The sequence below is a fragment of the Ascidiella aspersa genome, chromosome 4 (assembly GCF_963924565.1).
Source record: "Ascidiella aspersa chromosome 4, kaAscAspe10.2, whole genome shotgun sequence".
Taxonomy (NCBI): Eukaryota; Metazoa; Chordata; class Ascidiacea; order Phlebobranchia; family Ascidiidae; genus Ascidiella; species Ascidiella aspersa.
This window is the reverse complement of record NC_139450.1, coordinates 4,322,323-4,431,302: the sequence shown is the minus strand read 5'-3', so window position 1 is coordinate 4,431,302 and position 108,980 is coordinate 4,322,323. Positions and strand designations below refer to the sequence as shown.

Sequence of the window (108,980 nt, the reverse complement as noted above, 5' to 3'; positions counted from 1 at the left end):
ATTTGATCAAAAACTAGTTTTACCAAAAATGTATTCGTCAATACAAAAATACGCTGAAGATTACCTTAAGTTTAGGCAGTTATAGCAGAACCATAGGCTCAGCAAAGCAAAGGCTATTTTAGGCCTGCCATTAAATGACCTAATACAAAACATTATAATACCAGTACTAGTTTATATATTGACAGTTTAAAACCTGGGCATTTTTTTGTTACGCATTTGTTCTTTTTTAAAGAAAGTTATGTAATAATCACTTCTAAAGCGGAAGCAGCAGACATTTTGGTAGGTATAGTTTAGAAAAATAAGGCTTAAAAGCTTTTTGCGTGCTCATGGAAACGCACCAACCCTAAGTGAAGCGTAATTCGGGAAAAACCCTTCTTGATTTGGTCCGTTGGGCCTGTTTGACCAATTCTTATTAGTTCAGTCAATTTACTTTATTGCTTTCCATGGTCACAATATTTCTTAACATTGGGAGTCGTTCCGTTGGCTGTGTTTGGGCTCTGGCCGTTGTTTATTAGTTCGCTGCGTTATTTTCAATGGTCGCCATAGTCTACCTTGACGCCGCGACGTATTTTTTTAAGGAAGTCCCGCATACAATGGCAATCTAGCGAGTTTGAAAGGGTATTGTCGCATTTTGTTTGCGCCAAATATACTCCACAAAAGGTGGGTTGGGTTGTGGTTCGTATTCGTTCGTGTCAAATGACATTGTATTGACATTTTAGCTGGATAAGGCCTAATATGACAAGTCTTTGCATGTTAACGGTTTTAACTTAGAATGAGAGCAAAGCTCGTGTTTATTTGCTAAATGTAGTGTTTGAAATTTAATAGTAAAGGTTTTAGTTTGACGGAGGTTAAATATCAAAGCTTATACACATTAAGGTAGCATACTTAAACGCTTTTTTAAATGGTCAGAATGTTGATAATGAATTAAAATTGTTAAAACCATTCAAAATTTGCTACCACCTTATAATTCCCCTAGTTGCACACTTCATGAATGTGTGTCATCTTTAAATAAACATTTACTTAGTTAAAGAATAAAAGATGCATTTCAACTTTTTACCTTGGGTTAAAACAATGCTTTTCCTGATTTATTAAATCATCTTTCCATTTTTACCCTAATTATATATTTAGTAAAGTATATCAACTTAATACAAAGATGTAGTTAATTATTAAATGGGTATAAATCCATTTCAACATTTTGAAGATTTTATGATGTACGTTTTATGTGAAGTGGCTAAGCAATACAAACACTAAGTGCAAACAGGCTATGGCACTGCATTACTCATAAAATGTCATAGGACTAGAACCCAAAGTCTAGAGTGGACTTACAGCACTTTTGACTGATACTACTGTCAACTGCAGTACTAAAGCGAGACATTTTTATTTTGTTTATTTAATGAAGATTTTTGATTGTTATTATATATGTAGTATTTTAACATTAGAAGCCTGGCACTCAAATGTAAATCATGCATGACCTTATGCTGTAGCATAACTGTTGTTTACATTCTTTATCTTAAACTTCAGCAATAAGATTGAATATAGAACAACATCAATGTCGGAGTAAACCACAGTTCAGCATTCAAACAAAATAGAACTAATACCTGAAATATTCTGTCGTAGATATTACTTCTTATTTTATTAGATCGTTCGTCTTAATACTGTGTATATATTATAAATAATTCTGTTTTAGATATTGTTGCGATCTAGATTCTATAGGTCTTATTGTGTGTTCCCTATATATTTTACTTTAATTTACAAAAAAGTTGTTATTTAACTGGACCTCTTATTGAAACAAGACTATTTAAAAGCAAAACGTTATTACTAATGTCCTACATTTTTTTTTATTTTTATATTTGAGGCCTTGGTCAATGAAACAAACAGAGTATTTTAAAGTATATTGCTTTTTTAACAAATTTTATGTTTAGTTTATTAAAGGCAATATGTGAAATAATAGGAATCTGCCCTGTTGATATTAGGGATATTAGGCTTCTATTATTAAACTACTAGTATGTTTAGGTATTAAATTCTACATTTAAAAACTTAAGCATGTTCTACATACTTAACTTGAGCATGTTGTCCTACTTGCTGTCATATTTAACAAAAAACATGCTAGCCTTCAATTTTTGGGGGGAAGTGCAAAAAATTCATAGCTCTAATCGTAGGTTAATCATGTTTGTTTTTACTTGCAGACAAAACAATATGATTTTGTTACAAAGATGATAGTGTTTTACTTGTGTGTGCTTTGTTCTATTGGTTTGGCAACCGGTAGGCAGGACATTTACTGCAGTGGAGGTTGTAATGTTCGTGCCCCTTCGAAATACTGCACAGCAACAGGTAACTGAGATAAATTTAACAAAGTCTAAACAATGTATTTTTCAGTTTGTTTGCATGTTTATATATAAAGTAATGCTTTTTCTATTGAAATGAAAATAAGTTGACATAGTTTCAATACAATTACTTTTAAATACATGTAACAGAATAGGGAATATGAATTTGTGATTTGGTAATATGTGGTATTTACATTTTATTATTGGTAATAGGAATGTACAGTACTTGACATTTTTTTTTTTTTTTTTTTTATTGATTTAACGACAATCAGGTGGCAGTCTTACGACTGAAGAAAACCTTTTGTCGCGACACCAATTACAGCGAGTAACAAACAATTTTAAGGAACAACATGTAATAAATTAATACTGGACACTGGAAAGAAATTGCATCAAAATCTACGAGAAACTAACAAAAAGTCATGTACAGCGTTAAATAAAATGAGAGATTTAGAGCAAATTAAATCAGGATGTCCAAACAGAATGTAATTCAACAAAGTAGCATTAGACAAGGAAAACAACGCAGTCGGTGACCTTACAGAATTATCGACAAACAGAGAACATATTGCGCTCATTAAAACGGACCTTTCGGCGGTTAATAGTGGACACTCAAAAAACAAATGTATTGGAGTTTCAGAAGCTCCGCAAAAACAAGTACGAAACGTATATGTTATATTCAGTGGACTGTGGCCTAATCTCAACATGCAAAGGACAGCAGTAATTTTAGGATTCTTTCCGTAAAGGTGATGTGTATTGGTCGATTTATAGAAAAAATGACGTTTAATATTTTTTAAAAACTTGACATTTGATGCAATACCATACCTGAAATACTGAAAATTTGAACAAAAAGTACCACAACCTGATCTGATAACATATGGCGTCATTACTTTGCTCAAACAAAATAATTTAAATGTTTAATGTTAATATGTTTCAGTTATAAGGCTAAATTTTGTTTTTTGCATTAACAAGTTTAGTTACCCCGAGTTGTAAGCTTATTATTCCATGCATGGCTATCATTCACATTATCATTTTGATACATGGGGTAAGAAAATCTAAAGCGTTTTGTTTGGAATTAAAGCATTCACCATATGCTATTGAGAGCAATTGAGAAACACTGGTTTACAGGATAAGTATATAGCTGGTTTGCTTGACAGACTAGGATTTAATGTAATTTATCATTCAAAAATCTGCTACTTACTTCTCTATGGGCTTTGATATTCATTTTACGACAATAAATATCATTTTCCTAGTCTTCCATGGCGCTGTTGATGTATGTGCCATAAAAATAAAACCTGCTTATTATTGTAACACTTTATATTTTTGTCTTTATATTGAATAGTGCCATCTGTTCTTTTTTGCAGCAATAGAAAAGCCTCCATGGTCCAAAGTTGGAGAAAAAACAGCCCCAAAACCGGAATTGTTTAAAGTAGGCTATTACCTCTACAACGTAAGTGAGGGAGAAGTTGGAATTGCTCTCAACATAACTTGGAAAAGCAAAGGTGTTCATTCTTGTATTTTACTTGTTTACTTCACGATGATATAAAAGCAGTGGGTACCAACGTTTTTGAGTGCCACCAAAGTTAAGGTTTGGTAAATAAAACTTGAAAATGTGACTTGTAAAAGTCCCAGTCAAGTCAGGTACACTATGCACGAATCTGCAATGTAGCCTGAAAATGAATTTCAAAGCTAAAAAGGTTGAGTAAGTCAACATCATCTTAATAAAGACATTTCAATACGTACTTTTGCACATAATTCAAGTCATTTACTTAAGTCATTATCACATTGTTAAAAACTCTAATCATGTGCTAAAAAGTACTCTGCTCAAATTTCAATTTGGACTATTTCAAATTAACACAATTATAATTTAATCTTTTTTTTAATTATCGTTTCTCAGTGGCAACTCTGAGGAAGCTCATTAAAGGTTATTACCTATTTGTCAGCAAACCAAATATGATGGGTTCATTCAAGTACAGGTTTGACCTCAGTGGAATGAAGGACTTTAAATCCAAGAGGAAAAAGGTAAAATCTACAACAATTTACTATTTTGTTCATAGCGATGCATTGTGTATATAATAGCAATTCAATGTAGACATCAATGTAAATAGAATTTTTCGGTAAGAAAAAATGTAACTTTAAATGGTCGCTATTCTCTTTTGGTGGACAATAATAGAAATAAGGTTTATGTTGAGTTTTTTGTGTCTTGCGTATTTTGTGTTGTATGACGAACACAAGCCTATGTAAATTGACTTTTTTAAGTTATGAATGAACTTTGTTGTAAAAAATTAAATTAATAAATAAATTTCAGCATTTTTTTAAATGTTACCCACTTGTTGGGTTTTGATAGTTCTGCTATGTCTAGCTTAAACCCCCAACCATTATGCTCCAAAGAAAATGAATGTATACTTGCTATTTGTAGTTTTATGTGAAAATTTAAAGACCACTTTAAGATTTCTGATACTTGGTAATTTATTTTAATTTTAATATCGACAATACACGGCATTTTTTGGGGGAAAAAACTCAGGAGACCTGATCCAATACCTTCTTCACTACATTGCTCAAACCAGCAAAATTGCTATAGAAATTGCATCAATGTTAAAACTAGATAAAAAGTTATTTAAAACATGCATAAAATATCACCAACTATATAGGCTGTGATATTTGTACCACTTTTTCAGTTTTGTAAAATTCCTTGCTGCTTTTGTTAATCTGCTGCAAATTTTTACCGTTGTTTAATGTACTTCAGGTTTATTTCAACTACGAATGCGTGGGCAAAAATGTTAGTTTTATCCGACCTGGTGATACAGTGACCGTTGAAATACAATCCTTGCCTTGTTACCAAGAAAACCATGATAGTCAACATGTGAAAAGAGACATTCAAATTCCAGGTATGCCAAAGTGTTATGTGTTCACTTACACATTAAATGCCTAAATTAATTAATTGCCATAAGCTAAATCTTAGAGATCATATTAACATTAAGTCATATTACGAATTGATAAATAGGGTTTTAGATTATGCGTTACAGCTTTCGTGTGCCAAATATTTTCTTCAGCTACGTAATGTCATTTTTGATGATGAAATGTTTCAGTGTTGTTATTCGGTAAAGCAATTCGTTGATTTAATTATAAAATTCCTGAGTTTTCGAGTGTCCGTTCGCCACGTTTCTAGCCTGTCACAAACAACATTTTCAATTAATATAAAACTACAATGTGTTTTGTAATCTTTTCAAATTTTAAATGTTTTTTAAGTTTCTTATATCAGCAGCCTAAATAAGTAAAAAACACCATTTTTACTAATTCCAATTATGTAAACTAGTGTTTTCAAAACATGTCAAATGAACAAGTCTGTGGTGAGGTTTAAACTCACAACCTCGGCCATAGTTGGAATGTTTCACTACCAGCTGGGCTACGCAAGCACAGAAAGGAGCAAGTTGAGAAACAACCATAGCACTGTCGCCTGCTGCATCCTGTTTGTAAAAGCAACATGTTGTGAGATTTGAACTCTTGACCTCAGTAATACTGGCTCTGTCACTCCAACTTAGCTACACAGGCTCAGTGGTGAAGCAAGATGAGCACTGTTACTTCTGGTGTAGTGTAATAGACTATATAACGTATATAGGGATTAGATTTTTTTTTGAATTTACATTTGTGTAGTCCTTTTAAGATCCTTAAATCAATCATTTTGTTCTATGTTTAGATTGCAGTAAAAAGAAAATGCTAAAAACTTGGCATTGTTCATCAAGTAAGTAACTTCTTGGGATTTGCTAATTGTGTCAAGTTTAAAACAAAACAGTGACTTTAACACATTAACCGAAGATTATACAAGCTCGTATTGAAACGTCTTAATTAAGATGCTGTCGATTTCCTCGACCTTTTTGGCTTTGCAATTTATTATCAAGCTACATAACAGTGACTTTGATTTGCTAAAATTATGTTGTGATGTTACGATTAGGGTTTCACCCGATGCCAAGGGATAGTAGCAGTACTCGTGCGATATTAAGATGGTATCATTGCTAATCAGATGCTAAATTAATATGTGTGTTCCAGCCATAAAAGTGGAGTTTATTACTTCAAAAGTTAATTTTGTGAGAAATTCATAAATTTATGAAAAAATCTTAAAAATCAAAGATAAACAGGTTTACCAAATACATTTGAAAATCTATATAATTTGTTTATTAATTTAAAACTTTTAAAATTGTTTTCCTATAGTTAAAGTAAGACACCAATACCACTTTATTTTTATTAGGTTACTCTGAGTACTACACAGAAAATGTTTATGAAAGACAAAGATCCAATCCGCCAGGTAAAAAAATACCTTTTACACAAATTTATTTAAAATTACGTTTTTTGTACTTAACATATTATGGGTGACCTAATTAAGATGAATATATTCTGCCCTACAATACAGAACTTTACCATATCCTAATCTAGCACCATATAGTGGGTAGCTGTGTTTTATTTGCCCAAATATTTTGAAGAGGTCTTATAATTGGCAGATTTGTTTGTGTTTTCTGTTTCTGTTTTATTTGGGGGATTACTTTGGTATAATATGAACTTAAATCTAGAAACTGCGAGGCAATTTTTTTGTTGGTACCTAAATCATTATTAGTCTAATTACAATATGCCTAGCGTAATCTCAAAATTTTTTCTTTTAAATATCTTAGTGAACCTTTTTTTAATGTTTAGAAACAATTTTTTTTAATCACCTTTTAGGATTAAAGCCTAAAACGCCATATTAGGCATACTTATAAATTACCAAAAATGTTGTTATTTATTCTAATTAGAGCCAATGTTTTGCTCCAAATGACTTAAATAGATTTTTTGTATGTATTTGTTTTGCATGATGACATATAAACATTACTTAACTGATGTTCACAGAAGACCCATCTGACGTCCATGCTAAAAAGCCATCAAACAACTATGCCGTGATTGTCATACCTGCGGCCACTGGGGGCGCTCTACTAGCTTTAGTAATCGCGGCTATAATCTACCTGACGCACTTAGCAAAAGGTTGGTTGTAAAGGTGTTGAAAATAAATAAAGATTTATGTAAAGCGTCCACAAAATAATACCTTCAATTCTGTATGGGCTTTAATATTCATTCTATGCCTCACTACAAACTCTAGCCATTATATTAAGATCTATATGAAAAGTTCGCAAATGCTACGTACTTCGGAATCGACTTTAATATTGATTCTATGCTTTAGTACAACCACAACCAATATCTTAAGATTTATTCGAAAAGTTCACAAAATGCTACGTACTTCTGTATGAGCAGCTTCAGAAGGGCTAGATTTCAGTTGTAAACACACATATGTGTGTTCATGTTTCATACTTCTGTATGAGCTTGATATTTATTCTGAGTCGAAAATATAAATTGCTTTGCATGTTAGGTAGTTTCTTATCTAAAATACTTGCTTTTCGGGAAGGAAATTATTTAAAAAAATTATATAACTAAATAGGAAAATTACAAAAATTAGATCTTTAGTGAAATTATTTGGCCCAAAAGACGCAACTCATTTATCAACAGTAACGTAAGTGCACTTACGCCAAAAGTAATTACAAATTGGTATGCAATGCGTTAGTAATTATCAAGTTAGTAATTATGTAATTGCGTTTATCCTGCTGTTCTATATATACAGAGTGGGCCAAAAGTAGGTGGGCCAGTTATTCCACAGCGTTGGCTTGGAAGAAGAGGTAGCATTGAATGGCCACCACGCTCACTGATCTGACACCAATGGATTTGTTTTGAGGGGGTGTTGTAAAGAATAAGGTGTATGCGAAGAACCACAAAACAACAAATTAACTTTTAGACCCAAACCCTACTCTTTATAACTGTAAGCCTACTTTTGGCCCACTCTGTATATAGTGTCAGTAACTTTGCAAAGGCGACCTGAAAAGAAGTCGTTAAAACGTTGAACAAAAATACTGCACTCAGAAGGGCTGTTTCAATAGATTCCTTACCATATGTTTAAACTGGTGTCATGGTATCCTAACCCTGACGGTGACCTACTATATAGGATGTTAAAACGTTGGGTTTAAAACACAATAGCCAGCAGTTAAACTAAAATTATGCCTGACAGCAACAAAATATGTAAAGTAAAAACTCGTTTCTATTTCAAACTTCTTCATTTTTATTTTCTTACATTACACCTTTTTATGCACTGTGTTTAATTTACTATACTTTTCTTTAGGTCGTTTCCAGAAAACACACAATCAAACAAACGAAATAGGTAAGTTTACTACCGTTTTAACATTCAAGAAGGATTTTTTTTCGAGTTTAATTACATCAATTTTTGCTCTTTATACAAATCAATTGTCATGTGTTTCTTTAATGTTCATTTTTTTATTTTTTTTTTGCAAATTGGAACCTATTAGGGAAAAATTTCGACTAGACACAAACCAATGGCATAAGTTAAGAAATAGAAAATATTTTTTTTTTTTTTGTTGATTGGAGTCCAATTTAAAGTTGTAGAAATGCTCATTAAACAAAAAATACGAAATAATACCGATTTAAAAAAACAGTTATTAACCTTTTTTATGTAAATTAAAAGTTTCCCATTAATAGCCTGGTAGTTGTCACTGTCATATAATTTAAAGTTGTCCACTGTACGAAAAATATCCTACTATCTTGTTTCGTGTAAAATAACATTAGTTGCCATCAATATCTTTGTCCGAACTGGTATTATCGGACATCCTTAGTGGTGACCCAGGGATTGCGAAACCTTGGACTGTAAAATAACTTTAGTTTTCCATTAACACCGTTCTTTTTTGCAGTCAAGGGAAGTTGCCTGGTGTTGGTGGAAAGCTCTTCGGAAGATAGCAGCTCGCCTCACAAGGAGGCCGCTCATCTGCTGGCAGAAATCCTCCACAGGGACGCACGCCTCCAAGTCGACTGCAACTTGTGGCGACAGACGCAGATGCAAGAGCCGGTCAAGTGGAGCACAGAGGCGCTGGCCGCCAGTCAACACGTCGTGCTGGTCGCGAGCCACAAACCAACGCTCAACTGCAACTTAAACCAACTGGACGAGCCCTTTCAAATCGGCCTGGCCGCTCTATTGCAAAGCCAGCGAGCAATCCACATTCCCTTCCTTCACAAGCAAAGCTTCCACTTTGTTTATTTCGGCTCCGATCGCCAGCAAGTCCTTCCCCGGGAGCTTTCCTCCTTCAGGCAATCTTACTCGCTCATGCGCGACTTCGGGCGCTTCTACAACGCGCTCACCAACCGCCATCCCAAAACCGCCGACCCACAACTGCGCAAATCTCTCAGTGACGTCATCGATAGGTTACGTCACTTGGAGGAGTCGCGCGCCGAAACGACGAGGTTGTGTCCCGAGCTTGATCCCGAAGGAGCTTTGTCGGAAAATGGCGCGCAAGATGCGAATGTGGTTCCTTGCATTCAGGGAAACCAAGCTGCGAGTTCTGGCGTCGCGTTTTATTCTGGTTTTTCGTCGGGTTCAGTGAACTGCTGGTCGCACGAGACTTCGGTGTCTTGCCAGGGAAGCCAGTGCTCCTGTAATTTTAACTCTGTCGAGGAACAGTTAGTTAGCTGCCTTTGAAATGCATGCCAGTTGTGACAGAACTATCAGGTTCCGCTAAAACCAGTGATGAAACATGAAAGTAGAATGGCCTTCTTACCGAAACGGTGAAAATTGTGAAAGATGACGTCACTAGTTACGTCATAACGTGACGTCTAAACAAGTATTCTAAGAAAACCTGAAGTAATCGTTCGATGTCTTGAACAAATATGCAACTGAAATCTTAGTTGAAAAACTGTCGAGGATATGGCGGATTTGCCGTTAGATACTATGGTGGTATCGGTGCCAATCCGATTCCAAATTAATGTAAGAATTTTTAGCTTTATTTTTAAACTCAGCGATTTTAAAGGTAACTATTTGGAAAAATAGTAGGTTAACCACTGAAGGTAACTAAACAACGCCTTCACTCTGAAGCAAATCATGGCATAAAAACCTAAAAATGATTACTATTGAACGTTGTAATTTTACCTCTTTTACTTGTTTGAACGGAGTAATGACGTCATTTAGTATCGGCTTGCATCACGATAATTTTTGTCAAAAGTATTTGGCAGCGGTTCCAGAATAAAACGTCCAGTATCGGACATCCATATAGTTATAGCCCCTACTGTACTACGAGCATATTCCCGTACCAAGCACGTTTTGTGTACCTCCTTTTACACGCGCTATTGAAAGTTGTATTTTGGTACTGAAAATGCCTATCTATGCTGTGACACACAAAGCCTCGTTGTACTTAAAACAGTAGCCATTCTATGCCTTCTCGATTTCTTTAGATTTTTCTTTTGACTCAAAAATTTCCCACTTTTTTATTTGTTCAATAAGTTCACTGTTTGACTTCGCGTACTGTAAGTTCAAGTTATAGGTGCTTTATTTTCTGTTGTTTTTATTTTCTGTTGTACTTTTGTTTGACCGGAATTTTCACAATGCGATTCATATCTTTTTGTTTGCTTTTTATTTTTCGTGCTTGTTTACACAGCCGATATTTCAGATGCACTTACAGAAGCAGTATATTTAAAATATACAGTTTTTGGGTGCACTATGCACGGATCTTTAATGTAGCTTAATAATGAAAGTCTAAGCCTGTTGAGTAAATCGACATCATCTTAATTGAGACGTTTTGAAAAATCGATATGTTTTTATATCATCATTAGTTAGAATTAATACTTGAATACTTGTATTAATTTAACTGATGGTGATACAAGTGTGTATCAAAGCGTTTTTTATCAAAATGTTGTCGATTTACTAGACTTATTTAGCTTTGATATTCATTATACAGTTTTTGCCCAAGAGCTGAAAAAACGCTGATTTTTGCACCATGAAATGTGCTTGTTGATTTCCTTATGCACGAAAGGCAATGTGTAAATCGAAAATTGCTCTTTGAATTTATCATGGCGCGCAATTTTTGAGCAATTAAAATCACTGGCAATTTAATCATGATTCCGCGTACGTGGGCGTTGATTGCCTAATGAAACAACCAAAGAAAGACTTGTTTCATTGACAATGTTAGCTGGCAGCTTGTTTATCTATCTGCAGTAAGTTTACAGCTGAAATCTGGTAACTGTTTTTTGTAATACTTTATTCTGCTTGTGCAATGGTTAAAATATTCAGCTGGACTTATTATTGCTTCAACTAAAAATAGATAGCTTTTTATGTATGAAGCACTTTAGGTTTTCGATTTCATTGATAAAATACTACCTAAAAATGGTAAACTAAATATTTATTGAAAGATATCCTTTCCCTTGCCAAGTAAATGGCCTCAAATGAAAGCAAGGTTAGTAGCCTACTCTTTAAACTTCTCTGTCGTTGGCTAATTAAAGTCAGCCATTTATTAGATCTAAAAGAAGTTTACTTCGTCTATATATGTAGGCCTAATGGCACTATAATTTATTTATAATTTCTGTAGGGTGCCGCAAGCCAAAAAAGGTTGCGAAACACTGGTTTGGTGTGATAACAGCATTCAGTGTTTGTATAAGGCAGTGGTTTTTAAACTTTTTCACCTTGCTGAGCCCGTATTATGCTTCCTTGAATTAATGGCGGACCCCCTTAACCTTAAAACAGAAAAAAATAATTAAGAAAAAAAAAAAAAACAAGACGCTGGTTTATTTAGAAAAATGTTATGTAAACAGTAGAAATATAAGGTAAAAATACCTGCAGAAAATTAACAGTGATAGAAAATGAAATAATTGCAAATCATGAGCGAAAAAAGACAGCCAATACTGTTCAACACTTTTGTCCAAACGAAGTTCGAACTGAACCTAATTCAATACACTAGACCAGCGTTTCTCATCCGGTGCGCCGCGGAAGGTTGCCAGGTGCGCCGCGAGAAAATGGGAAAAAATGTTACAAAAATTCTGTACTATTTTAGAATTTGCGACTAAAAGTGGATTCCAGCAATAAGACCAAAATTAAAATAACCTCAACATCGGAATAAAACACAGTTCGCAATAAGATCGACAAAGGACCTATAGATAACAAACCCAAACCCCTATCGGACCAACAGTCCAGTTTCAAAACAGCGTCTACAAACACCGCCGTTTAAAAAAACATCGCCCTCATAAGGCGGTGGCGGCGCCTAATCGTTTTATATCCATTTCCTGCGGATGAGGATGTTATTTAGGCCACTTGGATCTTATACCGAAAATGTATTGGGTTTTATTATGGCGTTGGTCAATTCTGGAATTCAAACTTAAAAATTTAAATGACATATTCCTACATTTGAATAGTTTAAAATTGTCAATGCAGAATCAAATTGAAAACACTCATCCACAGATAAAATTAAAGCTTTTCTTAAAAAAACAGGGATTTGGAGAAGGAAAGTTAAATTAGGATATTTAGAGATGATTCTTTAATCAAAGATGAACATTCAGATTTATCTTTTTTAATAAAGGACTATGTTTGTAAATAAACTGTAGTGACTATTTTCTGTGAATAAACATTGAGCAATATGACTGGATTCGTAGCCCCTATTGAAGTTCCAATGGTTGATGTTGGCTTTTCGCTAACAAAGAAAGAGGAACTATTGCAACATGTATCTAGCGGGGTTTTCGCCATAAGACCGCAATTAAAACAACATCAACTTCGGTATAAAAAACAGTTCGGAATAAGACCAAAATAGGATTAATACCTAATACTCGTAATAACGTTTAAAAAATCTAAATTCGTCCGAATAGGGCCGAAATTGCAAGAATAAGGCCTTTAAAACCTTTTACTTAACCCCAAACTCCACTCATAACTTCAACATTAACTCCCCTAATAATTTGAACCATAAACCAAATTCTTATTCTACCCATTACTCGCGCCTAACCCCAAACAGAGGCAACCAATGCAGTGCCAAAACAGAGGGGCCTTAACGGCATTTTAAACTAGGGCACCCAAACGTCGACACCAAAACGGCCGATGCCAAGAAGATGTCCTTTAACCGTCCCAGGCCACACCCGGCTTTTACTGTTTTGGGCGTTATTTTGTCCATTTAGGTCTTATTCCGTTAAATTTTGGATTTATTCCGAGTTAGATGTTGTTGCTTTCGGGCCTTATTCTGTGTTTCCATCGAACTCTAACTAACATACCGTGTGTTTTTATAATTTACAACATAAAATGCCTATTTTAATTTTTTTTTGTTTTTATTTAGGCCTGTCTTATTAAGCATATCGTATTTTAAAGCAGGGCTGTGGAGTCGGAGTCAGATTTCGTGCGCAGTAACAATTTTAAAACTAATAATGCCGCCAACTGCAAATTGAAAAGGCGGAATAGCATATGGTGGATATTTTCCAGCAATGGTTTGTGGGTGGATGAGATAGATGAGGGAATAGTTGAAAATCCACTTCAATTTAGTTGCGTACATGGGTGAAACAAAGGCTGTAGAGTGTCAGCCGGACTCAGAATTTGACGAAATTGCACATTTGGTCCGTGTCGAACTCGAGAGTTGGAGTAGGGTTATTTTTAACCGACTCCGCAGGCTTCTTTATAGATAATAAAAATAGGAGCCTGATGTAATAACAACTGCCAGCAAAAAACAAAATATCCAAAAAAGTTAGCAGTCGACTCGCTCGTCAGGTGCGCCGCCGCGTTTTGAAAGGTTTACGAGTGCGCCCTAGGGTGAAAAAGGTTGAGAAACACTGCACTAGACCTATGAGTGGTTATTTCTGTCGGCTCGCGTATACCGTATTGCTCTAATGAAGATATAATGCAGTTAACACGTTGTTGATTATAATTCAAAACTAAATTTGTTGTAACTGAATGACTATTTTAAAAAGCTTACTATAGTTATTTTGTGAGCGATTTATGTGCATTTTTACTCCATTTTGATTTTAAATAAATTTGACAAATATTTTAAAATTTTGACTCTTTTTGACAAGTAAAAAAATAATCGCCCTACTTATTATATATAAGAAGCTTAACAGCGTGATTGGATTGGATTTTGTTCAAGAAATAACCCATTGCAAGTAACAATTGGCGTTTGTCTAATTATCGTGAAATATTTTCTTTTCAATCACTATGCCAGTCTGCTAGGTATACTAAATTACTAGAATAACGCAGTTTGAGCAGCTTACTTTAATCATGAAAACCGACCCCTTTATCTCGTGTTATTGTGACTCATAAAGAAACATAAAGGAAGCGTTTTTTTTATATGGAATGTATTAATGTTTACATTAAACTGTGTTACTGTCGGTTGTTTTTTCAGTCGAAGATCGATAGTCCTGGAAAAAAAGATCGATAGTCTGAAGAAATCATTTTTGTCATCCGGTTAACCAATAAGGTTAAAGTTCAAATATCCAGATATATCGTATCCAGATACTAAAAATTAATAATGTCCGAGCCAAACCTATTTATACTGTTAAGTCTAAGTAACTTTGGGAAACCTAAGGTTATCGTTAGATGTGCACAAATATGCAACTGAAACCCAAGTTTAAATATACACTGGGCAAATCGAAAAAAAAATATATATACACTGGGCAAAACGAAAATTACGGCAGCCGCAATATTGTATCAATTGGGCTTACGTATTATTTTTGATAAACCTATACGATAGTTTCTGTTCTTTCCATTGGCAGTACTGTCGTCATCTTTTTAAGTTTGCTTGCTCAGTCTAACCCAGGGGTGAAAGTGAAATATTTTTTTACAGAAACGCACAAACATTTTTAAAGATGAAGATGACGTCACAAAGTTATGTCATACCGAGACGGCTGAACAAGTGACCTTAGTAGATCCGTACAGTATGATGTCGTGCATAAATGGGTAGCCTAAATCTTAATCTAAGTACAAGTAAGGATATGGTGGAATGGCCTGGCAAAAAAGAAAGCCGACTCGGCAGCAAATATTTTACCGGAACAACTGTTTCTGTTTCTGCTTGTTTTCATAACTGTTGGTACGTGTATTGACAGGTTACGAACTATTATAATTGGTAACCTCGTCCGATTATGAGCAATAACTCGACTATAAATGACAATAACGCAACGCACAGCAAGATTATTATTTTAGGTGCAAAAATTAGGCTAAAATATTTCATAAAAATTTGTGCGGTTATATGTTTTAGACCAAATGTTTTACAGAGCCACGTTCTTCTATTGACGACATAGAGCCAATTTGTTGTATTTAAATCGCACAACCAATCTATTTTGCTACAACAAGTCTTTTATTTAAATCCCTGAGCTTGTTTCTTGTATTAAAATTTTTGTCAGCCTATATTACACGGCCATACCTTTTCTTTTTAAAGAAAGCACGGCGTTGATCTACGGGCTATGGTGACTTATAAAATTGTAAAAATACGCATTTTTAACGTTTATCTATGAATTCTTGTTAGAATTGGCACAATTGTATTTTTAAGCTGTTTTTATTCCATCGATATACGTTCAAATTAAAAATGTAAATTTTAATTAAGAAGGCTGTAAATTTTAATTAAGAAGTTATATTTTGAATATATAAGGCAGTTATATAGATTATACAGGTAAGTAAGGCGCCAAGAAATTAGGAACCCACTAGAAAGCAAGATTTGCTGTTATTTCCTCGATTTTATATGTTAAATTGTGCACAACAAATGGTTGAGGCGGTTGTTGCCCCGAGGATGTATTTTGGTTTGTAGGCTCGTGAATATTTTAATTTGAAAATGAAATTTGCAGCAAGAAATAGGAACTATAGCAGTGATTCTCAACCGCGGCTCTCAGAGCCGCATGCGGCTCTCAACTGTACATGTTGCGGCTCTCACTAACGGAGTGAAAAATAGTTAGCAGTAGCAGAACTGCAACAAAGGAAGTAAGAGGAATCAAGAATTAATGAATTTGATCAGCAAGGATCCTGAATACGAAGTACAAATGTTATCGGGTACATCCGTTCGGCTCATAATTTTGGGGGTTGTTTCGTCACAATATATTTAGTCCTGATCGACAAGTTATGGCAAACACTGTTAATTAGTTAGCCTAGGCTAGCGTGATGTATATTTGTTATTTTCTTGTTGCTATTTTAATGTTTTTTAATTATATGCCTACTGTTGTTTTTTATGCGGCTCCTTGCAAACCTTAGGTTTGAAATGCGGCTCTGGCTCTAAAAAAGGTTGAGAACCACTGAACTATAGGCTTGGTCATTTTTCAATGATGTATATGCGCTTGTTTCGGAAATGCTTCGAAAAGCGTATAATTCGCCATGACGATATTTTCGCCTTTTTCACAGATACTAGGCTGTTGTATCGTACCCGCTAAAAGACTCACAGCTGTATTTTGACCCATTTTGACCCATTTTGACTTCTCAGTTGATACATTTCAACATTAGAGAATTTTTGTGTAAGGTATAGCCTACTTAGTTCACAGTTTATTTGCAAGTGTGTGATTTTGCTTGCTTCCTGTTTTACAAAGGAAACATACGGACTGAAAGTCGATATGTTAGTCATGATTGCAAAGCTTCCTTAATAAAACTGGTTTCACGTGTTTGAGGTTTGGTAAAACATGTGTATAGGCCTTATTTAGTCCGTATAACTAATATTATGTATTAGTCCTATTTGATCTTATTCCTAGCTGTTTTTATTCAGACGTAGATGTTGTTCTAATTGGGTTGGGTCTTATGACTGGATGCCATTTGGCCGTCTTAAGATATTTTAGGAAAACCGCAAAATCAGAAGACAAAGGAATGTAATACACCAAGTTTTCGGCGCGTTTAAGCATAAAGCGCTCATTTTTCTCTGGCAGCCCACACTATTTACTTATGGTTGTCTATTGTGGATCGTCATACATTTCGTAGGTGTGTCGCCAAATTCTTATACCTTAGTTGGTGTGCTGCAAGTAAAAAAATCTAGAGTCTAGAGTAGACTAACGTAGTACATACTTTTGTTTTATTTGAATAAATTAAAAGGTAGTATACCGGGTTGTCCTGTGTCCTATAGGGTTAAAAGAAATCAGTCTTGCAATGTTTGGCCCGCGACCTTTAGTATTTAGAGTTATCCGGCTCTTTATGAAAACGATTTTGGTGACCCGTTGCTTAATTGTTTTGCAGTTTATCAATTTAAAGCGATTTGTGCCATAATCGCTGAGCACAAGAAAACCAGTACTTCTTCAGAAAGAGCGTTCCGCCAACGAACCATGTCAGACAGTTTATTACCTAGCGTTCTGGTAGGCTAGTTTGGGAAAGTAAATCCTTACCTTAAGGCAGGTGTGCCTTTGCAGTTATGTAGTTTGCGAATGCAGCCTACTGATAGGTAGACAGGGTCCGCTGATTTATCTTTGCGTTTTGCCTAATTATATAACCGTAAAAACGAACACCTAGCATCTTTGTGTGCATACAGTCGTTTGATTAAGGTAACCGACTTACAGTGCGTGGTTTTTAAAAGTAAATATATATTGGATAAATAGTTCTAAAGCCTAAGGCTAAGTAGATAGTATAAGGGATGATAGCATAGCTCGGAACTTTGAAAGTTGTTCACCAAAAAGCGTTGCTTTATACTGGAGGTGTTTGGAATTCGTTAAGTTAAAAACCTAAAGATTATAGGTAATGGGAGACGTTGTAACTGCTAATAGCATAACCTTACTGATTTTACGTTGCAAAAACTATTTCAAGCTACTTGCAAAAACTAGCAAGCGTTATTAAAGTAGCATTGGACTTAGTACAAAGTGAGTTGTTTGAATTGAATAATGAACACCAGAGACGATATTGTAATTCTTAATAGTAAAGCCTCATTTTTAACTGACCAAACAGATTCATGTGTTTTTATTTCTATAAAGTCGTTTGCCAAAGTAGCAGTTGGTACAAGTGTTGTAATGTCGTAAGTACATGACTTGACTTAAGTGCACTTAAAGTTACTCTGTTTCAATGACTTTACTTGTTTTAAGTCATTGTCTCAAAAACTTGGGTTTGTAGCCCCTGTAGCGTGTTAACCGAAGCGTGTCCTTTTTACATACTTGTTTGCACTGTTTTCGTGTGTTTTGTGTCTGCAACCACTGTTTTCGTGTGTTTTGTGTCTGCAACCGTTGTCATGTAGCGTGCAATTACATTTGGCGACCACGATCCAAGAAACTAATTATTCAGCTTTCAACAAGTTTAATGTTTGAAAATAAACATTCAAGTATGCAAAGCGCCGTTTCTCTAAAGCTTCCGACGTTTTGGGTCGAGGCCGTCGAGCAACCTTGAGTATGGTTTCAACAGTCCGATGCGCAGTTTCACTTAGGAAAAATTACGTGCGATGAAACATAAGTACTGCCTCGTCATATCCGCCTTGGATCATCACTTGATCGATTTATTGGAAGATCCTCCAGAAATAAACAAGTACAACGCTATAAAGGAGCAAGTGATTTTAAAATGACTTAAGCCGGGTTGTCCTGTGTCCTATAGGGTTAAAAGAAATCAGTCTTGCAATGTTTGGCCCGCGACCTTTAGTATTTAGAGTTATCCGGCTCTTTATGAAAACGATTTTGGTGACCCGTTGCCTAATTGTTTTGCAGTTTATCAATTTAAAGCAATTTGTACCATAATAGCTGAGCACAAGAAATCCAGCACTTCTTCAGAAAGAGCGTTCCGCCAATGAACCATGTCAGACAGTTTATTACCTAGCGTTCTGGTAGGCTAGTTTGGAAAAGTAAAGCCTTACCTTAAGGCAGGTGTGCCTTTGCAGTTATGTAGTTTGCGAATGCAGCCTACTGATAGGTAGACAGGGTCCGCTAATTTATCTTTGCATTGTGCCTTTAATATTTAACCGAGAAAACGAACACCTAGCATCTTTGTGTGAATACAGTCGTTTGATTGAGGTAACCCGACTTACATAGTGCGTGGTTTTTAAAAGTAAATATTGGAGAAATAGTTCTAAAGCCTAAGGCTAAGTGGATAGTACAACGGCAGATAGCATAACTCTGAACTTTGAAAGTTGTTCACCAAAGAAGCGTTGCTTTATACTGGAAGTGTTAGGGATTCGTTAAGCTAAAAACCCGAAGCTTAGGTAATGGGAGACGTTGTAACTGCACTGTTAATGGCATAACTTTACTGATTTTACTTTGCAAAAAAACCGTGAACTTAGTACAAAGTGAGTTGTTTAAATTGATTAATGAACACATGGCCAAAGCAATCAAGTTATAACGAGCCTCGCTGGCGGGAAGCGATTAATCTTTTTATCGTAGTGTCATTACTGATTCGTTGTAAATAGTTATTTGTTTATGTTTTATATAAAGTCGATTTATCGCTGTGAGGTAACAGTTTTAAGTTATTTAAGTTGATAGTTTGCCTACTCAGGGTGTCTAGTCTTTTTCTGCTTCAAGAAGCGGTGTTTCAAATGAAATACTCTTACTAGTTCAAGTTCAAAATTTTTGCCCCACACACTGTGCTGCTTTATATGTATCCATCCAATATCCATGAGGCGTCAGCGTTTTTCGGGCGGCAGGTCGATTGCTTGCCGATAAATCATTAAGTGTCCGTCAAATGCCATTGGGCGAGAGGTTTCGCAATTCCCTTAAGGAGCGTTAAGTTGCAAAAGAAACATTCCATAGTAAAACGCATAAGGTACGCTGTAAGGTTACTCAAGGTCATTTTAGGCCAATATTAAGCTAGATTATGTCAAGTCATAGTAATTCATTATAACCGAAAAACCAACAATCATTTCGACGAATGTTCGCTTGGCTCAGTACAAAACAGAGCCGAATATAAACAAATACCTTCCCACCATCAAGCTTTGTAATGACTAAATATATTAACTTAAATTAAAATAAGTGATATATTAAATTTTGGAGAAACTAAGTGCATTGATTCGTTGGTTAATGGCTGTATTTCGTATTAACGTGGAGAAGTAAAACAAGGAAAAAACACGTAGAAACAATGCTAAATATTTTAAAAGCATGGGGGCCACGAGGGTTGGGATCCTTTTAAAGGGGGCCACGAAGCATAAAAGGTTGAGAACCACTGCACTAGATCTTACCATCCTCAAGCCAACGGTCTCATCGAACGCTTTCACCGGCATTAAAAAAGCGTTTGAATGGCACGAATGCAGGCAGCAAACTGGCAGACGAGTTGCCCTGGGTCCTGTTAGGAATTCGGGCTACGCCAAAAATAGGATTTAAAAGCATCAAGCTCGGATGTTTTCTGGAACAATTTCCCTGTCGAAATTTTATTCCTCACGCAATTAACTTTGGTGAGCCAACAGAGTTTTTTCAAACATTTCTAAACTGAATAGGTAATCTTCTCCATACGCCAAAATCAAAGCATTAATATAATGTTACCGTTGGTGTTCCAAGCAGTGTTTTAAAAAAGTCATTTTGAAATAACTTAAGTCCCAGTCAAGTCATAACTCCAAGTCAAGTCTTCTGCAAAAAAAACAAAACAATTCGAGTCCAAGTCAAGTCATTTTGAGAGCAAGTCAAATTCAAGTCATGCCATTGACATATAACTAAATTGTTAAACTATTAAAATTAGTAAACTCGTCCGAATATAAGCAACAGTTTAACTAAAAAATAACGCAAACGCAATATGCAGCACTAAAGTGTTTAATGCGCAAAATTTGAGATAAATTTTAATAAAAAACACCTAATTTAATCCCAAGTCATTTGCAAGTCCAAGTCAAGTCATTTGTCCAAAACACTTAAGTATTGTCAAGTCATTTAGGTCAAACAACTTAAGTCAGGACAAGTCATTACAACACTGGTTCCAAGTGACTTGTTAGTTGTAAATATGTTTTTGTTCGGAAATATGTGTTTCTGTCCCCTTTGAATTCTTATAAGGGCTCATTTAAGGTTTACAAACGCCACGCTAATTATTTCGTCTGTATAGACACCTGCCTTTCAACGTTAGTGTTTGCAATTGTCTTTGTCGTGTGTTTTTCTGTTTGCGTGTCGCGCACGTGGCCAACGGTGTCATTCATTGCTGAACAAATGCAAGCAATAAAATTGGATTATTTCCGCGAGGAATTTTACAGAAATTTAGCCATCTCAAAGTGTTACGGTCATTGTATTTGGGGTGTCTGGCATGGTGCTCCCCTTAATCCATCCCTGTTTGTTATGCATTCCGGCAAAAGTGTAAAATTTGTGTGTGCAATGCGATGTTATTGTTCGCCAGCAGGATACGAAAAGAAGGAAACTGACCGTAACAAAACAGATGTATTCGATATCAGGTCACGTGTTTTTGATATTTATGAGACGTAATTAGAGTGACGGTATTTTCGAAGAGAATAATTTCTGTTAATTGGTTTGTAAGTGTTGGTAAACTATGTTTACTTATGTATTTTTTTTAATTTTAATTAAGTCACTTTGCAAACGTTTTTTGTGTCAGACTTAGACAATACCTTGTGATTTAGAACGGTTCAACATAACATAAGGAATATTTAAATGTGGGCTACCATTTTAAGAACGATTTTTAAGAATTTGGGGGCATAATTTTTGGAGGTTTAGGTAGTTGAAAATAATCAAAAAGATATTCGAAACTTTCAAATGTTACCTACCTCTATATGGGCTTCGATGTTCCTACTACAATTTTTAAGAGGTTTTTTCTTTTCCTAAAAAAAGTGAACGGTCCCCCGAAAACACTGAAAAATCTCCAACCATTATGTCCTCACGGTTTAGGTATTTTAAATAAACGTCATGTAACGTGACGTAATGACGAGCGTTTTTTTCACATTTGACAGGCCGTTTTGTCAAACTTAACATAAGCTTTTGCAGGTATTTGGCAGCAAATATAATTTGTTCAAAAAGTCGTTTCTTTGGTTTTACGTTTTTTAATAGCTTGATCTGCTCAACCCGTTTCATTTCCTGGGGATTCCCCTCTTAGACGATGAGCTGCGAAAAGATTCCAGAAATGTGAGTTTTTTTTGTGTGAGCTCGTATGCACAACATGTTCAACTATTTATATAAATACTGCTGAAGACAATACACAGCCTTTCATACAAGACCGAGGTTGGCATTTTAAAGTTTAGAACTGTTTTTCATGTTTTAGTAGTGATCTTTACTGCTGCGAAAATGTATGTTTGTTTTCCATTGACAGTAGGATTCTGCGTGTAGATCACTGCTCAATTTAAAAACCCGAAAAAAAAGGCCTAAACCGGCACCGTCAGTTCCTGTTAAGGCTAAGTAGATGTTCCTTTGACAAAAGTGTGATACTGTGTTTTGCCCGGATTTTTAAACGTTAAATTTAATTATGAATAAAGAGTTATTCGAAACGTTCAAAATGCTACCTACTTCTGTATGGGCTTTGATATTCTTATTACGTCTTACTACAACCTCCAACCATTATGCTCCTAAATTTAATTGTTGTTCACAATACGTGCGCATAAGTCTTGTACATTCCAATGAACAAACACAAACAATAGCGAATGTTTGGTGGCCGAAAAAAAGGGTTTTGAGGATTATAGTAGGTCAGAACTTTACGCCTTTGGTGCACTTAATGATAAACAATCCATTTGCCGTCGGCTGCATTGCATAATAGCCTATGTGTTTACCGTCGTTTTGGGTATGTTTTTGTAAGTGTGCCGCCAAGAATTTTAACCCCGTAGCGCAAGTGACAAAAGCTTGCGGAGTACTGTCTTAAACTGCCTTTTTTTAAGTAAGGCATTTTCTTGCTTGTTATAACCTAACCTAGGGTTTCCCAAACTTTTCATTCTGTGATCCTTTTTAACAAAACGTTTCAATTGGCTTTGCCATTTTTTGCAAGTTACAACTTGTTTATGGAATGCGCATTAAACAGACTTTGACATTTTCATTTAAAAAAGCACAATTTATAAAGATTAATTCAAATCAAGTAAAACTGATGATGCCCTTCACCTGGCAATTGGATATTTTAAGATTTAACACCTTTGCTTGCTATTTTTATTCGATAAAGTTCACTTCTCAAGCTTGGCAAATTATAAAGAACATCTTAAAAATCAAAAATTAGCCCGCACCTTGATTGCCTGTATACGTTAAATATCCTACAGTTCTGCAACCCACAACGGCTTGAAATCGCAGCCAGATGTAAACAGCAAACGGTTCTGTATCGACTTTGATGACGTATTAGAAGCAGGGCGGCGCATCGGGCCTTTCATCGTCCAAACTCCGATGGTTCAGTGTTCGACTCTCAACCGGCGCTCTGGTTTCACGGTTCATTTGAAGGCGGAAAACTTGCAGACGACTGGAAGTTTCAAGTACAGAGGAAACACCAACGCGGTAAAATGCTGTTCATTAACTCAAAGCTGGTGTTTTCAAAGCAAAATAGACAGCTTTGTTTCCTTAAGATTCCAATAGTTAGGTAGCCTACACTACGCACGGATCCGTAATTGTTGCTTGAAAATGAACTGATGATAAAACAAGTGCGTTTCGAAACGTCTTTATTAAGATCGTGTCGATTAATTTGACTTCACAATAAAAATAACTTCAAAAAGCTGGTGTTAAGCAAAATAGAAAGTTTTGTTTTTTCCTTTAAACTATGCACGGATTTTTTGTAGCTTGAAAATGAAATGATTATGATAGAAATGCATATAGAACGTCATTTATTAAGATGATGTGGACCTTTTTAATTTAACTTTTATTTTCAAGATTCCCATATGTTTAATAAAATAACATAAATATCTATAACAATATTATAATTGCCTGTGTCGAAATAAGTTCTAAATCGTCCAAATAACATCTAAAGTCGTAGGGAGAGGGTATGGAGCATCGCGTGCCGCTGTTAGGCCCAAGCCGTTCTGCTGTCACAGTTGTTGGACCGTTGTCTGGGGTCAGGGGTGGACTGGGGCGAATTAGGATAACTATAGAGCTGTAGGTGAATTGAAGGCATGGACTCTTGATCTTTTTTCACGCGAATCCTTAAAAACGTTTAGGTTTGTGTGGATCAGGATCGGCATTGAATATTTAGAGATTACGTTAAAATCAGTGGGTTTAAGAAACTGTTTTTATCTGTGTTTTATTCCACAAAGTTGGTCCTTTTGTTTTTCCTGATTAGGCCGACTAATTTCGGTAAGCCTTTCCGAGGACATCCGGTGTACTTCTGTATGGGTTTTGATAATTATTCCGCGACTAACTAACAACTTTCAAGTCTGTAGTCTTCGAAATTTCATAGGTTGAACTGCTGATGGAGAAAGAAGCGGACCTTAAGTGCACAGTTACCTACAGCTGCGGAAATCACGGACAAGCTCTCGCCAAGGCCTGTCAAGTCCGAGGTGTAAAGAGCGTGATCGTTGTTCCTCCGAGCGCCGGAAGATGCAAGAGAAAAGCCATCAGGAGCTATGGAGGAGAAGTCCTCCAGGGAGGAGACACAGAACAAGATCTCGTTGATTTGGTGGAGGCGGTTTGCAAAGAGAGAGGAGCTGTCTTCATGACTCCGGCAAGACACCCGGCTTATCTATCCGGGTACGGAACGATCGCTGTGGAAATGATCCGGGAGCATCCGGAGCTGGAGGCTCTTGTGATCCCTGTTGGAGAAGGAGCGTTTATGGGAGGCGTCGCGATCGCAGCGAAGAGCCTTAATCCCAGCATCCGGATTTTTGCAGCTGAGCCGGCCAACGCTTGCGGCTTCCACATCTCAATGAAGGAGGGAAAGAGGACTGATGTGAAGAGGAACTTCGACACAATCGCGGACGGAGTGGAGTGTGACATCGCGGAGAACGCTTGGGACATCATGGAAGAGATGGTGGAAGCATCCTTCGTAGTTGGTGAGGAGGAGATCATCGAAGCGACGAAGATGATTTGGAAGCGAGCTAAGCTTGTGATTGAGCCAACTTCTGGAGTCGCAGTGGCTGTTGTTATGAGCGAGGCGTTTGCTCAAGTCGCAAAGGGTAAGTTGCGACACGTTGGGCTCGTGATGTGCGGAGGAAACGTGGACATGGACTCCTTCTGCAAGTTCTTCTCCTAGCGGCTGTTGCCTGAGAATATTTTTGGTCCGTGAAAAACGCGGATTTTTCTATAGCGGCGAAAGCTTTTGTTTAAACCAGTGGTTCTCAAACATTTTTGGCTTTAAGAAACTTACAAAGTTAAAAAATATTTTCAGCATACTTTCTACAAATAAGAATATAATTACTTGACAATCACCCCTAACACACGGCTATGCAATAAGTAAATGTGTTACTATGTTGGTTTTCCTAATGTATGGTCCGCATTAGGTTACATATAGTCGGTTAAAAATAACTCCCGCTTAAAAAATAACCCCGAGTTTAGCGATTACGTTTAGCCCAGAGTCAGCACTCTACAGCCTGTATTTTACCCATTTACTTATTTAAAATAAGGTGGCTATTATTTAATCCACTCAATTCATCCACCCACAGAACTTGGATGGAAAATATTACACCATAGGCTATTCCACCTTTACAATTTGCAATTTGCTGCCTTAGCACTTTCGAAATCTCGTACTGCGCACGTCGGACTCGGTACTCAGAGTCTTAAGTAGGCCTACTCAGTCCCGAGTCCCAAATCCGACTCCAGAAAATCATGCTCCTTTTTTTTAATTTAGTGGGGTACAAAGTCACGCTTGAGAAGCCCTGTTTTGATTTCCTGGTACTATATATACGGATAGAGGGGTAGGAAGGCATTTAGACACCGAAGCCGACTTTTAACATTCTTTCCGGCGCCATTTGACGACGTTTTTTAGGAAATATTTAATACTCGAAAAATGCCTACAAGTGTGATTTCAAAATATGCAATTCTTGGATACATTTTTTTTAATTTCACTAACGCAGGGGCCATCAAACTAGGGCCTTGGCGCCAGATCCGGTTCGCAGAGTTAATTGTGGGGGCTTTCAAAGTATTCCTTAATAAAGCCCCGTCGAAATGTCGTCGGATACAATTCCAACTAAATTTTAAACTGTGTGACAATTTGTTGAAGCTTACTACAGTTTTTATCGAATAGGTATTCATATTTTTTTGCTTAACGATAATTAACTTTATAAAGTTGGACATAATTTTAAATCTGGCCCGCGATTGTCTTCAGGGCCTTGAAAAGTTTGGCAACGCCTGGACTAGGTTGATATTATTGAAGAGACAATATCACCAAAACTACTTCGTTATTTTTAGGTCTAATTAAAGCAAATTAAATGCGTAACTTTTTTTCCAATGTTGGCAGATAAACGTGTCTATTTTAATACATTAGTTAGAACATATCATTTTCGTAAAGTGAGCTTCAAACCAAGTTTTACAAGCGTAGAAAAAAAATAGGTCTAAAGTAATATATTATCATATAAAAAGTATAATTTAACGACATCCTGCACTGTTTTAATTCTATAAAACGTATTTTAGGGAAAAAATATTGTTGTTTGCCGTTCTATCTGTTTTGCTTGTTTCGTTTATCGTCAAAACATCTAAAAAATTGCTAATATACAAGAATATTTAATCACCTTTTTTTGCAGAATTAAATCACTTTAATTCAGTCACGAAAGTGGAACATATTTGCGACTTCAATTAAAATACAGGTAAACTATAATCTAAGAAATCGTTACCGGTACAAATGCTTTTGCAGAAATGTTAAAAGCTTTGTATAGATATCCTATACCAGGGGGAACTTTTTTAAGGTGGCTTCTCAAAATTTTTATTTTGGTTGGTATGGGCCAGGGTTAGCAGACGACATAACATTTTTAAAGCTTCAAATAAGACCTCGCGAATCTGCTGTTTTCGGTTCAATTGTGGTGAAACTTAAATACCCTGGCCTATACGCTTTTCAAAATTTCTTTCTTATAACAAACGTAATCTTTTTGCACCAAAACGTAAAATACTTAGTAGAATAAAAGCTTCTATAATTATATGCTGCTATGATAATTATGCACTCTTGGTGTGTGATATTTTACGTTGTTAAAGAGTTAAAAATATTCATAAATAACCGGTTGGTCTAACAACATTTCAAGTAATTAGCACAAAACATTGGCCTAATAAAAATAATAGAAAACGCCGTTAAAATAGAAAAAACAACTGTGTGGTATGCTGCATTACCTTTATCGTAAGTCATTTTTTACAGGTATTTAATTAACGCAAAAAGCCAGTGTCACTTAATAAACCTAAAATTCGCTAAAGCCAATACTAACTTGACTGACCTCTGTACGAACCATTAAAAACTGGAAGCAATTACAAAAAAAATAAAGCAAACTGAAACAGGTATTATACACCGACTTGCGAAAAGCATTTTTTAAATAAGCAAATTGTAGCGTCACAGAAGACCCCGATTGTGAGGTAATACGCAAACTGACATGTAATTGTGAATTAACCACAGGGATGTCCAATATTTCAAAGGTTATTCTGATACCGCAGGGTAACTGTTTTTAACACAGATCCCCCAAACAACGTTTTGCTTCACGAGGACAATGGTCGGCATGGAAATTTTAGAGATGACGTCATAAAATCAGTAAACCTCAGAAACCCTTGCTATGCCCGTATATTTTAGAGATCAAACTGCGACCTTTCGATTTCATACCACTTGTGTTTTTGCTATATGGTCAAAAACAACAAAATAACTGGATTGAAACGTCTATTTTAACCATGTTCATCAAGCCCTAATTAGCTTTAGCTTTTTAAATTTACATACCTTCATTTGTAACTTTCTAACTTATTTAATTCCCAGGTAGAAAACGTTGAATTTTCAAACAGAAAAATGGCGGAAATGCTAACATACATTTGTCTAACAAACGACGCCACCATAGTATCAGACGATAGCAGCTATCATTTATTGGGTATCGGCTCTGCTCTGATAGTATTGGACATCCCTAAAAACAGTAATCAATCGCTTTTCAAAGAGGCGCCAGTGTTTTTAACGCCCGATTGTTGCTTCTTGTCTTTGGCGTAGGTCTTCATGTAGAAGTTAAGGAATAGCGATGTCAGACTGATGCCGTATATAAGGGTGATCTTGCTGTGCCACTTTGAGAAGTCGCAGTCAGTGAGCAGCATGTAAGGACAGATGTAAAGGATGAACATGAATTGGATCTGCGGGTGGGAAATAATGTACAGTGTTGAAAATGGGTGACGGAAAAATCAGCAAAATTAAATAAATTAGGATTTTTTGCGAAAAACAACGTTACTTTTGCGCCGCACTGGCTGGAGGCTGTATAGTTAGATGTAGAATGAATATCAAAGCCCACACAGAAGTATAGGTAGCATTTTGTGAATGTTTCGAATAAATCTTAAGATAATAGTTGGAGGTTGTATAGTTACACGCACAATGAATATTAAAGTCCATACAGAAGTAGGTAGCCTTCAAAAACATAAATATTAAAATTTTATCTATATTTTTGGCAGAAGTATGTTTGCTCGAAGCCAACGCAAGATATGTATAAAAGTTTCAGTTGATTAGCGGCACAATTTTCAAAGATATGACACACTCTAAAAATCGCAGCGCACCAAGTTTGCCGGGGTGAAAAATGATCATTATTTAGGGGTGTCTGACCGCCCCAAATATCTGCCCAGGGGCCCAGAATACACCTTAGACACCCTAAACTCGGCGTCCAGGGGGCCTTTAGTGAGAAAGTGGTCCATAACTCGAACGTAAGTCTTACCAGTTGAATGACGGTGATGTATTTCTTCCACCACAGATACTTCCTCATGTGCGGCCCAATTGCGGACAGCAGGTAGTAGCAGTACATTACAACGTGCACAGTGCAGTTAACGCCGCCGAACATGAAGGCTAAAAACACGTTTTTCTATTTTAGAAAGTCATTTTTTTCCGATTTTGTAATAAAATAAATCATCTATAGGTAATTTGAAGCATACAAAATATAAAAAATATATATTGCTATTTTTTAGCATAGCCTATGCTTTTAAGTCGATAAAATTTACATTTAGTTAAACTCGAGTTAGATTAGAACTATATAATAAGAATTAGAGCACACAAGCAATTCACAAATAACGTTAGAATTTGAAATAGCCGCTTATTGCTCTAATTCTCCGAATTAAACAACTAGAATTATCTATAGAAGTGCTTTTCTTTTATGATAAAATGTATTGCAAATGGCCGCGAATCATTAAACATTTGCTGAGTACTTTTTCAAGTTTTGTAAAGGTTACATAAAAGGGTACCCGTTTCACCTATTGATATTTTAAGTCTAGACTGTTGTAGTTGCCCAGACGTTTGTAAATGGCCTATTCGGCAACGTGGTGAAAACGAGTAAGACTAGCAATCGACTGATATTGTCGTAAACTCAACGATGGAAAAAAGATTAGGTCCAAAATAAAGTTTCACAAAAGTCTGAATACAACAAAAAAACGGCTATCGACTTACTAACGCCGCCGGCCAAGTACTTGACCGTTATCCACCAAAGCATGATCATGGACGAGTGATGGTAAACGTGAAGGAAGGAGATCTGGTTGTACTTCTTGCGCAGGGCGAACATCAGCGTCTCTGCTAGCTCGATGTACTTGGAGAAGTAGTAGAGCCAGTTCACGCTTGCCAGCTGCAATCAACAATGCAAGTTTAAACGACCAAGGCCTGTTCAGGCTTAAAAAGGAACAATTAAGGCCTAAACAGGTCTTCTTAAAATGACATTTTTACTGAGCAATCAAGGCCTGGCCAGATCTTCTTAAAATGACTTAAATTTCCAGCCAAGCTTTTTAAAACAAGTTAAGTCTAAATCGAGCACACCTTCAGAAAGACGTTCGATAGTTAAAGCATTAACTGATGATGATACAAGTGCGTATCGAAATGTCAAGATGATGTCGGTTTAGTCGACCTTTTTTGCTTTGAGATTCATTATTATTTAGCTAAATTACAGATCCGTGCATACTGTCCCTTAGTTAAGTCCAAGCCAAGTCATTTTTAACCAATACTAAGTCAAGTCCGATCGGCCAATAATCTAGGACCTAGGTCTTTACTTAGCCAAGCCAATTCCAAGGCAAGTCATTAAACTCATAAATTAAACGTTTTGCAATAAAAAATTAAGACCCGGTAAGCAGGGTTGTGGAGTCGGTGAAAAACAACCAATGTCTGACTCGTGGCAAAAAAACACATAAAGTCGGGTCATTCTCCCGACAAATGTGGAATTTCGCCGAGTCCGACTCTACAGTCGTACCCATATACATAACTAAAACTTTAGGTGAATATGTGAATATACAGCAATTCACTCATGGGGATGTCACATAACTTACCACAATACGTCGTAAATATATATTGTTTTTATTACTGGCGCATAAAGTAAAAAATCGTCTAGTTTGGCCACGCTGGTTTTCTTGTTTGCTTTGAGGATTATCTTAAACTTACCCGCATTGGAAGAGCATCGTTGCTGAAGTCCACCTTTTGACATTTCCAATCGTAACCCGCCAAATACGCAGTGGCAAAAAACTGTGGAAAAATTTAGGTGGTTGGTTAAATGGGTCGAAACTTTTTTCATGAAGATTTTTTTTTTCATTTTTTATGAATTGTCTTTTTATACATTGTCATTTGTCGTGTGGTGATTCCGTGTTAAAGTCGTTTTACTTCTGTCTAATTTCTCGGAAAATTAAAAACTGTCAGTTCTCCATGTGTGTATTTTTTGTAATAGTCCTTTCGTCTTAAGTTTTTATTCATTTTTGTGGAAGTGTCATTTGGCGATAATGTTATAAGGTAATGTAATCTCGGTATAGTTTCATTTTGTGGTCATGTAATTGCGCTGTATTATGTTTTTGCAGTCGTCTTTTCGCTTTAAGGTCAATTAGCGGTAGTGTCTTTTTTCTATTGTTTGTGACCCTTTTGAGTTAGACCTTTTTCCTTGCTGCACCCCTTTCAAATCACCAAACAATTCTCGCAACTCCTTCTAGAATCGCTTAAATAACAAAACCATTCTAATTTTATTTTTATACAAGTAATTGATGACACAATAACACAACACAAAAATGTGAGTTAGATTTACATTTAATTAGGCAAAGAATAAATTACAGTAATACATTTTAAGTGTCTGATTTAGCTTCCCCACACCCCCTTTTCTCGAATCCTTGGGTTAAAAAACAGTCCTCGAATCCTTGGTTAAGATACCATGCTTTAGAAGCCATTTAAACGAAACATCCTTACCTCATAGAGCATATACAGCGACAGCAAAACTAGGGCGGCGTTGTAAGCTATGAGCAGTGGTCTAAGGTCGTAGGTGGGTAAGTTCTTGGTGAGGGTGCGAGCATTCCAGCATAAGTACACGTACACTGCCACTATTGCCAGCGGATAGACGGGACTGTACACCAACGGCCAAGACTGCGTGCGCGGGTCTAAGAAGATAAGTGAAAAGTGGCTGTTGATTAGGTGGCAGTCTTACGATTGAAGAACACCTTTTGTCGTGTCACCATATACTACAAGTATCATAACAGTTTTCAGTAACAACACATTGACAAGAACTCAATGTACACTTGCAAGACTGAGTGTGCGGGTCTAAGAAGATATGAGAAAAGTAAGTGATTAGACAAGGGGTCGTTTTGATTAGGTGGCAGTCTGAAGAATACCTTTTGTCATGTCATCATATACATTTATACAACAAGAAACAAAACAGTTTTCAGGAACAACACATTGACAATAACTTAATAGTGTACACTTGAAAGACTGGATGCGCTGGTCTAAGAAGATAAGCGAAAAGTGCTTGTCAATCAGACAAAGCATCATATTTTACTTGTAATTAGGACTCGATACACGAATTAAGGATACTTGACATACACGATATTTTGGCCCAAAGTTTCGTGATCCGATCTGTAGCGTATTTGACAACATATTTTAACGATACAAAGTAAAATAAAAATACGGTAAAATACAGTCCATTTTCCGATATAAAATGACGTCATTACTATGCTAAACTAAAAAAATAGATAACATTTAATCGTTTATTGTTAATTTTTCCAAGTTGTTATGTCAAAATTAGCTTTAGCGTTGGAAAAAAATAGTTACCAACAGTAACCACCTACTGCTTTTAGATAAATTTACAGTTTAGGTAGAATCGCTTGGATGGACCACAATATTATGCCTGAAAAAACACCCTAGTATCGAACGAGTGCACATACTAACACTTGGTAACGTTTTGAATAAATCCTTGTTCATTTTTAACATCGGAATGCTACATACTTCTGGGCTTTGGTATTCATTCAACGCCAAACTACAACATCCAGCCATCATGATTTAAACTTTAATTCAACAGTAAGGTAAAAAACAAACATTCAACAGTAAGATGAAAAGTAAACTTACCTATATAATCGTCTATGGCGGAGTTGTACAGTTCTACAGAGTAGGACCACGCCTTTGTGGTCATTTTTCCAAGTCGTGAATTTAGGCTCTTGATGAACAAGGTAGAAAACCAAGCAATTTACAGCACTTGAATTTCTACGATCGTTAGGCGATTGCTACTGAATGTTTATTATGCTGTTAAAACATAACATTTTGTATATTAAACTGTATATATATATATATATATATATATATCAACTAAATTATTTGGCAGAAATTGCATTTTGTAGAAAGATCGAGTCTACAGGGCACTATATAGGCTAATTGTGTATAGACACAAAAAACGTGAAAATATTACACGGCGCCTTCACGCTAAAAGCATTGAGAAAAAAAATATAAAGAAGCAATTTACAGCACTTGAATTTCTACGATCGTTAGGCGATTGCTACTGACTGTTTATTTTGCTGTTAAAACATAACATTTCGTATATTAAGCTGTAAGCATTCAAATCACAATTTTTTAACTTTCAGACAACAGCTGGCATCAGTTTAAAATATGCGAAACTTTAACGAAATATTTTCGCTCACTTAAAAGTCTTATAAGCAGGTTTACCATTCGGTAATTATAAAATCAAATATCTGCCCAACGCAGCATATAGTGCGGTAATCTTGTTTTAAAAGTTGGACAGGCGTTACTCACGATATAAGGCAAAATTGAGAAGCTGTATAGAAAATTACATTAGCTAAATAATTTGGCAGAAATTGCATTTTGTAGAGAGTATGAGTCTACATGGCACTTTATAGGCTGTGTAGAAACATATAGAAAACGTCAACATTTTACACGGCGCCTTCACACTAAAAGCATTGGCATGTCATAATGCATTACATACTAAAAATTGAGAAAATATAAAGAAGCAATTTACAGCACTTGAATTTCTAGGATCGTTATGCGATTGCTACTAACCGACAACCGTGTATTGTGCCGTTAAAACAAAACATTTTCGCTCACTTAATAATCTTATAAGCAGGGTTTTACCATTTAGTAATTATTTCTTGGATTGGTGCATTTTTAAGATGGGCTTAGTTTTTTTTTCTAAGTTTAAGTTTTTAGAATGTTTTTTTAACTACCGGGACTTAATTATCTTGATACTAAGCTTAAGAAAGTCCATTATTGTACGTCACAAAGATACGTCATAACGTGACGTCACACAGTAACATCAAAACGTAACGTCATAAAAGGTAACCTTAGGAACGTCACACAGTTGTTTTTTTTTTCGTAAGAGTTTTAGGTTAAAGAGGTGTTACTTTCAAAACAAAAAACATGTTATCGATTCACGCAAAGCGAAAAAACACCATATTGTGCAGCCTGTTGTAGTTATCAAGTTGTTTGCAGGTTAAACAGGTCCGTCACTTTTGGAACCAATGTTAATTAAAGTCAATCTAGTTTTTTTTCACGGGAAAACGATAGCGAACAGTTTAAATGTAATACATCAATCTACGACAAGCTTGTGTAGAAAAAGAGGAAATTATTAACCTAATAATGGTTTCACAGCCTATTAATCAAACAACTTCGCCGCTGGTCTGCTGAAAAGTTACATTTTTGCCTTGCATGAAAGCCAGCACAAAAAAACTTACATTAATGCGTTTTTAACTAAAAATTTGCAAAGACTGTAATCATGCCTTTTCAAACATCATTTTCTTTAATGCACTTTAAACAATATTTCTCAACCAATGAGTCACGACCATAAAATGTGTAGTCGTTAAATTTGTTTGGGTCGTCGACCGCAGTAGTTCACATGGCCAGACTTATTGGAATTTGTTGCGAGCAATATCTCACAAACTTGAGAAAATCGCAAAGCACATGGCTCCTATTAATTCAATTTGAACTTGTTAATGCTAATGTGTTATGTTTTGTTCGCTCACAAAAAGTCCAATAAAGTGAAGTGGGCCGCTACAGCTCCGCTGTTATACTGAAAAGTTTGAGAAACACTCACTTTCAGCGTACATCATACATATTATCAAGTAAAACTCATAGTTAAAAACATGAGTAAAAACAGGATCAGACGTTTTGTTTAAAAGGAAAATATGTTTCGCCAAGTGGCATCGTCAGTTCCTTAATTCGAATTCATTCACAGTGATCGACTGGCTATAACCTGTCGCCGATGGTTTTGGATTCTATAAAGATACACCCTATTGTTCATACATATTATAATACGAAAAACACCCAAAACCTTTACGTGTACTTGCAGCCATTCTAACCTTTCCAAATAAAAAGCTCATACCGTGAAGGCATACGACTTTTAAACTTACTGTAGCGCAACTAATGCGCGGCAGTCGTAAAAATTTTATGCGGTTGCGAAATAGTTCTCCTATCATTTGGAATATTCCTCAAACGGGACTATAGCTTAGTCATTGCAAAATATCGAAGGCACACAAGCATTCGATATAGGGAACCCCTAATAACAACGCAATATTTGTTTTTCTTTTATTTTTCGATGACGCTTAATTGCGCTCTCCAATTTCTAATGGTAACTAATGATGAAGCTTCCTGTCTGTTTTTAAAGCGGGGAAAAAGACCGATAATGCTTGCTAAAGTGAATCATATAAAAAGCTGAACTAAACACGTAATAAGAATATCAAAGCCCATAGGTATCACTTTAAACGTTTCGAATAACTCTTTATTGCATTTTCAACAGTGTTACGTCTTACTACAACCTCCAACCATTATGCTCTAAACATGAACACCATACGTTAAATGTAACTGGATGCCTTATAGCTTTTTAACGGTATATAATTTTAAAATTTCGGACACAGCAAATATACAAAAAGCATTAGGCGAAAATGCACAATTTTTATTACATACTAAACTCTGGTAAAAACGCCTGCTAGACTGGGAACATCCACTCTATAGCGCTATAATTTGGAAAGCTACTGCTGCAGGCTGTCCTAGTTTTGGCACTGGGGTTTCCACATCAATAGGACCTTCGCGGATTTACCAATATCGATCCTACTGTTAAACTGGGACATCGCGTCTCAAAATGCACGTCGCAAGGGCATGCAATAAGTAACTGAAAATGGTTGCTACTCTATCTCGCGTTTCTAGCTTTCTGCGTTTGTCAGAGCCAAATTTTAACGTCCGTGCTTGTGAAAACCTTAATTCAAAGGTATTTTTAAAAACTTAACAATATTATAAAACCGGTTGCAATCTTTTTGTACAGCTGAACAGAAATACCGTCAAAATCAAATTGATGAGCACAAAATTTGTCAAAACCTAACGATACGTTGTCAGAAGGAGTAACAGTGTAAAAGCCCATAAAGAGGTAGGTAGCATTTTGAACGTTTTGAATATCTCTTTATTTTTTCAACCAAGCATACGTCGTCATTTTAACTTCTTTGCATAACAGTGGTAAGCAGTTTTTCTTGGGGCTGTTACGTCGTAATCAATGAAATGACTGACTCTGTGTTTTTTTCCACAGCCCGTAGACCAATTGCCTCAAATTCATTGTAGTCATTTATTAGCAATTAAGAGACGGTAAATCTTGATAAACGTTCAATTAACACTGAAAAGCAGTTGAATATAGACTACTTTACATACATACATCATAGCCTTGCAAGACCCAAAAAACTACGTAGTCAAAAAAGCTAATACTAAACATATCTTAACAAAAGCAGACTCACAAACAGTAATTTTCCTTCAGTTTTACGGAACATTTAAACGTGTGAATGCTAAAGCGCTGCTAAACATTTCCTAAGCGTTTATTGACCGAAGCTGTTGCCAGTTTGATCTGTACTGCAAGACAGAGTAGGCTAATGCGTGGGCGCCCTATAGCAGTACTGCGTGGCTGTTGGCTGTATGCAGAAGCGGACCTTGGATTTTTGTTTGGGAGGGGAAATGAAATTACAATTACTTCATAACGTTATGTCATAAGGTTACATTGAAACGTGAAGTTATATAGAAGTAACCTTAAGAATACCAAAACAAAGTTTTCGGTTAGGAGATGTTACTTTCAATGCAAAAGCTATACATTACAAACATCTTATCAGAGTAAAGAAGTAGGCATTAAAATATTCAGAAAGTAGGCTTTGATATTTTTATAACGTCTTACTACAACCTCCAACCATTGGGCTCCTAAGATGTTATCGATTCCCGCAAAGCAAAAAAGCGCCTTCATGTCGTTTCGATGACGCACGACGCATTTGGGCTGAGACGATTTCATCAAACAGGGTCAACACATACGAAAAAACGAATTGAGATTTTTTGTTGCATTTACGCAGTTAAAATAGGCGAAAACAAGAGTTTGGGAGTGGGCATAGCCACGTGTGCCCCCCGGTTAAGCCCCTGGATGTGTGCTGTTAAAGCGACGCTTAAATAAGGCGTAATTATGCACGCGCTTTAGATAACAGACTTGTACACTACGGAACAGACCATTTACCTCGAATTGAACTCACAATGCTTTGGACAGATGCTTCCAAGGTTCATCTAAATAATTTACACGGCGCACTGTACGCAATTTTATAACGGTTCGCGAAACTTAGAATGGGAAGTAAATATTACTGTACGTCAGGTCTGCACAATCCAATATGACACATTTTCCAACGGTTCCCTCAATTTAGAATAGGAAATAAACGTTACTGTACGTCAGGTCTGCACAATCCAATATGGCACATATTTCTATCAGTTCTCCTACTTTAGAATAGGAAGTATTACTTTACGTCAGGTCTGCACAATCCAATATGGCACATTGTTCTATCAGTTCCCCTGCTTTAGAATAGGAAGTAAATATTGCTGTACGTCAGGTCTGCGTAACCCAACATGACACATATTTTTATAAGTTCCCTTACTTTAAAATAGAAAATAAGTATCACTGTAAACTAGGGATGTCCGATAATATCGGATCGGAGCCGACACCCGATACAAGTGATTATCGCTACTCGTCCGATAAATGGTATCGGTGCCGATCCGACACCAAATTGATCTTGGAAATTCAATCATGATTTGTGATTCAACGCAGTGAATTTTACACTGAAAGGTAAAATAAAAAATAGTACCTGGGTGTTAACAACTGGAGGCAACTAAACCTCATAACACTAGCGCATTTTTTTCCCAAAAAACTTCTAAAGTTCCCTTTGAACGTTTCAATTTTGTCTATTTTGCTCATTTGGGCAGAATTTGACGTCATTTGGTACGGGGTCGGATCGCGATACCAAAATATCGGGTAGGTATCGGGAAAGTAAGTATCGCACATCCATACTGTAAACCAGGCCTGTATAACCCAATATTGTACAAGGGTCGCAACAAGCAAAAAAAAATACTTCGCAGGCCCATTGTAACGTGCATATAATAATCTCGAGCAACCCCAAGTGCAAATAAAAAGCTGAAAACTTTTTATCAATTTAAATAGATACTTGACGAATTATTTTCGCACATAATCCTCGATATAAAGGCATTTATAGTTTTATTTAACAGAAATTGCGCTTTCTAGAGTTTGAGTCAGAATGCGCAACATGCTATAGTACGCATAGCTCTTTTAGGCTAAAAACAACAAAAAAAACGACAAAAACACAGAAATATTGGATAAACTTACGATTTTTTTATACCTTTTGTCAATTGTATTGCTTAACTTTGATCTGGTCTACACTTGGGTATAAAGTATATTCAGTTAAAAAGCTCTGTTCTAGTGGTTTTTAAACTTTTTTTTCACAGTCTGTACACCAAAAATTATAAAAAACAACATTTTCGCAACTTGACGATCGCCCGTAATACATGGCAAGGTAAAAAGCAAATGTTTCAATATGTCCAGTTTCTCAAATGATGTGAATTTGCTAGTGTTGCAAACAAGTCATTTTTAAATAATTCAAGTCCAAGTCTTTTTCAAATAATAACAAGTCAAGGTCAAGTCAAGTCATTATTAAAGCAAGTCAACTTTAGGTCAAAATTTAAACGGTAAACTATTAAAATTGCTAAACTTGCCCGTATAAGAGCAATATCTCAACTAAAAACAATAACCCAAAATATAGCAAGTTAATTGTTTTACGCACAAAAAGTTAGGGTAATAAATTTTTTTAAAGTGGTAAATGCAAAACACTTATTTTCAACCCGAGTCCTTCGACTCAATGACTTAAGTCAAAGTCAAGTCATCTTTTCGAAATAGTTAAGTTAATTCCAGTCATTTGATACAGCCAACCTCATTACAACACTGGTTTTTAAGTTGAAAAATAGTTTCGCGACACATTTAAAAAACTTTCGAGGAAGACAATTTTAAAATTACAGACTGAGTCTGATCGTATAACACACACATTTGTCCAGTCGTATAAAAAAGGGTTGCAAACCCCTGCTGTACATCATCATTAAACTTTGGAATGCTATAAAACTCTTGCCCTTCTGTTTGCGTGTACATTTCTTGGAAATTTGGAATGTTTTTCGACTTTTACACATATAGGAAACATACATGGACGAAAATTTGTCTAACTTTCTGAATCACTACCTGCGTTGAACAAAGTTTAATCTGCTTCTAAAAAGACCTGAATCAGACCGAGCGTAGTAAAACTTGCTATATTTAAACGGACTTTGAGCTGGGTCGTGCGACACACCGTTCAGTTTTAATTTAAATTGTTTGCTGAACCGTTGCCCTTAACTGTTGAGCTATAACAAATTACACAGCTCTTAAAATGCGGTTTTTACAAAAACTCTGTCGTTAGTTTCGTATTTACCGTTAACAAGCGTTACAACTTTCGCCACTTAAACAGCAATAAGTCATTTCGAACCTTTTGGCTGTACAGCAGCCTAAGTTTATACAACTGGTTTCTGGTCACTTATGTCGCATTTTGCGTGTTGCGTCATAAAGACAATTGTGATTTAACAAGGCCTAGTTCATGGTGGCGAATCTTTTTTTTATTACTTGGGTCACAAAACGTGCATTAATTTAAAGCCAAACTAAGGAAAAACAAATTTTCATGTCGTGGCTACATTCATTTTAAAACGAGGTGTTATATTTATCTAAACGTTACCTTTTTACATTTTGACAAGTATAAACGTTTGGGCAAACCCTTGGGAGACAGATTACTTTAAGAAACATGGTCCCACGTTGAAAACAATAAATGCTTCGTTTAATAATGTTCAGTCTAAAGGTCGCAAAAAGTATTATTCATTTTTAAATCGCCGACTGAAAAGTTTGGGAAATTATCCTTTATCTCCTACGAAAGCGGGTTACACGTTCAATACATGTTAACTGACTAGTTACCGGTACTAATAAATAGATAACTTAGTTCTTCATATATCCTTGATTAGTAAATATTTCGTATGATCAAAGAGATAATCTCTCTGGTATGATTAATGGAAAAATTACCGGGTAAAATTTTGGATTTGCATGGATATTAAGAAAGGAAAAGAGTTTACAAGTTACAATCAACAACTTCTTGAAGTAAATATTGCGGCAAATTTCAACAACGAGGCCACTTACAAACATTTGGTGAAGTTTATTTTTTTTCATGCGAAAAGTTGGCAAAAAATAGTTTGGAAAGGACAAGAGCCTGAATCCTCCCTTGCTAAACAACGCGTGTCATAGTTTTTAACTTGAGCAATGCTGGCAGTGAAATCAACGGTCAACAGGTCCATCATGTTTTTGCTCTTTATTTTCCTTATACGTTTATACGTAACGGCAAACCAAAGAGTTTCGCGAAAAACGAAACCAATCCAATACGTTTGCAACTTAAACGTAAATGCACAAAAAAATAAACTAATTTTTCGGGATACAACATAAAACCAAATTCAGCATCTTAGAATTCGATGGCAGCAGGCACAACTACAGTAATTTTTTACAAAATCCTAACATTAGTTATTTATTAATTACAAGCGTTTAATGAACATTGAAAAGGCTAATATTACACTTGAACTGCTAAAAAAGCACATCTAACTAATGAGCAATATTGCAGAGTGTTTTACAAACCAAATCTGAACTAAACCAACCTAATAATCAGGGTTTACGCTTGGTGAAAAAAATAATCTCGTGAACGATTGAAGATTGTTAAAAGACGATCGTTGCGCTACCATACTGCAAGTTATACACACACAAAATGTAAAAAGCGTATTTAAAAACACAGAACAATTGTAAAATAGCAGTGAAAAGAGTGAAGAAAAGTATTGCTTTTTAAAAGCAGTTTATCAAAATGTCTAACAATAAAAAAATCGACAATACTATAGAGCAGTGCATCTTAACCAGTGGGTTTATTTTAGGTGGGTCGCGATGCATTTCTAAATGTTGTAGTTTTCTATTAGATCGGGAGATTATTATTACGCAACATTTATGCAACAATGTAACAAATACGTAACAATTAGGTGTGTTGCGTCGCATTCACTATTTCAGTACGTACGCCAGCAATAAAAATGCAGGTTTTATGTAAATGTTAATCCTACTTCCTCATTAATTTGTTTTTTATTCGTTTGGTCATAGCTCATTGTGGGTCGCACAATAAATTCCATATCAGGGCAAAAGTAAAGAGTTTTTTCAATAATAATTTGAAAAAAAATCTAACAAATTTTTTTTGGTTTAATTAGAGCAAATTTGCATAAACGCAGGTGTTCAAAGTTTATGGGCGATTGACTTTTCTCTGACATCAGTAGATTGTGTATTACGACAGTGGAAAAAGCAGAAAAAAATAGCAAATCGCTTGCAGATGGCGCGAACGCAAATTTGTTAAAAGCCCAACTTAGTATAATAAAGAAAAACTGTTCGTAAAAATCACAAAAACACACCGAAGAATGGAAAAAGGTGTTGTTTTTTTTCAAAGCAGGCTTTAATCACTACTATTATTTTAAGATGAAAATATTAGACTATTTTAAGATGAAATATTAGACGGCGTCTTGCTGCCAAAAACAATAATTGATTTTTTCGTTTACATAAAGTTAAAGTTGGCAAAAAATAAAGCTCGACAGGCTTATAGGGTCAGGTTGGCACGTGGGCCTTAACAAGCTGAGCCAATTTAACATTTACATGCCACACCAACCGTTAAAAGTACATCGGGTGTACGGCAACACACGGCCCACGTCTAAATGATAACACTAAGCTATTCAAAAGTAACTCGCGGCCCACTAAAAATGGCTCTGCGGCCCACATTTTGGCCGCGGCCCACAGGTTGCCGACCACTGCCCTATAGGAACAAAATAAACGACTCGAGAAAAATTCAAAAGCATTTTGCACATGGCTCTAAATCTTATGAACTACTTATCATTTTGAGCATTTTTTCGGATTGTGCTATTTAATTATGTGCACCGATTTACATGAGGCAAACTATATCCTAAAAAAACAGAAATGTTTTGAACCATGACCATCCATTTTTTTATGAATGAATTCATAATGACGTATATTACGTATGATGACAATTTAGACGGCGTCATCATGTATGGACACATTTCAGCCGAAAATAAAAAAACAAACATGTGATTTTTTTGGATACTGAATGAAACATGTCAGGTCAGAAAGCGTCAGGTGTTAAACTAGTCCACATAACGAGCCTATGATTTTAAAGCTAGTAAAAAAGTAAGTCTTACAGGTTCGACTTTTTAAATTTTAAGTACACATAACATTAACAAACGCATTATTACAAAAGATGCAAACTGCGACATAGAATTAACATTTTTTGCCATGTTGTATTCCTACAGAAACAAAAAACTAGTTAAAAGCCCGATATGTAGTTATGCAATGCAACTTAGTAGCAAAACATAGGCGGCATTCAATATTATTTTATCTGTAACAGCAGCAAACGTTTTAAGTTATGTTCCAACCATTTTTTAAAGTCTATGTTGCTATTCAACGCAATACACATGAAAAATACGTAGTACATATAGAATACAAAGTTTTAGTCAAATAGCATTGTGAAACTTTTCTAAATACTAGTTGACATAGTTTAATAAGTATGTTGTTACGCAGTGGGGCATCAAATGTCCACAACATTAAATGATGTTTAGCGACATTTTAAGTCAAGTTGCAATATGAAGTTTTTTTTTGCGTCAAGCTGTAACCAAAATGTTTAGAAGTCAAACGCCTGAACAGTAAGCCATGTCTTGCAACAGAACAGAAAAACATAAGCAAGCATTTTAACATAATTACAACATATGATAGACATTTTCACTATGTTGTATTCTTAAAGTTTTCAAAAAACGTGAAAAAAGTTTAACGCCAATACAAATATGTTGTGACTCATATTGCTACTCGCGGTTGCCAGGTCAAACGGTTTTGAAAAATGCACGACAATCCAGTTTCGGTTGTGACGTGAGGCGACGTCATAATACGCCAAGCACGCCAAGCACGTCGCTTTTCAACCCTTGCTCTTTCGTTTGGGTGGAACTCTAGGTGCACAACAAATCGCTTTCCTAATTAATAATAATAAAAAGGATTTCCGAAAATACAGGTTTGGGGCCGATACCCGTTGCCAAGTTGTAGTATTGGTGTTTGCACGTTTTAAGGATACTAGGGCTAAATTAATAAGAAAATTTTAGGCGTCATTTGCAATCCAAAACAGCAAAATTCTACTTCGAGTTATAAATAAGTTAAAAAAAGTAGGTTAACGACTGGACGCAACTAAACTTTTTAACCCTAAACCTAACTTTGGCTTAATTGCATGACAACAATAACCTATTTGGACGTTTCAATTTTATAACAAAAAGAGCTTGTGCTGATGTAGTTATGTGGTATCGGATAAGACGGGCGTACATTTTAGTCCACAATATATCGGGTATCTGTATGGCAATGAAAAGTCAACTTTTCGGCATCCTCCACAATAATGTGAGCACCATACTTCTCTTGGTCGATAGCCGCATTTGTCTTTTTCAAAAACTGAAAACAAGTGGCAGGGTTGACAATTTGTATGTGGCTATACTTCTTGGACGGAATTCAAATTACAGGAGCACTGGCTTCCCTGGCAAGACACCGAAGTCTCGTGCGACCAGCAGTTCACCGAACCCGACGAAAAACCAGAATAAAACGCGACGCCAGAACTCGCAGCTTGGTTTCCCTGAATGCAAGGAACAACATTCGCATCTTGCGCGCCATTTTCCGCCAAAGTAGTTTCGGGTTTAAGGTCGAGACACAACCTCGTCGTTTCGGCGCGCGACTCCTCAAGGTGACGCAACCTATCGATGACGTCACTGAGCGATTTACGCAGTTGTGGGTCGGCGGTGTTGGGCGGGCGGTTGGTGAGCGCCTTGTAGAAGCGCCCGAAGTCGCGCATGAGCGAGTAAGATTGCCTGAAGGAGGAAAGCTCGCGGGGAAGGACTTGCTGGCGATCGGAGCCGAAATAAACAAAGTGGAAGCTTTGCTTGCGAAGAAAGGGAATGTGGATTGCTCGCTGGCTTTGCAATAGAGCGGCTAGGCCGATCTGAAAGGGCTCGTCCAGCTGGTTTAAGTTGCAGTTGAGCGTTGGTTTGTGGCTCGCGACAAGCACGACGTGTTGACTGGCGGCCAGCGCCTCTGTGCTCCACTTGACCGGCTCTTGCATCTGCGTCTGTCGCCACAAGTTGCAGTCGACTTGGAGGCGTGCGTCCCTGTGGAGGATTTCTGCCAGCAGATGAGCGGCCTCCTTGTGAGGCGAGCTGCTATCTTCCGACGAGCTTTCCACCAACACCAGGCAACTTCCCTTGACTGAAAAACAATGCTATTAATGGAAAACTAAGGTTATTTTACAGTCCAAGGTTTCGCAATCCCTGGGTCGCCACTTAGGATGTCCGATAATACCAGATCGGACAAAGATATTGATGGCAACTAATGTTATTTTACACATAACAAGATAGTAGGAAATCGATATTTTTCGTACAGTTAACTCATTTGAACTTAACGAAAATGCCAACACTCTTGACTAAAAGCAAACCCAAACGCATTTTTAAAAACTAATTTTAATTTACACATCACAGGATAGTAGTAAATCTTTATTATTATTATCGGTAATTTAGAAAATTATCGGTAATTTTAGAAAAACTTTACAGTCTAGTGTTCCTCAGGCTTTGGGTCGCGACTAGGAATGTGCAATAATATTGGATCGGTGCTGATACCTGTACAAAATGGTAGTATCGATACTATTTCGACACTAGGGTGGCAACTTAAACGCTTAGTCAAGTTTTATCCTAATAGATTAAAAAATAAACTTTTAACCGGGATAAAAAAAAATATCGGACCTCCCAAGTCGCGGCTCGGGACAAAAAATTGTTGGCTTCGTTTTGATCTGTTTCGGTCGCTGACTGCAGCAGTTTACACCAAAGGGAAGTACGCAGTTCGAATTTTTTTGCGTAATATCTCCGGAAGTAAACAAGATATCGATCAAAAATTTTTACACATTACTCAAAGCAACCTAACTTAGCCAGCAATCAGTTTACCTGGTTAGACGCAGTTTACCTGGTTAGACTTTTGAGATTGCTACAAAATTTGTAAAAATTAGCAAAGAAAATACAAAGACATTGCTCGTACTAACTAAATTCGAACTAAGTTTTACTAATAAGTTATTACTTATTAGTAAGTTATTACTTATTAGTAGGGCGATTATTACCAAAAAACTAACAAATTTTGACCTGAAAAGTTAAAATTGTGACAAATTTTGACCTAAAAATAATTTATTTTGACAAAATTTTGACCTGTTAGAAATACATTGATTTAAACAACCTAGGCGTCGTTAATCACGCGTTTTTTATACCGTATATTGCTCTTAAGACGATATAATACGGTTAAAATGACTTTGAATATAAATTAAAAAAAAATGAACGATCAATTTCAAAAAGCTGACTATAGTTTTTTTTTAAATTTTTTAAGCGATTTAGGTGCATTTTTATTCGATTTCGACTTGAAAAAATTTTGACAAATTTTGACCTAACGTGTAAATTTTGACAAAATTTTGACTTTTTTTGACAAGTCAAAAAATAATCGCCCTACTTATTAGTAATAGCTTATTTGTGTTTGGTTTACTAAAAAGAGACTTGAGTCGCCAAAGTTTCGCTGTTGTGCTGATGTTTAGTAATTGTGTTGCCATAAAAAAATCTTTTGTTGGATAACAACGAGTGTTAAACATTTATGTTTTATCCGCTAATTAGAACCTTTAAAAAGTTTTTTGTTTTATCTCTAATAATACATTTTTTTTGTTTATGACATTCGCACTCCCACAAGAACACAAAACCCATCCGACTAGATCAATTTTATCAACCATTTTCAACAGTTCAATACAGGACGCACAAAAAGAAACAGAGGATAGAAGAAAATAATTTACCGATTTGATTTGTTTGGTTGTACTTTGCGATGTAACCTGAAAAACAAAGTAGCAAGTCAAACATACAGGCTCAGTACAAAACGAAGTTTGTCGGTTAATTTAGGCATGCAAGGCAAAAACGTCATGGCTTTTACGTAGAGCAGGGGTGGGCAACGTGCGGCCCTTCTTCCAGGTATTTTTCCCTAAATAAGGCTATAGGCTGGTTCACACTAGACGCGTTAACGTCGCGTCTGGCGTCTAACGGCTAACGTCGTCCAGCTCACACATAACGCGTTGCCAGCGTTAACGGCAAATTTCCTCCCTTCTAACCGAAAGCGTCAAAGTTGAAATATTTCAACTTTTCCGCAACCGAAAGCGTTTTTCAAAAACTTTTCAAAAACGCTTTACGTTAACGCTAGACGCGTCAAATGTAAACCAGCCTTATGAGTGTGCACCATGTTGGGACTTTTGCTCTATCAGTTTCCTGTTTGAAGTGCGATGTAACCCATGAGCTACACCGCTACACTATGCAGTTGAACTCAAATGGGAAGCATCTATTACAAAACAATCTTCATTTATAAAGGTTTACTTGGGTCACGTTGTTATAATAAAGAATTGTTTTGCAAAAATTACACTTGTCTAGTACGGGTAAAGGTGTAACACACTTTTGCCACGCATATTGACTGAGATGTTATGTTTAACAGCTGGTTTTGAATTAAAGCTGTTGATTAAAAAGGCTTCAATGGAATTGTAGGAAAAGTTATTTCCGAATTCACAAGTAGACAGCACTGACAAAACCGCCGTAGTTGCAGCCAAGTAGCTCATTAGTTTTTCTAGAAAAATCTGAAAATTTGAATTAGTGTTTATTTGATGTGCGGCCCTCCTGTAAGCATTACATTTCCTAACTGGCCTTTGTGTTAAAAAGGTTGCCCAACCCTGACGTAGAGGGTATTTAAAAGTTAGGGGGTCAAACTACCCTTAGGTGTAACACGTATGGGTCGTGACTCAAAATTTTTTTGTCATTTGATTCTCAGTCATTCAAATGGTTAGATTTATTGAGATTGGTTGTGAGCAAGATTTCTCGAAAGTTTTAAAAAAAACGTGAGAGAAATGCAAAGGCACCAGTCATATCAATTAAATTCGATATACTTATGCTATGTGTTTTATGCTTTGTTCTATGAAAAAAATTCAGTGAAGATAATTGGGTTGACATGCTTCGCTGAAAAATTAAGCTTAGTATTTGAATCGCTGGAAAAGAAGATTGAGAAACACTGCTGTGACAAAATCTATATAAAGCATTATAAATTGGCAATTATGTAGATGGAACTCCAGAAATATAGACGGATGCTGCTGTTTTATAAAATCACGATCTTAGAGACAGCTGACTCGATGAACCTTACAGTCTTTCGCTGTCTCCTGGGAATGTCAAATATTTCAAAACATTGTGATTTCGGCGATTCTCGTTTTTTTTTTTTTTTGATGTTCCAAATAAAATATTATCCTTAGTGTTAGCAATATCAAGAACAAGTTCAGGTATTTCAAAAAGAAAATACTGTAAACGAATGAATTCAATCTGTCACTAGGGTATTTATCAATTGTGCAATGTATTAATAAACACAATGGCTTACTCAAGTTGATTAATATCTTATTTGAATAGAATATAAATACATACAAAATAGTAAAGGTATAACACATCAGTGTTAATAACATTAAGTGCAATTTATTTAAATGAACGAATAGCTTAAATCGTGACACAACAAGGTGCCATAGTGAAAACAAATGAATTCAATATGTCACTGAAGTATTTATCAATTGTGCAATGTATTAATAAACACAATGGCTTACTCAAGTGGATTAATATCTTATTTGAATAGAATATAAATACATACAAAATAGTAAAGGTATAACACCATCAGTATTAATGACATGAAGTGCAATTTATTTAAATAAACTAATAGCTTAAATCGTGACACAACAAGGTACCAGGACTGCATAGTCGGTTAAAAATAACCTAGGCCCGACTCCAGCCAAAATAATGAACCCAAGTTCCCCTCCAGCCAAATTGACAATGTTGGCGAGTATTGAGTCCGACTGCGACTCTACAGCTATACTCCACCCATTTACGTAACTAAAAGAGGTTTGATATTCAGCAATGAACTAATAGGGAGTCACATAGTTCATCCACCAACAATACATGGTTGAAATATATTACACCATATGATAAACTACCTATCCAATTTAGAGTTTCGAAATCTGGTTTTGCACATGTGCCAGTCAGACTCACTCGAGTCTTGAGTTCAACTTAAGCAAAATAAACCGACTCTATTCAGTCCCGAGTCTGCTTCTGCAAGTTACTTATAGCAACTAAATTCAGGACAATTCCAAAGTCAAGGCACTGTATGCTTAGTAACCTTTGACCTTAAGCCAGATAAAACCTACACAAATCACGTAAAACTAAATGTACAAGGTTAACAGTTAGTGCCCAAACAAACCTTTTTTGCAGTTGCGCCAAATACAGAAGCACAGTATGAATAAGGCAATGAAGGCTGCTGATCCAACAGCAGAAGCAATTCCAATTATGGAGGCATCACTTGTTGTATCTGTGCCAAAGTTAGACTTAATTAGCCCGAGTACAGAAAAATAGTTAGTAAAGGTAAGAAGTTAGGTTGGTAACTACAGATCCATCTTTGAAAATGACTGCGAGATGTATTAATCACTCTCCAATAACAGAATGTCGTCATTTGATTCTGCTTTAATAGAATTTTTTAATTAGCTTAATTCTATTATCGAAAACAGAGCTTTCAAAACTAGGGGTAGTGACCCTATCAAGGGTCAAACCACAAATCTCATGTGATCATACATATTAATTTCACACAACTTGTTACAACTGAGGTAAAACATATTTTATTTTTCAAATAAAATAATGAATATTTTAAAATTATACAGAACACCATTCTGAATTAAGTTGCATGTTAGTGTAACAAAACTGTTACAAATATGAAAAAAAATAAATAAAATTAACATTTACAAGGGATTGGGCGTTTATTTCCAGACTGAAAAGTTTGGGAAATTCTGATTTGAAATACACCAATTTTTCTGAAATACTGTGTTATAGAGAATTCAAGCATAAATTGATGCTATTTTGTTTTTTAATTTATTGTCCAAACTGGTAACCCATCTCTTTTAGTAAAAACGAAGCTTTAGCAACACAATTATCTTTACTGATCTTTTTCATAAGTGACATAATATACAACAAAAATCATTTTTAGTTAATTAAATGTCTTTGTATTTTTTCCGCATTTTCTCAAATTAAAAAAACAATTCCAGTTTCGGAGAAATCTCACTTAAAACAAATCACAATAAATATAACCATTTAAACTAATGCAGTCGGCGACTTAACAAAATCAAAACAGCTACACATGTGAATGAACAAAATATACAATCAAAATAAAATTTAATTTAACTAATATGCCTTTGTATTTATTCCACATTTAAAACACAACAAGATTTGGTGAAATCTTGCCCAAAACCAGTTACAATAAATCTAACCATGTGAAACGAAACCAAATCAAAACAGACGCAAAATTTTTTGTCACTACCAAAGGGTTTAGAAACACTAAATAAAACACAAGATAATTCAGTGGTTTAAACTATTTTGTATATATTCTGATGACAAACTCATTAAGTTATGTAAAAACTCAATTATTTACCTTGTACAAGAGGGGTGCTCATTTCTTCAGATGGATAAAGGTAATCCGTAGGCTCGTAATCGTCAAACTCATAGTAATCTTCATCTATTTGACCTACAAAAAGAAAGTTGGATAAATTGAAATAAATGTATTATCATTAGGGTGATTATTTTTTGACCTGAAAAATTAAAATTTTGACTGATTTTGACCTAAAAATGATTTTATTTTGACAAAATTTTGACCTGTTAGAAATGCATTGATTTAAATAACCTAGGCATTGTTATTCACACGTTTTTTTATACCTTATATTGCTCTAATGAAGATATAATAAGGTCAAAATGACTTTGAATATAAATCAAAACTAAATGCTTTTGATAAAATTAAACGATAAATTAAAAAAAAATGAACGACAAATTTCAAAAAGCTGACTATAGTTTTTTTTTTTTAATTTGGTAGACGATTTATGTTGACTTAAAAAAATGTTGACAAATTTTGACCTGACTTGTAAATTTTGACTTTTTGTGACGTCAAAAAATAATCGCCCTAATTATCATTATCCAGATACTATCTAACATAATAGTGTTTGGAGCATAATGGTTGGAGGTGGTAGTAAGACAGAGTAGGAATATCAAAGATTACAGGAGTAGGTGCATAACTTTTGTAATTATAAAATATTAATTTTCAAGCCAATTCTAACAGCTGACAAAATATAGTCATAAAAAAAATTAATACCTTGTTTTGTCAAATTAACTGGTGGCGCGCTTTCTTAGTTTAGCAAGGTTTGTTGTAATTCTTTAGAGTACTGCCTTTATTAGGGAAAAAAAGTTTTTTTTGTTGGATTTCTGTTTCAACTTTAAAGGGTTGATTAGATTTCAGTGTACGTTTTAAAAAGAAAACAATATTATAGGTGGCCGACTACGGGATAAAAAAAATACTGTCCATTTACTAGATTTAAACAGTTATCCCATATATTTTTGCTATACTCTGTGAAAGAGTGAACCTTTGGTAAATATAATTGATACTTAAGACAAAATAAGATACATAGTGTGGAATATTTTTACTAAACACTCACATTTTGTACTTATAAAATAGAGTGTAACTTCACTGTTTTGTTAAACAAATAAAAAAATAATAATGTGACTTATTTGTATACATGGCCAGCAATAAATAGTAAAAAACTGAATTGTGAAACAAACCAAACATATCAGTTCTAAATATTTCTAACTTTGCTAATATTAATAAAAAAACGTTATTGGAATAAGTAACACCACAAAAACAGCAGTTCAGTTTCCACCATTTGATATGGTCTTACAACATTAAAGCTATTAATCACATGCCACCTACAACAGGCAGCGCACAATTCAGCATGGCTTATATTCAAAATAGGAACTGGCCTGCATAATTTCAACATGATAAATGCTTGCTACGAGGAAAAGTTGCTGGTCCAATGTTTTTGTGTCTGATACACTCTTTGTTGAGTTCAATAGGTTTTTGCGTTTACCACAAGTACTATTATAATACCAACATGTAGCTATCAAATATTAAAAAGTAAACTTAAAAAGACTTTAAACATAGTTGACTAAAAAAATTCCATCGCTATCATTTTTTAAATAGTTCAAATTGTGCTTTTTTGGAATTTAAAAATATTTATAAAACATGGGGCTAAACATTGTTTTTATTAATCTGTCATAAGTGAATAAAATTGTTGCTCTACCAAGTGAATGCCAATTCTATTATGTCCATAGTTTAATTTACTAAATATACTTTCTAACAACTAATTACTATTGATTTAAATGATGCATTTTTTACAAGCTACACATTAAAGAAATATACATTTTAAAATCCATATAAATGTAATTTTTGTTATATTACAGGTATTTTATCATGTATATTCCTACTTACTATTTGCTTTTTCGTCGAGGCAGTATAATGTACTTTTTACTTCGTCTTTATCACACCCTAAAGAAAAGTAAGATTGTTATTACACACTAAATGTAAAGAAATGAAAACAAAAACCTGAATTTTCTTAAATATAATGAAAAAAAATAATCAATTCCAGTCTATTACTAAAGAAAAAGCACTTGAGATTTACAAGAAAATTATGAAAAGCGCAAAATATTAGGTTGTTTTTCAGATGTTTATGTTTCACCACTCAAACAAGCATTAAAGGCCAAATTTTTGGGCCACATATTTAATTCAGCTTTTTATTAATTGCCGGCAAAAAAACTCACAAAATCAAACTTTTAAAATGTGAATCAGACAAAAATACCTTTTTGTTTCCACTATAAAAACATGTTATTATTAAAATTTGTCTTTAAAACTGTGGAAAAACAAGCCATACTAGATGTCCGCTGCTTGTTTGATTTTAATTTAAAACCAGTGGTTCTCAACCGCAGGTCCGCGGTCAACTTTCCTGCATGTCCGCCAAATTGTTACAATCTTAAATCTCAACTAGAAAATGCAAGATGTTGAAGGCTTGCCCATTAAATTTAGAACTTTGCCAGTTCCGTTAGTTGCAGAATTGTGACGTAACATAGACTTATGGTCTACTTTGGACTTAATCATACGTCACAATGCAAGTGTTGTGCCCAACTGTTTAAAAGTAAGCTACAGCTTGTTTATTTAAGTCATAAATTTTAAGACCAGTTGTATGTGAAAAACCTTAATAGAACCACGTATAACACGTATGATATCAAAGAGACAGCAGCAAATTGCTCATTGAATGGAAGTTTCCATTCTTTGCTTTTAAGTTGCATACTTTTGTCATATTTGCATTTTGGGTTGATTTTGATTTTTGAAGGTCCACCGGTCCGCAATATTTGTTTTGAAATTCTACCGGTCCGTACGATAAAAAGGTTGAGAACCACTGCTTTAGACAACAAAAACTATGGCTGTCCAATTTGATACCAAATTACAAGATAAATAAATATGTTAAAAATGCTTAAACATTTACTTATTATAGACAAGTCGCTTTTAGCCTACATAAACATATTTAATCAAAACTTACCCGGAATTCTCAGAGATTTAGTGGCATGTTGACTGTCCAACCTTCTTTGGTAGAGAGGCAATGTTTGCAAATCGACGGTCATGTGGTGACCTGGTCGGATAAAATTTTTCTGGCTCCCTCTTCCCACACAAATGTAGTTAAAGTGAACCTGTAGTGTCAAGATAAACTACAATGAATAGCACAGCCCATACACAAGTAGGAGCAAAAGTTTGTGATTTATTTTTCTAAAAAAATTTTAAGATACTGGCTTGAGTTGTAGTTAGACGTAAAATGAATATCAAAGCCCATACAGAAGTAGGTAGAATTTTGTTAGCATTTAGAATAAGTAAATGGCTGGAAGTTGTAGGTATTTTCAATGTTTAAAAAGAAAGAAAAATATTTAAAACACTAACATATAGCTACTAACCTTTGTATGCGCTTTAAAATACATTCTTCATATAACTACAACCTTCAGGCATAATGCACCAAAGATAAACCACATGTTCAACATGTAGTGTGTTTGTGTAATGATGTAAGTTTGTGTTAACCATGTTATGAGTGGAAATACATTAGTTTTGTGTGTTAGTATAAAAAAATATAAAAATCATTTTATTTTCCTTATTTTCTTGTTTTCATTTTTTTCATTGATTTAACCACAAGCATATGGCAGCTATGTTGCCAAATAAATGCCTTCGGAAAAAACTTGTTACTCAAGGTACACAAGCAATTGGGTTTTTAAACCAAAATAGTTAGCGTTTTAACGATGCTATAACTGATTAAACAATAAACAAGAAGCTTTTGCATTGCCTATTTTTTCTTTTTTATTGTTAAACATATTTCACATATCTACAATGTTGTTGTGGAATAAATGATCAAATTTTGAAATATCTGAATAATTCAAATGGTGGTATACCTCTCCGTTTCTATTCTCAAAAGTATCCATTGCATGAAGGTCGAGCCTGTACTTTTGAGAACCTGCCATTTTTGAATTGGTGACAGAAAGATAGAAACCTTTGACAAATTTATGCAGCATTGCAACTTGAAAGTACATAATTAGATTGTTATCAATTTGTCACATTTAAAACAATACCTAATCTTTTAAACGGAATAGGTAAAATGACACAGGATGTTTTAGATTGATATACTTTACACAAATTTACTGATTTTGTAACAGCAATGGTTACGGCAAAAAACACAAGTTTTTTTTTATCACACATTTTTTTTATTTTTTTTTATTTAAAGAATGCTTTATTCCATTTTTCAAATATATTGCTAACAGTTTGCTTATATCATACAGTTTAATGTCATATTTTCTTTTTTTAAAGATATTAAAAATGTAAAACTAGCAAATCTCATTTTATTTTACTATTTCCTCTCAAGGTCAAGTTTTAAATGCGTGTTACCTTCATATGACCATGAAATGTTGAGAGCGATGTGCAAATCGCCATTCTCAAGAAAGAAATAGTACTTTGGTTTACTTAATGTAGGTTTTGGAGCAGTTACTGCATCATCAGTAGACCAAGGTGGTCGTAAAATCGCTAAAAAATTAAAAAAATATAATATTTGATATCATGGCTTTCCAATTTTTTTATTAATCATGAATAAAGTTACAGTATGGTGAAAATTTCTTAAGTTGGGATATTTTTTAACAAAGTTTACCTAACTTAAGTTGGGACTTTTTCAAGTAGTTCGTTCATAATCATCCTGCATTTTGCAAAATAAAATGCTTGATTTGAATGCCCAAAAGGCCTGTGTGATGTTTTGCATTTTATTTACAAGCGCCAATTTAGGGGGGCAAAATTTTGACTACTATTAGTATTATCAAATTGGCGAAAATAAGCGATGGTTGTATCTTTAGCTAAAAAAATCCAACACAATATGGCATGAGTACCATTCTATCAGGTGACATCGCCTTCAACACCATATTATGCCATACCTAATATACAGCAGAGTGCAGGACACAAAAAGTTCCGTTGAAATGTATCTGTATGTAGCTATTATATAAAAATATAGATAGATAAGTGTTACCTGTTGCGTTGCAGTATTTCATGGATGTTTTAGTTTCGCATTGACCGCTACAGGATATTTTGCCGGCAACCAAACCAATTAAAGCAAGTAAACAAACGTACAAAGTAACATAGCGCTTTTGCAAAAGCATTTTAAACAGTTAACAAACTGCAAAGATAGAAAAACATTATTGTTACATCCAAAGTATCAATTTTTGAAAATTAACAAATAACAAGTCATGCTTCTATCCTTCTTTTTTTTGGTTTATGCAATATGAGGAAGTAACAAAGTGAAAATAAAAAATAAAAAAATTGCACTGTGCTAATATTTCCATCAAAAATTCACAAATCTATTCCTTCTATTAAAATTAAACAGCTGACAGCAAAATTTCTAGCAAAACTAGCAATTAAGTTCACACACTATTAAAATATATATATACATTTTAAAGCAAAGGCATCATCAGTGTATCTTAATTCTAAATGAAACAGCTGTTGATAAACCAAGTATATGTTTGACATATTCAACATTAGGCTTGTCGATCTAGTAAAGCAAACATAAAAGAGAAACCTGAAAGTAGTAAAACAATATTTACCCTGTATTGTGAAAGTCGAAACGAAAGTAAAAGGCAATGTGGCCTGATTGTGATACAAGGTAAAATCCTGATTTTAAAGGTTTTAAATCAAGCTTTTTTATTTTGTACATAAAGTGTTAAAAGCATTTTTTGTTTCGTTGTAAATGAACAGTTGAAATTTGTACTTGGAATCACAATTTCACTTACAACATTTTTTTAATATAAAAAGGCATAGCGCTTCTACTTAATTTTTTTCTGTAGTTTAAGAATAAATATACAATAAATTTAGTAGTATGTTAAATGTTGGCCACTGTTGACATTTATCTTGTAAAAAGCATCATTTTAGTTTGCAGATTTTGGGGATTCTTTTGTAAATTTTTAAATCTGAATTAGTTAAACTTTTCAACAAGTTTACAGTAAGTCTTCTAAATTTTTTTATTTTAAGAATGGGGTCAAGGTGTGGCTTCTAGTAACTGTAACTATTTCATCTAACCACTAACTGCTATTTTTTTGCTGCAGTACAATTTAAGAACTGTTGGACAAATTTGAAAGAATGTTTTGGTCTCTTTAAACACTTTAAAAACACTGCATATGGGCATAATTTACAGTTTTTTTTCAAAAGTAAAGAATTTATTTTGTACAAGATGTCCGATATTTCACCAAACAACTGTATAAAAGATGTTACTCAATCTACTGCAACATTAAACTCTAACTCTATTTTAGTCAGGAAATACAATTACCTTAGCAGGAAAGCAGAGAACGACAAAACGCAAGATGCAATTAAGGAAGTGATTATAGAAGCATACAAACTGTACCATAGCTACCCCATTCAAGGTTGTGTGGTTTAACAGTTCTTTTTGGTTTCAGTTAGAATAGTTGTTTGAATTGCTTTCTACGAATACTACTGTTGTAACTGTAATTTTTAAAAGGCTATAAAAGCTACCTTAAAGAAATAACCAGTTTTACACTGACCAAAATCCAAAAGAATTTAAGCAAATATTTTCAAATTTATTGATTTGACACAAGTCTTTGAAGCTAAACAACTTGACTTTAGTTCAATAATTTTATCCAATGGCCTTAACTTCATGTGCTTTAGTTTAAGATATTTTAGTAGAATCGGGCTGCTTTAACCAAATATTTATATTTGCAAAAAATGCTAACCTGATATTTATTTGTTTACATGTTCACCCTGCAAATTATACCCGGAATAAAATGCATGCACCAGGTTTAACATTTTTCGGATGTGAACCGCATTACTTGGATTTGACTAGGCAATGACTAGAACTGGTTGAATTAAAAAAAATGACTGATTTCTCCCACAGCAAACAACTGTTAACATTCCTCACAAAATTTATGTTTTTCTGCAATCAAAACACTATTTTTTTCAATTTGTGCACATCATATAAGTTTTAATAAATAATACTAACTTGTTATATTTTTCGACAAAGGTTAAATATACTCGAGGATAAATATATACATTTCCAGTAGTACAGCAACTATAAAGGCAGAAGCTATTAAAACATCAAAAACCTTATTTTTTGGTGTCAATTTGACTAATGAATTGTAATTATGTATGTCAGTATCTTCCAAATTATAATCTAACAAATTTTCCTGAATGTAACACAATATTGTAACACAATGTTAGCATTGAAAATTCATGATACAGACTAGAAGAGTTTGTATATGGCCGTATTTGTCTAATTCTAAATAGAGAAATCAGGTGGCACTGTATAAAGACAAATTGTATTGGATAGAAGACTCTACACCTCTTTAACCAAACGAAAAATGACTTGTTTACAACACTACAAATACAGCTAAACCTAAGCACAGCAAAACTCATATTTAACGTTGCGAATTTAGAAACATCACGCATTGTCATTGGAAAGCAAACATTGCATCAAATATTTATAGAACAACGCGAATTTAAGAGAAAGAAAACAAATCGTTTGCAGACAGACATGGGTATTTCCCCAATATTACTGCTCTACAATGCTTTCTTATAATTTGTTTAGGCCTACAATGGACAATTTCTTTTTTAAGAATAAGATTTTTCGTAATAACTACTGGCTGCGACTAAATACGTTTTATACAGCTTTCCAGCTCTACATATTATCCGGACGTAACACTCGCGCCTAATGCTGAAATTGTAGAAACGTTTGGTTGAATAAGCCTAATGGAAATTGTAAGGAAGTGTTGGCCTCGTTTGACTGCTAGTCAAAGTGTTGCACCACAGTTGAAATGTAGTGAAGTGCTTGTATGGTTGGTAATTGGGTGTGGCCTGTTATAGCGAGTGAAAATAGGACTTGTTGATTTTTAACTATTAGATAAGTAGCCCTTATCTTAAAAAAACAAATGTTAATTACAAAAAATAGCTCCATATATTTAATAAAACTAGCAAAAAACACGCCTAATTTCTTTAGATTGATATATTGTAAAACGCCGAACGCCTGCTGAAATGTGGTTGTTGTAAAACGGTGGCTACTATGAGGTGCTTCACATAAAATACATAATTTAGCGGCTTGGAGCTCCTAATGGCACGTCGACGTAAGCGCGAAATCGCAGCAGCGTTACATCAAGGGCGACCTTCCCGGCGACATGAAACTTACCGTTCTGTGGGGTCAATGTCATTATGCACCTCAGACCCGATTTAAACAACTATTTACTATATCATTCTAATAGTCTACCTCGGGGTTCACAAACTGTACGTCGCAAAGCAATGTTGCGGGAACACACAATACGACCAAAAAAGCAACAATACCTAAAGCAGATAAATCTATAAAACCATAGTATTAAGACCAAGGACACAATAAAGCAAAATACGCAGTAATATCCACGAATAAGATCAAAATCGTCTGAGTAAGACAGTGGTCGGCAAACTTTTTTTGTCGCGGCCTAAAGTAGGCTACTCTTTTCAGAGCTATTGAAGACCCACTACGTAAAACCACTACGAAATCAGGGGCGGATCCAAGATATTTGTTTTGAGTTTGAAACACTAAAATAATGTCACTAAGTTACGTCATAAAATAATTGTTCTAAGAAACACCTGTTGTTTTCAAACGAACTCGGGCGCAAATATGAAGCTAAAATCGAGTTAAATGTGCGTTTGGTCAAGCAAATTGGGTTTGGGGTATTTGTCTAAATTGGCCAAACTATATTTAAAAGGATACGTGACGCACATGGCACATCAAAGGATTAGAATATTGCTTGAAATACCAGCATTTATAGTTTAATTTAACACAAATCGATCTGCAAAGTTATGAGTCACACGTTACAAGAAACCAGAGAACATCACCTTTGTGCAGAAAAGATTTAGGTAACTGATAGAAGTACATAAAAATTCTTAAAAATGTAAAATATACTATAAAAAATGTAAAACATACCATAAAACGAAGAACAATAGGGTGTATCTTTATAGAATCGAAAACCATCGGCGGCAGGTTTTAGCCAGTCGATCACTGCTCCGCTGACGCGTATATTAACAAGTAAAACTCATAGTTAAAAACATGGGTAAAAACAGGATCAGACGTTTTGTTTAAAGGAAAATATATTTCGCCAAAGTGGCATCATCAGTTCCTGTAAGAGTACAAATAAATAAAATCAGAGCGCAGCCATCAACAAACCAATAAAAGTAAACAATAAAATATTAAAACATTATAATAGACTAAAAACGCAATGAAAAGCACTACAGCCTTGCAGGCAACACGACTGGGAAAAAAAAATTTTTCCCCTTCCTCCACTTATTTGCGTCGCCTACTCATTTATCCCAATTCTTAGCTAGATCAACTTTTTAAATGAAGTGCAATGAATGTACGGCTATCACGCGGCCGTCGCGGCCCAAAACTACACGATAACACTAAAACTAAACTATTCAAAAATGACTCTGCGGCCAACATTTGGGCCGCGGCCCACAGTTTGCCGACCACTGGAGTAAGACATAATATACAGGAATAAAGCCGATATGGTAAAAACAACGCCTGAATCTGTAGGGATAGCGTATAAGACGATCGGGGGCTATGGGTCTGGCATCCACCGTTTTTATGTCAACGTTTGGAGGCTCTAATTTAAATGGCGCCGTTTAAGCGCCGCTGTTTTGGCACTGGATTTTTTGGCCTTGTTTGGGGTTATCGGTGGGTGATGGGTGGGGGTTAAAATTATTAGGGGAGTTAATGATGTACTTAGGGGGGAGATTTGGGGTTAGGTAAAGTGCTGTATAGGTCTGGCCATTTAGGCCTTATTCCGACGGGTTTGCGACTTACTACGATTTAGACGGTATACGGCTATTAGGTATTAGTCCGATGTTAGTTTATTCCGAACTGTGTTTTATTCCGACGTAGAGGTTGTTCTTATTTCGATCCTATGCCTGGAGTCCCATGTTGCATCGTTCGAAATTTTCAAGGGCGTCGCATAAAGATTCTATTTTGTATCTACAGTTGTGTAAACATGTCAAAAAAGTTTTAAGTCAAAGTTGACTCATTTAAAAAATAACCAAGTCCAAGTCAAGTTTTTCAACAAATAACATCAAACCCGAAGACATCGGTTACCCAAGTTAAGTCCCAGTCAATTCAGTCATTATTAGAGCAAAATCCAAGTCAGGTCCTTGTCATAAAATTGAAACGTTGAACTATTGAAATTGGTAACCTCGAACGATAATTGAGCATTAGGTAGTAGGTACTTCAACTAAAATATAACTAAAACGGAATGTTCAGCAAGCGAATTATTTTACGTGCACAAATTCAGATAAATAACCCAATTTTTATTAAAAAACAGGAAATGAAAAACATTAATTTTAACCCAAGTCAAGTTATTTGTCCGGAAGACTTAAGGCAAATCAATTTATTTTGGTCAAACACTGCGTATCCAAACTTGATTGCGTTCCTATGGGATACAAAGATATTTTTATCACCCAGCATGGGCATCATTTTCAATTAATTCTAATTTTATGTAACAAAATTAGTATAATTCCCATCGTCTGTTAACTTCAACATAGGAGTAGTTGAACAAATAATTAGTAAAACACTAAGGTGTTGAAAAAATGAGTTTTTAATCGAAATATTAAAATATTTTAACGCCAAAGCATTTGGTAGCACTGTGTTAATAAGCTCAAGTTTACAACACTTCTTAGTGGTTGTAATCTATTTTTATAATAACCGCTAGACGATGCTAAAGATTAAATGCGTCACGCTCGGTCGAACAAGGCCGGCTCTGGGCGCAAGGCATTTTTTCTCTCAACGCGAAAAACACGGCAAGACGTTTGTAGAGGGATCTGGTCAAACAGAACAGAAAAGCCTGCTAGATTTGTGCAACTAGGCCAGGTCGGAATGCTGTGCGAAGTCGTGGTCAGTGGGAAAATGCATTCAGGGCGCCCTATTTTATGAATGAACGGCTTGATTTAGTCACTGTAGCGCCGGTTTACTACTGAATAAACTTCTGGGTGGTTAGTCAGTTCCTGTGATTTGTAAAACTGTGCGGTCATATCGTAAACAATGTCGATTTATTGCGTTTATATTTCGATTTCCGCCCGGAAGATTATTACACGGCCAACGGCAAAACAAAACTTTTGACTGTGTTTATTCACAGATGGCTGTAGCTACAATAGAGCTCTGCGGCAAATTTTAGGAGGTTTACTTTCTTGTATAGACTTTTGTAAAGTTTTAACTCGGATTTTTTACCCGCGATTTTCTTGTCTTGGAACTTTTCTGCTGCAAATCGTATAAACACGGATTAAGAATGCTTTCTGGAAAGGTTTTTATCAGCAGTTTGAGTCCAGCAGCCGTCATTATGGTTCTGTGCACGTTTGCCTTTGCTGAAAGAGGTAAGTGTTTGAAACTGGGCTTTAGGCATTTCTAGCTTTTCTTCGCAAAAAAACGCACTAAAAGTTTGCTGTTTTGCAATCATTTGTTACCTACATGTAAAAAAAATGGTTTTATAAAAAACACACTTGTGTGGCAGTGCGTGTCTAACAAAGGACTGATTGTTTGGACTTTTTTTAACCACTTAATACGTACATTCCCCAAAACTGTACTCGGGAATTAGAAAAACAGCATGTTTTTCGTGAAATTTGTGCTGTAACGTTACTTCTACTGCACGGGCTGATTTTTGTTACAGATCTTTGTAATCATTTATTACTTACATTCTGAATATGAAAGATTATACTAAAATAACGCATATATTTACAGTTTTTGTAGTACGGCGTCGCTTTTTAACTAACTGTACAGTACGGGCTGATTTTTGTTAAGGGTTGTTTTCAACCATTTATTCCATACATTCCGAAAAATGCAAATCTGTGCTACCCGGGGGATTAAAAAATCAGCATATTTTTACCTGAATTTGTGCTGCGGTTGTATAGCAAACTGTACAGTGTACAGTACGTACTGATTCTTGTTTGGGTTTGTTTGTATACATCTGAGACCGTAAGCAAATAAACAGCGCTTTGCGAGAGCCTAGTGTTAGCACCAAAGGGCCTCTCGCTTAATTGGTCGTGCTCCCTTTTTGCAAAGTGATTGACGTGCTGTATATCTGTGTGCGATTTTCACGCGTTGTCACCTGATTATCGCGTTAAAGTAATAATCTCTTGCACATGCAAAATAAACCGGTTACAAGTGAAAAGCACTGAGATGGGAATTTTGTGAACGGTTCGAAAATATCTTTATTGTTTTTACGTATTTTCAAAGCCACTAGCATTTCAATCGGCTTTGATATTCATTCTACGTCTAACTACAACCTCCTGCCACTATGCACAAGTAGTTTGCGTTTAACATAGCTTGACCGACAAACGTTTAACATTTAACATGTTTGTCGTATTTTATTTTTCACAACCGCATTTGTGTAACGTTTTGTTATTACAAATGCTATAGCAACGCTAAAAACTAGATTGGGAAAGCTGGATCATCGTTTAACAGAATCGGACGTTATTTAGTAATTTGCACGCAGTTTTTTTTTTAAGTTTTTAGTAAAACAACTTTACATATTTCCCAAGTCTGAATTTTGTGCACCGTTTTTAAGCATTGCCGGTCGTGAGTTAATCTGTATAAGACAACGGGAAAGCAATGTAAATATTACCAAACCCAGTGAAAGTAAGATTTCCTTTGCTCATACGACCACTACGCGCATTTCTAAAACCGGGAGCCATTTTGGGAACTCAAAACAAAAATGTATGCCAAAAAATGTACAACTGATTGCAAGGCCCCTTTTCTGTTACAATAACAGCCAGAAAAAAGTGTGTTGTTTCGAAGTTTATAACTGTTTTCGGGCGCAAAATTACAAGCCTGGTGCAAGTGCACATTTTCACGCGCTTAAAGTTCCTACAAAGCATAAAAAGTAACTGTAAGTGAAATTTCAACAATGACCCATTTTTTTTCTCTTTCGCAGCGGAAATCTACAACACAAAGTCGGCTACCACCGATTTGCTCTGGACCAAATACCCGGATGTCAACGGCGTGAGTGTTTTATTTTGTATTGTCCATTTAATCCCATTTCCGCCCTGTTTCGAACTTCGCACCCAATTCGATGTGCAGTTTACTTTTATAAAATTTCAACCCGCCTTTTTTTGTATACTAAATACCTTAAATCTGTCAACAACAAAAATATGACATATTTTTCGTCGTTTGTTTTTTGAAGGCGTTTTACATAGTAATAAAATGAAATTAAATGAGCATAAAACTTAGTTTTAAAACATACCTAACAAAAAATATTCAATACAACTAAAAAAATAACCTTTTCCAAAATAAAATTTCGCCTGAATATTTCGCACAATAAGCAAACGATAAACCTACTCCCCTCCGAAAACAAAACAAAAAAAAACATTGTGACAAATACAACAATAAATTTCCAGAATACATCCAACAATAAACACCCGCGACTCCCCCTTCAAAAAAAATCATGGTTAATACAAGAAGAAACTTTCGTCCCCACGGAAAATATCTCGCTTCTTCTAACAAAACGCGCAGGAAGTTTTATTGTCGCGATTAAACGTCGCCGACGCTGAGTTCGTAACACCGCTCGGCGATATGGCACAGACGCGTGCATTGTCCTGCCCATTGTGACGTCACTATCAGAGCGCGCGGCCGTGTCATTAGCGTAATTGGAGCGGCAAATCTGACGGGCGAGCCACGGCCCGGTTTTATTGTGCTTTTATCGCCGCTTCCGTGCCAAAAAGCTTCTGGAAAGCGACGTGGCCCGGCTTTGTGGCCACTTTGAGGCCGGAACCTTATTGCTGGCCGTTTTTTTGTGATGTTTTACTTTACGCTTGTGTACAACTTTACCGAAGGCTTGTTTAACAAACGGAATGCATTAGCTAACAGTACTGTGAAAGTGCGATACCTTTATTCCGATATTGATACCCGATATTTTGGCAAACAAATATAACCTTCCGATCCAATATCAAATGAAGTAATTTCTATAATTATAAAATTAAATTTCTTGAAGTTGCAATGTACGAAGGATTTTTTTGTTATTATTCCGTTATCTTTAGCAGTAACAGTTTTGTAAGTTTGGTATGCGTGCCGACCCACCCTAGTATTAAACGAGTATCGATACTACCACTTGGCATCGGGTACCAACTCCAATTTTAACCAAAATCCCCAGTCATAAATCAACGTAAGTGACTATTACCAGAAATGACCAAAAATAATAAGAAAATGAATTAAAATTTCATGAAATGGATTAAAATTCACCAAATAATCGACCGGAAATGGACCAAAAATCTGACCAGTAACTACCTGTAAATACCGAGAAATGACCAGAAATGACCAGAATGTGTTTGTTTGCAGTGGGAAGAGGTGTCTGGTGTGGATGTGGACGGAATGCCGATCCGATATTACCAGGTTTGCAGCAGCATCGAAAATCGTGGAGCAAGTAACTGGATCAGGACTCCTTTCATCACTTCAAGGTTTGTTTCGCTGTTCTTTAACTGTGGAGACATGATTAATACTATTTTTTTACTTACTTTTCTAAAAATAAAATATGTGTCCAATTTAAAAGATGCTTATTCAAATTTTACAAGCTAGGCGGTTACATTTGCCAAGATCGTGGAAATGCAAAAAAAGTAATATTTTTACAATATAAACTACGGATAAATTGTATAAAAGTGGCTTGTGTATCATTTTCTTTTTTGCGGAAAATTCTCTTTGAAAACGGTCTCTAAAACAAGACTTTATTTTATATTCTCTTTCAAATATTCATTGCGATTTTGGATGTGATTGGACACATTTTAACACGCTAGACAAGCAACCACTTATTTTATTAAGATTATTTTATTCACTTAAAAAAGTCAAATTCAGAAAAACAAAATGCCTTAAATTCAACTTATAATTTTACAGCAAGCAACTTTCATTTAAAACCTATAAAAATCGTATACGGAAAAAACTAGATTATAGTTACCGACCTGCTTGCAATTTCCCAACCCCTACCCTTACATAAACCAGTCAAACTTTTACTTTTCAGCGGCGCAAATCGAGTCTACGTAGACGTCGAGTTCTCAGTTATGGAATGCACCGATTTGAAGGCGATTTGCAGCGAAACCTTCAACCTCTACTATTACGAGTCGGACAGCGACGAAGCTTCAAGTACTTACCCGCCTTGGAGGGAAAACCCCTACGTTAAGATCGACACGATTGCGGCCGGCGAAATGTTCACAGACTCCGAGTTCAACCGGCGAAGCGGCATCAACCGAAAGACCTGGACCATTGGGCCTCTTCACAAGTAAGTTGATGATCCATTCACAAACAAAAGCCTTTCCACCAATGTAATGTTTCCTAAATTTAAGCATTTTTTTTTTTTTTCCAGGAATGATTTCACCCTCCGCCCACAAAAAACTTTTCTTCTTAGCATTTATGGCCTGTTTTTAAATCTCTCGAACAAGCGCAAATCCAAATTGTATCATTTTCCTTTTATTAGATATCGCTAATCCCAAAATCCTTTCAGAAACTAAAGCCTTTCCACCAATGTAAATGTTTCCTAAATTTAAGCATTTTTTCACTTTTTTTCACAGAAAAATGAATTTTACCGCTCTGACAAAAACACCTACTTTTAGCCTTGATGGCGTATTTTCCAAAATACTTTTCCCAAAACAATAAATTTTATCCCCCAGGAAATTGTACTATCCCCCGGCCCCCCCCCCCGCCCACAAAAAACACCTACTTCTTAGCATTTATGCCCCTCACAACAATCGCAAAGCCAAATTGTGCCATTTTTTCCGCAGGAACGGCTTTTATCTGGCTGCACAGGACAAGGGCGCTTGTATGTCGATCATGAGCCTGAGGGTTTACTACTACTACTGTCCACCCACAATCAGTGAACTGGCCTCATTCCCTCGAACAGTTGCAGGGGACAAGGTGTCGTCACTCGTCGAAGTGCACGGGAATTGCGTGGAATATGCCAATGCAACTGCAGCTGAAGGTGAGAACTTGAGATTTATGCTATTTCTTTCAAAAGCAAACTACATAATTGTGGACTGATGTCTGATACCAATTCGCTTGCAAGAACTGCCCCGGCCCCTATAATTTTTACTTTTTTTTAGATTAATGTCTTTAGCGCGTTTAAAACCTTATGGACCATATTGATGAAGTAATAATAATATTATTATTATTTTTGTTAATTTTGGGATCTAAGCCTGCTCCAACATTGCTAGTTGTTGATCTCTTCTCCATATCGTAAGATTCAAGTAAAACCACAAAGGTTGTAAAAAAGATCCAAAACAACTTTATTCAACAAAAGCAGAATACTATAGTTACGCAAAAATATTTTTCGGTATTCTGCTTTTGTTGAATAAAGTGGACCATAGTTTTGCGATCGAAAGCACATTTTCGGTCAATGTATCAAAAAAATAAACACCTATAACCTAAAGTTAACCTAGAAAATAAATTATGGCCAAGTAACAGTTTTGTGCTATTATGTTTGTTTTGCCTTCACACAACTTATTGGACATCCAAAGACGCTTTTAGTTTCAAAGAGCCGGGTTTCTTGCGAGTTTCTCCTAATTTGCACAACCTGACACACGTGTTCTAGACTGCGTTCTGTCAATCATAATAATCAAAGGGGTTTCCAACTCACTTCAGTCTGCCTTTCTTTTTATTTCCTTAACACAGTCCTAATGGAATCCACCAGGGAATTGCCAATTGAGATCGCACATTGTTCTCGCGTATAAGTGGCCCGTTGGCAATCAGACAAAAACTGTAACTCTCAAGTCTCCCTTGGGACTGAAACATGTGCGAAGTACAAGGAGTTGTTTGTAGAGAGCACTGGCTTTAAAAACTGGGGTCGTGACCAGGGGGGGGTCATTTTTTGCCCCCAAACTATATTGTTTGCAAACTTTGCTATGTAAATACTATTTTTTCGCGTTTTTTTTGTATGTTTTAAAAAAATCTATTCAGCCTTCACTCGAACCAGATCAAATTTGTTGCTGGTAGTTTTGTTTTTGTGTGTAATGAAATAGGATTGAAACTTTCCTTATTTATGGAAACTTTTTTTATTTATTATTGTTTACAAGGTGCCGAACATTTGTTTGTAATATTTCTTAAAAAAAATATAAGAAATAACTTTTTAGAAATCCAACAAATTGGTCAAAATTTGACGTTTAATGTGACTTTTAATGATAATGAATAGTTTTAAACTTTATTGTGCCGTGTTTTTAGTGCCTCTTGTTTTAAATAATAGGGGAAAAAAGGGCTTAACGGGTAAAAATTTTGAGAACCTCTGGTGTAGGCGGAGATCCGTGATATATTGCTGGAAGAAAAGTAAAAAGAAAAAATAAACACAGCAGAATTGTCTGACAACGCTAGTATTAAGGTCGAACACTTTATAAAGATGTTAAAAAACATACATATATATTTCGCCATTATAGTCATCGTCACTATATGCAAGGGTCAATGTGATTTAGAATATTATTTAAAAATAACACTAAAAAAAAAATTATGTCCCGAATTTTCTGGCATATAAGTGGCCTTCTGGCAATTAGCCCAAAGCCTAAACTTCCATGTTAATACCGCTTCCCTTGAGATACGAACACGAATAAAGTACAAGTTCCCAGGCGTGTAAGGGGAGATTCTAACTTGTCCCGAAAGATCCGCGATTTGCTTGCAGCGCGTATAAGCCGCTTAACCGCCTGCCCCGTTCTTCACGCCTCGCTGACCGCATGACGTAATCGCATTTTATGGACCAGATGATCTTGCTTTGCTTTTTATATTGCTGAGAGCTTATATGAGGCGAACTCGAGTGCTATATGCGGCGTATGCTCGCTGTATTAAACCCAGTTTGATTCAGTTTGGGTTTATTCAACAGCGCTTTGTGTATATACATTATTTTTCGGTCATAATTGGGTGGTAAATGTGGTATGAAAACTGTGAAGGGTTTCTAGCCATTTGATTAAGGGGCATGTTCCACAATTGTATTACTCTTGGGGAATAGGCGAAACACTGTAGTTAATCAGTTAACCGAAACAGTTACGGCTCCGGTTAAGACATTTGTGTCGATGCCAGTTACACCAATTTGCCAAAGACAATTTTTTTATTCAGACCCCCAAAAAGATACAAGAATTCAAAATTAAGCAATTTTTTTTTAGTCTATAATTTAACTGTTTTGTCTATAGTTTTACCATTTTGTGTCTAAGATTTTTTTACCCATTGAAATTTCTGAAAATTTGCCAGTTTTTAATTCACTTTCATCTTTTTTGTCGATAAAGTAATTTACCCATTTTTTGCCAAAATTTTTCTCTTTTGCGAATTGAATTCCGTTTTTTAAACCTTCGTTAGTAATGTTTTGGCTTCAAGTTAACTTTAAACCATATTTTCGACTGCTAGCACCACGCTACTTCTGCAACAGCAACGGAATATGGAAAGTTCGAACCGGTTCTTGCAGTTGTGAGCCGGGTTATCAAGCAAATCAACAACTCACTGGTTGCGAAGGTACGTCAAGATTGTTTGTTTTCTTAAAAATTCTAGCAAGCTAGTAAGTGTGCTACTGATGTTAGATTACCGAAAGAGAGATTTTCACTTAGTTAACTTTCTTAGATGCTGATTGGTTGGTTCGTTTTGCTGTAGCGAATTCCACGGTTTATATTTTCTATAGGTTGTTTACAAAACTACCTTGGTTATAAAGGGAAGATGGTTTAGGTAGCCATTTCAAACGTGTTGTGTTATTACGAATTATGCTGTTCGTCTATGTATTGTTGACAAAATAACCATTCATATATAAAATGCAAATTTCAATTTGCAATTTTGAATTTACCCAAATGCGTCACGTTTAGCCTTTTAATTGCATGAGTTCACAAAGTTTGCCTTTAACAGCGATTATTATGCTGAGTGCAAGAATGTTATCCATCGTATTGTTCTTGAATCCTCGCGCCAAATGAAGTCTAATATGCCAGTGCTTGACAATAGCATCCCATCACATAATTAAAGATATTTGTAACTGACAACTTTAGGTTGTAAACATGCAGACTACAAGAACACATCAGTGGGCCAGGTTTAGTGGCCAAAAAGTTCACTATTATTATGAACTGTATTTATGAAATGATATCAACATAAATTTTTACCTTTTAACCCTTTTTTAGGCATTTTTTTCACAATTTGTCAATTTTTTATGCCATTTCAACGCGTTTGGCTTAACCACCACTTAATTGCGGAAATGGCAAAAAAATAGGTCAAAATGGTCGTTTTTTTGTGAAGATGCCTTTAGTTAAACGGCCATCAGATGCGATAGTGCAGTTAATTGCTGTTTTAAGCTTTGCTGACACAAGTGGACTTCAATATGCGTTCGAGCGTCTCTTAACGTGATTTAGTGGCGTCGTGTTGCTTTTGCATTATGTAAACCCGACACAATTGAGATGGATGCTCGGTGTCTGTTCTGTCGCACCTAAAACGTCTGCACCTTGTTTTCAGTGATTTACACACTGCAAAGGACAATTAAATTAGAGCGTATTATGCGGAACTGCAATATTTTTGTCACAACTTTTGTCCGATACTTGACAATTTTATTCGGATACCCGATATTTTCTACAAAAATTACCGCTAAACGATCCCATACCAAATGACGTCATTACTATGCTTAAACGATCAAAATACATAAAATTGAAAAAGTTCAAAGGTTTTTCCAGGTAATTAGGCCAAATTTTATTTAAGTGGTAAAACGCTTAGTTATATCCAGTTGTTAATGTTTGGATAAATTTACCTTTCAAGTTTAAAATCACTGTATTGGAAAGCAAATCGTGGGTGAAATTTGTGTTACATTTTGGTATCGGATCGGCACCGATACCATCCCAGTATCGTACGATCATATCGATACTTGGGTATCGGCTCCGTGCCAACATTTTTAGACGCCCTTTGCAAACACCTAGGCCTTGAAGCGTTGTACACTTGAAACTGAACCGCCTCATTCCGACACTTTCAAACGCCAAATTACTGCAATCACAGGTTTTCTTTTTTTTTGCTGCGTGATTTAAGTTAGCTGGGCACTTATGTCGTGGCTAGGCGCATTAAGTTAGGCCTTCGAAGTTTCCGATTTTAAAGCTTCGCGTGTCGTTAATTGCATGTCGGTTCCGAGAATCGCTTGTTTTTAACGTTTTCGTTGCGTTTTCCGCGAAGAAATGCGTTTGTGCGTTCCAGGCTAATTGAGTTGTTTTTCATTAATTCCTATATGTTTTTTCATTAATTCCTATTTGATAACGGCAAGGTATGAGGTCGCAAGTTTTGATTTTTCATTTTGTGAGAGTTAGGTCTTATTGTGGCAATTCCAAACGAAATCGCTTATCCTAACAGCAAACCGTTTTTTTATTGTGTGTTTGTGGAAAGGCGGGGGGGTCACGTCGTCGAAATTTAGACCACACTTCCGATTCAACAGACGAAATCACATTTCTAAACAAAAATTACCTTTACAGAGCAAATGTAGGGCAGCACAGGCTTCTGAAAAGCACGGTTTTCCGAAGTGGGTTAAATTAAACTCAGCAACTGGCGCAAAACATTTTCTTTAATAAACAGGTGTTGTTTGAATTGTGTCGTTTAAAAAATCAATATTTATTTTTGAAATCTGTCACAGTTTTCCGTTACGGATCGAAATTGACATTTTGGAAACATAATAGTTTGCGATTTTAGTTAGCCGTAGTAGGGATATCAAAACTATGTATAAGTAGGTAGCATTTTAAACGTTTCGAATATGGTTTATTTATTTTCAACATCAAGAAGTTAATCAATAAAATACAATTAGCACTGAAGCATAATATTTCGATATTTTACTTAGACGTAATAGGAATATCAAATCCCAGAAGTAGATATCGTATTTTAACCGTTTCAAATATCTCTTCATTTATTTTCAACGTTGGTCAGACTGATTTTCTTAAACTGTGGCACACTTGGATGTTTAACCTTACTCAAGCGAACAAATAAGCTTTCAAGCAAACGAATTGACGTCCTAATTGGCGGAAATCACACACAGAGAGCCACCCGCGAATTCGGAGCCCGTCTTTGCTATCTGTCACTCGCATACAATAGACAGCGAGCGCTCCCTTGGGATAACGTTAGCTGTAACGCGCCAATTCATATTTACACGCCGGCTTGAACCGGTATTGCGCCATACGTCGCAATCTTAGGGGGATTTTTCGTCTTTTATCTGAAGGAATCTATGTCACCCCTCTTATCTGCGACACTTGTGTGCCCAGTGTTATCCCTTAATCTCTCTGCAGTGATTTTACAAATTGGCGAGGGCGTTATGTGAATACTTTGGGTAGGCGTTGGATTTTTGGTACATGTGTTGATTTTAAGTGTTTTATTTTGATTTTTGCCCCGACCCAACTTGATTGTAGTGTGCCCCTCCCAAAACTTGCAACTTTAGCGAAATGGACTCCTGTTGGACTGAAACAAACAAAAGGCCGGTCAATCGTAACCTATACTCTTTCAGTGTGTGAATTTTGATATTTATTCTACGTCCAGTTAAGCCTATTTTCCCAATTGTCTCCTTCACTATTATAGTTTGTGAAAATCGGAAACCGCTGACCGAATCCGGGCATTGTGTCTCTTGTGTCTGTGTGTCTGTATGTCTCTTGTTCTTGTGTCTGTGTGTCTTTTGCGATGTCGTTAACGCAAAGACAATGCTTTTTGTTTATCGCGGCCACAATTAACAAGACTAGACGGCGTCGTATAGCGTCTATGTTTGGACACGCAAAAAAAATTGTGCACGACAAACGAGTACCTTTCCTCTTACTTTGGCGTTGCAAGCACTTTCACAAACCTGTTTGTCGCGGTTCTTGGTCCACTAAAATATCAATATACCGGTGTTTCTCGACCTTCTTTCGCGACGACCCAAATACTAAGAGAACGTTTTCCGGCGAAGGTTGGGCGACTCGATTCTTTTCAGTTCACTTACCTTTTTATTAAGTGATGAAAACGTAAGACTTACAGCTTAAATAAGTTCAATTTATAAGGGCCGTGTCTTTGTATTGATTTCGCCATTTTTGTTTTAATTTAAACAAATCTGGTTTAAAACAAATCTCAGTATATCAAGCCATGTGAACTACCACAGCCGGCCACCCAACCAAATTAATTTTGAGTCGCGACCTATTGATACATCGGCGTCAGTCAATCTATCCATTTATTATTTTTATTTTATTTTTTTGCATATTTTTGGAATCAATTAAGTTTTAAAGTTGGATGAACAAAAAAGTTTTATTTTCAGTAGATAAATTTGATCGCTGTATAATTTAATTAGGTCTTTGAGGAAATTGCAGAAGCAATACAAAGACTTGGCTTATAGTAATTAAATTCGAGTTTTTGAATGCAATTATTGTTGTCTTATTTTCACTTCACTTACAGAAAGATAATTTTTCAGAATCGGGTCGCCAAAGCTTCGATGTCAACTTTAAGCTTAATTTTTGGGTCCCAGAAAAAAAAATTGAAAAACGCAGGTTCACAGTTAAAACTGTAGACCTACACTTGTAAAGAATCACTCCCCTGAATACTTCCCCGGTGTGTGACGTAATACCCCCCTTGTGTTTGCCGATGTCTGGTTGTGTTGTCATAGACGGTTGATTGTTCTTTGCCGCCTCTCAGGCGATGAAAGGTGATCGGCGCCTCCGTCAATTAAAACATACGCGTACCGACCAAGACAATAAGCTTGTCCTAATGTTTAGGCCCCAAGTGTACAGTGCTGGGCGTTACGACGTTAGTACAATTTTCGAAAAATAAAAAAAGTGTTGCAAACAAGCCATTTTGAAATGACTTAAGTCCCAGTCAAGTCATTCGTAAAATAACTTAAGTCCAATTCAAGTCTTTTTGAATAAATAACAAGTCCCAGTCCAAGTCATCGGTTGCCCTAGTAAAGTCCCAGTCAAATCATAATTAGAGCAAGGTAGCTTCAAGTCAAGCCCTTGTCATAAAAATTAAACGCTAAACGATTAAAATTAGTAAACTCGACTGATTATGAGCAATAACTCAAGAAAAATAACCCAATAGCTACATATAGCAAGCAAGTTGTTTTACGTGCGATAATTGAGATAAATAATCCAATTTTAGAAATAATTCCTTAATGAAAACATTTTATTTTAACCCAAGTAAAGTGAAGCCAAGTAATTTGAAAACAGTTAAGTGCACTTATATCAAGTTATTCCACCAACTTGTCGCAGTGGGTTTGGTGTTGACGTTGTTTAAGCAACTATTATGGCTTAAAAAAAACATGCGACATCTACCCAGATCGCCAACGCAGCTAGGCCGTCATTTTTTTGCTTAATTTGCCGTTCTAAACGTTATTTATGCTCGCGTAGCAGTTCCTTTCTATTTAAGAGTTCCAGTCGCTAATTTTCCCAGATTTTTGTAAATGCTTTCAATGCTGACACAAATGGTGCGACTTTGAAACAAGCGAATTACTAGGAAAAACAGCGGAATACTACAGTTGGTTTTCTGCATAATACGCCAGGAAATTAAGGTCAAATAAAATGCTTTTTAGCCTTGAATGGAAATTGAAAGCATAAAAACATTGCTCCAGTAAAAACATATTGCTAAGAAATGAACTCATTCAGGGATCACTAAACGTTTTTTTTTTGTACCGGGTATAGAAATTTGTTAATTGTACTAAAATATATAAATAATTGTTTAAAAAATCTGTAGTGTGCTTTATGAAATTGCAGTTTAAAATTTCACCAAATTTTAGTTTGGAATTTCTTTAAAATTTCGTTTAAAATATCATAAAATTTTAGTTTAAAATTTCGTCAAAATTTCATCAAAATTTAATTTGGAATTACATCCGATTTCAACCGTAATTTGTCTTGTTTAAACTAAACATGCCGTAGTGTGGCCCTGAGCTTATTCAATTCGGTATGTGGCCTTATACATAAAGCCCCATGGATAATAATCGAGGCATTATGATGTAACCATTCCACGCCGAGAGATCGCCAGGCAACCCTCTCTCCATGCCCAAGAAACGACCAAATAGCCCCTAGGAATTCGATTGCTTATTTTGTCCCATATTACTGAAGCCGGCAGCATTGTAAGGGCCTCGTACAAACGAAGGTCTCGGGACCTCCAGTTATAACAAAACGCCACGGTTTCCGAAATTTAATCCGCCCGCTGATCTTTCTGTGTGTGTGGCACAACGGCCTTCTGCGAGTGGCTCAACTTTTTTTTTGATCTTGCGCCAATCGAAAACAAACATTTCGACGATTCGGGCTCGTCTCGGAATAGTTCCCGATGACCAAACGCCCTGTTTAAGCCCTCAGTGTGTTTAATTGTAGAAGTAAAAAAAAACGTGGAAGTAAAAAATATAATCCGTAGAAGTAAAAAAATAAAATAAACTCTAGAAGTAAAAGAATTAAACTGTAGAAGTAAAAAAACAACAACATAAACTGGCAAGTCATAATTCGAGTAAGTCAATTTCAAGGCAAGTTCCTGTCATAGATAGTAAACGTTAAACTATTATAATTGGTATTTTAGTCCGATTTTGAGCAGTAAATAAAAACATTTAATTTCACCCCAAGTCATTTGTCCAAAAGGCTTGAGTCAAGTCAAGTCAGTTGTTCAAACAACTTAAGTCATAACAACACTGCTACAATAATGGAAAAGAAACGCTCTATTTTAAATCGGCTGTTTAAAGTAGCCCAGGCCCTAAAACACACAAAAAGGACGTTTTCAAAATGGAGCCGTGCTTTGTAAAGTGGCCACGAAACCGTCCTAATAGCCTGGTCTTTGTTGCGACACCAACGGTCAAATTAAGGGTCCTTACCGCAATACCCCCCCCCCCTGTGTTGCTTGGTACTCGTGTATCGAGTTACCTGTCGCCACCTGTCTGCATTCCCGGGTTAGGAGACCACAATACTTAGCCACCACCCTTTTAACGGCCGATTTACTACTGGGCCCCTTTAAAAGCAACCTTTTTCCCACAAGTTTTTTGATTAGGAATTTGTGCCAAATTGGCGCTACATTAGGGCGTTGTTGGACCCGTTAAAAGCTGGAAGTTTAACTGGCCAATAGAAAAGCTGGAACAAAGCACGCTAAGTCCTGATAATCTGTTCATCCTTGCTTTACCAAAAATTTCAGTGTCTACCTTAATATTATGTAGTTTAATACAGTGTTTTAGACCATCTTTGCGCGATGAGCTGTTTTTTTAAACCAACAGAAACATTCTAACTCAATTTATTATTACTGCGGTGCAAATTTTGGTCACTGCATTAAAGAACGCCTTACAATCTGAAATTTAAACTATAGCCTTTAAGTCTTTTCACTAAAAATCAAATATAGGATGAAAACGTTACACAAAGTCACTCCTACAAAGCTGGACAGGCCTTTTTTGAAAACCGGCCATATGGGTGTTGGCCTGGTGCCTAATTGCGTCCTTTTAGGGCCAAAGAGGCCACCTTTTTAACCCACGAATAAAACCAGTATTCTCAGACCCTTCACTTAACGTCGCGACAATTTGTTCACGCTCTCAAGTCCGAATCGGCTACAATCGAAGCCCCTCCCCCTAAACCCCTATTTCTGGGGGGTTCCAGACCCTTTCAAGTGCCCCCGACGCGCCCGAGTGAGCCTGAGGACCCAAATTTTCAGCGATATGTATTTATGTGTCTGTGTGTTGCAGCGAAGCGCGAAAAACCCTTAACCGCCCTTTGCCGAATTCGCCCGATTCAAGGGCAACAATTACTCATTGGGAATCGAGTTAAAAACATGTTTTGTTCGCTCGCTTTCTTGCTAATAGGCTCTGTAGGTTTCTTAATGCGGATAGATTGAAAGCCAATGTTGGTCGATTCTCCTAAATCCCTTTTGTGTTCGCTCAATTAAGTAATTCAAAGCAAATTGTAAGTTATGGCACAGCTGTGTACGCTGTTTTCAGGAAATGTTAATTTCAATGCCTTACAATATCTCCTATAAAAATAAATACACCTGATTTATGTGCATTTGAATGGTAATATCGGATTGGAGGCGATACCCGATATCAAGTGGTAGTATCGGTACTCGTCCGATACTAGGGTGGTATCGGTGCCGATCCGCTACCAATGTTAATATGCGAATTTGATTTATGATTTCGATCCAAGGCAGCGATTTAAAGGTAAATAAAAAAAATGGTAGGTTTAACAACTGGAGGTAACTAAAAAACTAAGTTGTGACCTAACCGCCCTAAAAAAAACAGGTAATTTTAGCCAAACATCCGAAAAAGACTACATTTGAACCATAAAGTTCTATTTTGCTTTATCGCTCATAGTATTGACGTCACTTGATATCGGAACGCGATACTTTCGTCCAAATTATCGGGTATCGTTATCGGAATAAAACGTCAAGTATCGGACATCCCTAGTGCATTTTATAAGCTGGCACAAGCTTTGCATGAAAGCCGCCAAGATTAAAGGGATATTCGGATTAAGTTTCACAGAAGCGTTTAGAGTCGTTTATGGATCTCTTGGCAATTCTCGCCTAGTATCGAGTTTCTAACGCAACGCTCGGGTATTCTTTGGGGGTTTTGTTCCAAGTGGATTACCTATTTATATCTATATGGAGCGTACTTTCCGATCTGAACGCTTGATGCACATTGCGCCACTTCTTTCGTAATGACTCATAGCGCTTTGAAATATAATTTGAATTGGAGCAGCAAAATAAAACCCCAACCAAGAAGAAAAATAAGGTATTTTTCCTACGATCGGCGAAATGTTGATAATCTTGGAGCATACCGGCTTGGAGGTTGTTAGACGTAGAAATGTATTGCAGGACTTAAAAGTTAATAAAACACTACCAGACTGGGCTTTCGTATTCATTCCACGTCTAATTGATTAATTATTTCATTGTTTAACTTGGGATCCATGTATTGTGCTATACTCTCAGATGATACGTTGACATTCTTTTTATATTTTTGCATAATTCTAATACGCTGTTTCCAAATAAAGGTGCTTCAAATATTATTCAACCTATAGGTTGCATTTTAAATTTTTTTGGCAAGGTCGCTATTTTAATTCACAGGCCAAAGCGTTTTCATTTGTTTTTTACCTGTCGCTAAAACCACCTGAACCAATTCGACCGCGCCAGAAATAATAAACTCGTTCGAACCCCAAAGGGATGTTCACAGAAGCCTCCCTAACCTTAAATAAATAAGCCGACACCACTTTCTCTCAGTATCTTGATTTGATCAAAATCGCGATTGGGAGCACAACGAATTAAAAGGTCACATTTGCCGGAAAACGGCGACAAATTTTTGTTTCGTGTTTCAAATCTCGCTTAATGCCATGAATTTCCCCAAATAAATATCCCTGTTAAGGGTTTAGGAGCCAAAGTCGGCTTAATGAAACGTTTTTATATAATCAACTTGAAACAATGGCCTCGAAAATAGGAGCCGTCCGCTTGCTGATTGGCCGCTAAAACTGGCCTCAAACCGTGGCCATTTTACAAACGTTGAACTTGACAGTTACTTGCTTAAATATCTCCTTGTGGTTGGAATCGTTAGTTGTACGAACCCAGGTGGAAATAACTCGCTGTTTGTCCAGGTTTGGGAGATTGCCTCAACGGAATATTCGCCGGAAAACGTTAACAAATCTATTGTTTCGTGTTTCAAATCTCGCTTAAAGTCGTGAATTAACTCACTAAATACCCTGTTAAGCATTTAGGAACCAAACGCGGCTTTATAAAACGGTTTTATATAATCAACTTGAAACCAAAAAATGTTTGAAAGTCTAAAAAAAATTGCCTCGAAAAAAAGAGCCATCCGCTTGCTGATTGGCCGCTATAACTGGCCTCAAATCGTGGCCATTTTTCCAAGTGTCCCATTTCGTTTCCGCCGATTTCTATAAGCCTTGTAACCCAAGCCCACAGTTACAACTTGCTGATCGAATTCCGTACCTTTGTCACGGGCCAACGGTTTTCGTGACGTCATTTTTGGGCTTTTTTTAAACCGGGGACAAAGCGTGTTCGAAAAAAGGCCGACGTTGTTGGCAAACTTTTAGCGGAGAGGTGATAAACTGATGAAAGGCTTGTCTGTCTGCTGTTAGCACTGATATGACGAATACACACGCTTCGCATAGTTTTGCCATTACGTCTTTTTTCTACGTGTACGTTTCAAGTGTTGTAACTAATGACTTAAGTCGGAGTCAATGAAGTGCACTTAAGTCACTGCTTTCAAATGACTCGACCTTGACTTGAAGCTCTTTTGGACAAATGACTTAACATGGATAGTCATTGATTCCGATGACCTTGGTTAAAATGAATTGTTATTTTAACATTTTGTTATAAATGTGATTTGGGAACCGTTTATCACTATTTTTAAAAACTATTAGAGCAATAGTTTGTGGCGTTTTCACTTTAAACGATCAGTGTAAGCCAGCCTTTCTTAACCTGGGGTAAATTTACCCCAGGGGGTAAATTTCCTCTGTTCAGGGGTAAATCCAAGGATAGGCATTCAAGCAGCCGTCGCACTAAATATAACTGATGAAATTTGTTACTTTCGTTTTTTATTAAATGAGCACCACTCTATATGTTTGGAGTAAATTTGATATTCTTCTTTGTTAAAAAGCTAAACACACAAAAAAGGTTAAGAACCCCTGGTTTAAGCCAAGCGGTCAAAACAACTGGAAAGACAAGTTAAAACCGACTCCATGGCGTAAATGAAAGCGTTCGTCAAATCACTAAAACTCGCGCGTTGGAAGGAATTCGCTCGAAGGCGTTGAGCCGCTGAAATATGACGAAAACAAGCCGGGCGAATATTTCACTTCGACCTTCGTTCTTTCTTTCGTTCGTCGTTCGTTTGTGCGGTTTCACATTTTTGCGGCCAAGACAGACCTCCTTGAACGGCGCTTCATACAAGTGATCCTTTAAAACCAGTTTCTGGCGTTGAGAAACGTTTCTAGCCCATTTACAATTGTACAGTTTCAAGTCATGCTTTTATGGAGCTGTCAGTTTGAATAGTTATGTATTCGCCAAAAAAAAAAAAGTTATATTTCAACCTTTATATCTTTTTAGCAAATGACTTGGGTTTGAAATGAAGTGTTTTTAAGAGGCATTTTTTTGTAAATTTGGGTTATTTATCCTAAATTAAAAACGGATGAATTTACCCAATTTAATATCTTTACGTGTAATTTTATGAACATGACTTGACTTGAAATTGACTTCCTCTCAGTTGACTTCCTTTCATTTGACCAGGACCTGACTTGTTATTGACTTGACTAGGACCGGACTTCTTGTTTATTCAAAAAGACTTGACTTGGACTTGAGTTAGTTTACAAATGACTTGACTGGGATTTGACTTGTTATTTGTTTAAAAAGACTTGACTTGGACTTGACTTGTTATGTACTCCAAAAGACTTAGACTTAAGTTATTTTATAAATGACTTGACTGGGACTTGTTTTCAACATTGGAACGCGCGCACATTCTTCTGAAGGCTTGTGCGATGCTCAAGTGTCAGACGAATGGCAGATATTTCTTGGAGTGCTGCGAAAGTTTTAATCCGGCACCGCGAAGCGTGAAACTATTTCCCTCAAGTAGTTTTCCAGTAGGAGTTTCTGGCCCTACTTTAAATAGCGGGATCGCTTTGTTGTTCCTTTGAAGGGATTTTGCCGTTTAATGGGTATTTGGAGACACTATTTTGTTTGGAAGCCATTTTTTGGCAAACAAATAACATCGAGTGACAAATAACGCTGCTCTTATGGAATTCGTTAATGGCTTTGCTGCTTAATGGTTGTTTGGAGACACTAATTGTACGTTTCGAATAAATCCTATAATAATGGCTCGAGGTTGTAGACGTAGAATGAATATCGAAGCCCATACAGAAGGGGTCGCATTTTGTGAACATTTCGTTAAATCATAAGATAAAGGTTTGAGGTTGAAGATAGGCGATAAACGATTCCTAACTTATCTTATTAAGGCAGTTGATTTTCAAAATATTATTCGTAACCTTCAAAATCTCTTCCCCACTTCTGTACGGATACTTGCATTGCATACACTGCTCCATCCCGACTTACACGTGCAAAATCGCGCCACCTGTACACACACACACACACGCACATACACGCACGCACGCACGCACACACAACACCACAGGTTAGCCGCCCGCTGATAAGCCGTTCCGCATTCCTTTATTCATCAAACAACATCTGGCGCTGCCTTGAACAGCATAAGCAGAAGCATCAGCTGCGGCCTTACAAGACAAACTTCAAAGCGACCAAGCGAATTAAGCCGACACGCTGGATGCGATTAAGGCGGGATTGTAACACGAATTGGCCGGAAAACGGGGCTTGATCTTCCGCCGAATTTCGAAGCCGATCCTGGGCTAAACATTGCCACATAACACGCGCGATTTTGCCGTTTTTGGACAGCAATTGCTGCGGCCGTTTTAGACAATGCTATTGGACTTATGACTGCCAAAAATAAGAGCGTTTTAGTCACGTTTTTTGATGCTGTTTTACTCTTTTGTTACCTAGTTTGTTTACTGCAAGGCTTTAAAGGCTGTTATACACACAACAACAGCTGTTTTTGGCCTGTAAGACTTTATTTAGACAATGTTGTTGGGTCTTTGGCTAGTTATGGACGCTGCCGAGCTTACACTAAACGCAACACTTTTAAGGTTTTAAACCACGCTATTGGGTTTTCGGGTTTTTACTCCGCAGTTTTAAAAGAGTGAAACAGTTTGATGTCTAATAGCATAAAACTGATACGAAAAATGACATGGTTGAAAACTGTTGAACATTATATAGCAAATATTACAACTTGAATTTTGAGGAAATTTGGTTAATAAACGCTCAAATATACAAATAAAAAAAACTCTGGTTTAGTCTGCATAATCGCTGCTGTTTTTCTGAACACGCCTTTTTTGATATAACATACGACAGGCGAGGCATATTTATGTTGATAAATATTTTGTTCTGTATAATGCCTATAATACCCTAAAAGGAATTTGTCAGCACCCAACTAGGAGTCATTTTAGCCAAATCCTTTTGATAAAACCCTGCTTAAAATACGTGCTTAATTTGAAAGGAAGGTTAGACCGCGCGCGCTCATGTAAAACGTACAGGGTATATTGCTGTATGTTCACCGTTGTTTATTAAAATACTTATGGTCAATTTGCGGCAAATGGATGAGCCGTATAACCGCAAAAATGATTAAAGTACTTGGTAAAAGGATAATAGTTAGATAATCATAACTACATCGCTATTTCGTAAAATCTAACAGTAGAAAATTGGTACAAAGTTGCTGTGTCTTCACTGTTATTCACTGCCATAATTTTCTGGACATGCGATTAACTTACAGCAAAGGGTTAGTCCACAAAACTCCTTGAACCAGCGGAAATAATTGGCGAACGTGTGAAAATGTAGACTATGATCGTTACTGGGCGAAGTTGTTAATCACCAGCACAGCAACCGCCAATCAAGCATAAGCCCGAACGTATTTTAACAGTGTTTTTAATGTGTTAAGTTTATGACGTCGATACCTTGACATAACATTGTTTTAAAGTGATCAAGTTTTCTAGACAAATGGCTGCTTTAAAATAAGTTGTTATAGGTTTTTCGGGGGTAAAATTTGGCTAGGTACATTAATTTTACGCATAAAACAGTTGGTTTGTTATTTGTTGTGCTCTTAGTTGTTTTGGTATTAAGCAAAATGCATTTCAAAGTGGCATGACTTGGACTTAGGTTAAACTTGAAATTAAACGATTTTAAAGTTTCTTAAACTTTTTTGGGTATCTTTTAAACGACTTTAATTTGCCTTTAGTTATTTCAAATCGCTTAATCTAGACTTTGGTCGTTTTGTAAATGACCTGGACTTGAATATTTCAACATGATTTTGATCACGAATTGCAAAGCCATAAGGGCGAGTAGATCGACATCATCTTGATTAAGTCGTTTCGATAGAACAATCTCGTTTAGAAACGTCCTAATCAAGATGATGTCGATCTGCTCGACTTTTCTGGCTTTGCAATTTATTATCAACCTACATTACAGTTCTGTGCATATTGCACTCACCATGATTTGTTTAAAACACTACATAAATGCGCTTTTTTAACAGTATGCGGTCTTGGAAAGTACAAGGACCGCCACGGTAACGAGGAATGTGTTCCCTGCCCCCCTCGAAGCACTGGGGCTTCCCTAACCCCCAGTTCCATGCACCCCACCGCCGATGCCCCCTCACAGTTCTGTGTGTGCGACGCTGGCTTCTACAGAATGCCAGGGGAGGATATACACTCTCCATGTACAAGTAAGTCGTTAGAGTTGCATTCTATCGTTTTTAATGTTTTTATTTTTGTTTTAAGAGACAAATTGTTTTTCGCCAAATTAACAAACTTAAAATTTAAATCAGGAGTTTCTTAAACTAGGATCCATAGAACCTTTTGGGGTACGTGAACTAGTTTTAGGGTGTCCATTTAGCCTTAATTTAAATATTAGTGTATATTTGAAATGTAATCATTTTTTCAAAAAAAGTGTTGAATTAAAAATGTTTTTCTGCTGAATGCATATTTAGACTTCATTGCGCTTTCACATTTTTTGACCGAAAACATCATATTTTTGAAGTCTATTTGTATTGTGACGTTAATTTATTACGTCATCTCTAAAATTCCCTGCCAACACCGGTTCACGCGACGCAAAAAAACAAATCGGAGATCTGCTTTAAAAAAAGTTTAACACCCAGCTGCTTCAACCTGAAGCCAGTTAGTTTACAAATACAGTTCACAGTGTTGTAATGATTTATTTTGAAAAGACTTAACTCCCGGTTAAGTCATTTGTAAAATATCTAAAATCTACTGCGGGTCTTTAAAATATAACAATGAAAGTCACAGTTCAAGTCATCTTTTGTTCAATCAACTCACAGCAAGTCATTGTTAGAGCAAGTCGAATGTTAAGGCAATTGTATAAAAATACGTGAAACTATTAAAATTGGTAAACACATCTGTGAACGAACAATATCTCGACTACAAACTTACAAGAACGCAACATATAGCAAGCAAACTGTTGTACTTGCAAAAGTTAAGATAAATAACCCACTTTTATAAAAAAAACTGTTAAGTGAAAACAGTTCTAATTGTAACCAAAGTAATTTGACTTAATGACTGAAGTCCAAGTCAGGTCATTTGTCCAAATAACTTAAGTCAAGACGATTCATTTCACCGAAAAGACATACGTAAAGTAAAAAAAACACATAGTGAAAAATTAAAAAAAACAAAAAAAAACACAACAATGACTTAAGTCGAGTCATTACAACACTGACAGTTTGTCTCTCAACTCAATGCGCATAGATTCTAAATACAAACTCACGGTGTAATTTCACCGCAAAGTGCGTTTGTCATACGAAGAGAACCTAATCTGGTCTACAAGGTGTACGGCCCTTGTAGAACATTACCACACGACTATATGGCAAACAGCGGCCTTGTGTGAAACTTCATTTTGCGACAGATTACAATCAAAGGGTATCCGGATTGAATGGAATCCGATTAGAGTATTGGAATAGGTTGTATATTGTGTTTGCTACAAACAATGTCATCCAAGTAGGTACACAACTTTTTTCGCGACAGGTTGTAATTATCAGACGCCACTGAATATATACGGAGATTTGTTGTTTCTAAGTTTTTTTTTTCGTAACGCTTAGTAGGGTAGTAAGCCACCGGGGCGTTGTTTCGTATACTTGATTTATTCTGAAGTTTTTTTGTTTAACCAGTAACATTTTCCTAAAAAAAAGTCACCAAAAGGCAAACCAAATATGACAGCGCTACTTTTTGCCAATAAACTTAGGTTTAATAGGTGTAAAAATATCTAATATACCGAAAAATACGGACAGTTATTTATTACGTCAAACCAAATTTTAAGCTCACTAATTCCTTAAGGCGCCAGGAATTCAGACAAAGGGTCTGTCTTCATAAGTTGTGTGTGTACACAAACATAGACATATATACTCATCGAGAGAGAAGCGCTGTAACTGTACACAGAGTCAAAGTAGAACTTGCCCGAAACGATTTTATCTCCCGATTGTCTGTTAGTTTTGCTAAACCACATTCTGAGTCCACATTTTCGACGGGAGTCGTCCCTTGTGTAAGGCCGTCAGTTAATTCAGATGATGGATTGAAGGTTTATCGCGAAACCGCCACACTTAAATGCACTGGCTTGCTCTTGTATGTTTAATAGGGTTTCTAAAGCTGGTTAACGGTTTACCCCAGAGTATATAGCTAACAGTTTTGCAGGGGTGTACAAATAGAAGGGGTTAAAGTGGGGTTAACAATTTTTTTATATACCGCAAATAGTAAAAATTGTAAGTGTATATTCTTGTTGTATATTCAGATGTGATTTATTTCTAAATCGCAAAACAATTTAAAAAAATTAAAGTTCATCTTGTTTAATACCTGGATCGAAACGATACCCGATACCAAGTGGTAGTATCGGTACTTGTCCGATATGTCGATCCGATACCAAATTATTACCTGAATTTCTGCCATGATTTGCGATATAACGCTGTGATTTTCACCTCGAAAGGTTATTTCACCAAAAAATAGTAGGTTAACAGCATAAAGGTACCTAAACTTCTTAACGCTAAAGCATATCAGGGCCTAATAACCTGGGCGTATTATGTTGGAACCTTTTAATTTGATTTATTTTAAATGTTTGGGCATAGCAATGCCGTCATTTGTATGGAATCGGATCGCGATCATTTTAATCCAATAATAGGGCATCGTTGCCGTAAAAAAACTGCAAGTATCTGATATATTTTGCAGAGTGTACAGCGTATACTATTTAAAAACTGCAGGAAAAGAAATAAACTTGACCAAATCCTGAAAATTTTTGGCCCGCCTGAATTTTTAGTGCGGCCCGCTAGTCATTTTCACTCCCAAGTAGTATTTTAAACGTTCAATATTAGCCTAATTAAAATGTACCAGTCAGCTTTTAGGGGCGCACTAATAGTACAATATGGGTAAAAATATATATATATATACCTCTAAATGCCAATACTTAATCTTGAAACTTGATAGGTTCTGTGGCCCATTAAATTATTTCAAGTGTCAATGCGGCCCACTATAATAAAATGTTGGACATCCCTGGTTTAAAGTTTTGTGCCTTGTGTTTTCTCAGAGCCACCATCCAAACCAACTTCACTTCGCTTCCACGTCAATCAAACCTCTGTCGCCATCCAGTGGGCGGCTCCCTTGGATGTTGGGATGAGGAGCGACCTCTTCTACAGGTGAGAGGTTTAATTCTATATATTTGATCACGGTGGAACAGTGTAGTGTCGAAATTGATGAGACACTTGGGCTGTTGAATGGGTAGTATGCGTTACAGAAGTAGGTATCATTTTGAACGTTTCGTATAACTCTTTATTCATTTTCAACAGATGGTACTTCTGTATGGGCTTTGATATTCTTATTATGTATAAATTACGTTTTACAAGTTGTTAATCTAGTTTTAAGATATATTCGCGAACCACCCTTGATTGTTTTAGCGGGCCGTGGGTTGGACAACATGTCCTAAAGTAAATTATGTGTACCATTTATTTGCTCTACATATGCTTTCCATTTAATTCCACTTTTATTTAGTCTAGCGAGCGCAGACTATGCGCGTCGAATTAATTATTAAAACATGAATGTCTGATTGAATATTCCCATTGTAAAACAAGCCGCAAATGGACCGCATTACTACTTCGCCATTATCTGATTTGCTTTAGAAACTTAAATCTGGGATTTAAATTATTCAAATACTTCATGTTCGTCATTTTCGTAAAGCTTATTTAATCTAAGTACTGTTTTTGTTTTGCATTTTTGTTTATTTGTGCAAAAACAATTTCTACTTTAGCTGATCGAATTACACGACAGTTTTAGCTTAATCATAAAATAATTTCGAAAAGGGGAAAAAGAAGCTGATGTTCCCAAGAAAACTGATGTTTTATTTTTTTTTACTTTTTTTATTAAACATTTTAAGATGATTTATAACTTACAGAAAATGTTTTCTTTAGAAAATAATCTTTTTTAAACAATACTAAAAAATAATTTTGCCTTAGCGTTAATAGTTAAAACGAACACAATCAATATTACAAGACCTGTTCGAGGCGTAACTAAAGTAGACGACAAAAGTGTTTAGACAAGAGTGTAGCAATCCGAAGTGAAACCAAATGACGTCATTACTACGATCAAACAAGCAAAATAATTGGCGGCATTTTTTTGGGTTATTTGGCCGACATCTGCTTTAGCGTTAAGAAGTTCAGCTACCTCCAATAGTTAACCTACTATTGTTTGATAATATTACCTTTTAATGTAAAAATGTCTGCGTTGGATTGCAGTTTATGAATGAAAAGACTAATTAATTTGCTATCGGATCGGCACCGATACCAACCTATAGTATCGGACGTGTACCGATACCACCCTATAGTATCGGACGAGTACCGATACCACCCTATAGTATCGGACGAGTACCGATACCACCCTATAGTATCGGACGAGTACCGATACCACCCTATAGTATCGGACGAGTACCGATACCACCCTATAGTATCGGACGAGTACCGATACCACAACTTCAGATCGGGTATCGGCTGACATACGATATTATCGGACAAACCTTCATAAAAATACAACAAACGTGCTTGCGCTAGCTTAATAATGAAGATACCGTAAACAGTGACAGCAATGTATTGCAATAAAAATAAACACCCTTTTAAATAAGTAAAAACTAAAACACACAATGACTGCAGCAACGACGTTGTTATTACATTTATCCAATAAGCCAGCAAGGAAATAACAGCAATCTGCAAAAACGTCGATTAGCGCTGCGCCTTGGGATTTACGCCCTCCGTCAAACGTTATATCGACGTTTTAGCTGCGTTGAGTGACTTAAGCGCTACAGTTTATGGAACGAAGTGGTCGGGATTAGGCGTAATGTAACGTGTGTTGTGCGTGTGTAGAACATATGCGCTTAAGTCTTGTAACGATCGCTTTCTGTTCGCGCTATATGCTCGAACTAAAGTATGGTTAGTATGCCGAATTAGTTGGAAATGGCTTTTTATCTTTTTAGAACATTATATGACGCTTTGAATAATAAAACCCTCGTTTGAATTATGTTGATTTTGCAAATTCAACTCGTTTTTTTATCCAAAGTTGGCTATATTATCTGTTCGACGTTATTTAAAAGTGTACCTTTCCACTTTGTCTGTTCTTCTAAAAGGGACGTAAAACAAAAAAAATGTTTTTTTGCCTAATTTCTGTTGGAATTTCCCGTCACGAATCTTGAATTGAAATCCAGATTGCGAATTAGTCTATCTCCAAATCTCCGGTCTTTGTTGCTCGATTGAATAAAATATATTGTGTTAGGGTCTGGAGTCGTATAGATATAGACTCACGTAAAACAAATAGAAGAACTGTAAACCATGGCGAACACCAAACAGTGGTAAATCTGCGCAAGATATATAATACAGAATCCTAAACAATCCAAAAAATATATTTTGACACAATTGAGCATGAGAAACGGCCCCGGGGTGAAAACTGCAAACCACTGCCAAGATTTAGGTTTTAAGCTAAATTCGCTTTAAAGTACATAAAATGCCCATCTTCAAAAAAATAGGAGGGTTAATGGGTGAACTAGAATCGTAAAGATTTTAAAATATATTTTTGGACCCCTAAGAATTAAAAACGGCACCCCCGGTGAACCACTACTTCAGATTTAGAATTTACCTTAAATTTTCTCCCCAAAGTCAATCAAATGTCCCCACAAAAATGGAGTTGTTAGTTGATAAAACAGAGTCTTAAAGAATTTAGAAAATATAGCACTTTTCACCCTTGAGAATTACAAAAGGCACCTCGGTTGGGAAACACTTTAAGATTTACCGTAAATTCACTCCAAAATACATAAAAAAATGACCCCGCAAAAAAAGGTGAGGTTAAGATTTACCGTAAATTCACTCCAAAATACATAAAAAAATGACCCCGCAAAAAAAGGTGAGGTTAAGATTTACCGTAAATTCACTCCAAAATACATAAAAAAATGACCCCGCAAAAAAAGGTGAGGTTAAGATTTACCGTAAATTCACTCCAAAATACATAAAAAAATGACCCCGCAAAAAAAGGTGAGGTTAAGATTTACCGTAAATTCACTCCAAAGTACATAAAAAAATGACCCCGCAAAAAAAGGTGAGGTTAAGATTTACCGTAAATTCACTCCAAAATACATAAAAAAATGACCCCGCAAAAAAAGGTGAGGTTAAGATTTACCGTAAATTCACTCCAAAATACATAAAAAAATGACCCCGCAAAAAAAAGGTTAGATTAAGATTTACCGTAAATTCACTCCAAAATACATAAAAAAATGACCCCGCAAAAAAAGGTGAGGTTAAGATTTACCGTAAATTCACTCCAAAGTGCATGAAAAAATGACCCCGCAAAAAAAAGGTGAGATTAAGATTTACCGTAAATTCACTCCAAAGTACATAAAAAAATGACCCCGCAAAAAAAAGGTGAGATTAAGATTTACCGTAAATTCACTCCAAAATACATAAAAAAATGACCCCGCAAAAAAAAAGGTGAGGTTAAGATTTACCGTAAATTCACACCAAAGTACATAAAAAAATGACCCCGCAAAAAAAAGGTGAGATTAAGATTTACCGTAAATTCACTCCAAAGTACATAAAAAAATGACCCCGCAAAAAAAAGGTGTTAATGGATAAATTTCTTAAAGGTTTTAAAACTATCAGGACCCTTTAGTATTAGAAGCGGCATCCAAGGTGAACCACTGGCTTAGGATTAATCCCTGATCCCCCCAAACTACATTAAATGTCCCCTCAATAAATCGTCCAATTAGCGTCAGCCGTGGTTAATATGGATCAGTTGGTCACAACACACGCCAGATGTTGGACGTTCGTTGTAGACGCTTCCTTGCAATGCTTAGGGGCGCTGGGCACGAGTTTTACAAGCTTAATCCGATCTAGGAACAAGATTTTTCCATCCCGAGTTATACCACACGTGATTTTTTTACCTAATTTTCTCTGGAATTTTTTGTGAAGTTAATGCAATTGAGCGACAGCTGTTGGCATCAAAACTAGGGATGTACGATTTTTTGTGTTTTATTCCGATATCAATACCCGATAATTTGTGTTTTTTTCCGATACTTATGCGCCAACTTTTTTTATTCCGATGTGCGGTACACGATATTAAAAGGCTACAGCCGTTTGTCCGATACCGAATGACGTCAATTTGTGTGCTCAAATATGTACAATTGTTTGGATTTGGAAACGTACATGTTTACAAAATATTAAGCCCATTTTTAAACTAGAAAACTTACCTACTGTTATCTTTTTTGAAAAAAATACCATTAAAGATATTAAACGCTGCGTTGGATCGTCACCCGTGGCTAAAATACCTTTTTTAATTTATTATCGGACCATTACCGATACGACAACATCGGTTATCGGATATAATATGACATTTGGAACCGCAATCCCCAAATCTTACCGCACGCGATTTTTACTAATTTTAGGGGATTTTTTTACGTCAGCGTCTAATTTACATCATCTCTATTTTGTTAAATTGCACGACAAACTTTTCTCACATGCACGTAAAGGAGCTGGGATTTCCAGATTTTCTCGTTAAATTGCACATGTTTTAGCTTTTATCGTGTAAACCTGTGTAGCGATAACCTTATGCAAGTGCAATTTAGGACGGTTTGCCTTTGATCGTAACTTACACCCCCGCACGCGTAACACCGCCGACATTTGCTTTGATTGTTTTAGCAAGACCACTAGGTTTATTTGCTGCTGACGCCGACTTCTAAAGGTGGATTAGATTTTATTTTTGGCAGTTTCCATGCTACAAAAGTCAATAAATAGTCAAAATGTCAGTTAAACAGGTTTTACCTTTCACGTTTGAAGTATACGACTGGGCGCGAGAATTAAATTACTTACACTTTATTTACTGTCCAAAATGTAACAACATCCTTGATCTTTTTAGCTAAATTAATTTGCTTGCTTTTATAAATCTAGATTTTAGAAAAAAAAATAGTTATGTAGGTCTAAAGTCTAAACACTTGTAGTGAAGACTAGGTTTTGTTTTTTACACTTAAAATTATCTTTTTAGTCTTTTCGGTGTTAAATGTAGCTCCCAAACGGACTGTGTCACTTGAATGCAAATTATTTCGGTTTATTTATTGATTGCACGTCAAAAAATGAAAAAATAGGTAATTAAATAATATTAGATTCTTAACCAGCGATTTTTAGGATAAATAACAAACAAATAAATAAAATAACAACATTTTCTCTTGTCCCCCTCCAGCGTCGCCTGTCAAGACTGCAGCTCCCCCAACTCTACCAACTATGACGTCACAAGCTCCACCGCCGCTCCACCCCCGACCGGTTGCACCCCCTGTGTGCCGGAAGTGACGTATAGCGTCGAAAACCCCCTAAATTTTGACGTTTCTAGCATCGTGATCACCCAACTTACCCCTTTCACCCATTACAGGATTGAGGTAAGGGGGTTTCCTTGAATTTAGGTCGACTTTTTTTTATATATTATTTATTTTTTTATTAATTTTTTTTTTGTTGTTTTTTTGAAGATGTTTTTTTGTTATTATTACAAGTTTTTTATTTTTTGTTGAAGATGTTTTTTTTGTTGTTTTTTGGTGAGAATTTTTATTTTGTTGTTGTTCTCAATGCCTTGTGAAAGAAATTCGCACTTGTTGATTTAATTTTTAAACCTTGATTAAAAAAAACAATACAAATCAACTATTTATGTAAAAATACTAAGGAACGTAAATGAAAAAAAACACACTTGCCAATTTTAGTTTTAAAATACAACCCTTTTTATGTGCGTTTCAAAGTTTGAAAACTTTTTGTTTCATAAAAACATTTAGAAAAAAATATTTCATGAAAAAAGCAACATTTCGAGGAACAGTTAAACGCATACAAGGTTACAAAGGCCTTTATTAGCAATTAAAAGATTTAAAAATTAAATCGATATACATAAAGGAAACGATACGCGCAAACGGAAATGTGTTGATTTTTTTATAGTGCCTTTACCCTGCAAATTTGCCGCTCTATATTACTCATAGTGCACCTCCATGTGTCCCAGACGTTTTGTCGCCACAAAATCGATCAAAAATATGGCGCACAATTGTCTGAACCGCGAATCGATGTCGATATGACGCGCCAAAAATGCGCCATAGTCTCTATCGATTCCCGCCCTTTTTTCAGGCGTCCGTCAAAGCGCTTTGGCCCGTCAAAAAATATCCGAAACCGTTTGAAAATTGCCAGCAAAGCGTCGACACAAATATGCAGCAATTTTTTGTTTTTTTATCTACCGGTAATGGTAATTTACAAATTCCGACACTTGTTTTGTAGTCTGATACTGACAATCGATATTTTGTGCTAAAACTATCGCGGTCTGATTCGGTATCAAATGGCGTAACTCGTATATTCAAGCAATCAGAATAGATAAAGTTCAAACATTCAAAGGTATTTATTTGTTTATTGGGCGTAATTTGACTTACCGTTGAGAAGTTTGTTTACCTTCAGTTACTATATATTTTTTTTAATAAATGTACCTTTCAAAGTAGAAATAACTAAAAGCATTTGATGTGTTTGTTATTGTTTGTAACGTTCTATTAAAAGAATAGCATTATCGACGTCATAATGTTTCCAAATTGCTGTAAAACAGTTAAAACAGTGCTTTCACGCTTTAAGCAACTTTATCGTCTAATTAATTTTTACTGGAGTTTTTAAAGTTGTGAGTTCGAATCCCATTCACGGCCCAATGCAGCAATTTAAAAACATACTTTTACTTTGCTAAGATTTTGGCAATAAAATCCTATATCAATTTTGGTATCGGACAAGCACCGATACCACCCTAGTATCGGACAAGCACCGATACCACCCTAGTATCGGACAAGTACCGATACTACCACTTGGCATCGCATATTGCCTCTGATCCGGTAACATCGGACATTCCTATTATTAACCATATAAACGAGAATTCAGATCTCTTACAACGTACATTCAACCTCAGAGAAAGCTTAGACAGCAAACGTTTGTCAGTTATGCGACGTTTTATTGGCAACTCAACTTTGGGCCGTCAGTTATCGATCTTAGATTCAGTTTCCCGCAAGCGATCTTCTAAACGTATGGGCTTTTAGAAAATGTCGCACCGAGGTGCGATACACTTGGCCATGGCCGAACCATCATAAGGGTTCAAAAAGAACAAAATAGGCAATAAAGATATAAAAGAACTTTATCTAAAACACCGAATACTACATTGTTACGACAAAAACTTTATTATGGGTTCGATTTTTTGACCAGCTAAAGTGGCTTCTCGTAAGCCTAAGGCTACTTTTTCCCCCTAGTTTGTTTCAATAAACGCTTTTTACATTATTTTTTGCGCGACAAAAGAGACTTGGTTTGGTAAACCTAATTTTCAACCAACCTTTTTAACGCTTTGTCAGTATTCTTAGTCCAATTGAAGCATTTAAATACTTTTAATCCTGCTTTTATGCTTAACCCGTTGGCCACTTGGCCCTAAAAAAGCACCGAGCCAAACCGTTTTTCGCCTATTTTTGCAAAAACAAAAAGGAGGGCAGAAATAAACACTTGATTTTATATATTTTTGAATGTACCATACCTAAAGTGGTTAAAAATGCGAAACATTCTGATATCGACTGACAAAAGGGTTAAATTTGGTCTATAAAAGATTGATGAAAAAAGCAATTAATCCCAAAAGAACGATAACAATGGATAGAAAAAAATTCAACACAACATCAAGAATAGTTACCAAATTAGTGACCTGTTCTCAAAACAGTCAAAAAAGTCTATTTTCGTCGCTTCGCTAGCCTCACTTTTCTAACGGGGCGTCTTCATTATTTATGCGCGTGAGATTCTCATGGGGTTATCGCAGGTAACGAACTCTAACCACAGCGCGTTCAAAGTAAACATTCGATTAAGGTCAATTAGACTTTAGCGTACGCCATTCATCTTGTGAAGATTTTCCCTCTTGTACCTTTTTTCTTGGGGAACCATGCTTGGGAGTTCTTGCTATATTTCAACCGTATAATTAACCGTGGTAATCCTGCAATCAGTTTTCTAGTAAAACATTTTACAGCCATTTTATACTATCCTTTGTTGTTACGGAAACGGCCCAAAATAAGATTTATAATTTCACCTCTTTAAGGTATACCCTTGTATAATTGTAATGGGATACCGTTGTTTAAAGACCTTATTTCTACCTAGTATAGTTATGAAAATTCACCACAAAATAGAATTTGTATTCCAATCAGTTTCCACCCTTTACTTGTGTGGTACTAGTACAATTTTTTTGTAATATCGTCCATTGTAGACTGTATTGAGTATATTTATTACCCCCCCCACCCAAAAAAAAATAGGAATGTAGTTAGTATTTGAGTAAGTATAAAATTTACAGGTTTAAATTAAATTTAGGTTGTACAAAAATCGTTGATTTTCCGACTAATTTTTGACAGGCCTTAGGGTTATTTAGTGTTCTTGTAAATCAAAAAATATTGCGTTTTTCATTGCCTTGTTTCCATTTTTTTTAATTTTGAACGTCGACAAAAATCATCGATCGGTTGAATTTATACGCTTCCACAGTTTTGCCAGAATTGACGGCCTTAAACAAAAGCTGATCAGTCTTTTAGCAATCCTGTCAAATCATTAAATGCCAATCCGTTTACTTGTGAATTAAATAGGGTCCGACTCCGCCGAATTTTCCTAATAGGCTTTCACACCCCAGAGGCAAAACATTAAATTACGCGAGAAAGTGAAATCCCTGATTCTGCTGTTTTGGCCGGCAGCAGGTCACGTGGGTTCGTTTCCGTATTATGACGACACACACGGGCGAAAAACAAAGCCGGTTTGAAATCTTGACGACTGCCTTTAACTAAATGTGTAAAATCATACATACAGAAACAGGTTTTAAAGCATTTTTTACCTAAAAGATGGAAAATGACTTAGAAACATTGTTTTTCAAGGGCTCTTGGAAGTGACATGAGGTCAGTTTAAATATTACTTAGAAAAACTCCCGTTTTTTCCAGACTTTGCAAGTTTTTGCATCGCAAGTGTAAAGTGTTTTTTTTAAATGCTTCTTTTCGTATAAATTGGTCAAGAAGTAAAAATGCCAATAGAAATTCGTTTTTTCTTTTTTCGAAGAAAAGGGCCCCATAAAACCTTTTAAACACAGCCCAGTCAGGCCGTGTGTAAATTACTGACCAGCGGTCAAATTAGCGTCACTGGACAAGGGTCCATTTGCGTGTCCAGACTTTTAGTTTGGCTTCCTACTGAATAAGCCCCATGCATAATTGATGCGCTGTGTCCGATCGCGCTAACCTAATGTTACCGCTTATGTTAAAATCGGCCCGTTTACAAGGCTACTTAAAAGCCAGGCCGGAACTCTTTATGGGCCAGGCTTACTTCAGCTAGGCTTATTAAAGGCTGTGAGTTTGCAATGTTATGCGGATTGAAAATAGTATCGGTATTTTTCCGATACTATTGGCTGGTTCAATGCCCATCCGATTCCAAATATTGTGTGCAATTCAGAAATGTTTTGCAATTCAACGTAACGTTTTACCTTAAAGTATTTTTTTTGAAATCGTATATAAATAATCTTCCTAATTCTGAGACCCTACAACCCATTACTATTGCCCTTTTTTTGATCGATTTTCTTATTTCGAATAGGACCGCGGTACTTTTTGCCAAAAATGTCTAAAGAAAACAATCATGTGTTTAACACGAAAAAAAGAAAAAATCAGTACGCTAGTCAAAATTTTCCAAAAATAGACCCTGATCTCAAAATTGTGCTTTCAATGCATTTTGAAGCCCTGAATGTAATTCTGCTGTGAGAAATGTCCAGTAAAGCTGCCAACGTTTATCAAAAGAGGAACAAAACAGGCTCATGGTCTAGGAAACCGCTGATAAGATCGGATGTTTGATTTCCACATACCTCCCTTATGCGGGGCGGAAGCGTTGTACGAATACCGGATGAAAGTGGTTTCAGTTCAACACTGATCAACTGATAGCGTTGCTGGTCGCTGTAATTGGGCTAATATTTATACTTCGCATTTTAAATAAAGTTAACCAACTGCCGATGTAGCAATTTAATTGTCATCGCAAAAAATTACCGGATTTGGTGAACTTTAATAGACGTGTTAATAATTACAACGAGAGTTCGTTAGCCATCTTATATACTGAGAAGTAAAAAATTGAAAAAACGTAGATTAAAATTAATAATTCTAGACGTCGCTGAAGTATGCGATAAGCTGTGACGCGCCGGAGTCATCCGGTGCAGTTTATACTTCGTTTACACCAGAAGAGCGATTTATATTTATTGATATGTTGCCTGGTGGAGATAACTCTATTTTTAATAGACGTGTGTTGATTGTTGTGCATTTGTCGCTAACCCTAACCTACGTAAAACTAATATTGACTTTTTATAAAAATAGGTAGGAATGAAAAAAAAATGATAATATGTTTCATACCTGTTTTTATAAACAGTCTAAATACCATGTGATGCAAAGGCAATAATATTTCTTTAATCATCTTATTGTCTGCGGGAGATTCCTTACGTTTGAAATTGTTTTAGCTATACCTAAAAACATTGTTATTTGTGTAAATTTAAACCTAAAACTGGACAAATATATAGATAACCTTGTGTCTAATCGCAAAAAAAGTGTACAATTATTTCAAGTTTATTGAGGTTGATATAAATAAGCTAAATCTTCCTAAAAAAATAAAAAAATATTAAAATTCAACACAGGTAAAATCTAACGTGTTAATCTTACTGGGTAAAATCATCAGAAATAAATACAAGTTTGCTGTAAATCTCCTATTTTTTTATTAAAGCATTCAAACAGTATTATTTAGAGATTTACAGTCATTTGGAAGGCTTTTACCGAAACCAAATCAATTCAAGATAATCTTTACTGCGGCAAAATTAGATGAAAAAGGCTGATTAAAGATAGTGTTACAGCCTTATCAGCACTCGAATTTGCTTGATCTTTTTTAATTTAAGCAGCACCTTTTTCGCCGGGCAGATGTTATTGAAGGCCTCTGCTGTAATAATCCCACCCATCTGCGCATTATTTGAAAAATGCGCCTGCTCATTTGCGATTGTTGCGTCACATGCGGGGCGCACGTCACAATGGCTTTAACACCAGCCGGCGACGAATTGTGATTGTTTACAATCAATAGAAGCGTAATTAAGGATGCCTGGTAAATTTTGGATGCTCTCTGATGTCCGATACAAGGTCAAATGAGGTCGTACAAGACCGATACCTCGGTAATATTGGTATCGACGCGAGTCAACTAATTTTTTAAGTGCCAAAACAATTTTGAAGTGTTTTTTTTAATAGCGTATATTCTACCTAAAGAGATAAGTTTGCTGTTAGAGAAACAATTCCGTATCACATTAAAGCCGGTTATACCTTTTTAACAGATTTTATTCTTTTTTTTTAAAGAAATATGAAAAATTCCAAGCTTTAACCACATGTTTTTCAATTAACAGTTATGGTCTTGTTCTATCATTATCCAAACATAATACCTTTGTTTTTATCGCTTAGTTTGTTTACTTCGTTTTAGAGATCAAACGTTACAGCCATACCAAGATCGATTTTCTCAACACCTTGTCCGATTTATGTAGGGAAGCAATTAATATTCCACCTATATTGTTTTGCATTGATCTGATCTTTGTAAAAGATCTAACAGCAAACAAACTACATCTCAATCAGCGTCAATCCTTCTTACCAACTGTGGGTAAATAAATATGAGCCTGTCGATCAAAATACTCACCCCCCTCCCCCCCAAGCATTCCTCGGACCCAATTAAACCTCTAATATTTGCTGGGAACGGTCGGAAAAAGTAAATATTTGGACGAACGTTTGGTCCAGTAACTCCGATTGCTTATCGTCTTACAATCTTGGTCGTGATACTTTGGTGTTGGTAGCAATTATTTTAACCTGTGTAAACTGTGCTCCATATGTGGTACCAGTGGTTCCCCACCTTTTTCAATAGCGGATAAAAAACAATGTATTTGCTAAACTGCCTAATTTTAGAAAAAAAAAATTGTAAAAAACTGTAAAAACAAAAATATTGCATTAACTTGATCGGACCTCTTTAACCTTTTGCCTGACTTCTGGATGCGAACCACTTGTATAATGTAAAAACAATATTTAGTTGAGGAGCGTTGGTGATAAATAAACGACAAAAAACATTCAACCCCATTTAGAAGTATGTTTAATTGTTTGAATCTTCTAATCAAAACAAAAGGCATTAAGATGTCACAATCGTTTGAGGCCATTGTTAGACAAAAAATCCCACTAAATTCCCATAAAGATAATTGTATCAAGTGGTCATTTTTCAAACGCTTAAAAACTGAAAATTTCTAGTTGATTTTAAGTGGTGGAAGATATAGTTTAAACAATATTACATGCTTTAATACTATCTTTAAAATATTCTCCGACCAAGCACATCACCGCGTGTCATAGCTTCCATGAGTCTCTAGCAGTTCGCTCTATAGGTATATGCCTCAGTGTTCTGTTGAAACGTTTAAAAGCAATAGATCAGTCTATTCAGCGCAATCGGGCCATAACAGGAATGCAGCCAGCCATTTGGAGCAAGCATTCCATCGGTTCGGGCTACTTAACCATAGCTTGAAAACACGAGAGTCAATTTTTCTTACTAGGCAAAGTCACTTATACCTATATATGTTGCACACCGCTGTTTCATGTTTATTTTCGTGCAAGATTTATCTTACAGCGTTCGTCGAATTGATTTACTTGGCGAAGCTAATTTTGTTAGAAAAAACTCTCTAAGAAAATTATTTACACTCGTTCCAAAGTTGTGCTAATTTGATCTCAAATCTTTAAGTTAGTGTGTAATTGAAACTGCTTCTAAATGTGCAAATTTTGTGAAAGATTCAAAACTTTACCAAAAATTTTATGTTTTGTTTTGCATTTAAAACAGTATCAATCGCACACCAACTTGCATTTTTTTCGCAACGTTCGCCTTTTTAAAAAAAAAAAATTATAGTCCTATACTATTTTCTGATTTTTGAGAATTTTATCATTTCCAATGTGACAATGCATTAAGTAAAATCAAAATAGTTCAAAATCAGTTGTTTAATGATACCGAAATGATGTTCGTCTGGACCGCAAACTTTTAACGTAGCTTTCCCCTTTGACTTTCGACAGCGTTTCTTTTTAACATGGTTTCGTTTCGGTCTAATTACGCAAATAGACACTACTCCGTACATTCGTCCTAAAGCCTATCAATGTCGTTCAGCAGACAGAAGGTCGATTTGCGGTTTAAACGGGACCAGATCACAATGTCAAATCGATGAAACGGGAGCCGTGCTTTGCGCATTCGAACCGCTCGCATTAATTTGGCATTTAAATAGCTTCACAATATTATGTAGGCTTGTCAAATGGAAACTAAACTTGTGCTAATGACGATGTTGTTGTTATCAACATATAACGATCAGAGAGAAAAAAACAAACTGTCGAGATTTTTGCGCTGAAATGAAAATTGGATTGAAATGTCTCTGACATTTACAAATCCATGTCGACATTAAATTCTCGCATTTCAAACATTGTTTTAGCGAATTATAAGTATATAATTCGGGGTTTCTGCTTTGGAAAATTCTTTTATGTGTATTTTGCCGGTTAGGGCATCATTTGTATCTTTAAGATTTTTTATGTGTTTTTCCTCGTTTTAAATTTAAAATGCCTCGACGTCGACAAACAAATCTAGGATAGGAAGTAGTAGCCTAATTTCCAGACCGAATTTAAAAACACATTTGTTTAAGTTATTAAAGTTTTTTACTCAAATTTAACGCAAAAAGAAAAGGTGTGTTTTTCTCAACAAAAAAAAAAACGCCCCCGTATCCGCAATGAAAAAGTATTTGTTTTTCGTGGTTAATTTAACAATGTAATGATCAATGTAATGATGCTTTAATACTATCTTTAAAATATTCTCCGACCAAGCACATCACCGCGTGTCATAGCTTCCATGAGTCCGTAGCAGTTCGCTATATAGGTATATAAAAAAATAAAACACCCCCCCCCCCATATCATTCTACCAAAAAAAATGTATTTGATTTTCGTGCTTAATGCCATAATACTTCTTCTCACTCGTTTCTCTAATAAAAGAACAACCCTAGGATAAAAAAGCAACAACAAAAAAGTGGGCGTGGCTTTTTCACAACGAAAACGCCCCCAGTTTTTGAAGGCCTTAGCTTTCGCCTCGGGTCAAAGAATTTAAGCCGCCCTAATGTCGCGCCCGCTTTGCGGCGTGTCGCGTTGCGCGTGACGCGTGCCGCGGTCGGTTTAGCGAAGCGTCGCGCGATCCATAATCGGGATTAAGTAATCGCGACGCCGCCGCGCAATGTCGCTTAATCTCCTCCGCGCATCAAATATTCATGCGCCTTTGCCGCCCAAACGCGCTTAAGAACCGGGCCTGGAACGCCCTGAGGACCTTTTGGCTCAAAGTAACCCCGGACCCGGGGTCCCTTGGCGCCGCTGGCACCCGCCTGGCCTCCGATCACTCAACGTCGCTTTATTATGCCTGGAAATCCAATATTGAGCGTTTTTTTTAACCAAGTGGAATCGAATCGGCAGAAGTCATTTTTTTGTATTGTATAGGTGCTATTGCTTATCAATTTTTTACTATTTTTTTCACCTGTTTAGGTTACATTTTACCCATAATTTTACTTGTTTAAGTAAAACAAAACTCCTCTTTAAATCATAAATAATTTTCCTTTTCCTTTTTAACCATCTTTTGCCGTATTTTACCTTTATCAATCCCCACAAGTCTAATCTTGGCTATTATAATGTCACCCCCTATTGTTTTTACCCTGTCTTTTTCCCTAGTACATTTTTTTGTGCATTTTTTACCTATATATCTCATTTGTTGATTCCCAGAAGAATTGGCTTCTAAACAACGCCCAAATATGATTAAAAATATGCTTGGTCGTCCATCACACAAAAATAAATGCTAGGGTTTCCATTTAGTCATGTGAAATGCGATCTGTCTGCAAAATGATCCCAAATATGATTTTAAAAAATTGCTTAGTGTTCCATCAAAGCTTTGCAAACCGGCTAATCCGGATTTCTTGTCAAAACGCTGGATTTATGTCCATTTATGAGCAAATTCAGTCCCACAGATTTCACCCTGCTTGCAAAATTGCGAATTTATTCTCATAATCCTTTGATTCGAGCGCTGGCCGTCTGTCAGCAAAGTCTTGTTTTGACCCAGCAGAAATTCCTCATAAATCAAGGCTGTCACGCGATTTTTTAATATTCCGCGCCGATTTCGGAAAACCCAGTCTGGCCCATTTAGGCTTTTTCGACGTAGAATGGAAATCAAAGCGAATAGAGAACAATAACCTTTTAATAACAGGATGCATAACCTGACAAAAACTTGTTTTTGGTTTAAATGGCTTGATTAAAGTTGAAATAACATTTTCGCGCAATAACAGTATACCATATCTGCAAAATATTTATTATGTTTTTTTTGCAGTAATTTTTACGTTTTCTGTTAGATAACTTGGTAATATATTAATATGTTTTTTACCATTGCACTCGAAACCGTGCTTAAATTGTCTATTAACACGGCTGGTAATACATTCTTAACATTACTAAGTCTAGTGAGATAATAGTCTTATCACGACAAATACATGGCGACACTTTTTAAAGCATGTGTTTCGTCTAGCCATGCTTAGCTCTGTCAAAACCATTCATTGTCACTTTGCAATATCACGCCCCCACACTAACGCACGGAAATCCCGATAAACCCGAATCGCAAAAGCTAAATATTGTTCACTATGGAAATATAGGCACGTTATATGCGTGGTGTATTTTTTATGGATGCTGCTATTTAAATACGCAAATTTTTAGGACGTTATTAAATACTCAAAATCTATTATTCTATCGCAGGTTCAAAAATCCTGCAGCGTTCACCTTTGTCATTTTATTTTATATGCGTTTTATTGCTGCACGTTTTTCTGGTTTCTACTTACATGACAAAATACGATTCTTAGCGTTTTTGATACAAATCATGGTTCACCAAACTACTGCCCGCGAGTTTAATTCACCCGGACCGCGGTATATTTTCTTTTAAATGGTTTTATTAACGAAAAAGTTTATCGTAAAGCACCAAGTTTCATTACAGCAGGATTTCTTAACCCATGGGTCGCGACCCTAAAATGGGGCCTTGTTTGATTTTACTGGGTCGTCGACTGCACTAGTTTTATGTAGTGTTAGGTTCAGAGCATGATATCTCTCAAAATTGAGAAAAATGCGTGACAAATACGAAGGTATATATATTATTGCAATAGAAAGAGTTAAGGTCGACATTTGTCTTGCAAGGGCCAAGCGGATTTCAAATATCACACATTCAGGGCAACATACGGCGTAAAATAATTTAATTGAAATGTATGTATGATATTTGTCTTGCATTTAAAATTAACAAGGTGGAGTTATAGTGCGTTACAGCGCACTTGAACTTTCAAAGGCATACCTAATAACCAAGATATCATCGGTAACGCATTCAAAGTATTCGCGGCATTCGAAAAAGCCAATTTTCCGGCTGCGCCCAGCGATAATACACACACACATACGCGGCATACCAACAGGGACGCCCAATTAGGCGACATCGTGCGCAAAAATTCATGCTTGCTCATGTTTTCCCGTCAACCAGCCCGTCCTACCGCTCAGGTAATAACAAAAAAACGGCAGGCGATAAAATCAGAGAAACGACGATCACCATATGATAGATCGGAATCAGTTTTCCGAGTTTCCAGGCCGGTGATATAAACGCACGATAAAGGCTTGTGCGCTAGTCCCACGTTTTGCGTTGTGTTTCACACGCCCGTTCTTAGAAGCTGGCGTTTTTTAGTTCTGTTTTGAGTTTGAAGTTCTGCTGTTGTTTTTTGTCAGATGTAAACTCTGTTTGAAGTGGGAACGTTTCGTGTACACAAGAATTTCAACGAAATCGTTTGAAATTTACTGGACGTGTAAAACAGTGTTTGTTTACCATTGTGTAAAATCTTGGGAGGAATTTCTGATATATAACATGTATTTGCATCGGTAGTTGTCCGATACTAGAATGGTATCGATTCCGATTCGATACAAAACTGATATAGAAATTTTAGTCATGTTTTGATATCTAACGTAAACCTTTTTTTCTACATACCTAAAAAAATATCACTTTTACACCTGAACAAGAAAAATAAATGAAATTAAAACGTTCAAATACGTTTTTATAGGTTATTAACTGATAAGGCCAAAATTTGTTTGTACCAAAGTCAAGTCACTTATGGTAGACAGAAGGTCAATTTTTCTGCAATGGCTTTCTGTGTACTACACTTATATAGTAGTTAACCTTTTTTTAGGTAAAATACCTAAATCACTGCATTTGATCGCTAATCATAAAAGTTTCTGTAACATTTTGGTATCGAATCATCACCGGTTCCACCCTTGTATTGGACAAGTACCAATACTTCCACTTTGCATCGGGTATATTAAAGGCTCCGATCCCATATTAATGGTCATCCCCAGTTGTATTTCTACACCTACCCTTCGTATGTAAACAACCAATCCTAACACTGTGTTTTCCTTCTTCCAGGTTTCTGCGATGAACGGAGTTTCTTCAGTCAGCGACTCTTCTCCCAAGCGCGCCCAAGTGTTGGCGGTGACGAGCGAGGCTGGTGAGTAAAAAATAATTTTGTGATTTTTATTTAAGAGTCGAATTCCGTGTCTTGTGTGAAGTAAATGGTGAAGCGGCTAAACGAAAGAGCTGGTGCCTCTATATCTGTGTCATGTTTTAAACACAACATTTTGAAGAGTTTGTTTTAAAGCTTTTAAGAAAATTTCTTTTCTGGGGGTTTTCAAGATTTTGAGGAATTTTCTTTTTTTTCGTTTTGCTTTCGATGGATTTCTTTTAAAATCGTCTGCTTATTATTTTATTGCAAGTGTTTTGCTTTTGAGTTAAACACAAGGAGATAATTTTGCATGTGAATTTTGTGCTCTGTGGATCACAAAACATACTTTTGAGAAGTTTAAAAGAAGAAAATGTCTAGATTTTAAGTTTTAAATAACATAAAATTAATCTTAATTTCATTCGTTTGTCAAGATGACTAATGTTCGGGGCATTCCATAGTTTTCTCTCAAAAGTCATTTTACAAACTAAAAAGCAAAGTGAAAAGTGTCGCGCGTCGCGACGCCTTAATCCGCGACAGACGCTCGCGCGGTTTTGCCAAAACGTGACGGATTATATTCATCCGCGGAACGCGCTGCGTCGCTAATCGCGGCATAAACGCGAAATTGCGCTGAATCGCTGAATTTTCTGCTGTTTTTCTTGCCTTATATTTTTTAGTGTCTATAGCAGGGGTTCACCAAATTACAGTCCGCTGTCCGAGTTAATTCGACCGGCCCGCGGTTGAATTTCTCTAATAAAGATTGAGGCTATTGTTAAAATGTGTTCCAACGCAAAATAATTTTGGTAAAATTTTAAACTGAACGAATTTATCTCATTTTAGTTTTTGCTGCAGATGTATTTATATTTTATTTGATTAGCGATAATCAAGTTTAAGTTTAAAAAAGTTCAAAAAATTTTTTTCTAACCGACCCGCGATAAAAATCCAAGATATGTCGACATACGTACGAAATTTTAAGCAACCCTTGGGGAAAAATCCTTCTTTTCCTCCCATAAACAGCAAACGCGAAATTGAAGTTTAAATACATTTAATGAGAAGGCGCCAAAGCGTTTTGTTTTAATTAAACTCCCTTCAAAATTCCATTTTATTTTTCAAATAAATAAGAGTTGTATTACTACACATGGCCGATACACCTGTATTCGTTTTTATCGGATCGGCACCGATACCACTCTAGTATCGGGCGAGCACCGATCCGGTACTACAACCTTGGATCGAGTATCAGATTTCATAATATCGGAAATGCCAAACGCGTCATGCGTATCGCGCTATGAACAGATTAACGTAAAATAAACGTGAAAATCGAATCACGATTAGCGGTTTCACCTTCACGCTAATCTAAACCAAGGTTGGTTCAGCTGAGGTCTTGGCGATTCCACAGACAGCACAAGTTGTGCTTCCGGGTTTCGCATCTGTTGTTTGGGATTTAGCTTTGTGTAATGAAAAATCCACGCGTAACGTTGCGCAACAAACCAGTGATCTTTATAATTAAATGTTTTGTGCTTATTTGAATCTTGCTCATTACTACATATTTCGTTACTTAAATTGGGCGATAAGATGCTTTTGTCTGGCGATAAGATTCTTTGAGCTCCTATATAGGCTGTGCTAATATATATGCACGCAAATGTAAATATCGAAACCAAAAATTGCTTTGAACTTCATTTACAGCCCATAACCCCCCATACACTATCCTTCAGATATATGATTTTATGTTGACGGTATTTTTTACTTCATTTTTCGTTAGGATCTTTCAACCTCTCTAAAAATGGACATGCACAAAGGTACCGGTTTTATTAGCTTAAAGCCCATGTTGTAGTCGTTAGCCATTATTTTTTCAACATATTTCAACCGACCAGACATTGTAAACTATACTGTAACCGAACTCAAGTGTTAGTGGTTTAATAATCATCTTTAAAGCTTGACGTACTAAAGCAGGGTTCGTGGTTAAACTGGAGTCTGGTGGTTTAAAAACCCCTGTACTAAAAGACCACAAAATGCAGGAACTTTTTCTCGTGTCCATAATCCCAAATTTTTGATCACTTTTTATGCACAATTTAAATAAAATATCTTTTAAAGCGACATTTTTTACAGTGTAACCATATATTTTCGGTCGTGGTTTTATAACCTTTATCACATCCTGTGCCCCCAAGCAATCCAGAAGTGTTGTCTGCATTTGTTTGGCTTCTGACGCTTGCTGACTAGCGACTGTGGAATCCAGCAAGGCTGGTGCTGTGGTTTTAATATACTTGCGGGTTTAATTGGGCGTTGTCCTTAACTTTGCGACCTAAAACAAACTCGAGGTGTTTTTTTTTTCGGGAAGCAGATTTCTAAAAATTAACAAAACGCAAAAGTTTTTGGAAAACGCCAAGGATTTATTGTGATTTGAAGCGTTAGGGTTTTTTTTAATTTTTTTAAATCTTAAAGGGCTTTCTTGACATTATGGTTTATATTTTTACAAATTTTTGTACATTTTCATTTTCAATCTTAGAAATGAATGCCGCAAATTGTTTTTCTTAGTATATTCTTCTTCATATTTTTGCGTTTTTTAACGGTAGTTACTGCTTTGCACTTATTTAAGATATACAAAATGTAATTAAGGCGACGATGACATAAAGCGCAAAATGTGTTGCTATTAACATTTTATATTATGCATACATTGACCGAAAAATAACTCTTTGTAAATCCAGATAAATTATTTAAGTATGGCCTACATTAGTGGTTCCTTTTGGGGTGCCATTTCTACTAATTTCTCAAAGGCGCCGAGAGATATTTGGGAATCTTTTCGAATCTGATTTTAAAACTATTAGTAGTCTAATTATTGCTCTACAGCCTTTTAAAACAACTCTTTGTGTACAAACTGCAATAAAAATCATAGAGTAAAGTTCCGTTTATTATGACACTCCAGTAAATCACCTAATGGAAATTCCAGTAGGGATGCCGCAATATATTAATTATTTTTCTAAAGAGGCAATGAGCCAAAAAGGTTATGAATCACTGACACACATGTTACTCGCCCCTTAGCTCGCTTTTTTGCTCGTCTCAAGCGAGAAACTTCAAGCATACGGGCCCAGTGGAGGTCACGGCCGTTCCGCCTGGCCGATTTTGAACGACGTAATCCTTTCCTTCGCTCCATTTTGCTCAAGGGTCAGGTGTAAAATGGCAAACCGCGTGAAATGCGAGCCGACTGCTTACATTCGTTCCACCACTGAAATGTCTGGGCCTGTTTGGCGCGTTTCGTGGCCCTATTTTAAATAAGGCCGGCTCTGTTTTTTAGGACACGGTTTTCTTCGACCGATTTCTTAACTTTGCGTTGTTCAATCTAATTTAAAACGGGAATTATAGGTTAAAAATGATAAGTAGTTTTTAAACATGTTAATTAGCTAAACCACAAATATTACAGTAATAATCAAGGAATGATCGTTTTTCTTCTTTTTAGTTTAATTGTAAACATATAAAGGGGGTAAAAAAACTACGAAATAGTGAAACCTGTTTTTGGCCGACTTCCAAATCAAATGGGAACAACGAATAATAACTGTCTTGTTCTGTTTTTTATGCAATTCTCTCATCTAGGAAAAATGGTTAATTATAATAAGAATGGTTTAGTATGATACGAATTGTTAAATATGACACGAAGTGGCCCAATAAAGTGGCTAAGACCCCCGGCTTTGAGACCACAACAAAGAACCTATTGTGTCTACGGCGTATTTATGCTTTCACCACTATCGCGGTTTCAAGGGAGCCAGCTAAAAAGCCATGATTGTTGCAGACTTGACATTCGTTAAATGTCAAACGCTTGATAGCCTTTCGGTCTACATGAAAAAATCGTGTTTGTAATAACCCATTTAGCGTTTGGGAGATTTAATACAGCCCATTTCTCTATTTTCTATGCTAAGTTTGACGTAGTAAGAATATCAAAGCCCATTCAGAAGTATAGGTGGCATTTTGAATGTTTCGAATAACTCTTCATTCATTTCCAACATAACAGTTAAAAAGTGCATTTAAGTCAGGTCATTGCTGGAGCCATCTCTGCTATTTTTAATTTATTACGTGACCACCCGTTGGAACTTATTAAACTGGAATTTTTTATCCTGTCAAAATGCCTTCACATCATCCGCATTTCTCAGCGCAAAACCTCCAAAAATTCGACTCTCCTCGATTTGATTGACTCGCCAAAAACGCGATATATCTCTCCTCTGCAACGGAGATTAACCACAGAGATTTGGCGACCGACCAAGTCATGTTTGTGGTCTTGGGCTTGCGTCGAAACCCGATGCCCACCTCTTGTACGCTTTGTTGTTATACGACATTGAACCACATTCCTACATCCGTGGTTTCGGCCGAGATTTCGTGGCCATTTATGATTTCGGCCTGGTTTCGTGGCCTTATTATCGAAAACCGACGTAGCTCTTTTTTTTTCACTGTTATTTTTTTAATGCTGAGCCTCGAAAAAATGCTGAGTTTAATGAATTGAAAAAAAGGGCCCACTGGTTTAGAGCTTAATATGAAATATACATAAAAAGAAAAGTAAAAAAGTTGCAATTTGGTTTAAAAAACTCCCCAAGATCCCAAGGTGCTAAATTCATGCCGCAAAAAGTTTGGCAAAAACAGGCTTCAAATGAGCTCACTAGCTTACATTTTTTTTCTTTTTTTAGTTTAGTTGCGAATGAGAGGGCTTTTAACATCGCCTTTAGATTGGGTGAAAAAAAATGTCAAAAAAGTTTGCCGGAAATAGAGAGGCCGTAAACCCCTTTTCAACCGAAATTAACAAAAAATTGTCCTAGTTTTGCATTCGAAAAGCATTTTCGTTAATAAAGTAATTAACCGTATTTTTGGAAACATTACGGAATGATGCAGCGGACGGAATAATTGAAGTGGGGTTAAAAAGTTTGATGACCACTGTACTGCAGGTTTCAACCGTTTCAAAGGTGCAAAAAAGTCCTAAGTGCGTTTGTCTGCAAAATATTACTGGACAAAGTGTCCATGTCAACTGACCTTACTTTGTTTATCGTTTTATTTTATGTCAGTGGTTTGACTTGAAGAAGACTTGCTCTAATAAAGACGTGAATGGGACTCGACTTGTTTATTATTCAAAAAGACTTGACTTGACTTATGTTATTTTGCAAATGACTTGACTTGGACTTATGTTACTTCGCAAATGACTTGACTTGGACTTAAGTTACTTTAGAAATGACTTGACTTGGACTTTTAAAAATAACTTGTTCACAGCACTTGTCCCAAGCGCTTGTCTGCAAAAATATCTCTGGCACATTTTCGGAAGTGTCCAAATAAGCCGACCTTATATGGAGACAACGTTGCTCCGAACATTCCTTAAGTATGAGCGACCTTTTCAAATGTCGCTTAAAATTGCTTCGTGTGACTCGAGTTTGTCTTGCGGCTTACGCCTCGTTATTAACTGTAGTTTTTGTCGCGGAATTTCAACTTTTTGAGGTTGAACTGGCTGATTTCTGACAACGCAATGCGTCAAAAAACATGCCTTTTCACGCTATTCAATTAAAAAATAAATTTCACCGTTTTAAGTACAGATTTATACTTGCACCTGTTTATGTTAAACAGTCAAACGACATAAAAACTTTTAAAGCTTGTTAGTCAAAATGTGGTATTTTAGCACTTTGAAATTATTAAAGACAGGATACACAGACTTGAAAATAGATCTGAACAATTTTTGCATTCTTTTATGTGTTACTCAGCCAATTCTACTTTTTTTCCCAAACAGCCTAACCCTAAAACGAAAAAAAACACAGAATTTTCGAATGTTTTGGGGCCGATCACAATGACCCGGATCAAGCAGCCGTAAACGTCAAGGTCACAGGGGTCATTTGGGGCCCTCAAAAGCTCCAAGGCGACAGCCCTGGGTCAAATTACAAAGCGCCCTATGTCGCTTGTGAAGTTATTACTGGGAAAAATTCGTTTAGCTTTCTGTTGTTGCTTTAAACGTGTTTTAGCAATAATGACCTTGTGAGGTTTGACTGTGACCTTGAGGTTTTTGTATTTTTTTTTCTCTTTTTTAACGATAAGGGTTTGTAGCAATTTGCACCGGTGCTTGCTGTGAATTGTAAATTATAATTTATAATTGACGTTTAAAAGACTATAGACATATCTCAATCGTTTTTTGCGTTTCTTTAATAATTTTCTGTGTGCAACCGGTATTAAAGTTGTAATAAATTTAGTGGTTTTTAAGACTCAACATAAGTCATCTAAAATATTGTAAGCTATGGTTTTTCGTGCTAACATATTCAGCATGTTACCAATATTAGATTGCAACCCTTTTTTTTTAATTCGTAAATATTTTAGTCGTTTAGTTTAGAAGACGTATCTTTCTTAAAACAATTTGTTTTTGTGTCTTTTTTGAGAAAGTAATTTGTCTGCAACATGATTTATTTCAATTTAGAAGCTTGTGGAAAAAACTTTAAAGCGAAAACCATAAACAAACCTATGCACTTGTTTAAATTCCATTCTACCAAAAAAAAACACTACCCAGTCTAAAAACGTAGATAGCTCAAAACTAATTGCCAAAAAAAAATCAAAGGAAAAAATAGCTAGTCTAGTAACGGAATGCAGACCACCTTAACCACGATTCCAGACGAATAAATCTGTAACTCAATTCGCCGTCTGGCCCCCTGTTGTTTCCTTATTGGCCGCCGACTTAATTTTCTAAAACAGCATTTCTTTCAAATTAGATTAGGCCCCCACCGTAATAGAACCCCAAGCTCTGTTAATCTACACCAGCCAGCCTAAAATTACCCCGCAAGTTGGGATATTCTCACGCCAAATGTCGCCCTTCACTATTGTAACTTCTGTGAGTTTTCGACAATGTTGATGTTTAGAGTGTTTATAGCGAAATTGTTCTTTTTGCCTTTGAGCTAAAGTGTTTTATAATTTTATAGGCTCTTTTGGCATTGTATACATATTGTTTTTTTGTACAGAAATCGATGATGCCTATTTTATACTGCAAAATACATATTTCTGTAAAGTTTTCAGGAATGATTTTATATCTGTTTTTACTAAACTGTCTAATATAATTAATCAT

General features: G+C 35.9%; 5 protein-coding genes across 5 annotated transcripts; 3 read left to right on the top strand and 2 right to left on the bottom strand.

Moving 5' to 3' along the window:
• Positions 1-2,213: 2,213 nt before the first annotated feature.
• LOC146146742 (uncharacterized) lies at positions 2,214-10,406 on the top strand. The gene is made up of 9 exons (XM_083387031.1): positions 2,214-2,331; positions 3,683-3,820; positions 4,216-4,340; positions 5,065-5,206; positions 6,016-6,060; positions 6,565-6,621; positions 7,197-7,328; positions 8,512-8,550; positions 9,095-10,406. The coding sequence occupies exons 1-9, from the start codon at positions 2,214-2,216 to the stop codon at positions 9,874-9,876; spliced, it is 1,578 nt and encodes a 525-aa protein (XP_083243157.1). The 3' UTR covers positions 9,877-10,406.
• Positions 10,407-18,514: 8,108 nt separating this feature from the next.
• LOC146146741 (serine racemase-like) lies at positions 18,515-26,954 on the top strand. The gene is made up of 4 exons (XM_083387029.1): positions 18,515-18,619; positions 18,807-18,889; positions 23,216-23,444; positions 24,337-26,954. Exons 1-4 carry the CDS (start codon positions 18,515-18,517, stop codon positions 25,126-25,128), a joined length of 1,209 nt encoding a protein of 402 aa, XP_083243155.1. The 3' UTR covers positions 25,129-26,954.
• Positions 26,617-32,541, bottom strand: LOC146146740 (very long chain fatty acid elongase 4-like). The gene is made up of 6 exons (XM_083386660.1): positions 32,377-32,541; positions 31,228-31,415; positions 30,442-30,522; positions 29,467-29,638; positions 28,745-28,872; positions 26,617-28,175 (listed from the first exon to the last, which is right to left on the bottom strand). Exons 1-6 carry the CDS (start codon positions 32,438-32,440, stop codon positions 27,972-27,974), a joined length of 837 nt encoding a protein of 278 aa, XP_083242786.1. The 5' UTR covers positions 32,441-32,541; the 3' UTR covers positions 26,617-27,971.
• Positions 32,542-42,646: 10,105 nt separating this feature from the next.
• LOC146146739 (uncharacterized) lies at positions 42,647-56,262 on the bottom strand. The gene is made up of 9 exons (XM_083387023.1): positions 54,282-56,262; positions 53,657-53,791; positions 53,167-53,291; positions 52,275-52,422; positions 51,170-51,226; positions 49,289-49,381; positions 48,071-48,178; positions 45,600-45,635; positions 42,647-43,990 (listed from the first exon to the last, which is right to left on the bottom strand). Exons 1-9 carry the CDS (start codon positions 54,409-54,411, stop codon positions 43,224-43,226), a joined length of 1,599 nt encoding a protein of 532 aa, XP_083243149.1. The 5' UTR covers positions 54,412-56,262; the 3' UTR covers positions 42,647-43,223.
• A 4,151-nt stretch (positions 56,263-60,413) lies between these two features.
• LOC146146738 (ephrin type-B receptor 3-like) lies at positions 60,414-105,087 on the top strand. The gene is made up of 11 exons (XM_083387019.1): positions 60,414-60,643; positions 62,200-62,267; positions 63,600-63,718; positions 64,273-64,530; positions 65,030-65,226; positions 67,626-67,730; positions 81,280-81,468; positions 84,327-84,435; positions 89,504-89,696; positions 101,845-101,926; positions 104,954-105,087. The coding sequence occupies exons 1-11, from the start codon at positions 60,559-60,561 to the stop codon at positions 105,085-105,087; spliced, it is 1,539 nt and encodes a 512-aa protein (XP_083243145.1). The 5' UTR covers positions 60,414-60,558.
• Positions 105,088-108,980: the final 3,893 nt, after the last annotated feature.

Bases quoted from the DNA above. Each gene is read 5' to 3' on its own strand.
- LOC146146740 (XM_083386660.1), bottom strand. From the start codon at position 32,440: ATGACCACAAAGGCGTGGTCCTACTCTGTAGAACTGTACAACTCCGCC. The intron at 30,523-31,227 runs GTAAGGATGTTT...ATTTTTCCACAG, and splicing joins CGCTGTATATGCTCTATGAG to TTTTTTGCCACTGCGTATTT. The intron at 29,639-30,441 runs GTAAGTTTAAGA...TGTTGATTGCAG, and splicing joins ACGATGCTCTTCCAATGCGG to CTGGCAAGCGTGAACTGGCT.
- LOC146146738 (XM_083387019.1), top strand. From the start codon at position 60,559: ATGCTTTCTGGAAAGGTTTTTATCAGCAGTTTGAGTCCAGCAGCCGTC. The intron at 60,644-62,199 runs GTAAGTGTTTGA...TCTCTTTCGCAG, and splicing joins GTTTGCCTTTGCTGAAAGAG to CGGAAATCTACAACACAAAG. The intron at 89,697-101,844 runs GTAAGGGGGTTT...TCCTTCTTCCAG, and splicing joins TCACCCATTACAGGATTGAG to GTTTCTGCGATGAACGGAGT.
- LOC146146741 (XM_083387029.1), top strand. From the start codon at position 18,515: ATGAAACATAAGTACTGCCTCGTCATATCCGCCTTGGATCATCACTTG. The intron at 18,620-18,806 runs GTGATTTTAAAA...GTACCATAATAG, and splicing joins ACAACGCTATAAAGGAGCAA to CTGAGCACAAGAAATCCAGC. The intron at 23,445-24,336 runs GTAAAATGCTGT...GAAATTTCATAG, and splicing joins ACAGAGGAAACACCAACGCG to GTTGAACTGCTGATGGAGAA.
- LOC146146739 (XM_083387023.1), bottom strand. From the start codon at position 54,411: ATGCTTTTGCAAAAGCGCTATGTTACTTTGTACGTTTGTTTACTTGCT. The intron at 51,227-52,274 runs GTAAGTTTTGAT...ACTTTTCTTTAG, and splicing joins TAAATCTCTGAGAATTCCGG to GGTGTGATAAAGACGAAGTA. The intron at 43,991-45,599 runs GTAAATTATTTT...ATTGTTTTTCAG, and splicing joins CAACCAAACAAATCAAATCG to TCAAGGGAAGTTGCCTGGTG.
- LOC146146742 (XM_083387031.1), top strand. From the start codon at position 2,214: ATGATAGTGTTTTACTTGTGTGTGCTTTGTTCTATTGGTTTGGCAACC. The intron at 2,332-3,682 runs GTAACTGAGATA...TCTTTTTTGCAG, and splicing joins GAAATACTGCACAGCAACAG to CAATAGAAAAGCCTCCATGG. The intron at 5,207-6,015 runs GTATGCCAAAGT...TTCTATGTTTAG, and splicing joins AAGAGACATTCAAATTCCAG to ATTGCAGTAAAAAGAAAATG.